At 38.9% G+C, this 144,179-nt stretch overlaps 1 protein-coding gene across 1 annotated transcript; it reads left to right on the forward strand.

The window, feature by feature from the left end:
- The first annotated feature begins 25,964 nt into the window (after positions 1-25,964).
- Positions 25,965-118,006, forward strand: LOC149187090 (protein mago nashi homolog 2). Its single transcript, XM_089411284.1, has 3 exons — positions 25,965-26,584; positions 26,683-26,859; positions 117,682-118,006. Exons 1-3 carry the CDS (start codon positions 26,372-26,374, stop codon positions 117,739-117,741), a joined length of 450 nt encoding a protein of 149 aa, XP_089267410.1. The 5' UTR covers positions 25,965-26,371; the 3' UTR covers positions 117,742-118,006.
- The last annotated feature ends 26,173 nt before the right edge of the window (positions 118,007-144,179 follow it).

Raw genomic sequence — 144,179 nt, forward strand, 5'->3', positions numbered from 1 at the left:
CCTAGATATTGAGTGCTTACATTTCTATATTTATATTGTTATGTAGGCTAGAACCTTTCATGGTCCCATTTCATTTTAATTGTACACTTTGTCACACACACACACACACTAAGGAGACCTAGTCTTGGGATCATCAAATATTGTCTCATACATTGTATTCATTAAAGGAGGTTTCCCCCATGAAGTGGACTATTTCTTATCGTTTATAAGGCACAAGGTTCATAACATATACCTTCTCAAATACCCTTGTTTTGGTTAAAGAATGATATGGACAGGTAAAATGTATTGAATTCCAATCTCTAACTATTACATCTCCATGCCCAATAATAAAATATTAATCACTCAAGTATATTGTTGAACATCCTAACTTGATGTTTTGGTTAAAAATCCATATACTTTTCTTTCCAAGTAATTTGCAAAGAAACATAAATCATGCTTCCTTATAATTGCGGGTTGTATTCTTAATAAGCCCATCAACATAAAATGGTTCCTTTCATTTGGAGGGAATTAAACCATACCCTTGTGGGCATAGAACTAGAAAAATGCCCAACAATATTGGATAGAAATAGTTAAGCTAATCCCTTGGGCTATTAAAGATTCATATCTGTTAACAAAATTAATTTCCATGTCCAAAACAATCTTGTGAATGACTACTTTTATTTTTAAGGAGAACTTGAATATCTAAATGGTGGGTGATCTCGACATATTGATAATGATTAAATTAACCCATAGTGTTGAAATGACAAGATACACACACATGTTTACCCATTTCGAGGATGGTACACAAGATAAGTTAGATTTTATAAAATCTCCAAGCTTTGTCAACATAAGACTCCAGGACTCTATAACACAATATACTCATTAAAAACTTAACATGTCAATTGTGAGAATTAAACCTAGATGAAGAATGAATAATCTTCCTCTCGATCACTTACACTAGATCCCCCCACCCCCTTTTTTTCGTAACTAAAAGAATCAACAACTAGGCTTGGTGCATATTCATGTGATACCAAGTTGATTCTGATGACTACCACTATAACTACTAAGTGCACACGACTACCTCTACCATGGACACAAGTAAATCGAGGTTTGGACCTGTGACCTTTATTCAAGGAGCACCTTAATAGTACACACTATGCCAACTATGAAGGAGGTCTTAACCCTTGTTAATTTATAATATATTGGTATATCTAGCTTGTGGGTTGTCAGATATATTCTTTGTGTTATAATAGCAACTAGTAGGTTTGATCCTCATTGAAATTTAATCCAGCAAGTTATTAATTCACCATGAGTAAAATAAATAATACACCCTATTACGAATTAGAAAAAATGATTTACATATGTTATAGACATGAGATCGCTGAAGGACCTAGGGTCATAGTAATGCTTGTAATAGCAGATTTGGGACCATTTTCCCACCAAGGGGAAATCAAATGAGCATTGCATGAAATCATATGTCTAAAAATACTTGGTCCATACACAATACAAGTGAAAATAACATTAAAAAATATTAAAATAGTTACAAAATGTTTGTGATTATTTGCATGAGTGTTTCTCATAGAACTACAAACAGAAAGAGTAGGAAAGATAGGAATTGTCTAGTCATACCACATGCTTGCCTTTCGAGTTTGAGGAGACCTCTCGTTTTTTGTTGATAGTCGTCTAAGCAACTGCATCTTCCGACTTCTCCTCCACAGTGAGGCAACCATATGAGCTTGATTCCTGCTAAGCCTTTTCCTTCGATGCTTCCTGGCCTGCCTAGATTTGGAGTTGCATATCATTTGCCATGAGAGAAGGGGATGAGGTGTTGAAGAGAATGAATGGGAGCTAGAGCCATGTTGAGAGTTGGAGGAAGAAGGTGAAAGTGGGACAAGAGGGAAGGAAATGCCAAAGCATCTGAATAACTGGCACAAAGATTAACAAATGTTGCTCACTTGGGCATTGACCTCCACTATTGAATTTCCATGATCTTGGGTCTAGGATAGAATCTTAAAATATTTGACGCTACCAAACCAAGAATATCAAAAAAAATACTTTGCACAATGGAATATAAATAACAGTAAATCACACATGCACAAAATATAGACAACTTCTGACAATTTTGTACAATAACCCAACTTTGTTATATTAAACAACATATAATACAATAGCCTAGGGCTCTCATACCAGGGATAATGGCCCTCATACATCCACTAGTACAAGATACAAACTAGGGCTTGGTGTCAATCCATCGAAAACCAATTTGCCCTTAACAAGATACTTTAACTATCTGGCTGATGAAGTCGACTCTCTCATCCCCTCGGTCGTACCCTGTACCTACCTAGTCCTTCGGCTCCTGATCTGCAGCTCCTGCCTCTATCAATGCTCCAAGTCCATCTAGACACTGAATCTCGGCTATCCATTCTGCTCACTAGTTGATCGTTCATCCATCAACACATCGAGACTCCTATCGAGTTGTTCACAACTCCACTTGTGAACAACTCTCAACTTGCCCACTACTGCTCCTTGGCTACTCTGGGACTTCAACCCACTATGGTCTTCCTGTGTTGCACTAATGAAGACCAACATAGGGCACAGAGGGCTTCCACCTATCACTGCAAGATGTCCATCTCCCACAATGAACATGGGCTAGGAGGAATAATCGTCATCTGTTGTAGAAGTCCTTCTCCACACACAAGTGTGAGGCTCCACAAAACTGCTCATGGTTGATCAAACCCTTGAGCTCATCAACTGCCTTTCTTGTAACCACCTTTGTCCATCAAGGTGTTTCTCACCGAGCTTCAACTTTGACATTATCATGTTGTCCTCTAACAGACCATAAGTGCCCAATCACATCCACAATTGGTCTTCTTTCACGCTTCCCTTCAACAATCCACGAGAGACCAAGTCCACGATGTAGCATCTGCACCTAGTTAGGGCATCCCCACACTGAGGAGACCCTTACACACGATTGCCCACAAACTTCACCAATCCACCTTTTTCTTTTGCAATAAATGAGCTATTACACAAATATAGGCATCAATCATGTCCTCACCTAGGACATCTATCCAACCGTCATACAAGAGTCCATCTACAAGTGTCCTTGATGTTGTCCTCTTGTCTTTCAATCTGATGTGCTTGTTGTCACCTTGGCTGCTTGGTATGCTTCCCAACAGTCCACATGGGCTCCTCCAAACAAATCCTAAGGTCTCCTCAAGCTGTCTGTCAACTGATCCATGCTCTGGTCAACATATTTGTCCCAACATCCCTCCAAAAACATTGATGCACATGTGTTTGTATCTTGCTATTCGTGATTCCTGGTTAGGGCACTTGGTGCAGCCCTAAATCCTCCCACAGTCATTAGCCCTTTAAGGGTTGCGACACACCTCAAGAAGCATCCTACTCACCCACATTGTCACTAAGGATAGATGTCATGCCTCAAGGCACCACCTACGCAGACCAGCTGTGTGTTATGGTCTGTGGCTTAGCACAACAACCCTCCTGAAGCAACGATCTCTAGAAAAGTGCCCAAACACTCCTCAAACAACAACGTCTTTGCTCATAAGGAGCTCGGCCTAACAGCCATCGTCCTCGGCCTTTAGAACAACAAAATTGGTCCTATTTTCTAGCCCAAAGACAGTCCGCTACCACTGCAGCTCACTCGGCCTCCATCACAAAATTCAGACCCTCCTCCACGTTGTCTAGGGCCTCTCCTTTACTACGGCTAGGGATAATTTCGTAGCTCCTTTTCCTAGAGATGATGTTGCACAAAATGATACCTATAACACATTGAATCACCCTTTATTTATAACTAATAAAGGGGTTCCAACGAATTAGTGAAGAGGCACATCTATTGGCTAAATTTTTCTTCAAGCCTACATGACTTGAAAACCAATAATTATTTGCCAACTTCAAAAATTCATTTCTCAACTTCTACAACTTGGAATGTGACGATTCTCGAAGCGTTGGATTCTCCTTTTCGCCCTTTATCATCTCATGTCATCACATGTAGAAATGTGCTTCAAGAATTGCCCCAAACACGATTTGGTGCAAAACCCCATAATTGGGTTCCAAGCCCACAAGTGACCCTTGTGGTGCTTTGCCCTCCAAACCCTGAACCCTAGGGCTTGGAGTACCTCCCAAGCTACACAAATCAACATCCACCACCTTCTATTTTTACCCCCCTCTAGCTTGCTCCTGTTTCCATAGATGCTGAGCCAACAGGTTTCTAACAGCCCAATGCCTGTCACATATGTGCCTTCTCTCATTGGCTTCCAGCGAGGCTATTGTGCAACAAATATATGCAGGGGTGTCGAGGTCAAAGAGATTGACATTTTCATAAATCCATATATTTTGAGGGGGACGCTCTCAGCCATGATCGCGACCACCACGCCTAACTCTTCCATGCTCACGAACCATTAATGTAGGCTAGAGGATGAAGAGAGGGAATCCAAGGTAACAAAGAAAAATGACGGGAGGGATGAGAGAATGACGAAGCCACTCTATGAAGGTGTAGGGAATGGAATGAGGCAGGGGAGGGTCGTAAATTCAGAGAATTCGCTAGCACCGAGGGAGAGGCAGACAAATTTAACGAAGCACGAGAGTGAGGTACAAGGAAATCACTAGGCATATACAAAATGAGGAATTCAGACATATTGAGAATGTTACCTTGGATGTTGAGTTGAGGGCATTAAAGGTGCACGGGTGATATGATTTAGAATATTAGATTTATGTGCTAAGATCCTCAGATTAGAAACAAAATGCTTTCATTGTGCTTAAGGATTCATTAATTTTTTGCAAGTGAAATGATGAGTTTTTATGTTAATTTTATGAGCAATTTAACATAAATAAGAGACTGAACAACAGCATAAACATGTACAAAACATCATCAAAAACACATTACAACAAGAACATGATAAAGGAGTTCACCCCTCCTAGGCTACGTCTCCTTGGTCCAACTTCCAATGGCTTGGGCCTCTCTATTATGCTCAAAAGTGTAAAAAGATGTGTTTACAATGCTCCAATGCTTATGAAACATGCTCAAATCAGTCCAAAATACTCAAAAATGATTCCCCAACCTCTTTCTATTCCTCATTTGGTCGAAAATTTCCTTAGTTATGACTTCTGCCAGTCTTTCCACAATTTTCTCCTCCAAATCTGGCTAACTGCCAGTTAAATTAATTATCTGGAGTCAATTCTAGCAGTTCCACCGAAATTGGCAGTCCCACCAACTTCCCCACTTTTCTCGCGATTAAGGCTGAGTGGTCACATGCAAGGTGGTTAGGTCCGGCAGTTAAGGCGACGGTTCCGACAGCTCCATCACAAATCGTAATCGGTGAAAATCGGCGGGTCTTATGGTTTATGAACGCGTCGTGGGCGATGTGCGATTGCAATAATGAACTCGACAGAACTATCAACTGCAGTATAATCTGTATTGCATCCGGGATATATTGCAATCGATGGAGCCAGGGTAATTCATATAACAGAACTTGCATTGTGCGATATGTGATTGTGATATCGCAATCGCAACCTGATCCTGTCGGGGCCAATTTTGTAACCTTTCCCTGTTGCGATGTGTGATTGCGATTATTGCATCGCACCCTAGCTTTGCTCTGGGGCTAATTCTTTAATCGTCGACCTGCCTGCGATATGTTAGTTAAGAAACAATGCGTAGGTGGAGTGGTTAGTCCTTTGGTATGTTGTGTGGGAGGTCGCGGGGTCGAGCCCGGCCTCCAACCTGTCTTGCCAATAAAATTTTGATCGACCATTAGGAGGACACATGGCGGCGTCCAGCTTCGCCACGTGTCACCTCCTTAGTGGTCCAAACCCAAAACACGCGGATCAATGAAATTATGACACTTGTCACCTTTTGATTTGCCACCTGTAAGGAACATTCCTTTTGCTGACTTGGTTGTACAGATGCCCAGTCAGCATCCCTGTCAGGTCCTGCACCAAATTTACTTGTTTGGGAAAACGAACATATCGCGTTTCTGGGAGCATATGGTGTCTGTTTCGCGCGAAACAAGTTGCGGAAAATTCAGGATGATGAGCACTACGCGGTCATTCATTCTGACAACTTTGATTTTTGAGCATAATTTTGAGCACTTGATCACTCCTCCCCACTGGAAGCCTTTTGGACCCCAAAAGATCACTTTTAGTTGTCCAACAGGTGAGGGTACAGTTCCCTCACCTTTCCAATCTCGATCCATTTATCACTGACTTGGAACTTGTGATCTACACGATGCTTGCCATGCCTTGCTTTGTACTTGCCTTTGCCCTTTTCAAGCTGATCTTGCACTGTTTGATGTACCATTTGGAGTCGTTCAATGAACTCTTTGGCTTTGTCCATGTTACTATCAGTAGCAACATCCTTCTTACCAAGATGATACAACACATTATGATGCAAATGGTAAACAAATTCCTCTACTTGATTCCTTTGACTCAAGCTTGAATATACATCTTGAAAGTATGTATTTTTCTGAACATAACTTTCATGTAAAACAACATGATGCTTGAGGAAAGTAGTTATACAAATTATAGGCCTAGAAAGTACATCAACAAACTTGTCGCTTATACCTTTCTTATACCTTTTGACCGAGTGGAATAGTAGAAGAAAACTCATCCAATGGAAGTGCCTTTGTTGCTGCAACTTAAACACTTCACCGTTGAAAATTTATGAATGAAAAGAAATGGGCTTACTACATTGCATAATGACTGCGCCCATGACATAGTCACATACATCAACCTAAAACTCAAATGAATTTTTCAAGTTTAGAAGAACAAGTATAAACGTTGAACTAATCTTTTGTCTTAAAGCATCAAATGCCTTTTGTTGTTTGCCTCCCCACTGGAAGACCTTTTACACAACTACCAAAGAATGCAAATGAGCTACAATAGAAGAAAAATTAACAAAATCTTTCCTCCAACATTGAGTTGCTCCAAAAAAACCTCTTATCCAAATGACTATCTTGAGCATTGACCAATCCATAATGGCATCAATCTTGGAGAAATCTAACTTCAGCTCATCTTCTCCAATATCATGGCCCAAGTACATAAAATAAGTTTTATCCAACATATACCTTGACATCTTCAATAACAAATGTTCTTGACATAAGACATCAAATATTTCTTTCTCATACATGACATGTTCCTAATGAAATTTTCTGAAAATGAAAATGTCATCCAAGTAGACTATCATGTCTAGAAATGGTTGCAATACATCTTGCTTTATATGCATGAAAGTAGTAGGAGCATGGAAAATACCAAAAAGCATTACAAGCCATTCAAACAAACCTTGCTTGGTTTTGAATGTTGTCTTCCATATGTTTCCTTCAACAACTCTACTTTGATGAAAACCACTTCTTGAATCCCATTCAATGAAATTCTTACCATTCTTCTTGGGCGCTGTTGAAGCCCCGAAAATCGGGTCGACAATAAGGGGGATACCCACCCGGTCCGGACCTTGGTTGGCAGCTCCTTATCCGTTTGGTATAGCGGGTCCGACTGGGGATAATGGGACCAGTTTCCCAATCTAAGGGTGTGTGTGTGCAGAGTTGGATGATGCTGATCTACAAGTTCTAATCTAAGCTACTTTAGTCTAATTCTATGATATTGTAATCTAATGAAAACAGCACATCTAATCTATGCTAACCCGGGATGTATTTCTTCTATTATGCGATCTAAAGAGATTTCAAACAATAACCGGTAATAAAGATCATTCAGCTATCATAAGAATAGAAATCAATTAAGATGAACCACTTTGCATAAAAAGTTAGGCAAAATAGTTGTGAACAGCATATCGCATAATAAGTTATTCATATATCAAACATAAATAAATGACTCCACCGTACAAAAGTGCCAAATGGTAACTCACACATTCATGCAATAACATATAAACAACTAAAAACTGTATATCACTTTAAGAATATAAGCAGAAATGGCCAAGAGATAAAAGTACCATTTATGACTGGTCCTACTCATAAGCTTCAAGTAACAATGATTTATCTCTCCTTGTTCTAATATCTACTAAGAGTACAGAAGTGCAACATCAGTAGCAGATATCAAATGCAAACATTAATAAACCTTGATCCATTCATTCATCAAAACCTCCTCTGAGGGTGCAGAAGTGCATGTTCTGAGGACAAGTTTTTGACAAATTTCCGAACCCTTCTCCAAATGCATGAGAAGGGTTTAAATACTGCTAACTAAATAACTTAATTACATAAATTTCGGATACAGTTTAAAATGACCGTCCTTTATTTAAGCAAACTTATTTCTAAAAATTGAATCTAATTTCTAACTATTTTTGCATTTGCTCCTTAGTGCTGTGAGCATGCAACATTTTCCTGGGAAGAGTCGGCTGGTCGTCTTCTGCTTTTGTTTGAGCTACGAAAATAGAAATGGCAAGCGCTGGCACCTCTTTTTAGTAAACTAGAAGATATTTTTGAGAATCATCTTCTGGTTGGGCGAATTTACTACGTGTATGCTTGGTAATAACCCAGATTCTTCTTAAACTACCTTTGCTTTTGCTATCTCGGCTTCCGGACTCGTGGATGACTAAGCAAGTTAGGGACTTTGCTTTCTGAACAATTTTCTTAGCGATGCGCGATTAGCGCTAGGCACTAATCGCGCATCAAAAACTACCTCCGTTCTTTGATCCGGGCCTTTCTGGTGCATTTTCCGCCTTTAGCGCTTTTTCCTTTACCGGGCATGAGCTTCAGAATTTTGTAAACATGCTGCTTTTGTGAGTTTTTTTGACCTTGAGTGTCGAATCGCTTATTGATATCAGCATCTGTTCAGTAACACTCTGAAATATGTGTTTCTGTTGCATGCGGCATCCATGTATGAGGGCATCTCTTCTCTGTTCTCCGAGCATTGACGCTTTCCCTTTTTCCTTAGATGTTTCCTGCACATTGCTTCATGTTGTTCCCTGTTTTTTTATTCCTGCAGTTCACGCAAAGGAAAAGAGTAATGATAGTAAATTTTGACACGAAAGCTTTAAGCTCTATGAATGTATAAAATCATGACACCCACAGTGAACTGACTCTTCGAAAAACACAAAATTGTCCTTCATGAATACTTTGGCGTACATTCATTAATCTTCTTTAAGGCGCGTGCCCAATTTTTGGTTTAGGGACAACTTTTCTTGAATGTTGAGCCGAGGAAAATTTGCGATGGGTGATTTCTGCGACTCGCGGATCGCAGCATCGCAAGATCGCATTTATCGCAGATCGCAGTTATCGCAGATCGCAAGATCGCAGATCGCTTTTATCGCAGCATCGCGTCATTGCAGATCGCTGCAATTTGTCAAGTTATTCGTGTGCTGTTTATGCGACGTTGCGATATGCGATATCGCATATCGGCCATCGGAGATTTTCTTAAGATTATTCATTTATGGGCGCTTCTTAATGTATGCGACGCGGTGAATTTCGCGTCGTTTCTTCGCAGTTGTTTTAATGTGCTCATAAAGGAATGCTTGACTCTTCTCCATGCGATGCATTTTTTAGGAGTAAAAAAAAAAAAAAAAAAAAAAATTATAAAATCTTTTTGGATTTTTTACTAAGGGCCCCCACTTCTTTAGCGTTATTGCTAATACTAAAGAAGGAGGGGGGTTGTTGGTGGTCACAACAATGGCGATTCACTTAGAAGAACCAGTTATCTCTGATTTTCTATTGAATTCTTTAAACTTCCAAAACAGAAAAATTTTCATAAATCTAAACTTTGTTATGGACAGATAGAGTACATTATGCCTTATTCTATCAATGATATTTTGTTTCAACTTCTTTCTTTTCTAATTGTTTGCTTCCTCAAGCTTGTCTTTGTATCTACATCAGCCATTACTAGGTCATGTAAAGATAAAATAAAGTCTTCTCTGTGTGCTAGCCTTAAAATATGCTCGTTTGCCGTAGGTAGAGCCTCTGCTGCCAGCAGGCGTCCATAGCCTCGACAGGGTTACCTATTACCCAGCAATGATCCTTTATCCTGTTTAAGGTTATCTACAACCCTCAAAGAAAAATCCATTTTGACACTTTTTCCTTTTTTATTCTTAAAGAACAATGTCTTGGTTTGGTAGCCAAATTATGACACAGTCATTCACTTGATTTACACTTTTGCTGAACAAGCTGGCTCGTGATGAGACCCCTTGTCTTTTGATTTCAATAATCTTGAGTCATTGCCCTGTTTTGATGGACAGTGTTTGGCAAAGTCAGCAAAGTTATAATATATGTGATCATGATAAGCCGGCTCGTGATGAGACCTCTTATTCTTTGAGATATAGTGTTTCTTGGATTGTCCCTCTGAATGCTGCGATTTTCTTTAACACGGAGGATATCATTGTTTTCCTTAAGAAAGCTCTGGACGACAACAATAGAGTTTGAAAACAGCAGTTTTACAGAGAATCTTTATTTTGCTATTGATACCTTTCACTGTGTTGATATAAAACAATTTCTTCGCTAAAGGTTGCTTTCATCAAATTTTTTGAAGTCGAAACTAATATCATATCTAGGCTAAAGTTTTTAACTGTATCTGTCAATAATAAAGATCAGATTTTCAAAAATTTTCTATTTATACAAGCGAAAAGCTCAAAATCTGAAAGAGAATTGGTGTCTTTTCGCGAATACCGATAGTAACCATTAACAACCAGTTTTATTATGAAAAAGGGAAAAAAGAAAAGACAAAACTATTCTACAAAATAGAAGAATAATCTTCTATGGAAAATATATTTTAAGGATTTGACCATTAACAGGCAAAGAATCCCTTCTACCTGCTAGATCCTGTAAGACAAACGTTGATGGACCTATGACTTCAACAATCTGAAAAGGACCAAGCCACATCTTTTGAAATTTTGTATGTTTGCCCTTTTCTTCATGAGCTTTATCCCATTTTAAAACTAAATCTCCCATCTGAATTTTTATTTTTTTTTGAATCAAAAGAGGATTTTATTAGCGCTTGATGATGAGCATGGGTTCTTTTAGCTTGTTCTCGCTGTTCTTCTAATTTGATTATTTCCATTTGTCTTAGTTGTATGGAGGAAGTAGGTACTTCATCAATGTGTTATATTAAAGACAAAGAGGGAATGACTAAGTGAGTTGGAAGAACTGTTTCTTTCCCATAAACTAAATTAAAGGGGGAGGTGCCGATCGAAGCTTTTTTTGTTATTCTATCTGCCCATAAAGCGTTTATCAAAGCTTTATGCCAATTCTTTTGGTTCTGGTCAACTGTTCTTTTAATAATCCTGATTAGGTTTTTATTTGTTGACTCAACTAACCCATTACCTTGTGGATAGTAATTGGCCGAATATTTTAGTTTGAATCCCCTTTTAAGTGCGAACTCAGTCATTGCATTTCCAGAAAAGTATGATGCATTATCAAACATTAAAGTTGTTGGCAATCCAAACCTAGTGATTATAAATTGATCTATGAATTCGATAATATTTTCAGAATTAGCTGTCTTGAGAGGAACTGCCTCTACCCATTTAGTAAAATAATCTGTTGCCGTGAGGATGTATCTATGCTGCTTAGAAGAGTGAGGAACGATCTCACCTATTATGTCCAAGCCCCACTGGCTGAATGGTTGCTCGATGTTTACCGGTTGTAGTGGCAGGGACGGCTTCTTTTGTCTTCCAGCAGTAGTTTGGCAGACTTGACATTTCCTCACGTAACTGTGTGAATCTTTGAACAACGTAGGCCAGTAATATCCTGCACGTAAAATTTTATGTGCAGTAGCATCTCCAGCATAGTGTCCACCTGCTGGTCCATCGTGGAGTTCCTGCAAAACTTTTTCGGCTTCAGTTTTTTCAAGACATCTAAGAAGAATAGAATCATAATTCTTTCTAAAAAGAATATCATTTATGAGCTGATATTGTTTAGCTTTCAATCTCAGAGCTCTTTTCTTAGTGTGATCCAGGTGTGATGGAGCATACCCGTTCTTAAGATAATAAATGATATCAGCATACAATGATTCTGCATCGTTTAGGCTTACCTCATACATTTGTACCTCTTCGGATGAAATTTCAGGGATTTGCGATGCTCCAGCCAACATCTACATCTTGCAGAAGCCTTGACCTCTTACAATGTTTGCTGGTTTGATCTCAAGATCGTATTCCTGTAAAGCCGTGATCCAATTCGCTCTTTTCTCGCCCATATCCTTCTGTACTAGAAGATTTCTTACCGCTGGAAACGGTACTATGATCTTAATATGGGTTTTGAGTAAGAAAGGTCTGAAATATTTAATCGCTTTGAAAACAGCATAGGCCTGTTTCTCTACGTCTGAATAATTGAGTTTAGCACCTTAAAATTTGAGCTAAAAAACGTAATTGGAGCTTCTGTTTTTTCTTGATTTGCTTGGGTTAGAATCGCAGCATATGATTTTTCTGAGGCAAATGTGTATAAAACAAAAAATTCGGGGTTGCTAAAGATGGAGCATTAATAATAGCTTGTTTGATCAGGTTGAATGCTTCATGTTCATCTTGACCCCATTTGAAAGTTGAATTCTTTTTAATCATGGTTTGCAAAGGAGACACAATTCGTGAAAAATCTGGTACAAATCTCTTTACAAAATTGATTTGACCAAGGAAAGATTGCATGGCTTTTTTATTATGAGGTAGGGATATTTCAGAAATTTCTTTGATTCTGTCAGGATCAATGTGAATGCCGGATTTTGACACTATGAATCCTAGAAGTTTTCCTTCACTTAATGCGAAAAAAGATTTCTTTGGGTTAAGTGAAATCCCATACCTTAAACATCGTTGAAAAATTTGTTTTAAATCTCTGAGATGGTCGCTTCGCTTCTTGGAATACACTGTTATATCATCCAAATAAATCACTACAGATTTGTTGACTAAACCCTTAAATGCGATGTCCATGGCTCTTTGAAATGTAGCATCGGCATTAATCAAACCAAATGGCATCTTCCGATATGCGTATGTGCCCCATTTAGTTCTGAATGTGGTTTTCAACTGATCATTGGGATGCACCAGCACTTGATTATATCCTGAAAATCCATCCAAGAAAGACATTAGTTATGAGCGTGCTACTACCTGTAATATCTGTTCCATAGGTGGAAGAGGAAAATTGTCTTTTTGACAGGCTTTGTTAAGATTCCGAAAATCGATACAGATTCTAATATCTCCGTTTTTCTTTCTAACGGGTACCATATTGGAGACCCATTTGGAATGTCTGACGGGGAAAATTATTCTGGCTTTTAATAACTTATTTAGCTCAATTTTTATCTGATTTTCTAAATTGGGGTGGATCTTTCTCAGTTTCTGTTGGACAGGTTTTTCGTTGTCAATCATAGGAATAGTGTGTTGAATGATAGAAGTGTCGTATGTCTTCAGCTCATCGTAATTCCAGGCAAAAACATTTTTATATTGTCTCAAAAGACGAATATACGCTAGTTTTTCTTTAGGGGCCAGGCCTATGCCTAGATTAATGTTTTGTGGTTTATCATCGGTTCCTAGGTTTACTAATTCGTAGTTTAGAGTTGAACTGTAGAGCTTTGAATTGGTAGACCTTTTAAACTGATTTTTCAAATCGTACAAATCTTCTAACTTAACCATCGATTTAGGTATAGCATTATCAGTGCTATTTTGTTGTGTTTGTCGATCGTGATGGTCTTCGTCAATTATCTGATTGGAGTAGGATCCTTCAGAAGTGAGGAAATTTACAATATCAGGATCGTCATTGAATACTCTCCAATTTGTAATGTTGTCAGGGATGGATGGTCTAAAGATTAATTCTATTGAGAATCTATCTGGACTAAAATCTTCGGAGGGAATAAGCCTAGAGGCTACGTTAGCCAAAAGGTCTGCGCTCGCGTTTTGGAGTCTTGGGATTGAAGAGATATTAAATGCTATGAAATGCTCAGTCAGATCTTGTACTAAAGATTGATAGTGTTTTAAATGACCTGATAGGCAATGTATAGTGTTACGTACCTGTTTGACGATAATCTCAGAGTCTCCAAAGACCTGAAGATACTTGACGTTTAACCCGATTGCTTTGTATAGGCCTTGCACCAAGGCCTCATATTCTGTTGTGTTGTTTGTGCAATTGAATTCGAGTCTGCATGTAAGCATGGTCTTGTTTCCTTCTGGACTAATCAGAACGCATCCTGCTCCTGCTCCTTCGTTAGATTTAGAGCCATTGAAATATAATTTCCAAAACAAAGATGTATTTACAGGTTCATCTACAAAATTAACACACTTTGAACTATCAGTTTGGGAAAAAATTTCGACTTGGGACAAAACTGAATTTTCTAAGTAAGGTGATGGGTGAGCATTGAGATTACCAAGAAAAGAATCTACCGAGTAATTGCCTATGATACTGCTGTTATATGATACTGCTTCATTTTCTCCCTCTAATTCCGTTACTATGTACTTCTGGTGTAACTCTCGTTCAACCTTTATCTGGTTTGGTTTACCGTTATAGGGTAACCACATGTGCGACCAGTCGGTTGCAAAGTATCCGTGGAGTTTCTCAGACCAATCCCTACTAAGAATTAATCCATAGAATTCTAGGATATCGGCCACTAGAATGTCAATAACCTGACATACCTTCGGGTTCGATGACAATCTTATGGTTACTTGATTAATTTCACCAATCACTTCGACTTGAGATCGATCAAGCTGAACTATACGCACTGCGGATTTTTGTGGTTGAACATTTAGCTTAGCACATATTGATCTGGGTAAAATATTCGAAGAAGCACCGGAATCTACCAAACAATTGTGCACATTTTTGTTGAAAATCTCGTAAGTGAGAAGAAACGGGGGAGTGTGAGATCTTGATCTTCCTCCAATTAAGGCGATATCATTTGGATCAATCTTATTGATCGCGTTAGTTGGAGGTTTTCCCATGTTATGGGAAGCTTGAGAGATTACAGCGGCAGGCAAAGGTACAATAGGCACAGCATGTAATTCTTTCATCATTATCTTCTGTTGATGCTTCAATTTGCTCAATTCATAAAGGGTAATATTAGCGCTAGTCTTTTTCATGTCATCAACAATATTGTACTCCATTTCATCCGACACTATCAGTGTTTTTGATGGAGTTGTTTGATCTGCTCAGACTGGGCTAGACTGAGTCGCTTTAGTTGTTGTTTTCTTTGTTGCGACTTTATCTTTTGTTGTAGGGCTTGCGCCCTTATGCTTAGGGGTAGTTTGGGGAGGATCAAGCTGATTTTTGCTTCATGTGCTAACCAGAAATACTTCTTGATCCTCTTCTTGTGGGAGGATGAAATCCCACATTCCTTGTAATTCCACAACTTCTTCGTCATCGGTTTGCCCTTCAGTGGCACTTTCTTCTTCTTCCTCTTCCTCAGTTTCAGCATTGGAGATGGCATTGGGTGGTTTTGCATCCGTTGAAGGACCTCTTTTAAAAGTTTTGTAGGGCTTTTTTAAAGAAGTTTCTGCTACTTGTTTTTTTATGTCAATCATCTCATTAGACATGGTCTTTAATACTTTCTGCAATCCTTCCAAATCGAAAGGGTCTTTTGTTTGTTTCTTCTTGGAGTCTTCCTTGAAGGTGACTTTTTTAGACTTTCGTTCCTCTATCGCGGATCTCTTTTCCAGGGCTATTACGCGTTTCTCTACTGCTATCGCCTTTGCCATGTTTTCAACTAAAGTTGTTTTATTTGCTCTATCCACGAAGATTGCTATGTTTGATGGTAAAACAGTAATATACCACTCACATCGTACTTCTTCGCTGGGTTGGGAAGCAGTAGGAATTTTGTTGAGAATTTTATTGAACCGTAAATCGAAATCTTTGATAGGTTCTTTAGCTTGGGCCTTAAGATTAGATAGGTCATTGATTAATGTTGCTGTTGATTTGTCATCACCAAACTTGATAAGGAATTGATTGTGGAAGATATCCCAACTTGTGATAGACCTGGAAGGTAATGAAAAATACCATGACCCGGCTGTTCCTTGTAGTGTATAGGGAAAAAGCCGAACAACAACATCTTCGTTAGTAACTCCGTTGAGATTGATAGAAATCATGAAATTGTTTATGTGTTCTTCTGCTAGCATGCCTGCTTTTGGATTGAATTTAGGCAGCCATTTCTCAGGATGGGCCGGTATTGGGCTCAAGGGTGCAGGCATCAAGACTGCCCCAGGGTTGTTCCATGGAGATTGGGCCATCGTTGAGCTGCTAGTAGAGAAAAGTGCAGGAGATGATCTCCGTGGTTGGGAAGATGAGGATACTATGATCGTGGATGATTGAAGGGGGATTGTGGTAGACGGATGGATGATGGTTTGGAATGGAGGTGTGGGTGGTTGACTTCGCAGTGAGGTAGTTGAAATGGGCGATGTAGATGAAAGAGTCTCACTGTCAGACTCTTGTGGTGATTTCCTCGCTCTTTTCCTGGTGAGAAGAGGCAACTCAGTCAGCTGGATGCTAAATTTTTCACTTTTCAATCTGGTTAGGGGATGAGCAGGATTGTACTGCGAAGTCACACTGCTTTGAGATTTATCAGACCTCTGAGGAGAAATGGAAAATCCCTGAAGTTTGTGAATCAGAGATTCGACTCCAGGAGGTTTAATGGTAAATTGGTTTGAAATATCAGGGTGTGTAGTAGCGATTGATACTCAAGCGACTTCCAACTCTGGATTTAAATATACTGGAGAAGTCGGGGGAGATGATAAGGGCGATTTACTCTCAGAATGGTATTTAGATTTTGATTTAAGTGCCATTCATAGTTCGGGCCCTCCTAGCGCCAAATATGTTGAAGCCCCGAAAATCGGGTCGACAACAAGGGGGATACCCACCCGGTCCGGACCTTGGTTGGCAGCTCCTTATCCGTTTGGTATAGCGGGTCCGACTGGGGATAATGGGACCAGTTTCCCAATCTAAGGGTGTGTGTGTGCAGAGTTGGATGATGTTGATCTACAAGTTCTAATCTAAGCTACTTTAGTCTAATTCTATGATATTGTAATCTAATGAAAACAATACATCTAATCTATGCTAACCCGGGATGTATTTCTTCTATTATGCGATCTAAAGAGATTTCAAACAATAACCGGTAATAAAGATCATTCAGCTATCATAAGAATAGAAATCAATTAAGATGAACCACTTTGCATAAAAAGTTAGGCAAAACAGTTGTGAACAACATATCGCATAATAAGTTATTCATATATCAAACATAAATAAATGACTCCACCGTACAAAAGTGCCAAATGGTAACTCACACATTCATGCAATAACATATAAACAACTAAAAACTGCATATCACTTTAAGAATATAAGCAGAAATGGCCAAGAGATAAAAGTACCATTTATGACTGGTCCCACTCATAAGCTTCAAGTAACAATGATTTATCTCTCCTTGTTCTAATATCTACTAAGAGTACAAAAGTGCAACATCAGTAGCATATATCAAATGCAAACATTAATAAACCTTGATCCATTCATTCATCAAAACCTCCTCTGAGGGTGCAAAAGTGCATGTTCTGAGGACAAGTTTTTGACAAATTTTCGGACCCTTCTCCAAATGCATGAGAAGGGTTTAAATACTGCTAACTAAATAACTTAATTACATAAATTTCGGATATGGTTTAAAATGACCGCCCTTTATCTAAGCAAACTTATTTCTAAAAATTGAATCTAATTTCTAACTATTTCTGCATTTGCTCCTTAGTGCTGTGAGCATGCAACATTTGCCTGGGAAGAGTCGGCTGGTCGTCTTCTGCTTTTGTTTGAGCTACGAAAATAGAAATGGCAAGCGCTGGCACCTCTTTTTAGTAAACTAGAAGATATTTTTGAGAATCATCTTCTGGTTGGGCGAATTTACTGCGTGTATGCTTGGTAACAACCCAGATTCTTCTTAAACTGCCTCTGCTTTTGCTATCTCGGCTTCCGGACTCGTGGATGACTAAGCAAGTTAGGGACTTTGCTTTCTGAACAATTTTCTTAGCGATGCGCGATTAGCACTAGGCGCTAATCGCGCATCAAAAACTGCCTCTATTCTTTGATCCGGGCCTTTCTGGTGCGTTTTCCGCCTTTAGCGCTTTTTCCTTTACCGGGCATGAGCTTCAGAATTTTGTAAACATGCTGCTTTTGTGAGTTTTTTTGACCTTGAGTGTCGAATCGCTTATTGATATCAGCATCTGTTCAGTAACACTCTGAAATCTGCGTTTCTGTTGCATGCGGCATCCGTGTATGAGGGCATCTCTTCTCTGTTCTCCGAGCATTGACGCTTTCCCTTTTTCCTTAGATGTTTCCTGCACATTGCTTCATGTTGTTCCCTGTTTTTTATTCCTGCAGTTCACGCAAAGGAAAAGAGTAATGATAGTAAATTTTGACACGAAAGCTTTAAGCTCTATGAATGTATAAAATCATGACACCCACAGTGAACTGACTCTTCGAAAAACACAAAACTGTCCTTCATGAATACTTTGGCGTACATTCATTAATCTTCTTTAAGGCGCGCGCCCAATTTTTGGTTTAGGGACAGCTTTTCTTGAATGCTGAGCCGAGGAAAATTTGCGATGGGTGATTTCTGCGACTCGTGGATCGCAGCATCGCAAGATCGCATTGATCACAGATCGCATTTATCGCAGATCACAGTTATCGCAGATCACTTTTATTGTAGCATCCCGGCATCGCAGATTGCTGCAATTTGTCAAGTTATTCGTGTGTTGTTTATGCGACGTTGCGATATGCGATATCGCATATCGGCCATCAGAGATTTTCTTAAGATTATTCATTTATGGGCACTTCTTAATGTATGCGACGCGGTGAATTTCGCGTCGTTTCTTCGCAGTTGTTTTAATGTGCTCATAAAGGAATGCTTGACTCTTCTCCGTGCGATGCATTTTTTAGGAGTATAATACAAAAAAAAAAATTATAAAATCTTTTTGGATTTTTTACTAAGGGCCCCCACTTCTTTAGCGTTATTGCTAATACTAAAGAAGGAGGGGGGTTGTTGGTGGTCACAACAGGCGCCAAAACAAGAGGTGCACCACGTGGTAAAGGAGAAGGTCGGATGATCATTTTGTTCAACAATCCTTGGATTTGTTTTGTTATTTCTGCACTTTCCCTTCTTAACATCCTGTGCATGTCAATGTTAGGAAGAAGACACTTTTGCTGCAATGGTATTTCATGTTGGATTCTCCTCTTGGAAGGAAATCCTTTTGCTTTCTAAAACACCTCATCATCATGGTTAGCAACATCAACCAAATCAGTTTTTGAATTTGAATTACAACCATCAAACGCTTCATAATCAACATCAACATTGGGTTTGATCATAAGAAGCACTAAATTCTTGCTTGAATTCACTAGTCTTTTCATTTGCCCTGCATTAACTAATGAAAGATTTAGTTTCTTGCGATGAGCTCTCACAATATACTCCACACCATTCTTGAACAAGTGGTACTTGTTTTGAAGATGGAAGATTGCTTTTCTATCATAGAGGTAAGGACTACCCAAAACAATTCTTGATATATCAAGCGGTACAACATCTAATTCAACTTCGTCAATGAAGTTTGTTGTGATTGCAAACTGAATAATACATTTTCTTGTAACCTGTAAGTTTGTGTCCTTGCATATCCAACCCAATGGATATGGCTTGGGATGTAAAATGGTTTCAAGATTAAGTTGTTTAACTAAGTCATCAAATATCAAGTTGGCTTGAGATCCACTATCAAAAAGTGTGTCGATTTTTGTATGTTTTGAGATTACCCTCACATGAAATAATTCAATCCTTGTTTCTTCATTTGGAGTGCTAGTGTGACAATTTGATATACTAGTGCTAGCAATGGATTCTTTTCCTTTTATACCCATGGCTATAATTTTAGTTTCATCACCCAAATCAGATCCCAAATCCTCTTGAATGATGACAATTATCTTTTCTTTTCCTTTGTTGTTGAATTTCTTTGGTTTCATTTCGAGATGAAGCTTCCAACAATGAGCTTCATCGCGACCCTGTCTGGAACAATGTTTACATATTGTTTTCTCTCCTTCCCTTTTAATGGATGCATTTTTCTTTCCCTTTAAACCCTTTTCTTTCTCTTTACCCTTAAATGAATGGTTTTTTACTACCTTCTTCTAGAGTGTTTTTCCCTCTTACCTCAAGATGAGTGGCTTGCACACACACATCATCTAGATTATTGGGATTAAACATTAAGATAGTATGCCTAAGGTAACTATGTAAACCCCTTATGTACTTCAACAATGTGTCCTGTGATTACAAATCTACACCTAACATCAAAGACCCTTTTTCTGAATTCTTGGGTGTAATCTTGCACATTTTGATTTTTAAGTTATCTAAAGTTTTGCCAATTCATGATGGCTTTTTGCATATAAGCTAGAGAATATAATTGTCTTTTGATTGCAAGAATGAAATCATTCCAAGAAATTGAGATCTTACCGTGTTTTTTAATCTCCTCTTGGGTCTTTGATTCCCACCATACTGGTGCTACACCCTCCATTCTCAAGGAAGCTAACTGAATCTTTATGTCATCCTCTTGAAGGTTTTGAATCCTGTAATATACCTCCAACTGACGAATCCAATTATCAAGCTTCTCTGCATTCACTTCACTATTATACATGGGCAACTCAAATTTAACATCAAGTTTAAAAAAAGGTGATTTACCAGTTCCTTTTGAAGTATGATGATGAGTATGAGTAAGGGTTGTGTTAGTGGAAGAGTGTGAAGATGCTTATGAAGAAGAAGATGAAGAAGATGGTGGAGAGGGTGGAGGTTTGTCTCCATTTCCGTTACCTCCTCCTGAAGAACCTTCTCCTTTGGGAGGTTTGGAACTTTCCCCTTGCAACATGGTATTCCTCTCTCCATAAAGGACCTTCACCATCTCTGTCATATCAAAGAAAGCCTTTTTGAAGCTAGTCTCATCTTTTTTCATGTTTGTAGGTTCTCCTTCATGAGACATGATCTCTGGAGTATCAACTACAACTCAAGGTTGAATTGGTGTTGGAGATTGTGGCAACCTTTCTCTCCTTCCCCTTGACCCAACTTTAGGGCTTCCAACCAACTTCCCTTCTCCTCTTTTGAGTTTTAACCTTGTAAGCATGACATAAACTTGCAAACAATTAAATCCTTCTTTCACAAAGCAAACCTAGTGCTCTGATACCAAAATGATCTGATTTAGAATATTAGATTGTTGTGCTAAGATCCTCCTCAGATTAGAAACAAAATGCTTTCATTGTGCTTAAGGATTCATGAATTTTTTGCAAGTGAAATGATGTGTTTTTATGTTAATTTTATGAGCAATTTAACATAAACAAGAGATTGAACAACAACATAAACATGTACAGAGCATCATCAAAAATACATTACAACAGGAACATGATAAAGGAGTTCACCCCTCTTGGGCTACATCTCCTTGGTCCAGCTTCCAATGGCTTGGGCCTCTCTATTATGCTCAAAAGTGTAAAAAGATGTGTTTACAATGCTCAAATGCTTATGAAACATGCTCCAATCAGCCCATAATACTCAAAAATGGTTCCCCAGCCTCTTTCTGCTCCTCATTTGGTCGAAATTTGCCTTAGTTATGACTTCTACCAATCTTTCTACAATTTTCTCCTCCAAATCTGGCTAACTTCCAGTTATATTCATTATCTGGAGTTAATTTTGGTAGTTCTGCCGAAATTGGCGGTCTCGCCAACTTCCTTGCCTATCTCGCAGTTAAGGCCGAGTGGTCACATGCAAGGTGGTTAGGTCCGGCGGTTAAGACGATGATTCCGACAACTCCATCGCAAATCGTAATCGGTGAAAATCAACAGGTCTTATGGTTTGTGAACACATCGTGGGCGATGTGCGATTGCGATAAGCAGCAGACCCGACGGAACTATCAATTGCAGTATAATCTATATTGCATTCGAGATATATCGCAATCGGCGGAGCCAGGGTAATTCATATAACGGAACTTTCATTGTGTGATATGTGATTGCGATATTGCAATCAAAACTTGATCCTGTCGGGGCCGATTCTGTAACCTTTCCCTGTTGCGATGTGCGATTGTGATTATTACATCACACCCTGGCTTTGCTCTGGGGCCGATTCTTTAATCATCGACCCGCCTACGATATGTTAGTTAAGAAACAATGCATAGGCAGAGTGGTTAGTCCTTTGGTCTGTTGTGTGGGAGGTCGCGGGGTCGAGCCCGGCCTTTGACCTATCTTGCCAATAAAATTTTGATCGACCATTAGGAGGACACATGGCGGCCTCCGGCTTAGCCATGTGTCACCTCCTTATTGGTCCAAACCCAAAACACGCGGACCAATGAAATTCTGACACTTTTCACCTTCCGATTCGCCACATGCAGACTATTCTGAGGATATTCCAAGGAATTTTCTTTTTGCTGACTGGGCTATACGGATGCCTAGTCAACATCCCTGTCAGCTCCTGCACCAAATTTGCCTATTTGGGAAAACAAATAGATCATGTTTCTGGGAGCATATGGTGTCTATTTTGCACGAAATGAGTTGCACCAGATTCAAGATGAAGAGCACTACACAGTCGTTTATGTTCCACACCATTATGACAACTTTAATTTTTGAGCATAATTTTGAGCACCTGATCAATGTGCACCACTTGTAATGAACTTTCATGACAATGATTAGTGCTGACAAGGCATCACCTTTGTTATGCCACCTAGATGTGGGGTATATTAAACCCAATTAGTCCTTGGATATTATATAAACCCAATTAATCCTTGAATATTATATAAATTAATAAGAACAAGATCCTTAAATCACTCAATCACCACGACTATACTAAATCCAATTAATCCCTAGATATTATATAAATTAATAAGAACAAAATCCTTAAATCACTCGAACACCACATTTTTGTATGTAAAGCTATAAAAAGTAATATTAATTTAATTTGAATTCCTTGCCAAACAACCAATATAGGAACTAGCACAACCGCATTAGGAAATGTGGTTGATATACATTGAAGACATCATTTTCCATCTATTACAAAAATACAAACACAACACACACACACAACTCTTATATGAATTATCACCACAATTACAATAATTAAACTAATAATGATATTGGTGTTTAACATCCAAATTATTGATTTATAATCATAAAATTTGCATACAAATTTCAATATACCACTCTGATACATCTTTGTGCATCAATGAATATCTTCAACTATTTAAATAATCAACATCTCTATGTCTTCTCCTTTTGTTTTGATTTTGGAGTAGTGCATCTTGTGCAACTAATATACGAGTCATTAAATTGACAACCCCACATCAGAGATGTAAGTGAGCACAAACAAACAAATTCATCATTTGGAATTTGCTGAAACAAATTTGTTTTATATGGAGACCAACACCCTCCAACCTCACCGACTTGCATTTTATTCCGAGATTGCAGACTTATCTATTAACATTTCTAACATGGTGGTATCAAAGGTAAAAAAATATACTAACACTATTATCTCAAACAAGCTCTTTGCATTCATTAAGGCACACCCTCCACACGATCTCCAAGCCAATCATGCAAATGAAGTTTATTTCAATGTAGTTTTCTAAATCGTTTAGGCCCTTATCTTGTTGGAGAAAACAACGAGCAAGCTGAATAATCTTCTGAATTTCCAACATAGATCTGAGTTACACTCTTTTCCCATAATGAATTAGAGAATGCTCCTTTCAACTAAATAACTTCATAATAAAACTCCATCTGCTTTCAAATCGAACCGAACCAAAATCATAGAATTAATATGAGTTGTGAATACCTTGACTAGGGTTTTAATACCTTCCTGGCGATATCACCAATGAGGAATATTTTAATCGGGTATTGTATTAATGATGTTAGATAGATCAACACAAATCAGATGCTACTAATAATAAAACTTATGGTCTGCGATTTATAGATGATATGATTAGCTTATTCCCTTTCTACCACCAGGATTAATATATGTGCTGGTCATAGAATTCCTTGTAAAGTGTGACAAACTATGGCAACCAATTATATAAAAGCTTGTTAAGCTTGTTAAGCTCGCATTCATCTTTTCTTCAAAAAAATTTCTTAGTCAAAGGCGAGAGAGCAGAATCCAAACATTACATGAGAGGAAAATAATCTCATTCATTAACTATAAAGTGAATAGACATTACTTGGGCCATGTCTTCTTTCAAATCAAATACCCTCTATACTATCTGTTGGATCATGTATTATTCTTAGATTGTCAAATCTTGAAGTTATTCCCAGATTATCAAATCTTGGCTCATACATTTGGAGGAGTTTCCAGAAAGTTGAATTACCTTTTCTACAACGCATTAGATGGACTTTTGGAGGGGGTAATCATATCATGATTGGAAGAGACAACATCATGGGTTTGAACTTTGATTTTGGACTTCTGACACGCGTCTTGGAAGCTCCACACGAATGAGGTTTGTCCTTTTTGGGACAAGTGATAAATGGGTGGCGTGGGGTACATTTGACATGGAAGGAGGCAGCACAACTTGGCATGATAGGACACATCGCCCAGATTTGGAATGCTTTTGTAAACATTTTAAGGAATGATGGTTTATGCAGATGTTTAGGCGAATACTTCCTCACTTGGGAGGGCAGCCTAAAAAACCACTTGGTGGTGGTGGTAGAATGTTATGGACACTACTCTATGCAGGGTTTCGAATATGCCCCACGATCCCGGTACATATCAATATGGAAGTCATTTGCGCCTCTAAAAGTCATTTTATTTTGCTGGTTGGTATGTGGGACCACATTCTCACTTGGAATAACTTGTGCAAAAGTGGTTTTACTGGACCGGTTGTTGCGTCTTGTGTCGTGCAAGCGAAGAATTGGTATCACACATGTTCCTTCATTGTAGCTTTGCTTTACATGTTTGGTCTATCATACTTTCTTCATGCAGGATCCTTCATGACTTTTTTATCTATTGGAGATTGTCTGAGATGGGGTGTTGCAGGGGCTAGTACCATTTCCTACATTCCCCTGTTCATACTTTGGGAAATATGGAAGGCACGCAACCACTGTATTTTTCGTGGGCAGCTTGTCCGTGTACATCAAGTATGTGCAAAAATTATATCATGGATAAATCACATGGAACCAAAATGCCCCCGTGTCCGGGACATGTCCAAACGTCTCACATCCCCTTGCATTATTTTACCAGTGGGATACTTTGATGGTGCGTCACAGCGGGGCAAATGTGGTTGTCGAGGGTGGCTCTGTTTGGATGAGCAAACTTGTTATAAATTGCATTGGAGTACTGGAAACATAACAAACATCAGGGCATAGATGATTGGCCTTTGGGTCTTGCTGTGGTTTGCTAGAGAAAAAGGGATACAAAACATACATATTTTTGGAGATTCATAGACCATCATCGACGACTTCAAGGGGGTTACATGTTTTGACCCGCCAGATCTACGAGGATGGAGGGACCGCATCAATGCTTTACTTTGTCTTTTTGGAAGCTATACTATGACACACATCTTCAGGGAGTCTAATAAAATTGTAGATGGTCTCTCAAATCGTCATTCCATCGCTGATGGCGCTTTTTTTGTTTTTTTATATGTATAAGAATGCCACTTCTTCTATGCTGTTTCTGAAATTTTGTGGACATATTAGGTGGCAGGTTATATATTTTCTTGAAAATGACTATTTTTTCTGAATCTTGATGAACCATATGTTTAAATTTATATCACAATGTATGTAGAAGTTACTCCTAGTTTAGTTGATTTATCAAAGTAGATACATAAGAATATATGTAACTGGTCTATTTTTTAAATAATAAACACTAATTAATTTTTTTTTCCCTTGAAAAAGTTTTAAAATTTGAAATTCCTCAAACCCAATTCCAATATATAGACCACACCACTTCTTCGATATAATAAAAAAAATATAATTCTTTATATGGAAAATATTAAATATCTCCAAAATACACTTGAAATCAACGCCGCTTTATTAAAAGGAGACAATAAAGCGACGGTATTCAGGAAGCAATCAAAATTTCATCTCAGCGATATAAGAGATTGTGAAGGTATTTAAAAACCCTCGGAGGATAATTTAATTTTTTCACGGGACTTTATGCCTTTCTTCGACATCTCCGCTCTTTAGTTAACGGGTCTCTCATTTCCTGAACGTCTAGGCAGACCTATCCAGAATAAAGTAGAGCGGAATATCATCTTTTGCTTTGATGGACCGGGATGTAGAACTCCTGAACAGTAGTACCCTCGCTGCGAATTTGATGTGCTAGGATTCCTTTATTAGCTGTTGTTCCTTAGTGCTTGAAATTGGCTTTCCTAGGAGTATTTTCTTGTTCCAACACTCCCAGTTAGAAGGATCATTCTACAATGAAAATTTCATCTCAGCGATATAAGAGATTGTGAAGGTATTTAAAAAACCTCGGAGCAGCGAGACCAATCCCTCGCAAAATCCCGACCAGCGATCGAATTACGGCAATGGCAGACGATTTGGGAGAGTTTTACGTTAGGTACTACGTGGGTCACAAGGGCAAATTCGGCCACGAGTTTCTCGAGTTCGAATTCCGTCCCGACGGCAAGCTCCGCTATGCAAACAATTCGAACTACAAGAACGACACCATGATTCGCAAAGAGGTGTTCCTTACACAGGCTGTTCTCAGGGAATGCCGACGAATCATTGCCGAAAGCGAGGCATGTTTTTTCGAAAAGCTTAATTCCAAGTTTTCAATTTCGTTAGAGCGAAAACCCTAGCACATTAAAACCCTGATTAAATTTGGGCCTCATTGCAGATAATGAAGGAAGACGATAACAACTGGCCTGAGCCTGATAGGGTTGGACGTCAGGAGCTTGAAATAGTTATGGGGAACGAGCATATTTCCTTTACTACTTCCAAAATAGGATCTCTTGTTGATGTGCAGAGTAGCAAGGATCCCGAAGGCCTTCGGATTTTCTATTATCTTGTTCAGGTATGTAGAGTTCTTTTTTTCATAGTCGAAATGCTATATTCTCTACCTTCTTAGATGCCTTAGCTTATGCCCGAAATGCTACATTCTCTACCTTCTTAGATGCCTTAGCTTATTCTCGTGACATCGCCTAACATGACAAACGCATGTCCCATCTATTGATTTGTGTAGTTTGGGAGGTACTCTACAACCCTAGGTGATGGGTTTTTGAGAGGTTTGACTACAAAAGGGTTTTGTGAGCGAAGTACCCAAGCGAGGGGTTTTGCACACAAGTTGTGGTTGCGAAATCAAGTGAAGAAAATAATTATTTAAGTCATTGTTGTAAGTGGAACACCTTTAAAGGAGCAAGGATAACCTAAGGCAATTATGAAGGGTCTTGATCAAATGGAGGAGGAAATTAATTCTTGGTTAGTTGGGGGTTTAACCAAAAAGTCAAGTCGGCCTAGGCTTGAAGAGACCCCTTGAGGGCTAATGTTCACCCTCATAGAAAGTTGTAATGAGAGACCTCAAGCCATTTGAGAACCAACTACCCTAGTGCTTTTCGTCCTAGTGGAGAGACAAGTCTGAAGAAGCCGCAACCCTAAGGAGCTAAGCTAAGTGTGGAGAAAGATGAGGTGAGGTTTGTTTTCCTTGGTTTTGGTTTGGCTGTGCAGGAGCAGGTGCTAGCAGAGTGACAAGGCATATTTTTTTGCATTTGTTTGTGGTGAATTCTTTGCCTTTGTTGGCCGAAAAGTTCTGTGCTTTTGGAGATAGGGCCGAGTCCTTGTGACACCTTGTTTGGATGGGGCCGTAAGGCTTGTTTTGGAGGGCCGAATAGCCAAGCATGAAGTTGGAGTGAGACCGAGCATCTTTATGAGGTACCACAAAAGTTTTAAGTGGGTCGTAAGGAGGATTTGCCAAGGTTTTGAGGGTTAGGGCACTCCTGTAGCTATTTAGGAGCCCTTAATTGAGGGCCGAAACCTCAAAGAAAAGTGCACTGAGCCGTGGAGTCTAGGGCAGAAGAAGGCGTCCTATAAGAATATGTTGGTTGTCCTCCTAAGGTGACGAAAGCTAGGTGATGGAGGGTTATTCAAGGTTGAACAATAGTGGTTTATGTGCCCTTGTTTAGGGCTCCTTCCATGGTGCGTTGACCTTAAGGGTTTGTCCGAAACTCAGTGTTGAGATCGCTCAAGAATGGAGGCCGAGACCCTAAGTGAAGAGATGTATGATCACACAACTTTGTAGGTAGTTTGATCTTCAAGTGGGCAACATTCAACCTCAGAGAATGAGCAGATGAGTAGTAAGAAAGGGCTTGCACAATGAAGGAAGTCAAGGTCTCTTCAAGTGGGCAACATTCAACCTCAGAGAATGAGCAGATGAGTAGTAAGAAAGGGCTTGCACAATGAAGGAAGTCAAGGTCTGTTCATAGGTGATGAACAACAGTATTTGCAAGCCTTAGATTTGTCTTCTTTGAAGGAATAAAGAGGATTGTGTGTGGGAAACTTTGAAGCCCTAGATTAGTCAAAGGGTTGACTGTTTTGGGTAGACTTGGAGGCCCCAAGGAGAGTGACAACAGGGTTGATTTGTCACAATACGAGGGCAGGGCTGTTGTGTCCTAGGAGCAAGATTATGGAGCAAGTAGCAACCAAGATGTTAACAAGTGGGTAATTAGGAAGACCTCATGTACAGTGAGCATTGGGGGCGCCAATGGCTTGTTAGGAGGCATACTTATGGAAGCCCTAGTTCAGCTGATGAAAGGAGCCGTATAGTTGATAAGAGGGCAGTTCCAGAAGACCCAATGAGCAAACATCTTAATGGAGCAAGAGGGCTGCTAGTGGGCAGATCAATGGGCCAATGTTCAGTGACACAAAATGAGTTGTGATTATTGATTGTGGCAGATTGGACAACTGAAGATGCAGTAGTAGTGATCAACAGATGGGGAGGCAAAGTACTTGCAAGATGTGTTCAAGGTACATGGACTAAAAGGGCTGAGCGTGTGCACCATCAACAAGTAGGTCAAGTGTATCTTGTTCAGGGTAGATTGGTGGTCATAGTTGTTGACACCAAGCCCTAGTTGTGTTCTTGTATCAGGGTTGTATGTAAGGGCCATGATCCTTGGTACGGGAGCCCTAAGATTGTTGTATTAAATTTTGTAATATAAGATGTAGTGGGTTAAAAGTTAAAAATTGTTGTGTGCATTAGTGGATTCACTGATGTATGTTATTCTGCTGTGTAAAGTAGAAGTGTTGTGGCATTTGAGTGTGTTTGTGATCGCGATTTTAGACTCAAACCAAATTCTTGAGTGTCGTGGAAAAATTAACACCATCTACAACCTGAACCATCTCTAGGTAAGCTCTTCCATTTTATCTAAGACCAAGAGAAGCACCATGTCTACATTGAGGATTCCTAGGTCATCGCAAGGATTGATTACTTCCACTGTAGGAAGTTAAGAGAGGCCATTGAAATTGAGAAGCAAGCGGATGGATAATCTCAACAGGGACGATGGTTGGAAATTGAGTAAGGGTTGGATTCCTGCCTTCTCTTCATGATGGTCCTTTTTTCCCCATTTTTCCACGTTTTGTGCAACGTATGTAGCGTACTCGATAACCTTTGTCCGCTATTGAGAATACGAGGCACTTTGGAAAACACAATTCCCCCTTGCTCTACCACTTCGATACCAAAATTTTCCTCTTTAAACTTGTTTTTGATATCAAATTTGTCTAGGAAGTTGACTCAACCTATTGGTCCTTGAATATAACTTGCTCATCTCTTGTTCGTTGACCTTATACATGTATCTCTTGTTCGTCGACCATATACATGGATCTATTGTCCATCGATTGTCATTGAACATATAGATGGACTTATTGCTCGTTAACTTCTTGTCGACCATATTATAGATGAATTTTACTGTACATCGATTGTATATACAAAATTATTGTATAATAATCATGTACTTTGCATATGATACATATGTGCAAGTCTAACTATGTGTAATGCAATGCATAATATCTTAGTCATACAGAATTTAAGTGCAACATGTCATTGATCTAACAATAATAATTATTAACACCTTAACTTATAGTGTGCCTTCCCCCATTAGCTTACACAATCCAAGATAGTATTCGTCCTTCTTTGCCTTTGTAGTCCTTCAAGATGTACCACTACCCTTCCAGGGCTCCAGCATGGGCTAACTAGGAAGTCCAACTTCCATCAGGTGTCTATGGGCACCCTCCAGGCCTCACACTAGGCAATCTTACCCAACTAATTTCCCTCTCTAGGGCTCTAGCCTTACCCAAGGCAACCCAAGTAGAACTAGTAATAAAATTCCACCTAGGATTCACAATGGTTTATTGGGTTATAGGATGAATGGCTATCCAAGCTCACACCCCCATAGTCTCCAGCATGAACCTAAGAAAGAACTAGGAATGAATGATGACAGAATGATGGGAAACAAGACTTATGTATGCATGTTGTCTTTTTTCCAAGTGTCACCTAAAGAACTCACCCCCACCACTTGTGAAATCATTTGACTATTTGTCCACTTCTCTTTAGAATTAGGATATAACATTAAATTATGATTTAGGTTTATATTATGCCCTTTAACTTCGGGTTTTATTCCATAAAGTGGCTTTAGGAATTTTCAATTATATTTTTGACTTAGGAACCATTGTTATGCTTTAACCCCCTCACCTTTACCTCTTGTGGAGTTCTAGCCCCCCATTTCTCATGTCTTACTTGGTCTATAGTAGTGGTGTATCTTATTTAAATGATTGTGATTATGTATCACATTGCTAGGCTTGTTGGCCTTTCAGAACATATGCTCTTCGACATTAATCACACAACCACTTTGACCTCAAAACATATAAACATAGGCACATGGACCCCAAAATGAATACATACACATGGATAGGCCGACCAAACTCATATCCGCTCACCAACCTAATAAAATATGTACAATACATATAAGAGGTCATCCTAGGGGTGTTACATTTCCCTCCCTTTTTATTTATGCATCGTCCTTAGTGCATCATATACATATGTAAAATCAAAATTGCTCAAAAAGCTAAGGGTGCTCCTCTCTCATGACATCCTTACACCCACATGTAATGTCTTTAGAATTGAAATGCATCCACTGCACCTTTACTAGTTTGATGGCTCGATCTTGAAACACTTTGACCTTTTTGTCTAATACACACACCGGTTGGACTTGAAAGTTGCCCTTTGGCTCCACCTAAGTCACATCCTGATCAATTACATGGTTAGCATCGACCACATATTTCTTAAGTAATCATACATGAAGCACATTATGGATATGCATGGATGTAGGAAATGCAAGCCTATATGCATCTATCTAGCCTAATCCTTTCTAGGATTTCAAAACACCTACAATATTTGGTTGCTAGCTTTGAGGAGCTTCCCAACTTTACGAAACTCTTCTTATCTTTGACCTTTAGGAAGACATGGTCTCCCACTCTAAATTCCCTGTTTATCTTGCCTTTGTTTGCATAGCTTTTCATTTTGGGTAGCTTTCAAATTATGTTTGATCTTCATCTCTTACCCTTCCATTTCCCTGAGCAAGTTTGGCCCAACAATGGCCGTATCCGTTTGGTTCTCCCAACTCACAATCATATTGCATTTCCTTCCATAGAAGGCCTCAAATGGGCTTATCTTCAAGGATCCCTGATATCCATTGTTGTACGCAGATTTGTACAGATGAAATATGTTAATTTTCTTGAAACTCTGCGCACTACTTGGATGAATTACTAAAAACAAGGCAACTAAAAACTTAAACCAAATTTACTTTCACCAAGATACAAAGTTTCTTAACTTTCAACATGTAATGGAAAGTAATCGAGATAAAAACACATGCACACAAAATTGACACGCTTGTTTTACCTAGGAAACCCAAAAGGGAAAACTTGCCTTCTTTGTTTTGGTATTTTATTGATTGTTCTTCGAGCAAATGGATTTATTACAATTCATGTTGCTACTGCAACCAACAATCTGTCTCTGAGAAAGATTTAGCCTTCCCCTCACTAATCTCAACTCTATAATTATTCTTTGCCCTGCGCTTGATCTCGACCCTGCACAATTGATCTCTGCTGAAGATAGTCTCGACCTACTCTATGAATCCTGATCCCTTGCTCCACAATCCTTATGCACTCAGGGCTCCTAAATCCTTGCGCACTTAGGCTCCTAGATCTATGCGCATTGTTGATCCTCAACTAATGCGATTCCACAATAAAGAATTGTCTATGATCTTGTGCCTTCGTCCTTCTCTTTATAAATAGATTTTGATGCATGCACTGAGTCTTAGTCGAATGTCAGTGCACATTAGTGTCACGAGTTTCCTTTGCTAGTTAACTGGAGCAAGTCCTAGTTACACTTGAACTAGCTCTTAGTTAACTAGCTTGAGTTCCTCCTTGATTTACTCGAGTTGTGATTGCGAGTTAACTGAGAACTCATCTTGTTCTCTCTCCAATCAACATAGAATTCTTAACTCGTTTTAACTCAATTGGTCACTGCCACCTCATCCTGTAGTCTAACTGAAGAACACTCCAACTAACTGAAGCTCCAACACTACGCATGCAAACTTGGTGACCATTCAAGTAAACTAGAAATCAACTCATCGTAACTGAAGTCTATCTCATGAACTCATAGTCATGCTAGAGAAAGACTAATTCGTGGTCTTCACTGGCTAAGTTACAAGCCATAAGATCTTCCATTGCTACATTTTCAACACTCCCTCTTAGCAAGGAAGGGATTCTGTACAACTCCCAACTTATCTCTGGAAAACATGAACTTGCCTTTGACTAAGGCCTTTGTCAGGATATCTGCAACCTACTCATTTGTTGGAATGTACAGTAGCTTTACCATCCCTTTGCACACATTCCTTGAGATGATGGCACTTGATCTCGATGTGCTTGGAGTGATCATGAAACACTGGATTCTCAGAGAGTTTAATGCAACTCTGATTATCACAGTGGGCTCCATCCCTTGCTTGAAGAGGCCTACAAGCAACTTCCTCATCCAGATAGCTTCACACGCTACCAAACTGGCAGCCATGTACTTGGCCTCTGTTGAACTAAGTGCAACTGATCTCTGCTTCCTGCTGAACTAGGAAACAATTGCTGACCCAATGTTGAAGATGCAACTTGAAGTACTCTTTCGATCTGTGGAGCTCCCTACCCAATCTGCATCTGTGAAGCCCTCAGCCTCACTCCATCAACCGGTCTCTACCATAATCCATAATTTGTCGCGCCTTTGAGATGTCTCAAAACATGCTTCGCAACAACCTAGTGAACTCTGGTAGGATCCATCATGAATTGACTCAACTGGTTCACTGCAAAACATATATTAGATTATGTGTTGACTAAGTACATCAATGACTCGATGAGCTGCCTGTACAATGTAGCATTTACTCTCTCTACTCTGCTAGCGTCCACCTTCCTCCAATTTGTGGCCACATGGGTCTGCAATCCTGCATATGAAACCTCCTGAGGATCTCTATGGTGTACTTCCCTTGCCCCAAGAAGATTTCCCCATCACCTGCCATACCTCCAGCCCAAGGAAATAGTGCATAAGCCCTATGTCCTTCATCTCAAACTCTCTTGCAAGATCTTCCTTTCAATCTTGAATCAAGCTGTCTATTCCAATCAAGATAAGATCATCAACATGGAGCACTAGAATGAGTAGAAGCCCTCCAACTGTGATGTAGTACAGGTTGGCATCCGCATCACTCTTAGGGAAGCCCAATCCTTGAAGGTAGCTATCAATACGAGCACACCATGCTCTTGGTGCCTGTTTGAGCCCATAAAGAGCTCTCTTCAGCAAGCAAACATAGGTGTCTTTGTTGAAGGTCTCAAACCCCTTTGACTGCTCCATAGAAATCTCTTCCTCAACCACCCCATTGAGGAATGTTGTCTTCACATCCATTTGGTGGATCTTCCACCCCATTTGAGCTGCAAGTTCCAAAATCATCCTAATGGATGAATAATGAGCCACTAGGGCAAATGTCTCATCGTAGTTGATGCCTTCAACTTGCAAGAAGCCCTTGGCCACAATCCTGGCCTTGTACTTCTCCACACTCCTATTTACTCCATGCTTCACCTTGTAAACCCAACGTGAGCCTACCACTGTTTTTCCCTTCGGGTGTGGCACAATCTCGTAGACATTGTTCTTCATGATGGAGGAATATTCCTCCACCATGGCATCTTGCCAAACTTGTCGAGAGACTCCCTCCTCATAACAAGAAGGCTTTGTGTCCAATAACTTAGTCATCAATGCCATATATCTGGTGTACCTCTGTGTCTGCTTCCTCTACCTGAACATAGAGCTAGGAGTCTCAACTTGCTCTTGGGCCTCTTGAATCAACCTCTCAACCCACTTAGCTCGCTTACTCCATGTGTTGGGAGTCACTAACTGAGTGGCTGCCTCCACTTGTCCTGGTCTCTCCTCCTCATCTTGCAATGACTCTTTGTCATCTTGCTGTACGACCTGCTTGTTTCCTGTATGAGACTGAATCTGTGATATTTGCTGAGGCTCCTGCTTGGGAGCGAGTAGCTCCTCCTCAGGTACTCCAATATGCTCTTGCTCCAAGGATTCCCTCAGAGCTTTGTCCTCCTCAAACCTCACATCTCGCCTGATAACTATCTTCTTGAGTGATGGTATATACACCCTGTACACCTGAGATGTCTCATTGTAACCCACGAAAATTCCCTTTTCAACTGTGGGCTCTAGCTTCTTCTTGCTCTCTTTGGACACATGACAGTAAACTTTGGTGCCAAAGATGCGAAAGTGAGAAATATCAAGCTTCTTGCCTATGAAAGCCTCCTTTAGTGTAACTTGTCCAAGCACTCTGTGTGGACTCCTGTTTTGCAAAAATATTGCAATGTTGCATGCCTCTGCCCACAAGAACATGGGCAGCCCCTGGTCATGCAAAATGGCCTTGGCCGCTCCAACTATGTTGCGGTTCTTCCTCTCATCACCCCATTCTAGTGAGGGTTATCGGGTGCTATAAGTTCTCTCCTAATGCCTTCCTTGGCACACACGTCCCTAAAGGCATTGGAGACATATTCCCCGCCATTGTCACTCCTCAATGCTTTAATCTTCTTCCCGGTCTAGTTTTCTACCAAAGCCTTAAACTCCATGAACTTGGAGAAGACCTCCTCCTTCTTCTTCATAAATAAAATCCATGTTTTCCGAGAATAGTCATCTATGAAAGTGACATAGTACCTGTGTCTCATGAGGGATGGAGAAGAGAAGGGCCCACATACATCTGAATGTACTAGCTCCAAAATCCCTTTGGCTTTGTTGTCTTGGCCTTGAAAAGATGACTTGGCATACTTGCCAAGTGTGCACCCTTGCACACATCATGCTGGTCAAATGCGCACTGTGGTAGTCCTGTGGCTATCTACTGAAGGATCTTCAGCGCCCCATGATGTAAATGGCGCGTCTGTGCCAAAGCTCCCCCATGTCTCTGCTCTGCACGCTTTCTGCCTTATTGCTCAAGTCTGTGCATGTCTCAACCTGCAACTTGTAAATATTCTTCATCCTCACACCAATCTGCTTCATGGATCCAGAAGCTAAGTGCTTGAGGTAAGCCTTACCTTTGCTAAAAATGACATCATAACCCTTGTCCTCTAAGGTAGCAACAAAAACAAGGTTCTTCTTAAGGCTTGGAACATAGAGGACATCCCTGAGATGGAGAGAGCTACTAGACTCCCTCTCAAAATTGACAGTACCTACTCCCCTAGTCAAGTACTTGCCATCATCTCCTAGCTCAATGTGAAACTGCATGTCCTTCTCCTTCAGCTGGCTGAAATATTCCTTGTTCCTGATCATGTGGAAGGATGCTCCAGAATCAATATACCATATGCTGCTGCCTACTGAGCTTGCCATGCAAGCTATCAATGAGAAGTCTTTCTCGAATTGAGAAGAAAACACATCTACCTCAACTGATGCGGCCACATGGTCCTTATTGGACCCCTTCTTCTGGTTAGGACACTTAGTGGCATAGTGCCCGAACTGGTGGCAATGGAAGCATTTGATCTTTCTTAGATCTTTCTTCTTCTTCTCACCCTTTCGATTGGACTTGACCTTTGCTTGGCCCTTCTTGCCCTTTTCTTTGCTACTTTTGCCTGCCAATGCAAAGTTCTCCTCGTCCTCTGTCTTTGCTGAACCTCCAACTCTCGTCCCCCTTCAAATTTCTTCTTTGACGTAGTCTCCCCACAACCTTTCCCAGTTGGGAAGATTTTCTCTTGCATTGACTGCATCCTGGAAATTCTCCCAAGACTTATGAAGTCCCAGTGGCGCAAGACTAACAAGGTCTTTGTCTGCTATTGTCTTGCCCACTCCAGCTAGCTCACCTTGAACTTGAATGAACTTGGAAAGGTATGTAATGATGGGCTCTCCTTTGCTCATCTAGATATTTCTTAGCTTGTCCTTTAGGGCAAGCTTCTTGGCATCACTGGATCCCTGATACAAATCCAAGATGAATTTCCACATCTTGTTGCTATCATCTTCCCATGGAGATGAGGGATAATGTGGTCTTTTACCCCCTCAAGAATGATCCTCCTGGCCTTGGTGTCATTCTTTTTATGCTGGATCAACTGTTGGGCATATGCGGGCACAGTTTATGGGCACTTCACAAAATCTATCACCCCATTATCTTCCAACACTACTGAGATCTGCTCCCTCCATGAGCAGATGTTAGAGGCTCCTGCTAAATAGTGATTTGCCCTTAGTCCCGGGAACGACATACAACTGTCCCAAAATACTGCTCTTTTAACTGTAGCACAAGCCTACTGATTGATCTGTGCTTTTCACTTATTGAACAATCTTGGTGCTTGGTTTTTTATGTAGAGCGTGGTTCTGATACCATGTTAATTTTCTTGAAACTCTGCACACTACTTAGTTGAATTATTGAAAACATGGCAACTGAAAATTGAAACCAAATTTACTTTCAACAAGATATAGAGTTTCTTAACTCTCAACATGCAACAAAAAATAATCGAGATAAAAACACGTGCACACAAAATTGACACGCTTGTTTTACCCAGGAAACCCAAAAGGGAAACCCTACTTTCTTTATTATGGTATTTTATTGATTGTTCTTTGAGCAAATGATCTATTGTAATTCACGCTGCTACCACAACCAATAATCTGTCTCTGAAAAAGCGCTAGGCTTTTGCTTGCTAATCTCAGCTCTACAATTGTTCTCTGCCTTGCTCTTGATCTCGGCCCTGCACAATTGATCTTGGTTGAAGATAGTGTCTACCTGCGCTATGAATCCTGATACCTTTCTCCACAATCCTTGCACACTTTTGGCTCCTGTTCTTTGCCTAGCTCTTGATCTCGGCCTTGCACAATTGATCTCGGTTGAAGATAGTGTTTGCTTGCTCTATGAATCCTGATACCTTTCTCCACAATCCTTGCGCACTTCTGGCTCCAAAATCCTTGTGCCCTTAGGGCTCCTAAATCCTTGTGCACTTAGTCTCCTAAATCCTTGCACACTATTGATCCTCAATTGATGCACATTCCACAATAAAGAATTGTCTATGATCTTGTGCCTTTGTCCTTCTCCTTATAGATAGAATTTGATGCATGCAAGGAGGCCTAGTCGAATGTCAGTACACACAAGCGTCACGAGTTTCCTTTGCTAGTTAACTGGAGCAAGTCCTAGTTACACGTGGACTAGCTCTCAGTTAACTAGCTCAAGTTCCTCCTTGATTTACTCTAGTTGTGATTGCAAGTTAATTGAGAACTCAACTTGTTCTCTCTCTAATCAACACTGAAGTCGTAACTCATTCTAATTCAATTTGTCATTGCCACCTCATCCTGTAGTCTAATTGAAGAAGACTCCAACTATCTCAGGCTCCAACACTACACATGCAAACTTGATGACCATTCTAGTAAATTGGAAATCAACTCATAATTGAAGTCTTATCTCGTGAACTCGCATTCATGCTAGAGAAAGACTAATTCGTGGTATTCACTGGCTAAGGCACAAGCCAAAAGACCTTCCATCGCCACATTTTCAACAAAATATTCTTCCCACTTTGATGGTTTATCTATCACATACATCTTAAACATATTCTCATTCGCATGATTGACCCTCTTAGTTTGTTCATAAGATTTTGTGTGATATGCGGTGTTGAAGTTTAAATTGGTCCCAAATCTTGGGAATAAACCCTTCTAGAAGTTGCAAGTGGACTTGGGATCCTTGTCTGAAATGATTTCCTTAGTCACTCAATGTAGCCTGGCAATTTCTCTCATGTATATCTATGCGATGTTGGTTGCCTTATGTGTTGATGTCACAAGAATTAAATGAGTAGCCTTAGTGAGCTTATCCACCACCACCATGATGGAATCATGCTACTACATAGTCTTGGGTAGTTCGGTAATAAAATCAGTTGACAAAATTTCCCACTTCCATTCAAAAATGAGTATTGGTTGGAACAATCTAGTGGATGTCTATGATCAACCTTAACTTTGACACTCCAAACATTTGCAATATAATCAACCACTTCTCTTTTCATATTTGGCGAAAAGTATTGATTTGTGAAGTTATTATAGTCTTCTGGTACCCTAAATGTCCAATATAGGGATTGTTGTGCATCTCATTCAATACCATTTTTTTAGCTCTTGGGAATTTGGTATATAAATTTAGCTCGATGCACACAATGAATTCCTCATTTGGGTTAGCTATCTTTAGAATTTGTCCACTTGTCAAAAGCATTTTCAAATGTTGGAAGGCCTATTTACACTTGTTCATTCAAATTTTGCACCTTTCTTTTGCAAATTAGTGATTGGTTGTGCTATATTTGAGAACTTGCCAATGAACCTTTTGTTGTAGTTTGCTAATACCATAAAGAACCTGACCTCTATCATATTTCTAGGTGTTGGCCACTCACTGATAGGTATGATTTTTCTTTGGGCCCACAACTGCTCCCTTCTCTGAGATGATGCGATCCAAATAATGAATTCTTTTTTGGTAGAAGGAACACTTACTCATCTTGGCATAGAGGTATTGCTTTATGAGTACCTATAACGCCATTCTCAAATGTTGTTCATGTTCCTCTTCTAATTCTGATTACACAAGGATGCCATCTAAATATACTAGGACAAAATTGTCCAAGAATTATTTGAAAACTTCATTCATCAGGCACAGGAAAACAACTAGTGCATTAGATAAACAAAAGGGCATCACAACAAATTCATGGTGACAATATCTGGTTTTGATGTTTGTCTTGCTAACGTTTTCCTCTTTAATTTTGGTGTGATGGTATCCAGACATTAGATCAATCTTGAAGAATACATCTCAGTTGATCAAACAAGTCATCTACCCTTATTCTTTATTTCCATCTTGTTCAACTGCCTAAAGTCTATACATAGTCTTAAGGTACCATCCTTGTTCTTAACAAATAGCAATGGGCACTCCAAGGTGACACGCTTAGGCGTATGTAACCCTTTTTCAAAAGTTCCTTAAGCTACATTTTTGTAACTCCTTAAGTTTTGGTGTGCTCATCTTGTATGGTGTCTTGGAAATTGGGGTAGCTCCAAGCATCAAATCGATTGAAAAATTGATATCCCTTTAGGGTGGCAACCCAAGATATCACCAAAAACATCTTCATGCTCTTTCAAAACTAGATAATCCTCAATGTTGGGTCCCTTATCCTAGGTTGCCTCCTCCATATGGGTTGCATAAATCAAGCATCCCTTTTTGGAACTTTTCTTCATTTGCCTTGTTGATATTTCCCCGATAGAAAATAGCCTTGGAATCCCTTGCACTTGTCTTTGTTGTCATTCTTTGTCAAGGAAAGTGAAGGCCTTGTTATAACATTCTAGGACAACATGGTTGAAGCATAAACACTGTTACTGAAGCATGAAAACTGATAGCTTGGAGGCTTGAATGTAAAAATACACAAGAGGTATTTTGTAATAATAATTTATTATATATAAAAATGTATAAGTGATGAATGTTACAATGAGGACCCGTATATATATATATATATATATATATACCTAAGCAGGTGTCCTTTTGTGATTAGAGACATGCCTTTTGACCCGTATATATATATATATATATACCTAAGCAGGTGTCCTTTTGTGATTAGAGACATGCTTTTTCACTTAACTTAATGACTATTTAACATAATCGATATTTGAATATTTAATATTTACATTTATTTTATTTATTTACTTGTTATGAATTATATTCATAACATAGCCCCTTCCTTCAGAAGCTTTGTCCTCAAAGCTTTAATGCTGTCGATTTTCTTCACTTAGTGTCAGTCATCTTGATGTATATAATCTGGCAATCATCTTGTCCTGTAGCTCACCAGTAATATTGTCTTGAAACCAAGTTTTTTTTTGCTGTCTTAAAGCTAGGGTTTCTCTATCTCCACTTTTTTATTTTTATTTTTATTTTATATAACATATTTTATTTTATTTTATTTTTATATTTGTAATAATAATAATAACTTTTTTTTAATATAGTTTTTTTAATAAAAATAATAATAATATATATATATATATATATTTTTAAATCATATAATAATTAAATTAATTTAAATAATTAGATTAATTTAGATAAATCAATTAACTTATTTATATAATTAATTTAGTATTATTACGTAATTATATAGTTCGGATTATGTAATTAAGTTGTAGTTCAGTTTAATAATTTAAACAAAGGGTACGACTTTCCCACGACGGTTAACCCAGGTCGAAATGCACGATCGGGAAGGCGTGGCATGGACAGAGGACGTGGCCGGGATAGGTTCAGGATAGTGATGGCATGGAAGACAGACGCAACAGGTATTGGGTTACAGTGCAGGGAATCGATCAACGTTATGACCCGTGTATCAAAGCCACTGAACATATAAAGATCACTGATATATATATATATGTGTACAGAGCTGCGTGTGAATCGTCGACAGACGTTACCCGTTGACCCTTCGACTGGGTCCATGTCGCTTGACGGGGGAAAATGGTCTTTTATTAACCACGTGGAGATCCTCGTTTGCTGTCCATGTAGGGCACGCAACAAGAAGTTCGACGGCGGAAACCGATGCGTTGGTTTAAAGAGTCGACAAAGAGTTATGGTTTTTAAGTGACAATGCATAGTGGTGGTAGCATTCTTTACAACCAGTGCAACTTTGGCGAATCTTTCCCCACCAATATGATTGACAGGATGCCATTCATAATCTCTAGCCTCTCGGATTTCGTCAAACCAGTCTATATCTATACTTTTCCATGTACTCCCCACCTTCCATTGATTATCAATGATCCATCGGACGAATCCAGAGATCACTTGCTGTTGCTCATTTTCCTTTTGGGAGAGTTCGTTTCCATATGCCTCTGCTGTTGCAGCAATTGGTGAGGTTTGTGATTTAGGTGGCGTGGTTCGCTGGGCTTTTATATATTGATCAATCATAATAAATATTTTTTTTGCAAGATCCTTCATAACATTCTCTGCAACATTCTCAGAGGACAAAAAAGCAAGTTAGACTCTTTCAAAATGGATATGCACAACTCACTTTCAGGATCCTTTTCCTCTGCAACTTCTGTAGCATCCATACAAAAAGATGCACATGCAGTGTTTGTATTAGATACAGTAGAGTTGCCTATAACATTGTTATGTTCATGTCTCACAAAATCTTGATTTATGCCTGAATTTTCTGCCTATGCCAGTACCCTATTTCTAGATTTCAGAACTCCTTTTTCTTCAACAAAACGTAACAAAGAATCATCAATCTTAACATTAGCTGAGTGCCTTGAGGTCTCAAAAGATTCGTCAACATCTTTTCCATATTCTAGAATGTGCATGTCTTCTTTTTCACCACTTTGCTGTTGTGGATCCTTAGCTGAATCTGTCTGATTAACTATAACTACACTCCCTTGGTTTGCTGTTATATTGGTATTTGACTTATCTTCCTTAAACTTCATGAATTCATTAAGAGAAACAATTACAGGAAGTGTTATTTTATCATCCACTGATTCCATTTTGAAAACTTGAGTTGTACCCAACTTTGTTTCTATCACTTCTACATCACTTTCTTCTTTCCCTATTTTTATTTTTTTGTGGGGATATTCTTCTAGGATGTCATGACATGGCGCTTTTGAGCAACAACCTATTTGAGTATCACTTGATTTCTTTTCCAATTTAGGTTTCAACATGAAATCCTTACTTTGCTTCAAAGCATTAGACGACTGTTCTCCAGTACAATCTTCATCTGTTGCAAATTCCAAATTAATATCAGCAGTTTCCACAGTGGGGAGTTCTGAATCCAAACATTTTTCAGTGACTCCTGTTTCAAGTTGACTTCCGGTATCTACATAAACTTCTTCTTTTGCTTCACTGTCATTATCATCTCCCTTACTATTGATTTCCTTTCGACATGCTTTAACTTCTGCACATGATTTTTCTAATCGCTGAATTACTTCTTGAATTTTATTAAACTGCTCAATGCAATCAGGACGTGAATGTAATGGCACATTGTGCAGCGAACAACGTTCAAAGACCTACATGATTATATTGTGTGCCATGGCTCCGATACCATTGAAGCATAAAATCTGTTATTGAAGCATGAAAACTGATAGCTTGGAGGCTTGAATGTAAAAATACACAAGAGGTATTTTGTAATAATAATTTATTATATATAAAAATGTATAAGTGATGAATGTTACAATGAGGACCCGTATATATATACCTAAGTAGGTGTCCTTTCATGATTAGGCATGTCTTTTAGACATGCCTTTTCACTTAACTTAATGACTATTTAACATAATCGATATTTGAATGTTTAATATTTACATTTATTTTATTTATTTACTTGTTATGAATTATATTCATAACAATGGTGCTTGTCCAACCAAATTCATATTGATGAGGCTATCATAGGACCCCAAAGGAATGATATTTAGATCTATTGTGGTACTTACATCGACTCATTAATCCTTTGCTTTGCCCCTGTAACTAGTTGAACCAACCAAGTCTTGCCATGCTTGATTATTTTCAAATTGAATGTTTCATCAGTATGACTATGGCTAAGTCACCTGACACGGGGATTCGGGACACGTACGTGGTGTCGGATTCGGACACGCTGACCCCCCGAAACAGGAGACATTAGGACACGTTATATATTATTTTATTAAAAATATATATATATATATATATTAAAAATTAGATATTATCATATTTCTTACACAAATTTTAATTAATGATACAAATTTATTGATTTCAAACATAGATCTTCATCTATAGCTATTAGCATGCATGGTGCATACAAAATTCAAATAAATGTCAGGGGTACTGGTCACATAAATGATAAATCTATTAAAAATTTAAATCATGATTCATAATTCATAACTGAAAGACAACTTACAACTACAAGATAGTAAGATAAACACACTGACAATTGTAGTTTTCTCATTAAGTCATCAAATCAAAATGTGTTACATAGGTAGTGTTGGTGCAATGCCAATGGCAAATAGAAATAGAAAATATAAAACAACTACAGGTATACAAGCCTCAAGGCATCAATCAGCATCACTGTCCCCATCATCATGGTCCCCACTGCTCTCCTCTGCATCCTCCTCCTCCCCTGTATCCATAGTCGCCTCTGCATCTGCTGGTATGGAGGTTGACCCCTCTAAGTCATCAAATCTAACAGGCTCTAGCACTGGATCATTGAGATCCATGTTGGCCAATGCCAACTCAACAGTGGTGTCCAGACCCATATCATCAGGAACAGTGTTACTTGGGAGCGGGAGCGACATATTCAGAAGCTCTTGGTTTGGTGCTCTTGATTAAATACGAGTTCCATACCCTAATACATGACAAAATTCAATGGAAACATTGCAATCCCCCAATCCTAAAATGCTGAAAAACTGATAAGTCTGCTACATTTTGAATGAAATCTAAAATTCTACTTTCTCCATATGAAATCCAATGAGGTCGGAACCACTCTCAAACACCCTGAGTCATTTCATGGTAATGTTAAAAATTTAAGTAAAAGGATGAAAATGAAAATTAAGGAGAATGTCACTTTTAATGAAAATTAAGGAGAATGTCATTTTTACTTTAAGAATTTAACATTACCATGAATAGCATATCAATACTAGGGCCTAGACTTGATCATGAAGCTGCCAAAATGCTCTACTCCTTGCTGCAACAGCACAAATCACTTGCCAAATGAAAATATTAATGAGCAAACACGCCCTTTTCTTTCCCGCACTGAGCTTAGTGAGTCCTGGAAACAGGACACGTGTCCCAAAATCGCGACACGCTTTTGAAAATCGTGACACGACCTCGGATTCGACGTGTCGGAAACGGACACGACGTGTCATATGATTTGGACACGAATCCGAATCGAATCGTGTCAGATTCGTTGGATTCGGGATTCGTAGGGGGTTTAGGACGAATCCGGTGACTTAGGACTATGGCTAGCTCCATGGACCATAATCAATTAAAGTTAATATGGGATGGTTGTAAATATTACTGTCAACTTTTTTCAAATGTGCTTGATGAGCAACTTGCCTCTTGTCCAAGGTTGCATATATTCCGAGCATGCTCTTGCTGATGTCCTCTATTGTGTCATCTCCTTGAACATTGTCACAATTATGATTTTGTTATCCTTGTGAGGGCATTCTTTAAACATGTGGCCTCCCTCACAATAAGTAGATATCTTGGTCTCTTTTCCAAAGAATCAAACTTCCTTGGTTCATTATGTGTTCTATGAGATTGTTGATTTACTTGAGATCCATTATAAAAAGAGGAGGGCTTGTAACCCTTTTTCCTCTGCTCTAGTTTAGCTGCATTCTTCTCATCCCAAGCTTTTTGGAATACTGGCTTACTTTTTCTTTGTTCATAGAGATATTTAGCTTTCCTTATTGTTTCCTCCATAGTCTTGGGCTCATTAGACTTGATTTTATCATTGCAGTATGGAGGGAAATCACTCAAGAACCTCTGGATCTTGATTTTCTCATCTTTAATAAAGCCAACATACTTCAATAACTCAAGGAATTTCCTCTCATAGTCCTCCATTGTCATATGGCCAAGCTTATATTCAAAGAACACATGCATTTTTTATTTATTGTAATAGTGCTTCGATAGATACTTCTTTTGAAAATATTTCTTGATTTCTTTCCAAACTATCTTCTAATTATCCAAGTTACACATGCATTTTTATTTATGGTAATAGTGCTTCGATAAATACTTCTTTTGAAAATGTTTCTTGATTTGTTTGCAAACTATCTTCGAATTATCTAAGTTCTCGAGGTGCTTGAGATGGTTCCACTACATGGATGCCTTGCCCTGCAAATGATAGATGGCTATTCTAGCCTCCAAATTGGACGAGGAATTGCGCAATTGCAAATATTTTCTCATCCCCAATAGCAAGGCCTCTACCTACTTGTTCTTCTTATTGTCTCCACTAAATGTGGGAGGTTTGATGTTTTTTTGAGCTCCCCTTGCAAGTCACTTGTCTCGACTCTCCGACTTCCTCCTTTGATGCCTTGCCGGTGACAAGCATTAGCTAATATCAGACTCATACTCATAGTATGTGTATGCTTTTCTCACTAAATATGTTGGGGAGTGACACTAATGCCTATCTTCACTCTTGGATTGCCTTGGATCGTCTTTCGGAGGCAGGGTTATTAATCCCTTAATGTGATCCATGACCTCACTCTCAATAAGATTTAGGTCAGTCATTTTCTTACATGCAAGGAAAATTTACAACCCCAATCAATTTGTTGCTTTCCTTACAAAAAGACATTTTGATATTATCAGATATAGTCATAGACTTACTTGTCAGATTGCTGCTTGCTTCTTCCTTTATCTCGATATTGATAGAGGACCTTCTTCTTGAGTGATTGATGAGAGAGAGCTTGATTCACGATCCTTTGATGATGTGATGATATTTGAAGTGCTTCTAGTGTTTCTACAATGTAGATCTTGATCTTGTTGATGACCTTTGACTTGCTTTGATGCCCACATTGAAGATTGGTTCTTATGTGTCAGCTTGCTTTGATTGCCCCTTCTTGTCTTTAGCACCTAAGCTTTGCTACCATGTTGAGAAATCTAGGGCATTCAAAGTTATAATTTCTCTGCTTGATAATTGTTTGTGATGCACTTTTACGTATTATCTTATAGTCTTTTCTTCGTTAGCTTATTAATGTGTTCTTTCATCAATACAATTACCAAAATGCATAATAAAAGACAAGTGACACAATATGTAGGCTTCTCCAGCCAGGGCCAAAATCTCTCGCTTCTTGAGAGGAAAACCCGATCAAAATTCTTCTTCTAGATCTTCAATTGATAATTACCAAAACCTTGACACAGACCCTTGACTCTAGTATCCTCTCAAGAACCTTGTCACCAACCTTGATGCTCTGCCTCTTCCTTCCTTTGCCTTTCTTCTTGATCTAGAACTGCTCCTCCTTGGCTTGTTCTAGAGAAACTCGGTCTCTATCTCTTTCATTGCTTCTTCACAACCTTCCTAGAGAATCTCGGTCTCTAGGTCTTATCTAGAGAATCTCGGTCTCTACTTCAATTACTTAGAAGAGCCTTTCCTTTGCTGCCCAGAAGATCCCTTTTTCGCTGCCCTAGAAGATCCTTCTTCGCTGCCCTAGAATAGTGACTTTTGTAACCCTAGAGAAAACCCTTTCACTGCCTCTTCTTTGCACTTCTTCTGTACCTTACTTCGCACTTCTCTTAGGCCAAAATAAGATCGAACTTCTTGCTTAGAATGGAGGCCGAGTTCCTCTATTTATACATCTTTTCATTGGGTCTTTAGGTCGACTTGACAGCTGGAGGTAGGCCGACTTGTTCTAGCAGTTTCTTCAACATTTGTAGGCTGACTTGAAGAGGTTGGGTGACAAGTTCTTGGAGGATACTTTTACATAGACAAGATGACCTTTTACAAAGTGTAACATGACTTCATTACATGACAATGACTGTTACATGACTGTTACATTTTATGACTAGATGACAAATAAATCCTAAAGACTCTGAATGGGAGTCTTGACTTGAAAACAAAATCAATTGTTCATGAAACCCATGAAGCAAGTCAATATAATAATTTCTTTTTTCTTATTTACATCTTATTACATAAAATCATAATTACATGTCATTATGAAGACCGACCCTGGTTGCACTTTTCAACATTCTTTAGCTTTCTTGGATTCATAATTTTGATTTATTTGTTGTAGCAAATGATTTAAGCTTTGCAAAATTTGTGTTTTAATGAGATTTTGCTCTTCTTGAGCTTTGATCAATCTCTCATTGCCCTTTGTAGTCGAGTACCTCCATCTTCAAACTTTTCATTGTTTCAACCAATCCTTTGCTCTCTACTCTTTCTTGTCCATGACCATTTGAGTATGTCTTAACATTGCCAGTACTCAATCCTTTGACTTCTCCCTTTTCATGACTATAGGACCCTTGAGCATTTGCCATGTCTCTAGTCCTCATTTGGATTATTCTCTTCCCTAACCTGATCTACTTGATGTACCTTTACCTCTTCTCTGTAATGTGCATACAATTAGTTTTGTTAGTTATGCATTAGAATTAGGTGAAATAAAACATTGTAGTCATTTAAATTCATGGGCACTTTTCTCCTTATAGGTCATTGGAGGCATTTTTTTTTCTCGGAACTTTTTGTTGCTCAAATCATATTTTTGGGTGGACCATTGTATACTATATTCATAAGCTTTCTATTGACTATTCATTCGCCTAGATCTGTGCTTTGGGTTGAAACTTGAAAGTTATGATCTTTTGAATTTTTGTTAGTCTATCTATTTTTTGTCGTAATTCGACTAGGCATTTTCTAGCTAATTCCCTAAGGATGAGGATGCTTGATTCCATGGATGGATTCTACCATGTAAGAGCTTTCCACAGGCTATTGTTGTGCCCAATCTGAGTCCTAAGCAATGAGTTGTGTCTCTTGGAAATAGATTGGGGCTCGATTTACCCTTTACACTATTTGAGGTGTAATTTCCTCCCATTATGCACTTGCGATACCTCATTGGAAAGCTTTCAGTAAGCTCTTTCATTTGAGATAATTGGAATCGTATATGCTACCACACATAGGATCCCTGTAATTTTTAGCGTCTAAAAGCGTGCTATATGGAAGTTGAGGACCTAGGAATTATAAGAAAATCCATAGCAAAAGCCATTGTTTTGTTTGTTCTCGTGGCATTTGATGCACTAACGCAACTATTGAACCTTCAAACACATTTTCGATCAAGCCAATTCACCCAAATCTATACCTGAGGAGAGTTTTAGTCGACTAGTTGTATGGTCTAGGCAGTTGAACAAACTGGCCAATTGACTAGTGTAGTACATCAGTTGACTGCAAAGACTTGTCAACTAAATAGTCAATTTGGTCAACCATTGGGTTGGATTGACCAATGTATATACTGGTTTAGTGCAAGGATGAGTCTTCTAAATGTTCAAGTTAATCGACCATTGAGTTGAATTGACCAACACAATATGTTGATTGACTGTAAAGATGGTTTGACTAAGTTGTTAATTCAAATGACCATTTGGTTGAATTGATCAAGAAAATATGCCAGTGATCTACGTAGTGGAGTTGGTTGATTGTTTGGTTGAATTGACTCATAGAATATGCTAGTTGATGATAGATAAGATAATTATATTAATGTCCAACAAATGACCACAAAAGTAAGTCAATGGGATTGTTTAAGTACAATTATGTCAATACATGCAAGAGTACCAAATAATCTCCTATATAAAGATCAAGAGAAGTAAAAACATAATGTCCATATGCTAGAACATGGGAAACCTTTGACTTCAAGTGTGGGCCTCCCTGGAAAGGAGCTAGGGACAAGGTCATGGTCAACTAGAGCTATCTTGCCCTACACTTGAGGTCAAATGAAAAAAAGTGAAGAATAGTGCCTTGAGGGAGAGCTAGGGGAAGATTTGGATACTATATTGTGTTGTTGCTTGGAAGAAGTAACTTGTTGTTGATGTCTAGGGGACATTGATTGCCTGTTGGTAAGATATTTGGTTTGGTGATGTCTTTGAGGTCTCTGGAGAAGTGGAATGGTCCATCAGGTTCGTACAGATCTGGAGTTCGAGTCAATGTTGCTACTAGTCTGTCTCTTGGTGCCCCTAGTTGATGGGAGCATCGTAAAGAAGGACGTAATTCGCTAAATAGGATTTGGCTTCGAAAGAGGTTGGAGAATGTGGGCATAAAGTTGGAAGGCCTCCTGTATGTAAGGGTTAGACATCTTTGGTCGAAGTATTAGAAGAAACTAGATAGGGTTTGGATCCCCTTGAATAGGCAATGAAATCTCCCATGGATCTCATATTAAATGGGGCAACAAAAGATGAAATGCTCCTCGGTCTTTGTCTCTCGGAGATTGCATAGTTGGTAGAATTTGTTTGATTGGTCAATTAGGTGGTTAGTCTCACTCCGCAATCTATGAGAGCCAACTCTGAACTATACCAGTGGGATTTGAAGAGTGTGCATTTGACGGTGAAATGTGTATTGGGTCCAAACAATGAGTGCATCTCTTATCACCATAAATTTTCTTAGGTAGAGATGATTCGACTTGGTAGTTGATTTAGTCGGTCATTGGTCGAATCATCGACTATAATGTGCAAATTGACTAAATAGTCGATTTAATTGACCATATTTTTCTTGAATTTTCCATCTATGTGGTTGTTGAGATACTTATGAATTCAATTTTTCAGTCTCAATTAACTCTATACTTAACCAATCGAAATAGTTAATCATCCTTTTCAACAATTTTGGGTGCGATTTTAACCTATATTGTTTAGGAATTTTGGGATTCTCTTTTCTTCCTCCAACTCTCTAAGATCCACTTCGCAATTCTAAAACTCGATCAATTATAAACCTCTATATGTTGCAAATCAATTATAAATTGAGGATTTTAACTCTTGAAGATCAATGCTTCCCATCTTTTGAGGCTTTCCCCAATTTCATCTCCAGGAATTCTAACAAACAATTTGTAGGCATATTTTGAAAATTCGCCTTCCATAATTTTCTAGTTCTTTGGCCAAATGTAATTCAAAGTTGCAATGGACGCTTTGATACCAATTACAAGTGTAGCCAACACCCTCTATCCACTATTGAGATTATGGGGCACTTTGGAAAACACAATTTTCCCTCTTTGCTCTACACTTCTATAAGTGTTTTCCTTTTTGTTGATAATATACACGGATCTCCTATCTGTTGATCGTATAAATGGATTTGCTGCTTGACGACCACGCATCGGTCGTAATAAATGAATTTTACTATTTGTTGACTATATATACATAACTACTGTATAATTATCATGCACCCTGGATATGATACAAATATGCAAGTCTAACTACGTGTAATGTGATGCATAATAAGCTACCCATACAAAACTTAAGTGCAACATGTCGCTAATCTAACAACAATAATTTACATATGAAACTGTACACATTGAACAACACATGAAGCACAATATAAAGAACACTTATCTTTCGTAATTGTCCTCCAACTAGTTGTAGACCTTGAATGTTCCACCTTGCCATATACCTCACTCCTCTAAATCTCTAAGCAGTGGGTCACCCTTGATTTGGGGCTATGATTCCACCACAGGGCAAGGGCTCACCTAGAGCTAGCTATGGTTATATAGTCATTACCAATAAGTACTAGATCATGGAATCGACTCCAATAGCACCCTAACTTGCAATCTATCTTCCCCCATCAGCCTTCCCAACCTAAGGTAGTGCACCCCCTTCATCTTGTAGTCCTTCAGGCTATGTCACTACACTTCTAGTGTTCCCCTTCCAGGGTTGCAACTTTACAAAAGGAAATCCAAGGAGATTTGGTAATATAATCCCACATAGGATTCACAATTGTTTACTAGGTTACTTGGTTGAGTGGTTGTCCAAGCTCACACCCCCTTTAGACTCTAAGATTAACTAAGGAAGGAACTAGAATGAATGATGAAAGAATGATGGGAAACACGAATTGTGTACGCATGTTGTCCTTTTGCCAAGTGTCACCCAAAGAAATCACCCCCATCACTTGGGAACTCATTCAACTCTCTATCGGCTTACTTTTTGGACATATGATATAACATTAGATTATGACTTTAGGAATATTTTAATATGTTTTTGGCTTAGGAACCATTTTCATAGTTTAACCCCCTAACCTTTCCCTCTTGTGGAGTCCTACCCCTTGGTCTTTCATTTCTAACTTGGTTTGTAGTTGTTGTGTATTTTGTTAACATGATTGTGATTATGTATTTCATTGATAGGCTCGTTGGCCTTTCAACATAGGCACTTTGGCCTTAAAGCATATAAACATAGGAATGTCGGCTCCAAAACAAATATACAGATGGGCATGTAGGCCCACACATTGTGGATCACCATCCTAATAAAATATGTAGAATACATACAAGGGGTAACCCTGGGGTGTTACAACTTAAGGTTTTTTTATATAGACTTTTGCCACTATCTCCTTACAATATGATAATTAACTTGTGGCTTCTATGTACGTAAATCTCTCCAATGGATAACAAAAGCATATTGGATATTTCTAGATCCATGCTTTTCTTTCTTCAAGGAATAATGATTAAAAATCAATGCACGAGTGTCCTTTAGGAGTGAGCTCTTACAGGAATTAATAAAAATATCCATCATAAAGGTTTGAATGCCTTTTTTCCTCATCTTGTGCAAGGAGTGCCCATGAAAATGTGCACATTTGACCAAGTAAGGAGAGTTTGGTAGGCCATGTTTGCCTCTCCTCCTTGGAACAGTCTCCAGGATAATTGACTCACATTTAAATAGTATTGAATGGATTTTTGAAGGGAGTGCTCCCTACGAAAAGCTGTTATTCTCCCTTAGGATGATGAATTAATGTCATGTGTCTTGCTTAAGGCTAGGTGCTCTTCCATAAATGTGTTGACATCCCTTGAAGAGAGGATCTCCTTGATAGATGTGCAAAACCATGTGTTGATTTTTCCAGTGCAAGTTATACAAGCACTTATTTCTAAAACTTGATAATTACTTCCAATGATGTAGATGCACTTTCAATGTATCATTAAGGAATTACACATTCAAAAATTCAACCTTAGAACAATAGAGCAATAGAGAACACAATGCACAAAGAGACAACAAGATTTTACCCTAGGAAAACCCACTTGGGGGAAAAACCCAACCAACCTTTTCCTTAGAGAATCAATGCAACAAGAGATACATCAAAGTCAAACTAACCAACAAGATGACAACCACAAGATGCTACAAGATGCCAAGTCAACTTCACCAAATCACTTCAAGGAACCCCTTCACAAACTCGTTCTAGGTCTACACTAAGGCCAAATTTTGGCCTCTCCTTTATCTCAGAATTTCAGACCTATGACCAGAGTTCACCACAAAAATTTCAGACCTTCAATCACATGTACGAGGGCAGTAGAAGATCACACGTGCGAGGAGACTTTCTTGAACTCAACTTCTTCTTCTTCAACTTGACCACCTTCTTCTTCATCCTCCTTTGCTATACTAGATCAGAAATACACTTGCTTGATGCGAGATAATAATTTGCCTTTGAGAGGAGATCAAATGGTCTCTATATATACACACTGGAAGGGGTTGAATAGGTGTCCCTTGGGCAGGGTCGACTTCATCATTTTGAGGTCGACTTGGGCATCTTGTGGCATCTAGAATGCAAATTTAAATTTTCATTTTCCCGCCCTTGATAAGGTCATGAAGAACATGCCTTATACAATTTCTTTTGAATCTAAAATCAATAAATATTTTCGTTTTCTTGCAAGCATGAAGAACCTGCTTCAAATAATTTTTCTTTTACAAATATAATTTATATTTTCATCATTACAAGAACAAATTGAAACATTATGAAGACCGACCATAGCTGCAAAATTCAACACCATGGGAAAAGATCATTAGAACAATCCCTAGATATGGTGCACCATAGTAATGTGTTCAACAATGGGATGCCTCCAAGTGGAACGCTGTTGCTCATTAAGTGTGTAAGCACATGTTTGAAGATGGGCTAAGTACAACCTCCTCTCGTAGGGTGCTCCTTAAGAAAAGAGTCAAATCTCCTCAAGATGCCAAAAAAATGCTAATGTGTAACAAGATAACCTTGGGTTAATCCACTTAGAGATGCCAACAAGATGCTCAAAATAGTAAAAGTAGTTGGGTTGCTTTTTCCAATGTAATAACCAACTCCTCAAACAATGGATCTCATGAACACAAGGGAAATAATAGTCTCGTTGGTTGTTATAACAATCTCCAAGAGTGGGGTTATCCCAAAAATGAAAAAATGTGCCTCAATGGTGAAACATTCCACTAAACCAATATGATCAAACCTCAAAACCATTTGTCAACACCATGGATCAAGAAAGAGGGTGCTTTAGAAGATTATGCCATTATATGAGGGTTTGATTGTATTTAACCATCAAAGAGAGCAGGGTGCTCTAGGAAAGTGTGCATACCTGAATGTTGTTTAAGAAAGCATCTAATCATTTTGAACAAACCATCAAGAATCCCAATGCAAGCATTCTAAAGTGGAGTGTGTTGAATTCGATAGCTGCGAAAGGTCTTCGAGTTTGGTGTCTTAGCTAGGAAGATCTTGTTTTGCCTCTTTAAGAGCTTGCATGTGACATGAGAGGTATTCATGAGGGTTGCATGCAACATGCGACGTATTCTCGAGGGTTGCATTTGACATGCAAGGCACGCATGAGGGTTGGATGCGACATGCATGAAGGTTGCATGAGACATGAGACATACATGAGGGTTGCATGAGACATTCATGACATGCAAGCTATTTATAACTTCTTTCTTATGTTTAGGAAAAGAAGGCTTAAGAAAAGTAAGTTAATTTAGGTGCTTATCTTTAGTAATTCGACAATTTATTCTCAATCGTCGATCTCAACCTTAATGAAGTTATAAATTGAGCCCAAGGGAAGAGACTAAGACACACTATCATTCTTGAGCGCTTGAGTGAGTGATATGTTGATGAGAAGGCTTGACTTGACCAAGGAGATTCAAGAGGACGTTGAGGAGATTTCAAGGGGTTTTATCAAGCCGAATTTCTTAATAAGAGGCCGAGTTACAGGTCTTCTTATCACCTATAATTTCTTGTGTATTTCTTTGTGGGTCTAACCGAAAGTTTTTGAGTTAATAAAAATATAGAAGGGCTTTGTGGGTGAATTTTTTTTGCTGTACTTGTCATTGATTTCTCACTTATTTCTGTTGCAAATTTACTTGTTAATTATCATGGTATTTAGTTTTCAACAATTATGAAATTTTTTTGGTAAAATATTTTTCTGAGTGTTGTTAAATCATGGAGCAAAATTAAATCAGGGTTGATAAGAGTTTAAATTAACATGGTATTAAAGCTTTAAAACTTTGTTAGGAGAGAGATCACATATTTGACGGTAAAAGATTTTTTGGACAACAAATTTGAAATTATTTATTGTTTTTGTGGCCAAATCGATTTGTTTAGTATGGCATCATCGGGGTTGAGGTATGAAGATAGGTTGAAGGGGGCCAATAATTTCAGTCCATGGAAGGAACTGATCTCCATTTGTTCTAAAGGTGAATGGCTTGTGGAAATTTGCAAGCATGAAAATCCAGGTTCCTACAGACCTTGTCCAAGCAACCAAGCATAAGCTGAAGGATGTGAAGGCAAGGGGAATTATTTTGGATTGTGTGAAGGATCACATGATCCCTCACATAATAGGGAAGGACACAACACACAAGATGTGGACGACCTTGATCAGTTTATATCAAAGTACTAACAAGAACAAGAAGATGGTGTTGCAAGAGAAGCTAAACAATATTCACATGAACAAATTTGAGACTATGACCTCATATCTCATCAGGATTTAGCAGGCTCATGATGAGCTATTAGTTGTGGGAGAACCTGTGAATGATTCTAAGCTTGTAAAAGTAGCTTTGAAGGGTTGTGCTAAGCAATAGACCACCTTTGTGGAGGGGATCCTTGTTAGACGTAAGCTCCTAGATTAGAGCTAGTTGTGTGATGACTTCACCCAAAAAGAAATTTGGGAAGTCTATCACTGTGGATAACGCAAGGGTGGAGATGTGGAGGACCTTGCTCTTGCTGGGAAAGTAAAGAACGACAAGGGCAAAGCCAAGCAAAACCAAGGTGGAGGAGGAACTTCACAGAGTAATAAGGAGAAGGACATGAACAAAGTGAGGTGCTTTACATGTCACAAGTTTGCTCACTATGCTGGATAGTGTCCAAACAAGAAAAAGGGCAAAGGGAAAACTTCTACAATAATAGTAACGCAGATGGATGATCTTTTGATATGGAGTTTGCCTTGGTTTCTTTCTTTTTTGGCACCATATTTCGTGGTGTGCAGTTTTTGGAGAGTGGAGCTTATCATCATATGACAGGATATCAAGGCCTATTTACTAGCATTGCCAAGAAGCACCAAGATCTCCATGTAGAGCTTGGAGATGATCTGAGATATCTAGCAAAGGGCTGTGGTAATATATAGTTCCAGTTGGACTCAGGGAGTCCTATAGAGAGGTTAAGGAGGTTAAGGAGTCCTTTCGACCATGGTGTGGATAGGGGACTTGAGGTAAACTTCATGGGAGATGAAGTTTCTGTGAGGTCGAAAGGAGTGTGTCCCAACGTGAGGTGTGTGATAAGGATCAAGGAGAGAAACCTATATCTGTTGAGAGGACAACTTGTGATGGCCTTGGTGCATGGTAATGACAACTAGAGGGAGCTTTGGCACAAGAGGATGGAACATCTACACTACAGGGATTTACTAGTACTGTGAGAGATGGTCATTGGTTTTTTGGAGATCAGGGTGGAGCAAGAGAGTGTGTCTAAAGGATGTGCTCTTGGCAAGCATGCCAAGGTAGCCTTTCCTCAGTGAGACTATGGCCAAGGGAGTGTTGGATTTGGTGCATTCAGATGTATGTGGTCCTATGTCAGTGGAGTTGATCACAAGGTTTAACTACTTTGTGACCTTCATAGATGACTATTCCAAGAGGACTTGGATCTACTTCCTGAAGACCAAGGATGAGGTCTTCAATTGGTTCCAAGAGTTCAAAGCTCTTGTGGAGAACTAGATTGGGAAGAAGATCAAGGTGTTGAGATCAAATAACGGGGGTGAGTATACCTCTAATGAGTTCAAGGGTTTTTGCAGGGAGGTAGGAATCAAGAGAGAACTCACAGTCCCTTATAACCCTCAACATAACGGGGTTGCGAAAAGGAAGAATAGGACCATAGTTGGAGCAACAAAGGCTATGATCCATGATAAAAACTTGCCTATGTTCTTGTGGATGGAGGCCTGCAATACAACTGTTTCCTTGTAGAACAATAGTCCTCACAAGGTAGTGGAGGACAAGACTCTTGAGGAGGCCTTTACAAGAGTGAGATTTGAGGTGACCCACCTTTGTATTTGCTAGTACAATTTTTGTCCATATTCCTCCATAGAAGAGGACTGAACTTGACCCTTCTTTTGAGAGAGGGATCTTTGTGGGCTACAGTGAGGTCTCAAAGGCCTACAAGGTCTACATTTCAGCATAGAGGAGATTCATCGCCAATTGGGATGTCAAATTCGAGGAGGGTAGGACCTTTAGGAGGTCTCATGACACAGTGCCAATGGTGGTAGAGAAGAGGGAGCAAGAGGCTTTGAAGGTTGAGGAGGATCCAACAACACCAGTAACAGGGGTACAACCTTCAATTCAGGAGGAGTGAGATGTTCCTTCTAGTTGTACTAGGAGGAGGGCGAGATGGGTTGAGCAGACATTGAGTGATGTAGAGGAGCATGTGGGGGGATCCTAACATGATGTTTAGACACAGTAGACAACTATATGGCCTTGATGAGCAACATCAGTGATTTCGAGCCTTCTTTTGAGGAGGCAACAAATCAATAGGTCTAGAGGGATTCTATGGTGGAGGACTACAGTTCCATCACCAGGAATGATGTGTGGGACATAATGCTGAGGCTGGATGGGAAGTCTTGTGGTCGCTTCTTGATGGATCTATAAGATCAAGCATGCAACCGATGGTAATGTCGAGAAGTACAGGGTGAGGTTCGTGGCAAGAGGGTTCTCCTAGAAGGAGGGAGTGGACTACAAGGAGACCTTTGCACCTGTCGCTAGATATCAATCGATTAGGGCAGTCATATCTATTGCCTGATAGATGGGGTGGAGGATACATCAGATGGATGTGAACACTGCCTTCCTCAATGGGGTGATTGACAAGGAGGTGTATGTTGCGTAGCCTTAGGGATTTGAAGTGCGTGGGAGGGAGTTCCTTGTGTGCAGATTGAAGAAAGCCCTTTATAGGCTGAAGTAGGCTTCGGGTACATGGTAATCTATGATCAATGGGTACCTTGTTGGTTTGGGCTTTACCAAGAGTGGGGCGGACTCCAACTTGTACTATGTACTTGTTGAAGATGAGTCACTTATCTTGGTGTTGTATGTGGATGATCTATTCTTGATAGGATCAGAGAGGCTCATTGGGATGTGCAAGGAGGACCTTGCTTCTAAGTTTGAGATGAAGGACATTGGGCTTATGCACTACTTTTTGGGATTGGAGGTGTCGCAGTAGTCAGGAGAGATTTTCCTTGAGCAAGGCAAGTATGCAGTTGAGATTCTGAGGAGATTCAGGATGGAGGATTGCAGGCCTATGTCTACACCTATGATTACCAACTTGAGGAAGATTGATGCTTTCGAGAGGGTTGGTGGATCCCACTTTATACCGATAGCTTATTGGGTCCTTGATGTATTTGGGCAACTCTAGGCCAGATATTTGCTTTGCAGTGAACACAATCAGCCACTTTATGATGGAGCCGAGGTAGGCTCATTGGTGGCAACGAAGCATGTGTTGAGGTACGTTCGTGGTACATTTGACTTTGGACTGAGGTATGTCAAAGTTGGTGGAGTACAACTGTAGGGGTACACAGATTCTGATTGGGCAGGGAGTGCAGTGGATAGGGAATCCACTTTTGGATGTTGTTTCAGCTTGGGGTCAACGATGAACTTGTGGTTCAGCAGGAAGCAACACTCAGTGGCACTTAGCCAAATTTCTTTGTAAGAAGCCGAGTTACAGGTCTTCTTATCAGCGATGATTTCCTATGTATTTCTCTGTGGGTCTAACCCATATTTTTTGAGTTAATAAAATATTTAGAAGAGTTTGTGAATTTTTCTGCTGTACCTATCATTGATTTCTCACTTATTTCCGCTGCAAATTTACATGTTAATTATCAGTGTATTTAGTTTTCAATAGTTATGAAATTTATTTGGTAAAATATTTTTTCGGATATTGTTAAATTAGTAAAATTGAATTAGGGCTGATAAGAGTTTAAATTAACAGAGCGCTCCTCAAGTGATGAAATGATCAACCAAGGTGAATATTAGATTCTTATGGGGAAGGCATTCTCCCAAAGCATATCTTAATCATCCAACTATGCCTATGCACATCCCAGGGCACTCAAAACATATGTGCTCTTAAACTAGGGCACTTACCCTCAAGAGGTGAGGCACAACTAATATCATGCTAAACCTAAGGAATCCTTTTAAGTTGATGGGAATTCCTCTCCAAAGCGCACAAAAACCAATATGAATGCTCCAGAAAATTTTTAGGTCCCTGTAGCTGACCCTGCTCTCAGTTTGTTTTGCTTAGAAGTTTAATGCCCAACCCCATAGTTCATTGCATATTTAGCTTGAATGCAAATTGCAAGAGAAACACTACAGGATTACCTCTACTTTTACTTTCACTTTTTAACTGATAATAAAAATTTAGACAAGCATTCACACAATTTTCACACTTATTTTTGGTCAAACATAGAGCCTAGAAAAACCCACAAGGTGAAAACCAGTTTGAAGTAGATTTTATTTGCTTCTAATTCTCTGAGAAATTTACACAACATTAAATCACATCAAAGTACTTATCTCTTCCCATGAAACATGTGCCACTGTTCTTGAAGTTTGTGCACAGTACAACAATCATTGCTTCTTGAACTGTGTGCCGCAGACTGAACCTTCTAGCATTAAATTTTGTGCCTCTGCCCAGAAAGTCGAGCCACTGAACTGTTACTTTATCCCTTGAAATCAACACCCTCTGTCCAGAATTTCTTCTCAAAATTCAGGCCACAAACCTTTATTGACAGACTGCAAATCTGCCTTGAAAAGAATACACCTTCTGACAAAGTTTTCTCCTCAATTTATGTGCAAGTTTTTTTTTGCCATAAATATGCTGACACTTCCTTGAAAACCACGCTGAATCACCTTAAAACTTGGGCCTCTTCACTTCTCCTTTCTCAGTCTCTTCACTTCTCCTTCTCTTCTCTTCCTCTTCTCCAACCTTGCACTTGAAGATTGAATGAGCTCACTTGCCTTTTTCCTCCTTTTTTGTCTCATTATGTTGAGGGAACCCTATCCCTAGCATCAAGGGCTGAGATTAGGTCTCAGCTCTCCTTGATCAAGGGTGGAGATCTAATCTCCCATTGACCCCAATTTTATGCCTCTCCCTTCATTAATGAGCCTCCTTAGTCATTTTAATTTTATTTTTGTACCTTGTACCTTTTTCTCATAAAATGTTGACACCTAATCATTGGGATTGGGTGAATATATGTAAAATAGTGTAAATAGTAAATAAGGAGAACAGGAATATGAAGAGACATTGGGAGGTGAAGCCCAAGAGTCTCTCCCTCCATGTATATATCCATGAGCAATTTTAATGCAAAAACACAATTCGCATTGTGGAGTTACCTCCTGGCCTGACATGGTATCAGAGGCAGCTCCATTTTAGCTTTTCTACCCGTGTAACTCCCTTTTTCCATTCCTATAGTCTTCCCCATTTCTGCAGTGTGCCGTATTCCTATGCTCTCATATTCCTGCAGGATGTGTTGAATGGTATACTCCCCTCCTGGTTTGACATGGTATCAGAGCACCGACCCCTTCACACTCAGCCTTCGAGGCTGCAAAATACCACTATCGGGTGCCCAACAAGGGAAGTGGTGAACACGTTTCCATACTTCTGTGTTCGAAGGTCAAAGAAATCCTGGGGACTTCCTGGTTGCGCAACGATAGGTCATACACATATTTAATATTCTCCGCTCCTCGACACTTCTCTGGCATCCCTTGACACCCTCACAGTTGACATCCCTCCATCCCTTGGTCCCCTTGCGGTGATTCCGATTCACATTTCATATAATATTGCTCCATATTTTTATAATATCACTCCATATATCCTTCCGTCCACAACTGTGCTCCCATAGAGCCACGAAGGGTGGTTTATCATCGGTCATCACTCACAGTCGGTCCACACCTCCCGCTCATAGTTGCCACAGTTGCATAATACCACCGCTCACGACCTCGACCCACTCCCTTGACCTTGGTCCCTCGGCCTCTCCCCTTGCGGTCCAACTACACACCGCACTTCTACCACCGTGCTCCTCCTCCCATCGTATCCTCCTCTGCATAGTTTATAAAAAGTCCTCCTCTCGCTGTTCGAACAATCCCGACTCCGTATTACAGTCGTGGTGGTGGTATTCGATACCACCGGTTCAACGACATTACCGTGTTCAACTCCCACTGTTCGACTCAACATACCGCATATATTACCCTCCCCCATATACCACCTTCCCCTTATAACACCTCCCCAATACTCCCTACCCCAATTATACCTCTGTCATATATATAGAGTGCAATTTTTTACACTAGAAGTGCATTTTTGCCACCATAACTGCATTTTTGCCACCAGAAGTACAATTTTTTTTTTGCAGTATACATTTTTAAATGCATTCATTGATATCTATTGTTGGAGTAGTTCTCTTTGGGAAAGAGAACTATCCAGAATGGTCGCGAAAGATAAAACACACTCTCATTTTCAATGAGTTGTGGAAAGGAGTTTGTGTAGAAGGAGATGATGAACTTGCAAAGCCCACCTCAGATAAGGAGATTACCATTTGGGAAAACAAGAACAGCAAGGCCTATGCCTTGATTGCAACATCTGTAAATGAAGAGGTGAGTCGCCATATTTCACCATTTTCAAATGCTTTTGAAGCCTTACAGAAGTTGAAGGAACTCTATGACTCACACTCTGAACTTGAAGTTGTCCAATTGATGATTAAATTGTTCAGTCTTGAATTGAAAAATGATGATCCTCTTGCTTTAGCATCAGAAGTAAGATCTATTATGCATGATATCAAAACCACTGGTGTTCAAATAGACATTCCTCTTATAGCTTATGTCAAGGCACTATATCCCACTTATTCAAATTATCTTGAGTCATTGCAAGCAAGTGGAAACCTCAAGGAGATTACCTTTGACTCCCTTGAGAAGAAGTTTGTTGAGAGAGAGAAGGCTTTTGGGAAGAAGACAACTCCTCAATCTTCTGAAGAAGCTGTGTGTCTTGCACATAGAGAGAAGAATCATGCTCAAGATTCTTCTAGAGGAAGAGGTGGCCGAAGAGGAAGAGGAAGAAGAAATTTTAGAGGCGGGGGGGCAGACATTTCCAAGGAGAAAAGTCTGATCTTCATTGCATACATTGCAATAGAGATGGACACGATGCATCCACATGTAAATTGCCTTGGGACATAATTGAGCAGGAAAGAAATGAAGCCAAAGGTAAAACCCATGACAAAGAGAAAGGTAAAGCACCTGAATCCGCTCACTATGTTGTGGCACATTGTAATATTGGAGTAACTGAAGACTTGTTTAATGCTTCACTTGCTTCTTGGAAAAATGATTGGTTGCTTGATTCAAGGGCAACTTGCCACATGACTTTTAGAAGAGATTTTTTTGAATAATTTACTGACAATGTTGATGGAGCAGTATACTTTGCAGACAAATCAAAACTCAAGCCATCAGGGCTTGGCACAATCAGGCTCAAATTGCCTGGTCTTCCAGAATTTCTTCTACATGATGTTTTATACCTCCCGGAGTTGAGGAGAAACTTGCTGTCCTTGGTCCACATCCACCAACAAGGACACTCCATTCATATGTTTGATGGCAAGGTTGAGGTCAGAAAAGCATCAGATCGCTCACTTGTCATGATGGGGATAGAAGAAGAAAGACTTTTGAAGCTGCAAGGTACCTCTGCTCGTGCACAAAACTTCTCATATAATTCTCATTATGATGAAGGTACATTTCCATCAAGTTTTTTATGGCATGCTAGATTTGGACACTTGAACTATGACAACCTTTGTATGTTGAAGAAAAGTGGTGTTACTGGTTTGCCTACAATTCCTAGGAAACTTAAGCAATGTGATGCTTGTATTCTAGGAAAGCATAGCAAACAATGTTTTCATGATTCACATTCCAGAGCACATAGAAAACTTGAACTCATTCATTCAGACTTATGTGGCCCAATGTCTGTTCCTTTTGCAAATGGAATAAATATATGATGACATTTATTGATGACTACACCAGAATGTGTTGGGTTTATTTATTGAAAAAACAAATTTGATGCTTTTCAAACATTCAAGAACTTTCATGCATGGATTGAAAATGATGCACAGTCTCATATTGGCTCTATTCGCACTGATAATGGAAAATAATACACTTCAATTGAATTTGAAAACTATCTTCCCCAACATGGGATTAAACATCAAACAACTGTGCCTTATAATTCCCAACAGAACGGAGTAGCTGAAAGAATGAACAGGACAATCTTAAATATGGTACGTTTCATGATGTTTTTCAAGAATGTAAAATTGATGTTTTGGGATGATGCAATTCTATGTGTTGTGTATGTAAAGAATAGATGTCCATCTAATGCTATTAGAAACAAGACTCCTTATGAAATGTGGTATGGCCACATTCCTTCGGTAAAGCATCTTAGGGTCTTTGGTTCCACCTGTTATGCCTTGATACCAAAGGAACAAAGAAGCAAACTTGGTGCAAGGAGTCATAAGTGTATTTTCTTGGGATATTCAAAATTTCAAATACCTCAAAAGCATACCGTCTCTATGATGAAGTTAATAAGAAGTTTGTTATATCTAGAGATGTGATCTTTCTTGAATCTTCCAAAGCTAACAATGTTGTTGAGCGACAACTTGATCGCTTGGATAGATTCGACATGCAAAATCGTTTCAAGAATTTAATAATCAGATTCCACATCTTGAAGGGGGGATTCCTATACTGGATCAATCTGTGGAATCTTCTTCTGAAGCACTCTCTCCCCCACATGAAACTCCAGCCACTGATGATACTTTGAGTGATGTGATTGACAGAATTGGGAGACTAAATCTTGACTCAGCCCCAACTCCGTCAACTGAGCAGCTTGGGCCATCTCAGAAAGGTCCCCCAAAATCGCTGACAAACACACTTGACAGTGTTCGTCCCTATGTTGCATGGGTTCGTGAACTCGGGGGTGGGGTTCTCGAACCCGTCCCGGGTTCTTGTCCCAAGTACCAGATTCGAGTATGGGTGCTTCTGAGAAGAACCCATAAGAACCGGGTTCTTATATGAAGAACCAGGTTCTCCATTAAAAAAAATGGGTTCTTTTGTCTTGACGGGTATAGAGAACCCTGATGATGGGTACTTGGAACCCCAAAATCAGGGTCTTTGGGGTTCTTTTTAGTTTTTATTTTAAATTTTTTAATTAATTTAATGGGCTTCCCCTAATATTCCAGGTAGCTAGTTCTTCATCTCGCGAGAGGAATTGGAGTACTTATGCCTTTATCCATTCACTAAAGAGAAATAGGTTGGGATCAAAGAAGGCAAAGAACTTAGTGTACATTCATAGCACACTTTGTCTCATATCTCGAAAAGACCCTGGGTACAAGGAGGGTCCTTTCAAGAGATGGGACCAATACATAGATGATGCTATGTGTGTGGACAAGGAGATACAACCAAATGGCCTTATTGAGCTACCTCCTGTTTCTGTGGATGAGCAGGAGCCTCAAGATGAGAGTGATTCCTACCTGGAGAACATGCTAACTAAAGATTTGATTGATGTTGATAACATGGCTTGAGGAAGCCATTGTTCACTATTAACTATTTTTATATTAGTATTTAAAATTTCTTAGTTCTTGTTTGGAGATGTCTTAAGGCAAATTTTTAATGTAGTATGACAATGGACATATATCATGATTCTTATTAATATGTAAACTCCAATTTCCACTTGGTATCAAACTAGAAATTTTGAAATTTCATTTTGAATGTTGAATGTTCAGTGATGTGCATGTTTAAATATATAAAGTTTAAATGAACAGGACAATCTTAAATATGGTACGTTTCATGATGTTTTTCAAGAATGTAAAATTGATGTTTTGGGATGATGCAATTCTATGTGTTGTGTATGTAAAGAATAGATGTCCATCTAATGCTATTAGAAACAAGACTCCTTATGAAATGTGGTATGGCCACATTCCTTCGGTAAAGCATCTTAGGGTCTTTGGTTCCACCTGTTATGCCTTGATACCAAAGGAACAAAGAAACAAACTTGGTGCAAGGAGTCATAAGTGTATCTTCTTGGGATATTCAAAATTTCAAATACCTCCAAAGCATACCGTCTCTATGATGAAGTTAATAAGAAGTTTGTTGTATCTAGAGATGTGATCTTTCTTGAATCTTCCAAAGCTAACAATGTTGTTGAGCGACAACTTGATCGCTTGGATAGATTCAGACATGCAAAATCGTTTCAAGAATTTGATAATCAGATTCCACATCTTGAAGGGGGGATTCCTATACTGGATCAATCTGTGGAATCTTCTTCTGAAGCACTCTCTCCCCCACATGAAGCTCCAGCCACTGATGATACTTTGAGTGATGTGATTGACAGAATTGGGAGACTAAATCTTGACTCAGCCCCAACTCCGTCAACTGAGCAGCTTGGGCCATCTCAGAAAGGTCCTCCAAAATGGCTGACAAAGACACTTGAAAGTGTTCGTCCCTATGTTGCATGGGTTCGTGAACTCGGGGGTGGGGTTCTCGAACCCGTCCCGGGTTCTTGTCCCAAGTACCAGATTCGAGTATGGGTGCTTCTGAGAAGAACCCATAAGAACCGGGTTCTTCTATGAAGAACCAGGTTCTCCATTAAAAAAAATGGGTTCTTTTGTCTTGACGGGTATAGAGAACCCTGATGATGGGTACTTGGAACCCCAAAATCAGGTTCTTTGGGGTTCTTTTTAGTTTTTATTTTAAAATTTTTAATTAATTTAATGGGCTTCCCCTAATATTCCAGGTAGCTAGTTCTTCATCTTGCGAGAGGAATTGGAGTACTTATGCCTTTATCCATTCAGTAAAGAGAAATAGGTTGGGCTCAAAGAAGGCAAAGAACTTAGTGTACATTCATAGCACACTTTGTCTCATATCTCGAAAAGACCCTGGGTACAAGGAGGGTCCTTTCAAGAGATGGGACCAATACATAGATGATGCTATGTGTGTGGACAAGGAGATACAACCAAATGGCCTTATTGAGCTACCTCCTGTTTCTGTGGATGAGCAGGAGCCTCAAGATGAGAGTGATTCCTACCTGGAGAACATGCTAACTAAAGATTTGATTGATGTTGATAACATGGCTTGAGGAAGCCATTGTTCACTATTAACTATTTTTATATTAGTATTTAAAATTTCTTAGTTCTTGTTTGGAGATGTCTTAAGGCAAATTTTTAATGTAGTATGACAATGGACATATATCATGATTCTTATTAATATGTAAACTCCAATTTCCACTTGGTATCAAACTAGAAATTTTGAAATTTCATTTTGAATGTTGAATGTTCAGTGATGTGCATGTTTAAATATATAAAGTTTAAATCATAAATATTTTAGTTTTCTGGTTTAAAGTTGAAAAATATACAAATTCATATATATTGTAATTTATAAAATATAATATTTATATATTATATATATAAATTATAATATATCCCAATGAACCCACGCACCTTGTTTCAAAAAATGACGTACCCGTCCCCGTACCCACGTTTCCTGGCAACATAGGTTCGTCCTGATGAGGTTGGAAAGACAGGAACACAAAGTACAACTAGGGAAAATGGAGGTGATGAGATGATTCTGATTCACCTATTGATATGGATGTTTCTTATGATTGTGAACTGAATTTGTCTACAGATTTTGAACCAACTTTCTTCAAAGAAGCCGCTTCTCATGATGAATGGAAAGAAGAGATGCAAAAGGAATATGATGCCTTGATAAAGAATGGCACTTGGAAGCTAGTTGATCCTCCATTGGGAACCAAAACAATTGGCTGCAAGTATAAAGCTGATGGCTCACTTGACAAGCACAAAGCCAAGCTTGTGGCAAAGGGTTTTCCACAGAATTAAGGGGTTGATTATGAGGAGACTTTTGCCCCCACAACAAAATGGGCTACCATCCGGACACTCTTTGCCTTGGCAACTCAGAATGATTCGAAAGTCCATCAAATGAATGTAAAAACTGCTTTCTTGAATGGAGATCTGAAAGAGAATGTTTTTATGTCCCAGCTAGAAGGATTTTTTGTGAAGGGCCAAGAACACAAGGTATGCAAGCTAGTGAAATCCTTGTATGGCCTCAAGCAAGCACCGGGAGCTTGGTATGAAAAGTTAACTGAGCATCTTCTAAAACTCAACTTCAAACATTATGATCTTGATGACGCAACTTTGTTTGTCAAGAAAGCTGGCAAAACAGTTGTATATTTTGTGGTGTATGTAGATGATCTTTTGATGATAGGGAACAATGAGAGCTACATTGCATCGATAAAGAAGGAATTAAGGAAAGGTTTTGAAATGATTGACTTGGTCTATATTCACTACTATCTTGGTATTGAAGTAACTCAACATCCGAAGTTTATATTCCTCTCTCAGAAGAAGTACATTGGAGATTTGTTTGTACAATTTTGGCATGGATGAGGGCAATCTTTTAACTACTCCAATTGAACAGAACTTGAAGCTCACATCCATTGAAGGAAAAGATTTCGAGGATGCAACAAAGTATAGACAACTTGTAGGAAGCCTCAACTCCCTGACTACTTCCAGACCAGTTATTTCATTTGTTCTTGGAATCCTCTCCAGGTTTATGCAAAAGCCTTGTGAGGGACACTGGTCTGTTGCAAAAAGAGTTCTAAAGTACTTGAAGGGAACTCAAGACTTTGGACTCAAGTATACACAAGTGGGAGACTTCAGCTTGATTGGATACTCTGATTCAGACTTCAATGGAGACAAAGGAACTAGGGTATCTACTTCAGGTTATGCTACGAGTCTTGGATCAGGAGCTTGTCTCTTGGAGGTCACGCAAACAATCAGTTCTAGTAGGTTCCACAACAAAGGCAGAATATGTGGCAACAACTGAAGCAACAAAGGGAATCGTGTGGTTTAGGAAAATTCTGGAAGATTTGCAGGTGAAACAAGTGCATTCAACTCCACTCACGATTGACAACACTTCAACAATAAAGTTGACCAAGAACCCAAAGTTCCATGATCGAACGAAGCACATCAATACAAAATACGATCTAATTCGACATCATGTTGAGGCCAAGACAATCCATCTACGCCATTGTTCCACAAATGAGCAAATTGCAAACATCTTCACCAAAGCACTAGGAAGAGAAAAGTTCGAAAGATTCAAAACGATGCTTGGACTCACCAACATCCTTTCAGATTAAGGGGGGGACTGCTGACACCTAATCATTGGGATTGGGTGAATATAGTAAACTAGTGTAAATAGAAAATAAGGAGAATAGGAATATGAAGAGACATTGGGAGGTGAAGCCCAAGAGTCTCTCCCTCCATGTATATATCCATGAGCAATCTTAATGCAAAAACACAATTGGCATTGTGGAGTTACCTCCTGGCTTGACATAAAGTCACTTTAAAAACATAAAGTGACTTTAATAATATAAAGTACTATGTACTTTTTATACCACATAAAGTGACTAAAAAGTCACGTGAATTTAATAGCTCATAAAGTCACACTAAAAAGTTGCCCACATTTGTTTTCGTAGGCTAAAGGCAAAAATCACTAGAAAACACCTCCTTGGTACCCTTTGTCTCAACATTCCCTCCTACCGAGGAAGGTGTTTCTCACCACTCCCATCTTGTCCCTGAAATTGACATGCTTGCCCCTTGGCAAGGACTTGGTTTGAATGTCTGCAACTTGCTCCTCAATGGATATGTACTCAAGCCTCACTGCTTCTCTCTGAACACAATCACAGGTGAAGTGGTACTTGATCTCTAAGTGCTTTCGCTGGTCATGAAATATTGGATTCTCCATGAGTTTAATACAACTCTGATCATCACAGGATATTGTAGTTGGTCTTAGCCTCTGACCAAATAAGCCACACATCATCTTGCAAAGCTAAATAGCCTCGCAACTAGCCTAACTAGCTGCAATGTACTCAACCTTTGCGGAACTTAGTGCCATTGTTATTTGCTTCCCGCTGAACCACGACACCACTGTCGAACCTAACATGAAATAACATCTAGATGTATTCTTCCTTTCACTAGCACTGCCTACTCAGTTTGAGTCTGTACAACTTATCAACTTGACTCCATGCCCCTGAATATAGTCCAGTCCATAGTCCATTGTGCCCAGTAGGTACCGTAACATATGTTTCGCAACCACTCAGTGCACCCCCTTGGGCTCCATCATAAACTGACTCAATGTGTTGATTGCAAAACAGATATTCGGTCTAGTGTTGACCAGATACATCAATGAATCAATCAACTGACGGTATAAAGTGGGGTCCACCAACTTGGAATCAAAAGCATGCAACTTCTTCTAGTTGGCAATCCTGAGAGTAGCCATAGGCCTGCAATCCTCCATACGAAACCTCCTTAGTATGTCTCTAGCATACCTTCCTTGTTCCACGAAGATATGCCCATCCTCTTTCCAAACCGCCAACCCTAAAAAATAGTGCATCAGTCCCAGATTAGTGATGTCAAACTTTGAAGCAAGATCTCTCTTGCAGTGCTCTGAGTCTCTCCTCTCTTGTAATAAATAAATCATCCACATATAGGACCAGAATGAGTGGATCCTCGCCAATCATAATGAAATATATGTTCAGATCTGCATCACTCTTTTGGAAACCCATTTGCTGCAAATAAGCATCAATCCTCTCATACCATGCTCTTAGCACCTGCTTTAGTCCATAGAGGCATTTCTTAAGCCTAGACACATGAGATTCTCTCCCATGCACCTCAAAGCCCTGTGATTGCTCAATGTAGACCTCCTCCTATATGACCCTATTGAGAAAGGTGGTCTTCACATCCATCTGGTGGATCCTCCAACCCATCTCAACTGCTAAGGAGATCATTGCTCTAATAGAGGTGTATCGAGCCACTGGTGCAAAGGTCTCTCCTAATAGTCAACTCCCTCTACCTGTGAGAACCCTCATCCCACAAATCTTGCTTTGAACTTCTCCACGTTGCCATTCGCAGCATGTTTGATATTGTAGAGCCACCTGGAAGTCACCATTGACCTCCCCTCAGGTCTCGACACTATCTCCCACACATCATTCTTCATGATAGATGCATACTCCTCCATCATGGCATCCTTTCAGATCTACTGACTCACAAGCTCCTCGTAGCTAGCTAGCTTAGTCTCTACAACATTCACCACATAGCCACCCAACCTCTCTGGTGGTCTGTTCTCCCTCACTGACCACTTGGGTTTCCCCATTGAGTTCACGACTTCCTGCAAGGTATCACAAAACCATCTTGGCTTCCTCTTCCCTGAAGTAGCCTCTTGAGCTGATGTGGGAAAATCCTCCTGATCTGAATTGGATCCTAAAACTCTCTAAGTTTTCATGACTGTTTCAATTATGCTAAAAGATTCAAGTCCTAGAAAAGATCGAAGCTATCAGAAGGAATCCTCATAACAATTGCAGTTGTAGTCAGAGCGGAGCAACGAGGACCCTCGGTCGAGTGCGCAGACCGTTGGCCCATGGTAAAGCGCAATGGCACGAAACTGGCAAAACCAAAGGTTAGATCAAGGAACGGAGGTGGATTCTGATACACGCTAATCGCGTATCGCAGGGCGTCCCCCTCAGTGAAGGAAAGCCCCGGAACGCTCGGACCCGAAGACACTATGAAACTAAGAAAAGTAACTGTTTCAGTTCCGTTACCTGTAGCACAGATTACCCAAAACCGGCAGGATATCGGAAGGCTTCGAGGCGGTAAGAAGTTTTGACCGAGTCCCGCCCGATGCCACACATCGAGCGACACACGTTTGGCGGAAGAGAGAGAAAACCGCCCGCATCGGACGGGTAAACGTCGTGCGATTTGTCTGCCCGATATGAAGGACGACTGTAGGATCTGGGGGGTACAGATTGACTGCGGAGATACGTCCTGATGACCGACCGGATTTGACAAGTCAAAAAGCAAGATGACAGGGATTTGACGTCCGAGGTAGATGATGAGTTGGCAAACGATTCGTGTTTGCGGGCGATTTTGAAGCAAACAGATTTAATGGCCATTCGAGTATGATTCAGGGAATCTGACACCCAGTTCGTTAGCAACCAGGTGGCCACCTCCCTGCGAGGCGTTACCCAATGATGATGACGCAGAGCAGAGGAATTCAAACGGACAGAGGAAAGGAAACCAGAAGGCCGGGAAGCGGAAATGAGCAGTCAAAGAGCAAACTGGCTTTAAAGCCATGAACTGACAGAAGCAGAAAAAACAGAGAGGGGGCAACACACAGAGACGCAGAAAGCCAATAGCAGAGAACAGAGAGTAGAAGCTGAGCTGACCTGAAGGCAGCATCGAGCTAGACAGAGCCAGAGAGAGTCAGAGAGTCTGTGTACTCCATTGAAGGCTTGAGAGGTTCAAGCAAGCTCCTTGGCATAGGCCTGTCATACTACTGTGACCCTCAGAGGTCGAGTTCAGTAAGGAGAGTCTGTGCACTCCATTCCTACTGACTTCATTCTGTTAGTGAGACTCGAATCGAGCTCACTGTTGTAAAAACTCTGCTTGAAAACATAATAGAGAGGCCACCACTGAAAGGCTGGACCAGGAGACGTAGCCCAGGAGCATTGGGTGAACTCCTTATTAAACTTGTTTTTGTTTACATGTTTGACTGTTATGTTTTCTTTGATTGCCTCAGTGTCTATGTATTCTAGCAATCTTATCGATCCGTTGCATAAGTAACATAGGCACCTCCATGCACATGAGTTTGTAATACCTTTCATTCTTTATCCTGGATAAATTCCAGATCAAGTGGTATCAGAGCGTAGAGTTATTAAGGTTAGACAAGCTTGTGCTGGATTTTGTTGTTGAATGCTAACTAGATCAAAGCTTAAATTAGGAGAAGGAGAATTGGCTGAAACTAACCCGGAAATTGGAAGAGTCTATTCTAAGAGGAAAATGTCAGAAAAAAATCCCTTGGAATCAGACCCCCAGTTCATGGATAGTTTTATGACCCTGAAATCCATGGTGGAGGAAATGTATAGGGACTATAAGAAACATAGAGATGAAGATGCATCAAGCTCCAAACAAGACAAAGGAGTAGAAGAATCTCTCCTCCATGACCACTCCAAAGGCAAAGGGAAAGAAGAAAAATTCCTCATGCCTCCTAATAGCCCTGAACATAAAAAGAAGACATCTTTGATTAAATTAGATGTTAAATTTGATTTACCAATATATGATGGAGAGTTGAATGCAGAGAAGCTGGATAATTGGATAAGACAGATTGATGTTTATTGCAGAGTACAGAGCATTGACTCAGACAAGAGTAAGATTCAGCTGGCCAGCTTACGCCTCGGAGGCACTGCCTTGGTACGGTGGGAAGGCAGGACACAAGCTGACATGAAGAAACATGGTAAGATTTTTTCTGTCTGGAGTGAATTTGTTTTTGCAATTAAAAAGCAATTCTATCCATTAGCCTACATGCAGCAAGCCATGATGAGCTGGCAAACTCTTCGACAACTAAAGGGGCAAAGTGTACAAGGTTACACTCAAGAATTTATGAAAAGAGCTTTGATTCTAGGAAACTCTTTAGACTCACCTGAGACTCTGTTGAAGTACATAGGTGGTCTACAGAGCTACATGAGGCACACTATCCTCATGTTTAATCCCACTAGCATAGATGAGGTATCCATTCAGGCCACGCACCTAGAAGCTAGAGGTAAGAATGGGAACCCAGAAGTTGGGGGATCATCCCAACCCACGGCAAGCAAAAATAAGGAGAAAAGAAAACATAAATGGAAAGAGAGGAAGACAAACACTGTACAGAAGAGCAAGTCCTCATGCACTCACTGTAAGAAGGATGGGCATGATGATGAACACTGCTGGATTCTGCATCCGGAGCTGAAACTTAAGAAGTTCGAGGGCAAGAAGAAGAAGACTGCTGCAGCTATTCAAAAAGATTTGGGGTTAGACTCAGGAGATGAAGCAACAATCGCAGCCACAGGTATAAAAGGTAAAAATTCTGAAGCATCTACTAGTAATTCTGCACAATTTACTAATAATGAAGAAAATGCGAGAAAAAGATGTGAGCTTTTTCATATTCGAGTTATTTCCAATCATTAAAAGATTGATATTTTTTTTGATAGTGGCTCACAAGTAAATTTAAGTTTTGAAGCAGTTGTAAAGAAGTTGGGATTACTAACCACACCTCATAAGAAACCATATCCATTAGGTTGGCTATGTGATAAAGCAAAGCTACAAGTGACTAGACAATGCAAACTTAAGTTTTCTTTTGGGTCAGCAATTGTAGATGAGGTTGAGTTAGATATAGTTCCTCTGGATATATGTGGAATTGTTTTAGGAAGTTCTTACTTGTATGATAGAAAAGCTATTTTCTATAGAGCTGAGAACAAGTATCTACTCGTTAAAGATGGAATCGAAAGCTCAAGAATAATTATACTCTCATAAACTCGGGCAGATGAAACGAATTGTAAATTCATGCAAACAATTTTTACTGATGTTTGTAAAGGAAAAGAAACCTGATAAAACCAATGTGTTTGAGGGCTGTGATGCTAAACAGTGAGCTAATTTAGAAAAAGTTGTTTCAGAATATGATGTATTGTTTCAAGAACCTAAAGGTCTGCCATCCAAAAAGGAAATAGTGCATGATATTAATTTGCAGCAAGATGCTCCATTGCCTAACATCAGAATGTATAGGTTGTCCGCTTTAGAGAATGCAGAAATCAAGAGGTAGGTACAGGAGTTGCTCGAGAAGGGGTTCATCAGACCTAGCACATCACCATGTGGGTCTCCAATCGTTTTGGTGAAAAAGAAAGATGGCTCGTGGAGAATGTGCATTGATTACTGAGCATTGAATAAGATAACGATCAAAAATCGTTATCCCCTTTCTCGCATAGATGATCTATTAGATCAGTGAAAGGAAGCTGTTTATTTTTTCAAGTTAGACTTGCATAGTGGCTACCATCAGGTTAGAGTTGCAGAACAAGATGCATGGAAGACTGCTTTCAAAACAAAGCAGGGATTGTATGAGTGGCTGGTTATGCCTTTTGGCTTAACTAATGCTCCTGCTACTTTCGTGAGAGTAATGAATGATGTACTCAGACCTTTTCTTGATGATTTTGTTATTGTATATCTGGATGACATTCTTATATTTAGAAACGTGGGAAGAACATTTAAAGCATGTTAAGCAGACACTAGATGTTTTGAAAAGAGAAAAACTTTATGTTAAACTCTGAAAATGTGAATTTGGCAAAACATCTTTGAATTATTTGGGACATAGAGTAGGGGGTGGTGAATTGAAGATAGATCCCTCTAAGGTTGCAGTCATTGTAAACTGGCCTAAAACCCAAATCTGCTACAGAGGTTAGAAGCTTAGGAGCAGCACAATATTGGAGAAAGTTTATTTCTAACTTTTCCTTAATTGCAGCTCCCCTACATGCTTTAACAGGATTGAACAAGGTGCTTCAGTGGGGAGGCAAACAGTAGAAAGCCTCCGACACCTTGAAAGAAAAGATTAGTACAACACCAGTACTAGCACTGCCCAATCTTCAAAGGCCATTTGAGATTGAAACAGATGCCAGTGACTATGCCATGGGAGTAGTGTTGATGCAGCACGGTAAACCCATATGTTATCATTCTGAGACATTTAATTCTGCAGTAGTTAACTATCCTACATATGATAAAGAATTGTATGCATTAGTACAGAGTGTGAAAAAGTGGAAACATTACTTAATGGGCAAAGAGACAGTTATACATACTGATCATCAACCACTTCAATATCTACACTCCCAAATTAAGTTGCAACAATCAAGAAACTATAGATGGATGGGTTTTCTACAACAGTTTCATTTAGTCATCAGATATAAAAAGGCATACACAATAAAGTTGCAGATATGTTATCTAGACCAATTATAAATGCATCTACTATACTTAAGCATAATTCAGTATTGCATGAGAGCTACATTGAACAATATGCTCAAGATATAGATTTTAAAGATGTATATGCAACTTTAAGTCAAGGAAAACGAGTAGAATAATTGGATTATCATATTAAGGACCAACTCTTGTATCATTGTGGGAAGCTATGTATTCCACAAACTGAAAGAGTAAAGATAATTCGAGAAGCACACACTTCTTTAATATCAGGTCACTTTGGTGTAAGTAAAACGGTTGCACAGCTGCAAAGATTTTGTTATTGGCCGAAAATGAATGAGACAGTTTCTAGATATGTAAGAGGGTGTACCATGTGTGCTAAAAGCAAGCCCAACAATAGAAAACTAGGCTTGTACACTCCACTACCAGTTCCTTCTCATCCTTGGGAAAGTGTTTCCATGGACTTTGTTGGAGGACTGCCTAAATCTAGGAAAGGTCATGACTATTTATATGTTGTTGTGGATAGGTTCAACAAAATGTGTATTTTAATACCTTGTAACAAACAGATAACAGTTGAACAAACTGCAAAGTTGTTCTTTCAGCATGTATGGGTTCATTTTGGATTACCCACTTCCATAATATCTAATCGAGATACCTGATTTGTTGGGAAATTTTGGTCAAGCTTGTGGGAATTGATGGACACCAGGCTGAAGAAAAGCACAACTTTTCATCTGCAAACAGATGGCCAAACAGAAGTGGTCAACAGGACAGTGATCCAGTTGCTCAGAGGCTATTGCAGCAAGCATCCCAAACTTTGGGATGAACATTTATGCTATGTGCAGCATGCTTACAACCGAGCTAAACATTCTTCTACACAGAGATCTCCTTTCGAGACCTGTTTTGGTTTCACACCAAGGTCTCCCTTGGATTTTGTCTTTGGTAAAGACATAGCAGTTGATGGACACAATGATGTGGACAAAGCAACCAAGTTCATTGAACAAATCCAAGAGATTCACCAGGCAGTACAGGAACAGCTAGAAAAGAGCCAAGCCAAGTACAAGGCAAGGCATGACAAGCATCGGATGGAGCATAGTTTCCAAGTTGGTGACCAAGTCTGGCTGTATATCAGCAAAGACAGGATGCAAGGTGAAGGTAAGAAGCTGAAGCCAATAAGGTATGGACCTTTCAAGATACTTGAGAAAATTGGTGAGAATGCTTTTCGCCTTGATCTACCAGCTTACATGCACATCTACTCAGTTGTTAATGTAGATAACTTGAGACTATTTGAACCTTCATTAATTGAAGATCCCGAAGAGCAAAGTCAATTGCCTTCTATTGATGATCTGTTACCTGAATATCTTAATGAGTTGCAGGAAGATGCAGTTCTGGACAGGAAGGTAAGAACTACACGTAGAGGTGACGTTGAGTACCTCAGGATCGGACTCAAAGGTTCAAAGCCAAGTAGTGCGAAATGGATAGAAATTGAGCAAGCGAGGAAGCAATACCCTCACTTGATTGATGCTTGAAATAAAACCAACTTTTGGTGGTCCAAAAGCTTTTTCAGTGGGAAGGTCGTGATCCGAATTGGATCCTAAAACTCTCTAAGTTTTCATGACTGTTTCAATTATGCTAAAAGATTCAAGTCCTAGAAAAGATCGAAGCTATTAGAAGGAATTCTCATAACAATTGCAGTTGTGGCTAGAGTGGAGCAACGAGGACCCTCGGTCGAGCGCGCAGACCGTTGGCCCATGGTAAAGCGCAATGGCACGAAACTGGCAAAACCGGAGGCCAGATCAAGGAACGGAGGTGGATTCTGATACGTGATTAGCATATTGCAGGGCGTCCCCCTCAGTGAAGGAAAGCCCCGGAACGCTCAGACCCGAAGACGCTATGAAACTCAGAAAAGTAACTGTTTCGGTTCCGTAGCACAGATTCCCCAAAACCGACAGGATATTGGAAGGCTTCGAGGCGGTAAGCAGTTTTGACTGAGTCCCGCCCGATGCCACACATCGAGCAACACGCGTTCGGCGGAAGAGAGAGAAAACCGCTCGCATCGGACGGGTAAATGTCGTGCGACTTGTCCGCCCGATATGAAGGATGACTGTAGGATCTGGGGGGTCCAACTTGACGGCGAAGATACATCCCGATGACCGACTGGATTTGACAGGTCAAAAAGCAAGATAATAGGGATTTGACGTCCGACGTGGATGATGAGCTGGCAAACCATTCGTGTTCGCGGGCGATCTTGAAGCAAATAGATTTAACGACCATTCGAGTATGATTCAAGGAATCTGACACCTAGTTCGTTAGCAACCAGGTGGCCACCTCCCTGCGAAGCGTTACCCAGTGATGATGACGCAAAGCAAAGGAATTCGAATGGACAAAGGAAAGGAAACCAGAAGGCCGGGAAGCGGAAACGAGCAATCAAAGAGCAGACTGGCTTTAAAGCCATGAACTGACAGAAGCAGAAAAAACAGAGAGGGGGCAACACACAGAGATGCAGAAAGCCAATAGCAGAGAACAGAGAGTAGAAGCCGAGCTGACCTGAAGGCAACATCGAGCCAGACAGAGCCAGAGAGAGATAGAGAGTTTGTGTACTCTATTGAAGGCTTGAGAGGTTCAAGCAAGCTCCTCGGCATAGGCCTGTCATACTACTGTGACCCTCAGAGGTCGAGTTCAGTAAGGAGAGTTTGTGCACTCCATTCCTATTGACTTCATTCTGTTAGTGAGACTCGAATCGAGCTCATTGTTGTAAAAACTCTGCTTGAAAACATAATAGAGAGGCCACCACTGAAAGGCTGGACCAGGAGACGTAGCCTAGGAGCATTGGGTGAACTCCTTATTAAACTTGTTTTTGTTTACATGTTTGACTGTTATGTTTTCTCTGATTGCCTCAATGTCTATGTATTCTAGCAATCTTATCGATCTGTTGCATAAGTAACATAGGCACCTCCATGCACATGCGTCTGTAATACATTTCATTCTTTATCCTGGATAAATTCCAGATCACCTCCCCTTGAGCCTCTCCTCTTGATGAGGATGCCCCTCCTTTGGCCTGCGTTGAATCTATACTCTAGGTACCTGTGTAACGTGATCCTGAACTCTGTGATCCTGTCACCCTCGAAGTCGGTGATCCTCCTGACCCCGATGAATTGCATGTAGATCTTGAAACTTGTGGTGTGCTCCCATGTTGAGGAGCCCACTGCTCTTCTTGATCAACCTCCCAAGACCTCCCCAAGGCCCCCTCCTCCTCAAATCTCACATCCTGCCTCAATACAACTTTCCTCTACGCAAGAATGTATATACGGTAGGCCTTGCTGGTTTAATTGTAACTCACAAAGATGCCCTTCTGTGCGGTGGGTTCCGGCTTCGTCCTCCTCTCCTCAGGGATGTGCGATTCGCGAATAAGTAAGGCACCCAAGAATCCTGATGTCCCCAATCTCAGGCTTCTTCCCAGAAAAAGCGTCCTCAGGAGTCTTACTCCTTAACACTGTGTGGACTGTTGTTCTGCAGATCCATTGCAGTGTTACAAGCCTCAACCCATTGAAAGAAAGGTAGCCTTTGATGATGCAACATGGCTCTAGCTGCCCCCATTATGGCCCTGTTCTTCCTCTGCCACCCCTTTCTGTTGGGGGTTATATGGCACTATGAACTCTCTCCTGACGCTCACTCTCACACAAAACTTCTTCATGTCATTGGAGGTATACTTGCACCCATTGTTTGATCTCAAGAATTTGATCTTCTTCCCTGTTTGGTTCTCCACAAGAGCCTTAAACTCTTGGAACCTCTTGAAGACCTGATCCTTGGTGTTCATAAGGAAAATCCAGGTCTTCATGGAGTAGTCATCAATGAAAGTCACATAATACTTGTATCCACTCAGTGATATGAAAGACATAGGACCGCACACATTAGAGTGAATCAACTCAAGGATACTTGCTACCCTGCTGTCACTGCTTAGGAAAGGAGTCTTGGTGCACTTTCCCAAAGCACACCCCTTGCACACATCATGATGCTTAGCACTGAATTGTGTTAAACCTGTAACCATCTCCTTCATCATCTTGAATGCTCCATGGTGCAAGTGGGCCATCCTGCTGTACCATAACTCGCACAACACACTACTATTTGTTTGTGCCACTAAGGCTTTGGTAGTCTGAAACATAAAAATGTAGAGTCACCCATGACAGACTCCAATCACTCTAGCGCAAGTGTTTTTGATCCCTTGGGATACATGAGCACTTGTCCATCCTGGAACACCACTACATACCCTCTGTCCTCAATATTAGACACTGAAATCAAGTTTTTCTTCAGCCCTAGAACATATAAGACCTTCGTCACTTTCAAAGGAGGCAACGACTATCTCTGAAATGACACAGTTCCCGCTCTTGTTGCTCTAGACCTTGGACTTATCTCTGAGCACCACCTCCAAACTTACATCATCCTCTGTAAGACTCGTAAAGTGCTCTCTAACTCCGGTCATATGGCAGGAAGCTCCACTGTTAACAAACCAAACACTAGAGGATGTAACACTAGTGGCTAAGCTCACCACTAAAGCAAACTTTGTATCAAACTTGGTGGAAAACTCATCCACCTCAGCTGAAGCTGCAACGCCCTTCTTCTTCCCCTTCTTATGGGGACATTGAAAGACATAATGACTCATCTTTTGACAAGCAAAGCATCTCACTTTGCTCATGTCCCTCTCTTGGGCTTTCTACTTCCTCTTTTGCTGCTTGGCCCCACTAGAAGACCCCTTCTTGGTCTTCTTCTTGCCCTTAGCTGTGAGGGCAACATTTGCCTCCTCACCTACCCCACCACGTTGGCTGCCACTTTTGGTACTCCTCCTGGACGAAATCATCCCACATCTTGCTCCAACTAGATAAATGCTCTCTGGCAACAACGCCATCTATGAATCCATCCCACTGCTTGGGAAAACCACCGAATGTCGTCGTGACCAACTGGTACTTAGGGATAACCTCTCCCACTGTAGCCAACTCATCTCTTACTTGTGTGATATTGGTAAGTTATGAGGTCATTGTGTCAGTCTTGGTCATCTTGGTGTTTCTAAACTTCTCACACAACATCATCTTCCTGTTCTCATTGGTGCTCTGGTAAAGCGCGACTAGGGACTCCCACATCTCATAGGCAAACTTCTTCCTCACACGAGGTATAAGGTGGTCTTTTCACTGCATCTAGAAGGAGCTTCTTAGCCTTGACATTCTGCTTGTTGAATTTTGCCAACTGATCTGGATCATTGGGTGGAACTACTGCACTCTTTACAATATCCCATATAACTCAAATAGGTGGTCTTTTCACTGCATCTAGAAGGAGCTTCTTAGCCTTGACATTCCACTTGTTGAATTTTGCCAACTGAACTGGATCATTGGGTGGAACTACTGCACTCTTTACAATATCCCATAACTCAAACTCCTCAACAACAAGGCTATCCTTTCCCTCCAGGGACCAAAGTTTTCAGCCCCATTCAACCTATCATCCATCCTCAAACCAGTAGCCATCTGACCCCCACAACCAACACAAGTTCTCAATCAATGAAAACTGGCAAGCTCCTCCCTCTCAACCACAGATCTCTAGTATATAGGCGGGTTTTATGCTTGCTGGTTTCTCTGTTTATCAGCTGAGGTTTTCACTGGCTGCTCTGATACCATGTAGAAAATTTTTAGGTTACTGTAGCCCACCCCGGTTTCAGTTTGTTTTGCATAGAAGTTTAATGCCCAACCCCATAGTTCATTGCATATATAACTTGAATGCAAATTGCAAAAGAAAAACTACAGGACTACCTCTACTTCTATTTTCACGTTTCAACTTTCAGCTGATAATGAAAATTTAGATAAGCATTCACACAATTTTGGGACACTTATTTTTGGTCAAACACAAACCGTGGAAAAACCCACGAGGGGAAACCAGTTTGAAGGAATTTTATTTTATTTGCTTCTAAATCTCAAAGAAATTTACACAGCATTAAATCACATCAATGATCAAAGTACTTATCTCTTCCCTTCAAACATGTGCCACTGTTCTTGAAGTTTGTGCACAGTCCAGCAATCACTGCTCCTTGAACTGCGTGCCACAGACTGAACCTTCCAGCATTAAATTTCATGCCTCTTCTCAGTTTTCTCTGCTCAGAAAGTTGAAACACTGAACTGTTACTTTAGCCTTCGAAATCAGCACCCTCTGCCCAGAATTTTTTCTCAAAATTCGGGCCACAGACCTTAACTGACAGACTGCAAATCTGCCTCGAAGAAAAACACGCCTTTGGACAGAGTTTTCTCCTCAATTTACGTGCCATATTTCTCTGCCATAAATACGTTGACACTTCCTTGAAAACCATGCTGAATCTCCTTAAAACTCAGGCCTGAACTTGCCTTGATTTCTGCGCAAAAGTTGCCTCAGTTTCAGTGCTGAACTCCTTGGTTTGCGTGCTAATCTATTGCCTGGAAACTTGGGTCTGTTTGGTGGTCTTCTTGCTGTAGTTTTCTCCTTAGCAAATGGCTGTCTCAGCCTCTTCACTTCTCCTTCTCCCCTTCTCCAACTTTGCACTTGAAGAACGAATGGGCTTACTTGCCTTTTTGCTTCTTTTTAGCAGTGAAACATGAATCTCCGGTCACTCGCGATTAATCACGAGTCAAACTCTGCTCTTCCCTCAAACGATCCGATTCAACTATGGGCGAGTCAAACTCGCGTTGACCGTGTTTGACTCGTGGTCAATGCAGGTTTCACTTGCGACTCACCAATTAATTGCGATTTAGGCGACCGAGGTGATTTTCAATCCTCAACTCGAGGGGCATGGTTTTTACTTTTAGGGTTCCCACATTTTTCGTTGCATAGTTTAGTTACATTAAAAATTAAAAGTTAGTCTGTAATTGACTTTTCTCACTTGCTCAGGCCTACAACTCATACATCAAGAAGGTAATAGAGGCATGGTTTCAGTTTCAATTTACTCCATGTAATAGAGTCGTAGTGTAACAGAGGCGTAGTGTGCAGTGTGCTCCATTGTAGCTTCAACATGTGCTTGTCAGAGATTTCAGTAGCAAACCATTATCGTATCACTTTAGCAGCAATCAAGAGATTTCAATTACTGCTTTTTTACTGATTAGTATGCAGTATTTTATAAACTTTTAGAAGCAGATGCTTCTGGTTCAATGTAGTCACAGGTTAAGAGTCAAGACCCAGTACTTTGGATCATGTTTGGACTCATAAAATATATGAGATAGTTATTCATTCATGATATTTTGGACATCTATTGATATTATGCATTGTTTGGACATGGCTTTATTGAATATCAATGAAAAATGTTTTTTTTTTTTTTTTTTTTTTTTTTTTTTTATTTTTAATTCAATATATGTGTATATCTTAAATTATTGAATTCACCGATTTTTTCCCAATTTTTCCCTGATCCGATTAAAACTCTTCGCTCTTTTGGCTGGCCGATTTATTGCCGATTCCGAGTCTGGTAACATTGCTTTTTAGTCTCATTATGTTGAGAGAACCCTATCCCTAGCATCAAGGGCTGATATTAGATCTCAGCTCTCCTTGATCAAGGGTGGAGATCTAATCTCCCATTAACCCTGTTTTTATGTCTACCCCTTCATTAAAGAGCCTCCCTAGTAACTTTAATGTTGTTTTTGTACCTTGTACCTTTTTTCTCATAAAGTCACTTTAAAAACATAAAGTGATTTTAATAATATAAAGTACTATATGCTTTTTGTACCACATAAAGTGAATAAAAATTTACATGACTTTAATAACTCAAAGTCATACTAAAAAGTGGTCCACATGTGTTTCCCTAGGCCAAAGGCAAAAAGCACCAGGACACACTTCCTTGGTACCCTTTTTCTCAACAAATGCTGCATGCCAATTAAACCATTGTGCCACGTCATTGAGCAATCAAATCACATGATGAACCATAATACCTAGGGAAAATACTTTTGCTGATGGGTTTCCCTCTCAATTCATGTGCTGGGGGTCAACAAATGAGTAAACATGGATGCAAGATCCTCATCAAGGCTTGAACTTCAAGTTTCCAACATATGGAATGATGATGCACCCAAGTTGATAACACATAAATAATGGCTTCAAATTCATTATACTCCAAATCTAGCCTGCTTGTGCAGGGTCTTAAACAATACAAGGGGCAACAGTTTCCCAGTCCAGGTTAACAACCTAGAAATTTGATCAGGCTGTAAATGCTTTGCACTCCACCAATACAATTATCAGTCAACCCCTTGGTATTTTCAGTCTGATCTGTGATAAGCACATAATAACTATTTGGAGATAGAGAGCACTTACCCATTTCCTTGCAAAATGTAGTGGAAAAGAAGTTTCACTTAAACTTCTAAAATCCACCATTGCATCTAACACCTGCTTAATCAATACAGTGAGTAGGGTTCTTGGTTTAATTATTAATATCATACGTGTCTGTTCCCCATCTCGCTACTTTGCTTTTTCACTTTTCTTCTGAAAGAAAATTCAATTCATACAATTAAGTCAACAATTGAACTATTTTCTACACTGCTGCTTTATGTAGCATAACTTGTTTCATTGTTTTAGCCATAGAGTACAATACCTTACAAACTCTTCCTTTTTTGGCTTCAAGGTTGCAGTTCTAGTAAAGTCAGGTTCCTGTTGTTGTATTCTTGACTATTGTGTTGGGGATCTACTTGCTTCTATCTTCATACCCTCCTGTTGTGTGGAACCTCCTCTCATTCTGAATTGAAAAGGATTTCAATTGCTTTGAAAAGTTGGTCTTTCTCAGATGATAATTTGAGTCTCTTTATTAAATCTCTTTATGCTCTTGGAGATAGCTGTCGGGCTTCCAATTTAAGGTTGTTTGGTTTGACTAAACACAAACTTCTGTTGCTAGGTTGTACAGTTGCAATGCCCAATATGCCTTCTTTACTCTGTGAATTGGCATTGCTTGCAATTGCAACCTCCATCTTGGTCATTTCTGGTTGAAATCAAACTTGAATGATGATGGTTCACTTGTTAAGATGCTGCTGATTACTAACCTTTGTGTTATAAATTTGAACTGTCTCCTCATCTTCCCCTCCTTGAATTTGTGAGCTGCTCTATCAGCTGGTTCCTTGTGCAGGTCTAGTTTTCAAAGCATAAATAGTAAATGCACCAATGAAATCTACGACATTTTGAAGTATTTTGGGTTTGTTAAGCAATTATTCCATCTATGATTCCATTTTTGAAGACAGAAGCAAAAAGTATTGTTGCTGTTCACCCTTTCATTAGAAAGTTCATTCTTTTAACCCTTGCTGAAATAGATTGCTATACCCACTGCTTAGCTCCTTTATCATCTGCATTTGGATTTCTTTCAATTGTTGTCAGAACATGACAGTATCTTTTCTGTCCAATTCATTTCTTTGTACAGTGTTATTGTCATACGTTGTATACAAAGTTGTTTTAAAAGTAGTGTTACATAGGTCAATCTAATTCTGCAGTGGCAGACTGGATACAAACTGATAGGCCGGAGCTTTTGCTATTGCAAGATCAAGACCCTCCCTACCCTTAACATCAAACACATAAAAATACCTGTTGCCTTAACTCTGTTACTTGATGAACTTGGAATATTTTTGGAGTTCTATGAAGGAAAATGCTCAGCACTAATATCTTTAGCATTAGATGGTATTAGTTCATCTTTAGAGTCATCATTAGGCAACAGGGATTTCTTCGTGGATTCTAATGTTTTCAACATTTTCTTGAAAAAATGTTGAAAACAGAATGTTCTCATTCTAGAGTCCTCAGAATTGATACTTTCAAGTATCAGCTTGTACAAAAATATGAATTCATATGACTGCTAAAAAACCACAAAGGACCATATATATATAGTTTCAGGAAATAGATATTCTGCTAAAAACAGATGTACCTGTTTGTGTCAAGTGACCATTGTTTGATTCTTTTGGCAAACCAAATCCAGCTTCAACGAATTCTGCTTGTTTTGGTAGTGTGCATCTACTAGCATGTTATGGTCATGAAAAACATTTGTGAAAGAGATAAACTTGAATGCAGCCTTCTTTATTTGCCTCGCCAAATCATCCAATTAACAATGAATATGTATCTCATCATTCATCCATTTTATGACCAAAGAAGAATCCCTGAATATTTGCAGCCTCATGATATCCATTGTAGCTTTAATAATATGTGAAGAGCCTTCAATTCTGCAAAATTGTTTGTTCCAGTGCCCAGGCAAGCCTTGTACTTGATGAAGTGATCCTTGGAGATACTACTCGGAATTCCATCTTCACCGTTCATATCATGTGGGTCTTGGCTTTTGGACTGTCAAAGAAACCTCTGGGGAAAGATTTCTCAATGTATAAGTCACCTGTCTATGGTGTTTGACTTTCAGAAACATTTTGCATCCTAGATAAAATCTACAGAGCTGATTGTCTAAGTAACAGGACACCTCCAAACAGTACTTGTGTCTTATCTCCTACGTGTCGGACAACAATATGTGAGGACACGTGTCCTATTCACAGGATACCTACTAAACATGTCTCCGATACATGCCCTCACCATTTCCCCCATAAAAGAGGCCTACACGCCATAAAAACATGCTTTCCCTTTCAATTGAGCTCATTTCATCCAACAGTTTGGAGGTGTCAGATTTTTAAGTGTAGCCGAGGAATATTGTGTAGTGTTAGAAGGGATTCCAAGTGCTGTGCAAGTGGATTTGTCCATCAATCTTCAAGTTTTTTCTATAGCAGTCCATTGTCTTCCTTCACAGCAATCATGGTTCAATCATCAAGGGCAGCTTGAAAAATTAAAGGAAAGGGAGGAATGCCCCCACTGATGTTGTGTCCCCTCTATTTTCTTCAGGGTCTGCTAGTGCTCCATGTGCTGGAAGTGGGGCTGCAATAGTAGCTTCAAATGTTGCAAAAACCATTGTTTTAGCATGGCAACAGGCTAAAGAGAAGAAGTTGTATGCAAAATTATAGATATTTTTAGTTTCTAAATTCTAAAAAAAATTTGAATCTTTGTCTATATTTCATTTTTGTATGTGTAATTTACTAATTTGTTATATCTTTTAATATATATAACAAATTTGTGTGTATGCGTGTAATGTGTCCTCCATGACCTGTTTCTGGGGTCGCCATGTCTTGTGTCAAACACTAATATTTTCCTGTTCTCTGTGTCTTGTCTCATCATATCATGTGAATTAGCTGATTGTATATCTGAAAAGTAGGTTATTTTTTTTTTCTTTCAAAAATTCAAGCATATTTTGACAGTGATATACACTATAAGGTTAAACATGGAATTGCTCTATATTCTCTTAGATCATTCTCTGGAGACCAGGCTTGAAGACATTCTTCCTTTGTGAATCGCCTCCAGATATTTATTGCAATCAATTTCTTGATATCTTTCCACAAATGTGGACCATATGAGCAGTGAATGAATACACGAGGAATAGATTTTGTTTCCTTTGTACATGACATACAATTGCCAAGGCCTTGTCTCCCTCTTTTCTCTGAACCATCCCAAGTTAGGACCTTGTTTTCTATGGGTCCTTTATTTTCCAGATTTATAGACCATGACCACACATCATCTAGACCAGTTGGATCAATCAATGCTTCTTATCCTATTTTTGATGTATACATCAGAGAGTCTTCTTCACCTCGAATTCTAACATGACTTTTTTTTAATCTCATTCAGAGACATTTGCCAATTTCAGACCAAGCCACATCTATGTCCAGATATGGGGCCAATTTCCATTCTTGTTGCTCTACATTTGTTGTCAATGGGTCTACAATCGGATGAAGTGTATAAAGCCGCCCTTTTCGTGAAGATGGTTTTACAGATTTTGATTTAAGAAATTTTGATCTCCACACCCCATAATAGGATCCAGATCCTATCCTTACATTTTACTTGTTGCTAACTTGCCGTGTGAGAGAATATCCATTCACAGCACCATAGCTTTCCAATTACTTCAAACATTCTTTGTAGATTTCCATGGGGACCTTGTACAATCCAATTTTGATGCATGAGCAATGTATTTCTGGACAATTATAGTATTGCATAGGCTTTCTTTTGAAATGAGGTTCCAGATGCTCTTTGCAACCCGAGACCTCCCTAAAACATGAATTTGTTTTAAATGCCATTCCCCATTGGTTTTTGGCATGGTGATAGCCTTCCTTCTGGCCTAGGGTATACAACTACCTTTCCTTTTCCACCCAATATGAAATTGCACACATATTTCTGATCTTATCTATGTTTTCCACTCAATAAGAAATTGTACAAATATTTATGATCTTATCAAAAACATAGATAAGATGAAATCATGAAATTGAAACATGATACGGATATTAACTTGCTATAAATGGATTGCCAATGACAAATACAAATTAGGGTAGATTTGTAGAGGATTCATAAGGGTGACAAGCCATGGGGTATGTCTCATCCTATTGCATCTCATATCCATATCATCAGGGAATACATAAGCAACTTATCCACGTGTGAAAAATATCCATAAGAGCTAGGGCGTAGAGTAATGGGCTTTAATCTATGTTGATATCCGCTCATCAAAGTATGAAACCATATGAAAAAGAATGGGCATATGTCAGTGCACTACCAAACTAGCCCCAAAGAGTGAGGGTGTTCCAAACTTCCATCAGGGTATTCTCATATCCATTTTTCTAGCAAAAATCAAGAGTAAGTGCAATGCTTTCTTTATGATAGGCAAATATACCAGATGAAACACTGTCAAGACAGCCGTGACTAGATCATCTCATCAACTATCAACCAAGGCATCAAAGTTATCAAGTGAACTCACAACCCCTAGGCCATCCAAAGCTCAATCAACCTGTAAACACGCCTTTGTGATAAAAATCACAAGAGTAGTGAAATTTTTTGTTAGTGTAGGCCTTATGCAAAATGAGGGGTAACATGATGGATATCTCAATCAAATTTTAAGCAAGGATGGTGCTATGAATACCTCAACCAAATTATTTACGCCATCTCTTATATAGCCCTATGCCTCATTTGTTACGTTTATAATTTTAAAGCAAAAGGGAAGATCTAGATTTGGATCCTTATTTTCAATGTTTTACTGTAAGGTTGGTGATGCTTCTCTTTTGATGTTATTGTGTTATGATGCATACCCATCAAATCCGCAAGCTTCATATATGAACATGCAAAGGACTGGAATTCAACGATTTTGATATTAGCTAAAGGCCTTGCCTAGGTCCAATGTTAATTGATTTTGAGCCTCCCTCATCTTTCCTTAACCAAAGTCGGATAAGAAAAAATTCCCTCAATTCATTTTCCTAACAAAAGCCCAATAAACAGAGTTTCCCTTATTTCTCAGGAAATGTTGGCTTTCTAATACCCAACTGCTAATTTAATAAAAATTCTGCGATGAAGAAATTGAAAACTGAACTCCAAACACTTTTACTAAATATGCTGAGTATTTTAACAAATAATAGCAATGGAAAATAAATTTACGAAGACACAAGCACACACTAAGCAATACACCAAAATTTACCCATTGAACCCCAACTAGGGAAAAATTGCTAACTTGTGTGTTCTATTATTATTTTGCTCAACAAAAATCTAAAAAATTTGATTACAAATATTGGGAAAAATTCCCCTTCAATTTGTTGTCCCTCAACACATTGTTCTGCTGTCTTTCCAACCAACTTGACCTTTGCATACGTAGATGTATGGACTCGTACAAACTATTTGACTCTCCTGCACAGGCTGACTCTGCCTTGGAAAGTGAGCACGTTCGCCGAAGAAAATCTGAGGCAATTCAACCTCTCTTCTTTGCCCTAATGTGCTGATCTAGAAAAATCTCCTTTGCTGAGCTGAACACACAAATCTCTGGTGCATAATTTGATTAGCCAAGTTTGCACACTTCCCTTTTTATAAAATCAAACTAACCCATCAACGCAAGTCGAACTGGCCCATCAATTCCATGAATAACTGAGATCAATTTACTTTTTGACTATAGGAAAATTAGAATTTTCCTAAGTCAAAATTAAGAGAAAGTATAACTGTGCCTTAGCTTCACTTGTGGGTCCCTCTGCCAAATTTAGCGCACTTCTAAATTTAGCAAAACCCTTCCATCTCTAACTTCAATTAACACTCCCTCTTAGAGAGGAAGGTGTTTTGTACTACACCTAGTTTATCTCTGAAGTAGACGAATCTGCCTCTTGCCAATGCCTTGGTCAAGATATCTGTTGTCTTCTCCTTTGTAGGTACGTATTGAAGTCTGAATTTACCTCTCTGAACACAATCTCTGATATGGTGGTACTTGATCTCGATGTGCTTGGAGCGGTCATGAAATACTAGATTTTCAAAGAGCTTGATGCAGCTTTGATTATCACAGTTTATGACTGCACGCTCCAAACTTTCACTGAGTAACCCGACAAGTAGCTTCCTCAACCAAATAGCCTCGCAAGCTGCCAAGCTGGTAGCCATATACTCGGCCTCAGTTGAGCTTAGTGCCATTGATCTCAACTGCTGACCCAACATTGAAAGCATAACTTGAAGTGCTCTTCCTATCTGGCGAACCCCTTCCCAATTTGCATCTATGAATCCTTGAAGACTCACTCCATCAATCTACCTTCACAATAACCCATAATTTGCTGCGTCCTTGAGATACTTCAACATGTGCTTGGCAACAACCCAATGCACTTTGGTTGGCTCAACCATAAACTGGCTCTACTAGTTGATTGTGAAGCAAATGCCTGGCCGTGTGTTCACTAGATGCTTTAACAACCCCATGAGCTTCCTATAGATAGTGGGATCCACTTGCTCACCTCAGGTAGCATCCACCTTCCTCCAGTTTGTGACTAGAGGCATGGTCATGGGCCTGCAATCCTGCATGTGGAATCTCTTGAGAATCTCTTGCACATACCTGCCCTTTCCCAAGAATATCTCCCCATCACCTTGCAAAACCTCCAATCCAAGGAAATAGTTCATAAGCCCTATATCATTCATCTCAAATTCTTTTGCAAGATCTCTCTTGCAGTCACGGATGAGCTCCTCGTCCCCTGTCAATATCAAATCGTTAACATATAACATAAGAATGAGAGGCTGGCCCTCAACCACAATATAGTACAAGTTAGGGTTAGCTTCATCCTTGAGGAAGCCCAAATCGAGAAGGTAGCTATCTATCAGGGAATACCATGCCCTCGATGACTTCTTGAGCCCATAAAGGGTTCTGTTTAGCCTACACACATGCGTGTCTCTGCTGAGAGTCTCAAATCCATCAGGTTGCTCAATATATATCTCTTCCTTAACAACTCCGTTAAGGAAGGTTGCCTTCACGTCCATTTGGTGGATCTTCCACCCCATTTGTGCCGCAATCACCAGAATAGTCCTGATGGATGAATATCGAGCCACTGGTGCGAGCGTCTCATCATAGTTTATCCCTTCGACATGAGAGAACCCTTTGGCCACAAATCTATCCTTACACTTATCCACAATCCCATCAACTGCATGCTTAATCTTTTATGCCCAATGTGAACCAACCATTGACTTGCCAAATGGTCTTGGCACAATCTCCCAAACATCATTCTTCATGATAGAGGAATATTCCTCCACCATGGCATCTTTCCATACCTGCTGAGAAGCTGTTTCCTTATAACAAGAAGGCTTTGAGTCTATCACCTCAGTCATAAGTGCTATGTACCCAATATATCTCTGTGGCTGTTTATTTTGTTTGAATGTGGAGTTGGGGGCTCCAACTCTCTCCTGAGCCACCCTAATCCATTGATTTACCCACTTGGCTTGTCCTCTCCCTGCACTGGGAGTCACTGGCTGAGTGGGCCTCTCTAACTCTACTCTCTCTACCCGTTCTTGCGCTTTCACCTCAACTGCGTGTTGGTTGGCCAACCCAACAACTGGCTGTGATGAAGCTTGAGAAACCGACTGAGCCTCCTGCTTGGGAATCTGCTGCTCCTCTTATGGTGCACCATGCTCATGCTCCAAGGACTTCTTGAGAGCCCTTTCTTCCTTGAACTTCATGTTTGATCACTGTCTTCCCAATTTCTGGAATATACACCTTGTATGCCTTATATGTCTTGCTGTGTCCCACGAAAATGCCCTTCTCTACTGTGGGATCCAACTTATTCAGGTTATCAAAAGACACATGGCAGTAAACAAGACTGTCAAAGATCCAAAAGTGAGACATGTCAGGGTTCTTTCCTGTGAAAGCCTCCTCTGATGTGACTCTGCCTAGCACCCTGTGTGGACTCTTGTTCTTCAAAATGACTGCAGTGTTGCATGCCCTGCCCAAAGAAACATAGGTAGCCCCTGGTTATGGAACATCGTCCTGGTCGCTCCAACAATGCTCCGGCTCTTGCGCTTAGCCAACCCATTCTATTGAGGGTTATTAGGTGTGTTGAGCTCTCTTTTGATACCCTCCTTGGCACATAAGTCTCTGAAGATGTTGGAGATGTACTCCCCACCATTGTTTGACCTCAGCGCCTGATCCTCTTACTAGTCTGGTTCTCCACCAAGGCTTTGAAGTTCACAAACTTTGAGAAAGCCTAATCTTTCTTCTTCATGAAGAAGATCCAAGTCTTTCTTGAGTGGTCATCAATGAAGGTGACATAATATCTGTATCTCATTAGGGATGGAGAGGAAAATGGTTTGCAAACATCCGAATGTACCAGTGCTAAGATGCTCTTGGCCCTTCTGTCTCTGTTGGAAACGGATGTCTTGGCATACTTGCCAAGTGTGCAACACTTGCAGATGTCATGTTGATCTACATTGTACTGTGGTAACCTTGTAGCAATCTCCCTCAAAATCTTCAACGCTCCATGGTGTAAGTGACTCATACACATATGCCAAAGCTCCCCAAGGTCACATCTATGCGCACTGATCGCTTTGTTGCTCAAGGCCACTTCTATCTCAAACTGTAACCTGTAGAGGTTCTTCACCCTAACTCCAATCTGCTTCATGGCTCCAAAATTTAAGGGCTTGAGGAAAGCCTTTCCTTTGCTGAAGATAACCTCATAACCTTTGTTTTCCAAGGTTGAGACTGAAATAAGGTTTTTCTTCAACCTTGGGACATAGATGACATCTCTAAGGTATAGAGAATTCCCAGACTCCCTCTCAAACTTGACAGTACCCATGCCCTATGCTAGGTACATGCCATCATCTCCCATCTCTATATGTGTTAAAATTTGAAAGTTCTATGCAAATATTAAAAAATTATTTGCAGAAACTTGAAAGTTCTGTGCAAAAATTGAATGTACTCTGTCGAAAACTGAATTTACTTTGTAGAAATTTGAATGGAACTGAATGTACTTTGTAGAAAGCTGAATGTACTTTGCAAAACGTTGAATTTACTTTGCAGAAAACTGAATTTTCTATGCTGTTGTAATTATTTAGAATGCAATTGTAGATAGAACATAAATTTAGGGATCATATGAAGACAACTAAGCACCAATATAAGACATAGAGAGTTAGATTCAATGATTAGGGCAAAACCCACAAGGGGAAAACTCAAATGGTTCTTCTTCTATTATATTTCTTCTATTGTTCAGCAGATTATACAGAGAGAGGGGGAGAGAATGAGAATGAATAAAGTCACCAATGCCTAATCAACTTGCAACTAAAGTGCTCTTGCTCTTTGCTTGAAGATCTCCCTCTCTTGATCAGATCTTGTCCTTCACACTTTCTCTAGCTCTTCCCTTGCTCTCACACTTTTTTTGCACACACTCAACACTAGCTCTCCTTCACAATGAACACGCTACTGTGAACTCTCACTTGCTCTTGCTTAGATGAGAAGGGAGGGGAGTTACAAAATGAATTCATGCCTTGAGCCAATAATAGGAGAATCGAATTCCATAAGGGAGGAGTTACTTGAGGAGAAGTGTAACTCATCCCAAGAATAGAGAGAGAGGTACACTTGTCTTGAGGAGTTACAATTCGAATTAGGGAGAGAGAGAGTTACACTTAGACATGAGAGAATATTTGGTGAGAGTTACAAATTGAATTGAATGAGGGAGTTACAAGTGCATTTAATAAGGAGTTACATTTTTGTCATACATTGAATTAGTGAGGGAGAGTTACATTCTTTTAAGTGTGGAGTTACTATTTTATTCCAAGAGAGAGGTTCGATTTTCCAAGTAAGAGATTCTCAATTTAATTTACATATTCCATGAGAGAATTCTTTTTTTATTAATCCATTAAAGGTAAATGACTTTAAACTATTTTATAAATAATAGTATCATAATAATAATAATACTAGTAAGGATAAATATATTAATTCTTGACTTGTATAATCATGATTGATTTGATTTTAAAGTGGATTTCATATGTCAAGATTATCCTTGATCATTTAGACATGAATTTCTATTTTTGGAAAGTTATTTCCAAATAGAGATGTGACTTACTATTTTTGGAAAGTCATATTAGAATTGTTAGAAATGAAATTTTATTATAGGTGGTTCAAACAAAATTGAAAGATATGATTTCTTCTAGGAGAAATTCATCTTTGAGCTGTCAAATTTTAACACTCCCTCTCAGCTAAGGAAGAATTTCTTTCTGCATCAAAGATCTCTGCTTCCTCTGATCTCTTTCATTCATCTCAGTTCAACTCTACTCTGTAACATCTGTAACAATGAAGTCGCAATCTAAAGAAGAATCATCCACTTGACACACATTTGGAAAGGAAATGATCATCACAAGTCATATGGACAAGGATTACACTTCAACCAATTTTATCTCAAAAAATTAGGTGATAGAACACATGCATAACATAGACAAGACTCAAACAAGTCACGCAAAGAAGAATCAAACACAACCAAGTTTCAAGTGGTGGAACACTTGCATCCTAGACAAGTCACACAAATGAGTCTCACTACACCTATTGGCTAGATATGTGGCTCTTCCCACGTCCCACACTGTGGGTCAGATGCATACTGAGGTCTACTCTTGTGGCACACATTACACAAGAGGTCCCTCATCCTCAGGAGCTTTCCGACATCATTCCCTAATCCTGTGAGCTCTGATAGGGGGGAAAGGCAGTTCAGTGTTCTTGATCCGTTGTGACCGCTTCCTTGAAGGGTCACGTCCACAAGTCCAAGCTGCTCTTTAAAAACCAAGAACTTTCCTTTCGGTAAAGGCTTGGTAAGAATGTCAACAATTTGAACACCAGTGGAGATGTGATGGAGATTCACTGCTCCTCTCTGCACCATATCTAGGATATAGTGATACTTCATCTCAATATGCTTGGACTTATCATGAAACACAAGATTTTCCGCAAGACAAATCCCACTCTTATTGTCACAATATATAACTATTGTGTCTGGAACTTGCTTAAATAGTTCCCCAAAAAGCTTTCTCAGCCAAACTGCCTCATAGCTAGCAACAATGTATTCAGCTTCAACTGTACTCAGTGCGACAGACTTTTGCTTTTGCTCATCCAAGAGATCATGGCAGATCCCAAGCTAAATTAGCACCCAAAAGTGCTCTTTCTATCAGCAGAGTTACCAACCCAATCAACATCAGTATATCCATGAAGTCTTATTTTTAGCAGTATATTTCAATCCTAGATTGAGAGTTCCATTCAAGTATCTGAGGACATGTTTTGCAACAATCCAGTGGGCATGAAATGGATCAATCATATGCTGACTTAAAGTGTTTACAACAAAGCATATGTTAGGCTTACTGTTTACCAAAAACATTAAAGCACCAATGAGCTGTCTATACTTTGTGTGAAAGCACCAATGAGTTGTCTATGCTTTGTGGGATTTGCTAGACTAGGTCCTGCAACTTTGCCACATAATTTGTTAAAGTTCATTTCCATAGGAGTATGCATGGACTTACATTTTACCATAGCAAATCTTTCAAGAAGCTTAACATGTTTTCCTTGAGAAAGATAAATTTCACCAGGTCTTTGCCAGACCTCTAGACCCATAAAGTAATGCATCAAACCAAGGTCTTTCATTTCAAATTCAGGAGCTAACTCCGTCTTACACTGAAGGATAAGAGGTTCTCCGCCTGTTAAGAATAAATCATCAACATACAATACTAAAATCAAAGGTATACCTTGGATTGCTTTGAAGTAGAGTTTTGGGTTTGCACTGCTTCTTATGAAACCAAGCTTTATCAGGTAGCTATCAATGCGAGCATACCAAGCTCTTGGAGCTTGCGTCAACCCATATAAAGCTTTCTTTAGTTTTCATACATGAGTTTCCCTGTCATGCTCTTCAAAGCCTTGTGGCTGTTCCACAAATACTTCTTCATCGAGGAAGCCATGCAATAAAGTAGTTTTAACATCCATTTGGTGAAGAGTCCATCCCGGGCTTGCAGCTAAGGCAACAATAGATCGAATAGTAGTATATCGAGTTACAGGTGCAAAAATCTCATCATAATCTATTCCCTCTTTTTGAGAGAAACCTCTAGCCACAAATTTAGCCTTATATTTTTCAATACTACCATCTGCACCATGTTTAATTTTAAACAACCATTTGGAAGTGACAACAAATTTACCTTGAGGTCTATGAACCACTTCCCAAACATCATTCTGGATGATGGACTCGTATTCTTCAGTCATGGCATCTTTCTCGACTTGTACCTTTGCAGCTTCTTCAAAGGTGCATAGTTCTGCTTGAATGATGTTGCTCGTGGCAACAACATACCCTTGAAACCGACTTTGCTTTTTACTTTCTCTGAACGTTCCTCTTGGGGCAACGTGTTGTTCAACATCTTGCAACGTATCTCGCAACCATAGTGCTCTCTTTCTGGTAGGAGGATCATGTGGTGGAGAATCTAGAGGATCCATGGGACCCATTGGATGATCAACAAGTTGATTATCAAGTTCTAGTTTAGAGTTAGATGCAGCCCCTTTTTCATTATCAACTTGTCTTTCAGCAATGTTAGGAGGAGGAGAGTCTCTTGCTTTTCGAAGAGTTGCATCTTCATCAAATGTTACGTCTCTGCTAAACTTTATAGTTCTTTGACTAGGTACATAAATTCTATAAGCTTTTGAATTATCACAATAACCAACAAACATACCTTTCTTACCTGAAGCTTCTAGCTTGTTCATTTTCTCTTTTGGCACATGGAAGTATACAGGACAACCAAAGATTCTAAAATGACTCACCTAAGGCCTTTTACCAGTGAACACTTCTTCAGGAGTCTTATTTTTTAAGGCCTGATGAGGAGTTATATTTTGCACATAAACAACGGTATTTGCAGCTTCTCCCCACAGAAGCTTTGGTAGCTTTTGATCATGCAACATGGCTCTGACTGCTTCCATAATGATTCTATTCTTCCTCTCAGCCACACCATTTTGTTGTGGATTGTATGGCACAATGGTTTCTTTCTTTATTCTAGCGTCTTTGCAAAGATTATTAAAATCATTGGAGGTGAACTCTCCCCCATTATCAGATCTGAAAGCTTTGATCAATTTTCCAGTTTGATTTTCAGTTAGAGCCTTGAAATCTGTGAACATGTCAAATGCTTCTCCTTTCTTTTTCAAAAAGAATATCCATGTCTTGGGAGAAAAATTGTCAACAAAAATCATGAAATACAAGTAGCCACCAAGAGAAGTAACAAACATAGGTCCACATAAATCAAAATGTATGAGCTGAAGTACGTGACTAGATTTTGTTCTTCTTGAAGGGAATGGTCCCTTTCTATGCTTTCCACTTGCACATCTTGGGAAAAATCCTTCATGATCCATTATGATCTCAGGCATTCTAGAGACCATCTTCCTTACATGAGGTAAGGCTTTATAGTGTAGGTGAACAAATCTTCTGTGCAATAGCTCACACTAAAGATCGGTATTATGAACTAGTGCATGAATGGGTTTACCATTGACTTTGTAAAGCCCTTCACATCTTGATCCAAGAGTGAAGGCTTCTCTCATACTTGAGTTCAAAGGCCAGGTTAGAACTTTTCCATTAATAAAAACAACTTTCATTCCTTTATCTTCTAGAGCAGATATGGATACAAGTTTTTTTTTTCAAACCAGGTACATACAAAACTTTTGCAGAAAAATAGATTTTCCATCATCTAACTGAAATGAAACTGAACCATAACCTTAACTTGGTGAGTAGAATTATCTCCAAGGATAACATTTAAATTAGTCTCCCTCTCAATTAGATTAGAGAGTGCTTAACTCGTAAAATGTTTGGAAGCATCACTATCAACTAACCAACTATCAATTGAATCAACAAAAAAAGAACTGGAAAGAGCAGAAACAAGAAAATATTCTGATTGAGTTTTTGTTGCATTATTTCTATATCTTGGATTTCTTGTTTTTTTAGGATGCCATTTTCTTTGATTTTCAGAAGTCTTTTCTATAATCAGATTTATTTTTAAATCTAGTTGCCCTTCTTTCTTTACAGTCACGAGCAAAGTGACCATGCTTTTGATAGTTAAAGCATCTAACTTTTGACATGTCTAGTTCCCTATATTTGATTTGAAAGCATATATATATATATATATATATATATTACCTTCCTTTCTCTTGTCATAGGCTGTAAAAGTAGTAGGTTCTCCTTCTTCATGATGTGAAATTCTCCCTCTAGAGATTGTTCTGACCTCCTTTTGGATACCCTTTCCCATGAGCTCATTAAATGTGGGAATAGTGTTGATGTTGCTGATGGTGGTGACAAAAGTCTTCCATACAGGAGAAATGCCTTCAAGCGCAATTAACACAATTTCTAAGTCGAGTACAACTTCACCAACTGTTGATATTTGATTCCTAATTTTAGTCATTTTTAGGACATATGCTTGAACTGTCTCTCCTCTATTCATTTTGATGTCCTTCAGCTGATTCTTCAAGGCAATAATTTGGTTCAAGTTACTAATTACAAACATGCCAATTAGTTTGTTATATATTTCTTTAGCTTTCTTCAAACAGAAACATAAGTAATCAGATGATCACTAAGAGAATCAAGGATAATTTTCCTAGCTTTGATTTCACCCTTTTTATGTTTGGATTTGACAACAACACTTGAATTCTCTGGTGGATCAACTACTGTGCTTTCAACATACTCCAAAACTTCGTGTTCTTCAAGAGTGATATCTAGCCTTGCTTTCCATGGACCAAAGTTTGAAACATCATTCAGCTTCTCCTCTACCTTGAAGTAGGACGAAGTCATCTTGATCAAAAAACTTTGGCAGCAAGTGGGTCTCTTCAGGTGATCTTTGGTCTCCTTGGACTTGTCTTCACCAAGGCTCTGATACCATGTTAAAATCTGAAAGTTCTATGCAAAAATTTAAAATTTCTTTGCAAAAACTTGAAAGTTCTATGCAGAAAACTGAATGTACTTTGCAGAAATTTGAATGGAACTGAATGTACTTTGCAGAAATTTGAATAGAACTGAATGTACTTTGCAGAAAGCTGAATGTACTTTGCAGAACACTGAATTACTTTGCAGAAAACTGAATTTTCTATGTTGTTTCAATTACTTAGAATGCAGATTTATTTTTCAAAACTTTTCAGATCAACAATTGTAGATAGAACATAAACCTAAGAATCATATGAAGACAACCAAACACAAATATAAGACATAGAGAGTTATGTCCAATGACTAGGGCAAAACCCACAAGAGGAAAACCCAAATGATTCTTCTTCTATTAGATTTCTTCAATTGTTCAACAGAGTACAGAGAGAGAGAGAGAGAGAGAGAGAGAGAGAGTGAAAATGAATAAATTCACCAATGCCTAATCAACTTGCTGCTGAAGTGCTTTTGCTCTTTGCTTGAAAATCTCATTCTCTTGATCAAATCTTGTCCTTCACACTTGCTCTAGCTCTTTCCTTGCTCTCACTCTTCACTTGCTCTCACACTTCTCTTGCACACACTCAACACTAGTTCTCCTTCACAATGAACATGCTACTTTCAACTCTCACTTGCTCTTGTTTAAATAGATGAAAAGGGAGGAGAGGAGTTACAAAATGAATTCATGCCTTGAGCCAATAATAGGAGAATTGAATTCCACGAAGGAGGAATTGCTTTAGGAGAAATGTAATTCATCCCAAGAATAGAGAGAGAGACGTACACTTGCCTTGAGGAGTTACAATTCGAATTAGGGAGAAAGAGAGTTACAATTAGACATGAGAGAATATTTGTTGAGAGTTATAAATTGAATTGAATGAAGGAGTTATATGTGCATTTAATGAGGAGTTACAATTTTGAAATACATTGAATTAGTGAGGGAGAGTTACATTCTCTTAAGTGTAGAGTTACTATTTTATTCCAAGAGAGGTTCGATTTTCCAAGTAAGAGATTCTCAATTTAATTTACAAATTCCATGAGAGTTCGTTTTTTAGTAATCCATTAAAGGTAAATGACCTTAGACTATTTTATAAATAATAGTATCATAATAATAAAAATACTAGTAAAGATAAATATATTAATTCTTGACTTGTATAATCATGATTGATTTGATTTTAAGGTGGATTCCATATGTCAAGGTCATCTTTGATCATTTAGACACGACTTTCTATTTTTGGAAAGTCACTTCCAAATTGAGATGTGACTTACTATTTTTGGAAAGTCATTAGAATTGTTAGAAATGAAATTTTATTATAGGTGGTTCAAACAAAATTGAACGATATGATTTCTTTTAGGAGAAATTCATCCCTGAGCTGTCAAATTTTAACAATATGAAACTACATATATTTCTCTGTCAATTGGCTAAAATATCCCTTGTTCCTGGTCATATGACAGGATGCTCCACTGTTAATGTACCATACGCTGTTGGCCACTGAGCTTGCCATGTAAGCTATGAGCAAAAACTCTTCAAATTGAGAAGTGAACTCTTCCAACTCTGTTGATGCTGCCACGTGATCCTTCTTGGATCCCTTCCTCCTATTTGGACCCTTCGTGAAATAGTGCCCAAATTGATGACAAGAGAAACACTTAAGTTTACAGAGATCTTTCTTCTTGTCACTGTTGATTTGGGGTAGCATTAGATGTGCTCTAAGCCTCAAATTTTGCAGGGCAGCTTGGGCACAAGTATTCCAAAGAACCCAGAAAGCGTTTTGGGAAATTCCACCAGAAGTGATTTTATTAAAATAATTAATGTTTTTAATTTGGACCCTAAGTCTAAACTTAGGAAAATTAAAATATTAATGGGTATTAATTTAATCAGGGGTGAAACTTCTAGAAAAAGCCACAGATCAAGCCAAAACGATCTGAGCCTTATGTTTTAATCTAGGCCGTTGGTTGTCCAACATGAAGATATAAGAAGGGGCTTGAGGGTCATTTGGAAAACACACAGAGAGATCAAGGAAATTGATTTTCTGAAGTGAGAAGTTCTCAGGAGGAAAAAATCGATTGATGAGATCTTTTGTAGCAGAGGGGTAGTGAGAATCCAGAAGAAGGAATTTCTGGAGAGTAAGAGGTAGAGAGAGGACAAAAAGACGTCCAGAGGAAGGCTGACGCTAGCCGAAGTAGTGTTGACGTAGAGGCAGCGTAGTGCTTGAGGGGAAGTCGAGTTTCCTGCTGAGGGAAGTCAAATTTCAGTTGCCGAAAGTTGGGGTCTGAGTCCGGGAGGTAGAAGGCCGATTTCTCAGCCAAAAGAGGATCCAGAGGAGAGGTAGCGTAATACCCAGGAGGGGTGATGCAGAAACTACCCAGAGGCCACGCAGAGCCTCTAGAGCAGCAGGATCAGTCACTGATTCTCTAGTGACAGGGTGAGATCATTTCACCAGTCTTTTGTTCAATATTCTCTCTGTATTGGATTGCTAGTTGAACATCCTAGAATTGTACTCAGGTTTTCTCCTGCATAATAATAAAACTCTCAGAGCTGTTGCATCAGTTTTCCTGCATTGGGTTTTTCTGGGGACTTTTTGTCCAAAAATAACTGTCCTATGTGTTTCTATTTTCCTTGCTCAGTTTCTATGTTTCAGAATCATATTTAATTGGTGTAAGTTGCTTATTTCGTGAAGAAATATGAAATAAGCTTGTAATGTTATTTACAATTTAGGAGAAGTAGATTCAATTGGTTGCAGTAGGATTCTGTTAGTTCTAGGAATTTTCACTTGGTACTAGAGTAGTGCAGGTGAGACAAGAAGAGCAGTGCCAGAGAACCCAACGCTGAGTAGAGAAGAAGGTCGAATAGCTGCAGGAGGCAGTAGTTCGAATCCCGAGAGGGATTGCGTAGTCTAGGCCAGGAAGGTTGAATTTTCGAGGAAAGTCTCTCTCTGAATGAATTGACAAAGAGGAAAGACTTCTAGATCGAAATCTTGCCAAGCCAGAGGGAGCAGCGTAGAGCCTTAGCGTGAGGAAAGAGCTGGCGGGATGCAGTTTCTGCAAGTTGAGTGTTGGGCAGAAAAGCCGCTAGAAGGAAGAAGCAGATCACATAGTGAGGGAATACTTCCTCAGCGATTTCTTGCAGAGGAAATCAATATTTCTCATTTGCTGAGCAACAAAGGAGCAACAACTTACCAATTCCATCAGGGAGTGCGTTAGCTAGCTTAGGAGATATGCAATAGGGAGAAAGAGGGAGCTGTTTGACAGTTTTTGGAGGATATGGCAACCAGTGGCTTGAGGGATCAGGACAAGATGGACGGAGCTTCCAATTGCGTCATCTAGAAGGCTAGAATGACTTTCCTTCTAGATGAACATGCCCTCAAGACGTATGTTGATAATGTGGTAGCTGTCTCGATGGATGTAGATCCGCTGAAGAAGTACAGAGCTAAGATGGCTAAGGCGAAGAGGATGATCCTGGATGGAGTCAAGGATCACGTGGTGTGCCACGTTGAAAGCAAAGGAACCGCTAAGGAGATGTGGGATGCCTTGGCCACATTGTATCAGGGATCTTCTGAGTAGCGGAAGATGTACTTAGAGCAGAAGCTGAGATTTGCTCAGATGCAGAAGGGAGAACGTGTGGATCTGTTCCTCACGAAACTGAAGGAGACCCATGATGAGCTGTCAGCTGCGGGAATACACCTCAGGATTCAGAGTTAGTGACACTGACTCTAAATTCCGTCTCGAATGAGTGGCAAATCTTTGTCCAGAGTATCCTGGGCAAAGCAGCATTGCCAAATTGGGACAAGATGTGGGTAGCTCTAAAACAAGAAGAGCTGAGGAGAGACCTGCTCAAGGTCAAAGTTGATGGGAGTAACAACAACAGTTGGTCAAAGCCCAAAGTAGAGGAGGAGGATAACGCAACCCTTGCATCGAAGGGACAACAGGGGCAACAAAGACGAAAGAAGGATGTCTCCAAGGTGAAGTGCTTCAGATGTGGCGAGATGGGCCACTATGCATCCTAGTGTCCTTTGAAGAAAAAGGACAAGGATGAGAAGCACGATCCTAAGGTTGCAGCCGCAAAAATTGAACAGGAAGAGGAGTTCGCCATGACATTCGAGATACCTCCAGGAGGGAGTTGGGCTGATATAGAACTGTAGTTTGATAGAGTTACAGATGGGCATGATCCTTGAGGAGCCCACCTCTTGGATCATCACCTTGCTATGGGAGCCCATGATTAGTAGTAGCGGGATGGTGGAGTTTCAGTTGATGCCATGGAGTGTTGATTCGACAGATGCAATGGTTAGTAGCGCCAGAATGTGAGCAACGCAGAGTAGAGAGGCAGCAGTGCAAGGAGGCACAGTGCAGAGCTTCAGCAACGCAGTGGCTTCAGAAGAGAGCGTGGGACTAGCAGCAGTCAGGATTTCAGCATCAAGGTGTATCCACTGGATACTTGTCCAGTTTTGGGTGTTTTTAGTTGCTTCTCTCAGCAACTGAGTTGCAGTACGGATGCAGTGTTAGTAGTGGCAGTGCTAGCAGCATAGTAGATGCAACATTTGAGAGGGAGCTGTAGTACGGATGCAATGTTGGCAGTGGCAGTGTCAATAGTAGCAGCGCAGTAGTTGGTGGACAACATGTCCAAGCAATATGCAGTAGAGTGTATTGCTAGAGCACATTCCTTGCTAAGAGGGAGTGTTGATTTGGGGTGCATTGGATATGCTCTAAGCCACAAATTTTGAAGGGAGGCTTGGGCAGAGGCATTCAAAGAACCCAAAAAGCGTTTTGGGAAACTCCACCCAGAAGTGATTTTATTAAAATAATTAATATTTTTAATAAGGACCCTAAGTCTAAACTTAGGAAAATTAAAATATTAATGGGTATTAATCTAATCAGGGGTGAAACTTCTAGAAAAAGCCACAGATCAAGCCAAAACAATTTGAGCCTTTGATTATGTTTTAATCTAGGCTGTTGGTTGTCCAATAGGAAGATATAAGAAGGGGCTTGAGGGTCATTTGGAAAACACACAGAGAGATCAAGGAAATCGATTTTCTGAAGTGAGAAGTTCTCAGGAGGAAAAATCGATTGAGGAGATCTTTTGCAGTAGAGGGGCAGTGAGAATCCAGAAGAAGGAATTTCCAGAGAGTACGAGGCAGAAAGAGGACATAAATACCTCCAGAGGAAGGTTGACACTGGCCCACGCAGAGGAAACACAGTGCTTGAGGGGAAGTCGAGTTTCTTGCTGAGGGGAGTCGAATTTCAGTCGGAAGTCGGGGTGCAAGTCCGGGAGGCAGAAGGTCGATTTCATAGCCAGCAGAGGATCTAGAGGAGAGGTAGCGTAATACCCAGGAGGGGTGACGCAGAAATTGCCCAGAGTGACGCAGTTATGCATAGAGGCCATGCAGAGGGTGACGCAGAGCCTCTAGAGCAGCAAGATTAGTCACTGATTCTCCAGTGACAGGGTGAGATCATTTCACCAGTCTTTTGTTTAGTATTCTCTCTGTATTGTATTGCTAGTTGAGCATCCTAGAATTGTACTCAAATTTTCTTATGCATAATAATAAAACCCTCAAAGTTGCTGCACCGGTTTCTCGCATTGGGTTTTTCCATGGACTTTTTGTCCAAAAATAACTGTCTTATGTGTTTCTATTTTCCTTGCTAAGTTTCTATGTTTCAGAATCATATTTAATTGGTGTAGGTTGCTTCAGTAATTGACTTCAATGTTTGATGAAGAAATTTGAAATAAGCTTGTAATGTTATTTACAATCTAGGAGAAATAGATTCAGCTTCTTGCAATAAGATTCCTGAGATTGTTAGATCTAGGAATTTTCACACTTGCTTCTTGAACTAGTCTTGGCCTCTCTTGTATTTTTCTCGCCCTTGGCCTTTCCCCCTTTGCCAACTAGGGAAAAGTTTTCCTATTGCTTAGTCTTCGCATGAGATCCAAATTTAACTTGCTTCTGGATCTCCTCTTGCACGCAATCACTTCATAGCAACTCCCAATCTAGAAGCTTTTCTTTGCCACTTACTGCATCAGTGAAGTTTTCCCATGACTTGGGAAAGCCCAATAGTGCAAAATTGACAAGGTCTCTATCCGAAATTGTCTCCCCAAATCCGTCTAAATTGTCCTTCACTTGGGTGAATCTGGTCAGGTAAGAAATCACAGAGTTAGACTTAGTCATCTTGGTACTTTTGAGTTTATATCTGAGTACCAGTTTCTTGGCCTCACTCGTACCTTGGTACAACCCTAAGATAGTTGTCCAAATGGCTCTAGCTGTCTTTTTTTTTGAAATGTGAGGTATGATATGATCCTTGACTCCTTCAAGGATTATTCTTTTGGCCTTTGCGTCCTTCTTATTATGGCGGGCCAGTTGCTCAAGATTTGTTGGTGCAGCTGGTGGACTCTCCACAAATTCCCAAACTCCCTGCTCCAATACTATACTAATCCTCTCCTTTCAAGAACAAAAAATTGAGGCCCCATTGTAGAAAATCCACGAAATTCTGCAATTGTTAATATGAACAATCTGAAACTAATTTCTTTTCATATAGACACAAAATTTCTCTATTTATTTTGCAATGGAATAGGAACAAAAATAAATAGAGTCACACAATAATCAAGGCACAATTTTTCTTGGGAACCTAACTGGGAAAACCCTCTGCTAGTTGTAGAAATTTTATTGACAAGGTTTGAGCAAATATAATTTATTACAAGGCAAATTGTTTCATTAGAGAACTGACTGTTCTCACTGCTAATACTTAGCTGAAACCTACTTGCAAGAAACCCCTGTTTGATCTCCTATATCGTTGCGCTGGCCTGGAAATTTCCTCCTATTTCCTAACGCAGAGCAGCAAGAATTTCCTCTGCCAAAACTCTGCGTATAGATCTCTCCTTCACACTCTTCCTAGCTCTGCTAGCTCACACACCAAAACTGGTGCAATCTCTCACAAACCCGTGAGCTCTATTGTCTTGTCTCACAACCTTGTGCTCACAAAACAATGAATACAATTGTGCCTTTTGATGTCCTTATAAGCACTTCAAATTAGCTAATTCTGGCAAGTTGACGCAGGGTTTACCCCCGCTTACACCCACAATATGCATGTACCATGCATAAACACATTTGTCCCAGGAATTTCACTCTCTAAGGTTCAACAATCTTCAACCATCAGTGGTTAAGGACCCTTTTCTTAACAAACTTCATATGCGGAATTATTCAATATAATAGCCCACACTTTCAATCTCCTCTATCGGGACTTATTCACCCTTATAAACTTTCATTAACCCTTAAGCCCGCACATTAAACCTTCACTTCTATAAACTTTGGTTATACTGGACTTAACACATGAAAACCCTTTATCGGCGCTATATTCCAATTATAACCCTTTTATAACAGAAATGCACTTAAAACATACCTTTCCGCCTTAATATGGCCTTTGCACAAATATCAATGCTTTACCTTTATCGCAATCGGGGTATCGCTCTTCCGCGGGTCACATTACACACTCCTTCCACTTTCCCGATATGCGATCACACTGTCGGAACACATTATTGGCGCTTTTACATTAAAAACCCGGACCATTCATTCTATCGGAAAATATGGGAAACACGGGAATACAAAGGAAAATCCGCTCCAAACCATAAAGCTGGACTTCAGACATTATAAACCTGCATTCATAATTGTCGCTAGGTCTGCACTCATCCATCGCCTTTCCATTGCGCTCTCCATTCAAACTTAGATCAACGATCAAACAACTTGCATTATAACCTCTACTGTTGATCTACCCTTAATAGATCCGACGGCTCGCCCCGATTTCGGGTAGATAATAAGCATGGGGTTTAACCCCCCGATAAAGCGATTTCCCCTCTCCACTACTCTGCTACGTGTCACATTATGAATGGAATCAGAGCCAATTAGTAAAAACCGCTTACGACCCTTCCTTCTGCCCGAAATCCACTTTCCTGCCTTCGAATACTATTCTTCGCCGATTATCCTTCGCACTGCTTCAGCATTCGATGATCGTCGATCTATGAGATCGATGGTTCTTGTTCGTTGTCTCCTGCGCCGTTGATCTATTAGATCCAACGGTACTTATGCTTCGACGACTTGCTTCTTCCTTTGTCCTTTCCTTTATGGTTTTCGCTTTTTCTTCAGTGTTTCCTCTGTGGTTCAGGTTTCTTCAAATGGTGTTATTCTTCCGCTTCCACTGCTCAACTTCTCTGAGCTTAACTCCTCAGCGAATTCTCACTTTGCTACTTCTCTCCAGAGCTTCACTTTGTTTCTTCAATTGGATTCTAAGACCCATTATGATTCCTCTGAATCATTCTCTCCTCTGCGTATCTACAGAACTCTGCCTGCAACCTTCTGTTACAGAACCTACGAATTCACAACTTACGTGTAATTCATTCATTAAATACTCATTCCACACACTACCACAGTTAGGAATAAACCTCTGTATATATAAGTATAAACAAATGATTACATTCGAGACTCTCTGTCTCTCACAGGCCTGATCTTCAGTATCAGTGGCCTCCTCCCTTTACTCTGCCTGTAGGCTTACATTTATACCAGAAAGGTCCTGTTGAACTAATTCTGGTTCAATTCCTAAATCTACTGAACTGACTCCTAGATGTCCTCTATGTCCACTTTTAACTTATCCCTAAGAACTCTCTCTAGTTCCTCGAATCATGAAACTACCTTAAGAGTTATAATTGACTTCTAACTCTCTTGTCATTATTAACCACTCATGTTCTCCTTTATTTGAGAGCATTTACAAACATCCTCACATTATCTAATTAATTCCTATTCTAATAACTCAAAAGCCTAAATATTACATTAATTCAACACTTAGGAACCTAACTTCCTAAAACACATGACCCCCCTATGTCTACTAAATTACAATGATTTTCCTTGGGTTGAATGCTCCTGCATCAGACTCCCAAAGTAGAAAATATTCATGATCTCCTGATCATGTGTCTTCATAAGTTGATTGAAAAACCTCCAGGGTCCCAAACTTTAGTTTGTAGCTGCTCAAATGTTCTTTTGTTGCTTCTGTACTTCTGTTGTCTTCTGCTCCATCTTCTTCTCCTTGTCAATTAGGTTCAAGTTCCGATTGATCATCCTTCTTGCTGTCATCAACTTTCTCTCTATGGCTTGTTTCATCATCAGCTGCCACAATTCTTCAATTTCTTTTTCCAACACATCTTTGGACTGGTCCATACTCTGCCTCTTGCTTCTTCTTCTTTCTCTTTGCTTCAAGTTGTTGCTGCTGTCCACTAACTCTTCAAACAACTGTTGGTTACTTTTACTTTGTAGTTGTTGGTTTACTTTTTCTTCTACTTTTGCTCTTGTTCCAACTTTTGCTTTGTCTCCTATGCTAACTGCCTCCCTTTCATCCTTACCCTCTTTCATGATTATTTCTGTTTGTACTGAATCATGACTTTCCAACATTCTCTCCAGCAATTTAGCATCTCTGTTCCATGGATTAAATTCTTCCACAGAATCTTCTTCTTTCATTTTTATTTGGCTGTTCATCTGTGCCAAATCTCCTCCAGCGTTTGCAACAAAACCTACCCTCACAAAACACTTGTTAAAATAAAAAACATAAGGCTTCTGTGCCTTATCTTCCTTTGGCAACAATTTAGTTTGCTACTCTGTTTCTTTCTCCTCTATCAGCACATCAGTATGCCGGTTTGAATTCTCAGAAGAACTCATGAGACTGTTAACTAGTCTCTCTTCCACATCATCTGCTCTAATGATGTCTTCCTACTCTTGTCCACTGTAGTGAAGTCCTTTTTTTGTAGTGTCAATTTGCTGAACTTTCATTACCATCTCCTTTTTCTTATGATTGTCATTGATGACAATTTTTTTGTCTTCTTTTTTTCAGCAATCTATCTTGAACATTTATCATCTGTTTTTCAAACTCCCTTCTTTGAAAGTCTAATTTTCTATATAACTCAATAATTTCAATTGGAGTAGAATTTGGAAATTTCACACAATTTTCCATACCTTCCTTTGTTATTGATAAATCATCAGATGTCCTTTTTCCCAAGGTTAAATCCTTTGCATAGGTTTCTTCCTTCTTAACATCTTTCAGTAGATTTCCTTCTCTTTTTTTGACTGTTTCAATAGCTTCCATGGCTATTTCCATTGTGCCTATCATCATAGTGAATTGATGATCCTTTACTATGTTTTCAGCTAACATAGTCTCTTCTTCAAGTTTGCCTTTAATGTCTTGTTGTTTACCTTCTCCAAGAGCTACCCTTGTCTCACCATCTGCATTAATCTTCTCCTGCATTTGTTTTTCATCAAAACCATTAATCAAACTCATTTGATTACCTTTCTGAGAAAATATTCTTTCATTCTTCATTAGAATAAGATCCTGATTCCTCATCTCTATGACAGCTTCTATAGACTCATCCATAGGCTTTTTCTTTTGTATGCAGTCAAATTCTTCTTCTTTTGAGAAGTTTTCTTTGTCACCTTTTACTTCTAGACCTTCATTTACTCTGAAGATATCTTCAAAAGGTTGCTTTTCTCTTGCAATACCTGCCTTCATACACAAACTATCAGTTTTAAAAACATAAGACCTTGTGGTCTCACTTGATGTTTCAACCACCATATCTCCTTGTTGTTCCAAGTTCTCTTTATGACTCAGAAATTTTTCGATGGTCTCCTCTTCAATCTCCTCAAGCCCTTCACTTGGTTGCTTGATATCTTTCCCCAACTGTATATGAGACCTATCTATCTCATCTTCTTCTAGAACAGAATTTAGATTCTGCTTGTCTTCTTCCTCCTTTATGACAATATCAGCAAATTGTCCTTCTTTACATGTTTCACCTGCAAACATACACAAATTGTCAGATTTAAAACCATGTGACCCTTTGGCCTCACTTGAAGTTTCAGTCTTCAAGTCTTCATCTTCACTTAGAACTTCACTCTGTTCTCCTTCACAAGTGGACACTTTCATTTTCATTTCCAACTCAGCTTCTTTGAGTTTTTCCATCAGCCATCTTACTTGCCTCTACTGTAGCCTTCTCTGCAACTTATGCCACTTCACTGGCTTCTTCCTCAAGACCCAACCTAGTCTTTGGCTTTCCTCAAGTATTCTCCTTAATGCATCGAGTTGTTCTTTTAACTCTGCAATCTCTTTGTCAATTTCCTCTTGACTCATCCTCTTGCCATTTGCCTTGGCATCCCCTTTCTTCATCTTTTTTCTGCTGTGGTCTTCTTCAGAACCTCTGCTATGACTATTAGTAGTCATCTTCTTTTTCTCTATCTTCATGAGCTCCTCACTCACTCACTATGAGCTGCATTAAAGCCTCTGCAACAACAAATCCTCCTTGTTGCAACTTACCTCACCAAGCTTTCCTCTGTACTTGGTCTTTTGGCAAGCCCTTGGTTCTCTATCTCTGGAACCTCCTTTGAGCACTTCTCTCTGCTCCTTCTAGGCTTCAACTCATCTGCACTTCTCAAGAACACAACTGTCCTCTTGTATTTCAATCACAATGAAATACTTGGTTCTGACCACCTCTTCTTTCACTTAGAAAGTCTTACCAGCTTCCTTCATCCCTTAGCAATTCTACCCACATCCTCTGTGGAATTGCCTTTGTGATCTGCAACAATCCCTCTGCAGTAACAAGTCTCCTTCTTGCTACATATGCCTCACTAAGCTTCTCTCCTTTGAGCTCAGTCTTTTAGCATCTCTTTGGTTCTTTCCTTTGGAACCAATTGAGCACTCCTTGCTCTAGATTGTTGCAACTTTCTCACCTTCTTATGCTGTCACCTGCATATCAATGTATAAACACACATTCTCAAATCAAAACAGAACATATCACCTCACCTTCAAGATCTCAGCATGATCTTGTTTCACCATTCCACCTGTACCTTGAATGGATTGTCCTCTGTTTCTTGCATCTGCAAGTTTTGCTACACATCGCCTCTGTGTGCCTACTTTCTGTCAAATCAGAATCTGATCCTCCCTTGCCTGCATAAACATCTTTGACACATAACTTTGTTCGCATTCTTTCACATAGAATTTATTTGTTCTGTTTTAATACCAATTGTTTCAATTACAACGCTGCTTTGATACCACTAATGACGCAGGGTTTACCTTTGCTTACGCCCACAATATGTATGTACCATGCATAAACACATTTGTCCCAGGAATTTCACTCTCTAAGGTTCAACAGTCTTCAACCATCAATGGTTAAGGACCCTTTTCTTAATAAACTTCATATGCGGAATTATTCAATATAATAGCCCAGACTTTCAATCTCCTCTATCGGGACTTATTCACCCTTATAAACCTTCATTAACCCTTAAGCCCGCACATTAAACCTTCACTTTATAAACTTTGGTTATACTGGACTTAACACATGAAAACCCTTTATCGGCGCTATATTTCTATTATAACCCTTTTATAACAGAAATGCACTTAAAACATACCTTTCCGCCTTAATATGGCCTTTGCACAAATATCAATGCTTTACCTTTATCGCAATCGGGGTATCGCTCTTCCGCGGGTCACATTACACACTCCTTCCACTTTCCCGATATGCGATCACACTGTCGGAACACATTATTGGCGCTTTTACATTAAAAACCCGGACCATTCATTCTATCGGAAAATATGGGAAACACGGGAATACAAAGGAAAACCCGCTCCAAACCATAAAGCCGGACTTCAAACATTATAAACCCGCATTCATAATTGTCGTCGGGTCCGCACTCATCCATCGCCTTTCCATTGCGCTCTCCATTCAAACTCCGATTAGCGATCAAACAACTTGCGTTATAACCTCCATCGTTGATCTACCCTTAATAGATCCGACGGCTCACCCCGATTTCGGGTAGATAATAAGCATGGGGTTTAACCGCCCGATAAAGTGGTTTCCCCTCTCCACTACTCTGCTACGTGTCACGTTATGAATGGAATTGGAGCCAATTAGTAAAAACCGCTTACGACCATTCCTTCTGCCCGAAATCCACTTTCCTGCCTTCGAATACTATTCTTCGCCGATTATCCTCCGCACTCCTTCAGCATTCGATGACCGTCGATCTATGAGATCAATGGTTCTCGTTCCTTGTCTCCTGCGCCGTTGATCTATAAGATCCAACGATACTTATGCTTCGACGACTCGCTTCTTCCTTCGTCCTTTCCTTTATGGTTTTCGCTGTTTCTTCAACGTTTCCTCTGTGGTTCAGGTTTTTTCAAAGGGTTTCATTCTTTCGCTTCCACTGCTCAACTTCTGTGAGCTTAACTCCTCTGCGAATTCTCACTTCGCTACTTCTCTCCAGAGCTTCACTCTGTTTCTTTAATTGGATTCTAAGACCTGTGATGATTCCTTTGAATCATTCTCTCCTCTGCGTATCTATAGAACTCTACCTGCAACCTTCTGTTACAGAACCTACGAATTCACAACTTACATGTAATTCATTCATTAAATACTCATTCCACACACTAACACAGTTAGGAATAAACCTCTGTATATATAAGTATAAACAAATGATTACATTCGAGACTCTCTGTCTCTCACAGGCCTAATCTTCAGTATCAGTGGCCTTCTCCATTTACTGTGCCCGTAAGCTTACATTTATACTAGAAAGGTCCTGTTGAACTAATTCTGGTTCAATTCCTAAATCTACTGAACTGACTCCTAGATGTCCTCTATGTCCACTTTTAACTTATCCCTAAGAACTCTCTTTAGTTCCTCGAATCATGAAACTACCTTAAGAGTTATAATTGACTTCTAACTCTCTTGTCATTATTAACCACTCATGTTCTCCTTTATTCGAGAGCATTTACAAACATCCTCACATTATCTAATTAATTCCTATTCTAATCACTCAAAAGCCTAAATATTACATTAATTCAACACTTAGGAACCTAACTTCCTAAAACACATGACCCCCCTATGTCTACTAAGTTACAATGATTTTCCTGGGGTTGAATCCTATGTCTACTAAATTACAATGATTTTCCTTGGGTTGAATGCTCCTGCATCACAAGTTCTATTTTTGGAACTCAAACTAGTGATTGATGAGTTAACTAACTCAAGCAACTCGTCCTGCCTCAAATTAGAAGTTGAGAATCACTCGTTTGTATTTTCCCAAAAATAATTTGTACTAGAAAACAAGAAACTGAGCCTTCTATTTGCACACATAAGTCAAACTGTTTCATGAATTGTTCTAACTTATATGAACACGCCCTAATTCTTAGGAATTTGTCCTAATTGTTTAGGAATTAGCTCTTAACTTATATCAATTGCTTCCTAACTTATAGGAACTTGTGCATGCTAAGGAAAAAGTTGTTCTGGTCCCTTTGATTAAGGCATAAATCAAGGAACTTTTCTCGCTAGTATTTTCAAAACTCCCTCTTATCGAGGAAGGTGTTTCTAGAAGAACCTTGTCCACCTAGATCTGTCTCCAACACTACCACGTTCTCCGCTGCTGCAATTGCTCCCTCTGAACTAGAAGACTTCCCTGATTTCATCTGTAAAACCTGATTTGAAAGTGTCGTGTACCCTATGTACCTCTGTGGCTACTTCCTCTGGCTGAAGGTGATACTGGAAGATCCAATGTCTCATGATCTCCTTTAAACAAATCCCTTGCTCACTGGGATGGAACTCTCCCTATATTGGGAGTCTCTAACTGAGTGGCTGCCTCCACTCGCCTTGGGCTATGGTTTTCATCATGTTGCTGGTAAGCCCATCTGCCAACTAGCTTAGACTCAAATTGAAATACTTGATGAGGCTCCATCTTGAGAGCTCTATCCTGCTCTCGCTCAACCACCACTTCTCTTCTATGAGCTCTCCTTGCCTTATTTGCTCAAGGCTGCATTTGTCTCTAATTGCAACTTGTAGAGATTCTTCACCCTCGCACCTATTTGCTTCTTACATCCAAAAGCTAAGTGATAGAGCTACACTTTACCTCTGCCAAAGATGATATCATATCCCTTGTCCTCAAGGGTAGCTGCCGAAACAAGATTTTGCCTCAATCCTGGAACATAGAGAACATCTCTGAGATGAAAAGGATTACCTAACTCCCTCTGAAAACTGACAGTACCAACTCCTCTAGCTACATACTGACCATCATCTCCTAGCTCAATCTGAAACTGCATTTCCTTCTCCTTCGGGTGGCTGAAATTCGTCTTGTTCCTGGTCATGTGGAAGGATGCTCCTTGAACATATCTGGCAAGTCCTTTGCCCCCTCTTCTGCTGATCACTACAACTTCCTGTACTTCAAAATGCTTGCATCTCAGCCATCAAATTTGCCACTATCAATCTCTCTTGGCTGCTCCAAGAAGACTGAACATAAGCTACTCAAACTGCCCCCTAGCTGCTCCCTTGCTCCTTCAAGTTCACCAGCTCTTAGGGGCTTCCAAGCTGGCCACTAAGAATGTCCTCTGCTGCTTCAAAGGATCGCGTTCTGAGGGTCTTTGTCAAACTGCGCTCTTATCATGAGATGCCTCCCTGCATTCACTGAACTAGGGCTTCATCAAACTGCCTCCTAACAACCCATTAGCTCCTCAATGAATGCTGTACTTGAGGTCTTCTTTTACTGCCCACTTACAGCCACTTTGCTGACTTAAAGATGACTGTCATAGAGCTCCATAGTCAGCCCCTCTTAACTGTCACAAATCTGATCTTTGTTGACAGTACTTGGGGCATCCACCCAACCCTCTCTCAGTCTCCAATTTTGACTGATCTATGACTTTCTAGGCAACCCACTTGACTCTGATTTGTCACGTCAAGTATTGTACTCAAGGCACACATAAGACAACCCACTCAACAATACTTTAACACATCAAATCACAGTCCTTAGGGTTTATATCAACAACCCACTGACTGTCCTTTTGCCACTTCAAATTGATAGTCCTTAGGGCACATTTACATGCTGTCCACAACCCTATTGGACAGACTTCACACTTCATTAACCTCCAGCACTCTCTTCCACGTGGCAACCCTCCGCTTGTCCTCCTGTTCTAGCCTTCCTCTGTGCCCAATTACTTCACTGTTCTGCTTAGCTTCATGCTAGATCTGTGGTCATACTTAGGTCTACATATTCCATAATTTGATCTAAAGGGCTTCTCCTTCATTGCGATGCAACCCGAGGTAAGTTTGGCCTCTAATCCGCAATCGCAGAGCCTTCTTATCAACAGATCAGAGCCATGATCTTCCTCCCACAGCAACAAAATCTCGACCCTTCAGATAGGCAACAGACCAAGGCTGCTATCCCTTCCTCAACGCACAAGAACCCTAGTGAATTTATCAGACTTTGGGACGTAATACTGAGGTTGCGCATAACTGAACAGGGCCCTAACTAGGGCACATAAGATCATTGAGCCGTGACCTCCTTGAGCTATATCAGTCTTCCTTCAAGGATGAAACCGACAAAGATACTTGAGCCTTCGACCTGACCAAACTCGGCCTTCTCACAGACTTGAGAAGGCCCTCAAATGCTCCACAATTTTCCTCCTTGATGACAATGGCTGCATGAGATATCATGCTCCTCTTGAGGGCAGACACTCTTAAGAACAGACATAAACACAGTCACACAATAATCAAGACAATTTTTCTAGGGAACCCAACTAGGAAACCCTCTGTTAGCTGTAGAAATTTTATTAACAAGGTTTGAGCAAATAGAATTTATTACAAGGCAAATTGTTTCACCAGAGAAATCACTGTTCTCATTGCTAATACTTAGCTGAAACCTGCTTGCAAGAAACCCGTCTCAGCTCCTAAATCCTTGCGTTGGTCAAAAAATTTCCTCCTATTTCCTAGCGCACAACAGCAAGAATTTTCTCTGCCAAAACTTTGCGTATAGGTCTCTCCTTCACGCTCTTCCTAGCTCTGCTAGCTCACACACCAAAACTGGTGCAATCTCTCACAAACCTGTGAGCTCTATTGTCTTGTCTCACAACCTTGTGTTCACAAAAAAATGAATACAATTGTGCCTTTCGATCTCCTTATAAGCTCTTCAAATTAGCTAATTCTGGCAAGTTCTATTTTTAAAACTCAAACTAGTGATTGATGAGTTAACTAACTCATGCAACTCGTCTTGCCTCAAATTAGAAGTTGAGACTCACTTGTTTGTCTTTTCCCAAAAATAACTTGCACTAGAAGACAACAAACTGAGCCTTCTATTTCCACGCATAAGTCAAACTGCTTCATGAACTGTCTTAACTTATAGGAAGTCACCCTAATTTTTAGGAATTCGCTCCTAACTTATAGGAACTTGTGCATGCTAAGGAAAAACTCGTTATGGTCCTTTTGATTAAGGCATAAATCAAGGAACCTTTCTCGCTACCATTTTCAACTCCCATCAAGGCAGTCCTCAAATCTTAGCCCCAAATATGTCAGTTTGCAAGTTTGAACTGCTCAAAAACCCTTGTGCAAAGCCTGCTTGCAAAACTCCTGCGCAGCTTATGCTTGGTCATGTAGCCAAAAACTCTAGCGTAACCCTGAAGTGAACTGCACCCCATTTCTTGCGTCTTTCACTTGTTTTTGAGGAAAATAACATGCTTTCTGGATTTCAATCAGAGACCTGCTCTGATACCATGTTAGCTTTCTAATACCTAGCTGTTAATTTAATAAAAAATCTGCAATGAAGAAACTGAAAACGGAACTCCAAACACTTTTATTAAATATGCTGAGTATTTTAACAAATAATAGCAGCGGAAAATAAATTCACGAAGACACAAGCACACACTAAACAATACACCAGAATTTACCCAGGAAACACAATTGGGGAAAACCTGTCAACTTGTGTATTCTATTATTATTTTGTTCAAGAAAAATATCAGAAAATTGATTACAAGCACTGGGAAAAATTCCCCTCCAATTTGCTGTCCCTGAATGCACTGTTCTGCGTCTTTCCAACCAACTTGGCCTCTGTGTACGCCGCTGTACAGACTCGTACAAACTATTCGGCCTCCTACATAGGTTGGCTTGGCCTTGGAAAGTGTGCATGCTCGCTGAAGAAAATTTGAGGCAATTCGACCTTTCTTCTGTGCCCTAATGTGTTGATCTGGAAAAATCTCCTTTGCTGAGCTGAACGCACAAAACTCTAGTGCATAATCTGATTAGCCAAGTCTACACCCTTCCCTTGTTATAAAATCAAACTGATCCATCAAGTCAAGTCGTACTGGCCCGTCAACTCCATGAATAGCTGAGATTGATTTACTTTTTGACTATTTTCCTTAGTCAAAATTAAGAATGTATAACTGCGCCTTAGCTTCACTCGTGGATCCCTCTGCCAAATTTAGCTCACTTCTAAATTTAGCAGAACCCTGCCATCTCTATTTCATTTAACAGGAAGTAACAATTGCATTTTCTCTTTTCTTTTCCTGTCTCATTTGTCTTCTGTGTACAAGCTTGATGACTTAATGCTCCAGAGTATTTTGGCTAGGAATTTTCTTTTTAACTATAGAAGCCGTCAAACTTCACACATGAACTTGCAAAGGACTGCATCCCAGTGAATTTGATCTTGGCTAAAAGTCAAGCATAGGTGTAATGTTAATTGATTTGGAAAATATTCCCTTATTCACTTCTTAGGAACTAACAAGTCACATTTTCCCTTTATTTTTACTGTCTCTGTTGCCTACTGTCTGCAATCTTGAAACTTGATGTTCGAGGCTATCTTGGCTAATAAGAATTTTAGTTTTTAAAATCTGTCCTTGATGATTGGTGCGTACCTATCAATGGGCTTGTCAAACTATCCAGAAAAGTCATTATGCATTTTATCAATTATAATATTATTACTCTAGAATTACGAAGGCAACTATGAAAATCTATAACATTAACTCTTCCTGCTTATAGCTATTTTGGATTGATAATTTTCTGGCTGAAGTGTCTTGAATCTTCTTCAATTTCCAAATTTGATCTGCCGAAAAGGTTGAATAGAATTTCTAGGTTTAAAAATATTACTTGCTATGCTTCACATCTAAGCACGTAATACGTTTCTGATGTCTTATATGAGGATTTTAAAAGTATAAATCAGTTCAGAAGATTCTGAAAATTCTGCTGGTTTACTGCCATTATCTGAATGTGATTATTGAGAGAAAATCATGGATGGTAGAAACTAGCACCTAAGAGGTCATAATCTCAAATATGAAGATGGTGTTAGGTATGCACTGGTTTACTTCTCTTTTGTCTTATGATCCCTCCGATTTTGTTTACAAATGATGATGTATCATGTGATTTTTACTATGTAATGCTTCCCTTCTCCGGAACTTTTCTCCTATGTCTTTTCTATGAACAATGTAAATTTTTGAATCTGGATGACAGTTTTCTGAGCTGTCGTTTCTCTCGGCAAATTTGTCTTGCCGCTTTTTGGGATTATGCTTCCCACTCCTATTAGCTCTTCAAATGATCCAGACCTTCTGGTCATATACAGAATTACAGGCAAATGTACTAATCTGTCTTTTTATATATCTTATATAATACGATCTTGCTTTTTTCGCCCTGAAAAAAAAAATTAAAAATCTTTAGCTGTACTCGACATTGCAGTTTGTGAGATGCGAAATGTGATGGTGTAATGTAATAAAGACAATGGAAAAAATGACGTCTAATATTCAAGTAATGAAATAAACCATGAAATAAATCTATAACGTTTAAATCTTAGACTTTTGTGATCCATATCACATCATTAGGATTTAGTCATTAACTCTTTCTGCTTTTAGCTATTTTGGATTCATGATTTACTGGTAAAGTTAGCTATTTTGGATTCATAATTTACTGGTTGAAGTGTCACGTGATGGCTAGTGAGTAATGTAATAAAAGGAAAAAAATTAGAATTGAGCCGACGGAACATGCCCTCGTTAACCCTTTATCTTTTAAATGTTGAGAGGTTTGCATCTGATTTCTTGATCCCTTTTGGTGTTTAATATATCCTGCATTAAGACGGACCAATGCTAATGCTAGTGTGAATCTCTCTGGTGGAGTTTTTAAATTTTATAAAATTTAACCTTTTATCTGATTGCATTTTTCTTGGCATGCAATATCTTTGTTCTTTTGTTTGCTAGTTTATGTGAGATGACTGAATGACTAATCTGTGGCTTGAGTAGCCGCGACCCAGTGGCATCTAAGCCGTCAAAATCACCTGGGGATTGCACTGAGCTTGATCCACACTAGCCTTTAGCATCGCTAGAGTTTTTCCCACGGAGTTCTGAACAGGGGACTTTGAGTGCCTCAACAGAACAACCTGTCAGAACAACCTGTCACCGTCTTCTCTACCCCCCATAAGCTGCAATATCTTCATGTTAATTGTTTCAGTTTTACCATTTTGATACCATTATAGGTAGTGCAATCAATTTTTATGTAGTGTTCCTTAAAATCTCAATCCAGGCTTTGGACCATGTGATTATTTAGTCTTTCACAAATACACGTTTCTTACTAGAGTTTTGCATTATTAACCGCAATCATTTTACCATTGTGTTTACTTTTTTGCAGGACCTCAAGTGCTTTGTGTTCTCTCTCATTGGTCTTCACTTCAAAATTAAGCCTATCTAGACATAAATGGTGGTTGCATATACGTGCAAATGCATATTATATGATTGAAGATTTACATTAAAGAGCACAATGGATCTTTTTGTACGCTAGTAGCTCCGGAAGGATTGATTAACATGGATGCGAACTTTTTTTTTCCAAATATTTATTTGTACTAAAGAGCATAACATACCTTTCTAATCGAGGAGATCCCGATGGACTGATCACGATGTGTATGTGAAGCGTGTTTTAAAACATTAGATTCATCGTAGTCCAGTCATTTCTATAATTTCGAGTTTTAGCTCGTCGGTTGATTCGTTTGTGTTCACGTGAATTTTGTGTGGCTTCTTAACTGTTGTAATTATCCGGCATTCCAAGTTGCATTTTTTGGTGGCGCGTTATGCTGGTGATTTATACTGGTTTTTAACCTTTCTCTATGAGCAATTTTTATTATTTGTATGGTCTCTAATTCTTAAAGAACTGCTAATTTCAGTGTTTTTCTCGAAACAAAATAGGAAGGGAATAAGTCATAGATAACCTACTAGTTAAATTGTTTCACATTAAGCCTTTCTGCTTCATGAAAGCTAGCAATTTTGCAGAACCTGAGCCGAATTTTCCCAGGCATTGTCCTGTACCATTCATTTGTGTCTGTCTATTGCGCCCTTTTTTGCATGATGTGCACAAGAAGATGCTCCATTGTCATGAAAATGCCCAGATTTTCACACGTTACCGATTTTGTAGGCATTGCCTTGGAAAATGCAGAACCCCGCTTTCTATTTTTCTTATTCAATGCTACGACATAAAATTGTATTTCAAAATGAATACTGTTTAATGAAAGCCATTCATTTCCCTTCGAATTCTAAGAATAATCCCAACATGTGAGCTGTGTATGTTGTGAAGAAAATGACAATTAAGAGGAAGCAGCTGTATGTATCAAATTGTGAACGCTTGATAGTTTCTTAATATATCATTATAGTATCTTTTAAGAATTGTATTATCAGTACTATTGTTGCTTGTCAAGAAAAGTGGAGGTCAAGTGCTTTTACCACATGCTTAAGGAGAGTTTGTATCTAGAATATGTGCATCAATTCATGGCGTTTCACGGTCTGAGAGGGATAGGAAAGGATAAGAAAGAAAAACATTTTCCATTTCAATAGCGCAGGAAAGGATCGTAGATGGTAGAAAAGGTCTGATGGGTTTGGTTACCTTACGAAAATAACGATTTCCGAATGTAGTTGATATAATATTAAGGGTCAGATTAAATAATGCCATGAGTATGGAAGTTAATTCCAAATACTATTTAAGGGTATGGAAGTTGTTCCCGAATACTATTGAAATGTTATCCGGGTATAATATAAAGGGTCAAATTAAATAATGTCACGAGTATGGAAATTGTTTCCAAATATTACTAAAATGTTATCCGAATGTAGTTGATACTATTAAAATGTTATCCGAATGTAATATAAAGGGTCAAATTAAGTAATGTCATGAGTATGAAAGTTGTTTCCAAATATTACTAAAATGTTATAAGAATGTAGCTGGTATAATATAAAGAGGGCAATTAAATAATGTATATAAAGAGGGCCAATTAAATAATGCCTCGAGTATGGAAGTTGTTTTCAAATACTATTAAAATGTTTAATGAAATTGTTTCGAAATACATTATTAAAATGTTTCATGGGTACATTATTAAAATGTTCAATGGATACACTACTTTCAGTTATTTATGATATTTTAAAGGTTTTGTTCATAGTTTGTTGGATTGGCAGGAAAAACTTTTGCATCTTATTTCAGACCTATTTTACACACTTCACACACTGACTTTTGTGTTTGAAGTAATTGTATTTCTGGAAGATTTAGTTGTTTATTTTAGGATTGTAAGAACTACTGGGTCCAGTAAATTTCTGATTTATATGAAGTGTATATTTACCTAATATGTATTAAAAACATATTTTTATGTGCTTTACTATCAATGCTAAATATGTTTTAAATGTAATTAATGAAATTTTAATCTATTTTCAGTTTTTTTTTTCCCAAGGAAAAATCGTAATTTTCATCATGTAAAATATTGAAATTACATGCTGTAGATGTTGCATAAGGAGCATATGTCAAAACTCATACTGTGTGAAGTCTAAAATTTTCTGTTACATCACTGTAATTGATAAATTGAAACATAATGTTACATCACTGTAATTGATAAACTGAAACATAATATAAATACATAAACATGGATCTATGAACTGACACAAAAAGATAAAAAGACAAAAAAGGAGCTCCATCTATGATCTGCAAAAAGTCTAGTATTTGCTGCCCCTTAGGCATGATGATCTATGAAAGGCCTATGGAAATACTGATAGAAGTCATGTCCATTTTGTTCCTGAATCATCCAATAACCAATAGGTTGTTGTGCTACTTCCTTGGAAAGGTTATCGGAAAGTGGTTCATCTCCCTGTAGATATGACGACATGATATATAGTCAAACTGTGATTTTAAAGAAATAATTTCATCCAACAAATTCCTGAGTGTGTGCACGTGACATTCAGATTGTTGATTGAACTAATTAATGACAAGTTTAGAGTCACCAAAGATTTGAAGTTGTTGACATCCTTTCTCAAGGGCAAAGGTAAGAAGATGTTTGAGGTTGTTAAGTTCTGAAAAATTATTTGTGCCTCCCTAAACCCATCCTCATCTTATAGTAATGATCGTCACTAAGATATAAAACTGCTCCACCGCCACAACCAACATGTTGCGCTGATCCATCGAAATAAGCCCAGGGAACAATTTGTTAGAAAATGTAACTATGTTCGGTCTTCAATAATGTACTTGAGTCATTATGGAATGTACTTGTCAAAAGAATAAAAAATTATTTTTTATTATTGTAACAGTGACTTATTAAAGCATGGGTTTCATGCTTGGGTCATCATTATATTAGTCAAATTCCCCATTGTGGACTCCTAGGATTAATATTGAGTTTATAGAGTCATTGTACATTCAAAGAGACCCTTCTTGGGCTTTCGAATCATGTAAAAAGGTTTTGTATCAAGTCAAATATGAATTATGTACCCTCCACATCATGTCGGCCTAAGGAAGATCAAGTAGGTCTAAGGAGCCCTATTCGACCAACAAGAAGCCTATATATACAAGGAGGTTGAAGTCATTTTGAGCATTCACTCTCAAGCAAGTTCAATATCTCAAGAAGAGCTCGAGAAGTGCGAAGTCTATTGTCGGGAGGACGAAAGAAGTGCGAGCTTGGGGAAGTCTATAGAAAGGAATAAAATCGAACTTTTGGTGCCTCTCTCTCTGTTTCGTGGTATGGGTTGGAAGATCGAAGTCTCCCAAGATTTCTTTGTCGTCGACAGCTGCATGTTGTTGGAAGCTGCTGCCTAGTTGAAGTTGCTGGAAGGGGTCGAAGATCTGGGAGGCTGACATGGTGTGGAGGCAAAGTCTGGTCTTGGTTTAGGGTAAAGAGTCTCAAAAAATACTATTGAAAGGAAAAATTATCTTGACTGGGTTTTCCCTCGAGGGGATTTTTCCCTGGCATGTGCCTATATTTTGTGTCTTTTGTTTTGTGATCTTCATACACATATTATGGTAATTGCTTGATGAAGGGTAAGATAATAAAGAAGTAAAAGAAACCAACACACACAAGTAATTATCAAGAAAGGAGAATCAAACTCTAATATAATATCTTTGATTTTCCAACATGGTATCAGAGCTAAGGGCAAGAGAAGTTGAAGATCACTTTGTTGGCATAGATTCTCCCTCTATGGTGAACTTCATAGGATTGGGTTACAACACCGCAAGGATTCTTCGCTTCCCTTACAGGTTCTCTTATTGATGAGAATGCATGGATCATTGATAGTGGAGCATTGAGACACATGACAGGTGAAAGCAAGCAACTTCACACACTATCAAAGGAGCCATCTTCTCATGTAGTGGAATTGGGTGACAACAAAGGCTATACTGTTAGAGGCGTGGGATCAACATCATTGAAGTTGGATAATGGGTCAAAGCTGCATCTCAACAACATTCTCTATGTCAGGTTTGAAAAAGAATTTACTTTCTATTTATTGTTTAGAAGATAAAGGGGAAAGGATTGCTTTTGTTGATGGAAAAGTATTGGTTTGGGGAAAAGACTAGCATTGATAAAGCTAGGGTTATTGGAGTTCGTGAAGGAAGCCTTTACCGGGTTATCACACCATCTCCTCAAGCTTTGGTTCATATGGAAATAAGTCCCATTGAACTATGGCATCGAAGGTATGTTCATCTTCATTATAGGGTCATCCCTACTCTTAGTCAATTGGTTCATGGTATTCCTAATATGAAGTTGGATAATTAAGGTGTGTGCAAGGGATGCTCTCTGGGGAAGTATACTAGAAAGCCATTTCATAACAGTGAAACTAGGTCTAAAGAAATATTAGACCTCATCCATTCTGATGTGTGCAGGCCCATGTCTGACAAATCACTTGGAGGTCATCTCTACTATGTAACATTCATTGATGATCATTCGAGGATGACATGGCTCTGCCTACTCAAAACTAAAGATGAAGTATTTGATAAGTTCAAGGAGTTTAGAGCTGAAGTGGAAACCTAACCGAAAGAAAGATAAAGACTCTGAGGTCTGACAATGGTGGGGAATACACTTCTAAGTAGTTAATTGCATATTGTAAGGATGCTGGTATTATGAGGGAGTTCATTGTTCCCTACTATCCCGAACAAAATGGATTGGCTGAAAGGAAGAATAGGTCAATTGAAGAAGGCATTCGAACTATGCTCCTTGATCAAGATCTACTGAAGTTCTTATGGGGTGAAGCAATGATGATTGTTGTGTACATTCCAAATAGAAGTCCTCATAGGAGTCTTGATGATACTACATTCGAGGAAGTATTCACATGGAAGAAGCCGAGTGTGGATCATCTCCGTATCTTTGGAAGTCTAGAATATATCCATGTTCCGAAGGACAAGCGAAATAAGTTGGATAGGACAAGTATCAAGGGAATATTCATTGGTTATAGTCTTTCCTCAAAAGCATATAGAATTTACATAAAGGAAGACACATTGAAGTAAGCAGGGATGTCATATTTGATGAAAATCAAGCTTACAAGAAATCAAAGGATATTCCTATTGATTATGATGATGGAGAAGTTCCCATATTTGAAGAAGAAGAAGTTCATCATGAGAACTCTACTACAAATATTGAAGAAGAAGAAGTTCATCATGAGAACTCTACTACAAATATTGAAGAAGAAGGACCTAGTGAGCCTATTCAATCGGTTGTTATCCCAACCACACGGAAGAGGCCAAATTGGTTGAAAGCTACATTAGAAGACGCTGAAGGACATGAAGCTGTGAAAGGGTCCTCCAGGGAAAGTAAGAAACCGAACAGATATTATGGCTATGCTACATATATGACAAAGTTAATTGAAGCCGAACCATCGACATTCAAGGAAGCTGAGCATGAAGAGGTTTGGAAGAAAGCTATGTAGGAAGAATATCAATCCATCATGAAGAATGGGGTTTGGGAGATCGTTGCTAGACCTAGTGACAAATCGGTTGTTACATCGAAGTGGATCTATAAGATCAAACATGCTGTTGATGGAACTATAGACAAGTGCAAAACAAGGTTCGTCGCAACGAGTTTCTCTCAAAAGGAAGGCATTGACTATTAAGAAACGTCTGCACCCACAACAAGGTACACAGACTTAGATCGTTGGTTTCATTCGCTGCTACAATGTGTTGGAATATCCATCAAATGGATGTTAAGACTGCATTTCTAAATGGGACCATTGATGAGAAAGTGTACATCGAACAACCTGAAGGATGTGAAGTGAATTGCAGGGACTCTCATGTTTGCAGACTCAAGAAGGTCCTATATGGTTTGAAGCAAGCACCGAGGGCATGGTATGCAAGAATGGATGCATATCTACTTAGAATTGGGTTCGTGAAGAGTACTGTTGATCCGAATCTATATATCAAGGTCATGAATAATGAGCCCGTCATTATTCTACTATATGTAGATGATCTATTCATCACAGGTGTAGAACAAAGAATTCAAGAATGCAAGAAGATGTTGGCTGCTGAATTTGAGATGAAGGATCTAGGACTTATGCATTACGACCTAGGTCTAGAAGTATGGCAAAGATCTGGGGAGATATATTTGGGGCAAGGAAAGTACATCATCAAGTTATTGCAAAAATTTGGGATGATGGATTCCAAGCCGATGACTACTCCTATGATCACCAACCTCAAGAAATTGAGGAGCTCCAACTCTAGTCTCATGGATCTTACCTCATATTGATAGTTGGTGGGTTCTTTGAGGTATCTAGTAAATACTAGGCCATAAATATGTTTTGCAGTGAACATTCTTAGTCAGTTTCAGTTGGAGCCTCGTCATGATCATTGGATCACTGCCAAACACATATTGAGGTATCTTCGTGGCACTATACATCACTGCCGAAAGTATGATAGTAAGGAAGTCAAGCTAATTGGCTTCACAGACTCTGATTTGGGTGCCAGTGAGACCAATGGAAGGAGCATTACTGGAGGATGATTTAGTTTGGGAGCTACTATGATCTCATGGATGAGTAGGACGCAAGATCCCGTTGCATTGCGTAGTGCCGAGGCAGAATATGTCGCTGCATGTGAAGTAGGAAAAGAGGCTATTTGGTTAAGGAAGCTTTTGACAGATTTGTTCGAGAAGTCTCTGGGTCCTACTGTGATTAATTGTGAGAATCAAAGTTGTATCAAGATGTCTGGAGATTCCGTGTTTCATTTGAGGTCGAAACACATCAATGATAAGTTCCACTTTATTAGGAACTTGGTGCAGGATGGAATTTGTGAAGTTAGAGTATGCTCTGATAGATGAACAGGTAGCAGACAAACTGACAAAGACTATTCCTAATAAGAAGTTTGAATATCTAAGGAACCTGCTGGGTTTGGTAGATATTGGTTATTGTATTGATGATAAGGAAATGGAAGAGATTTGTTGAGGCTTTGCGAGTGAAGCATTCCCTGGGGAGACATCAGGCCAACACTCTGTGTCGATGTTTGGATCTCAGAATTGAAAAAGGTGGTGTTGGTTATTGAGCTTTGTTTTGGATACACACTTGTATGTTTGGGTTGGTGGTTAGCAAGTAAGCCTGCTGGTACCTAGAGGGGCTGAAATCTTGAGTCCACCTTAGTCCCACTTGGATAGATTACCCTGGGTAGGAATCTAGTCCATGGCATTGCGGTGCCTAAAAGTTATTCATGTTTTCATATAGCTTGAGATCTTCCATTGCATATGTACATTATGAATAACTCCCTAGTTAAGAGGGAGTGTTAGCAAATGTAACTATGTTTGATCTTCAATAATGTATTTGAGCCATTATGTAATGTACTTATCAAAATAATAAAGAAAATAATTTTTATTTCAATAATGTATTTGAGCCATTATGTAATGTACTTATCAAAATAGTAAAGAAAATAATTTTTATTATTGTAACAATGACTTAGTAAAGCACGGGTTTCATGCTTGGGTCATCATTATATTAGTCAAAGTCCCCATTGTGGACTCCTAGGATTCATATTGAGTTTATAGAGTCATTGTACATTCGAAGAGACCCTTCTAGGGATTTCGAATCATGTAAAAATGTATTGTATCAAGTCAAATATGAATTATGTACCATCCACATCATGTCGGCCTAAGGAAGATCAAGTCGGCCTAAGGACCCCCATTCGATCCACAAGAAGCCTATATATACAAGAAGGTCGAAATCATTTGGAACATTCACTCTCAAGCAAGTTTGATATCTCAAGAAGATCTGGAGAAGTGCAAAGAGTTGCCAAGAGGATGAAATAAATGCGAGTTTTGGGAAGTCTATAAAAAGGAAGAAAATCAAACTTTTGGTGCCTCTCTCTCTTTGTTTCATGGTCTGGGTTGGGAGATCGAAATCTCCTAAGATTTCACTGTTTGCCGAAAGTTGCTGTGTAGTTGAAGTTGCTTGAAGGGGTCGAAGATCTAGGAGGCTGACATGGTGTGGAGGAAAAGTGTGGTCTTGGTCTAGGGTAAATAGTCTCAAAGAATACTATTGAAAGGAAGAATTATCTTGATTGGGTTTTCCCCTCGAGGGGGGTTTTGCCCTGGCATGTTCCTATATTTTGTGTCTCTTGTTTTGTGATCTTCATACACATATAATATGGTAATTACTTGATGAGAGATAAGATAATAAAGAAGTAAAATAAGCCAACACACTCACAAGTAATTATCAAGAAAGGAGAATCAAACTCTAATATAATATCTTTGATTTTCCAACATGGTATCAGAGCTAAGGTCAAGAGACATCGAAGATCAATTTGTTGGCATAAATTCTCCCTCTATGGTGAACTTCATAAGATTGGGTTACAACACCACTGGAATATGGACCAAGAAGTTCATCTACTATTTATTCAACAAAATCAAGAGTCAAGGATTCTTGTCTGCGCTTACATGTTCTCTTACTGATGACAATGCATGGATCATTGGTAGTGGAGCATCGAGACACATGACAGGTGAAAGCAAGAAACTTCACACACTATCAAAGGAGCCATCCTCTCATGCAGTGGAATTGGGTGACAACAAAAGATATACTGTTAGAGGCATGGGATCAACATCATTGAAGCTGGATAATAGGTCGAAGCTGCATCTCAACAACATTCTCTATGTTCCAGGTTTGAAAAATAATTTATTTTCTATTTCTTGTTTATAAGATAAAGCGGAAAGGATTGCTTTTGTTGATGGAAAAGTATTGGTTTAGGGAAAAGACTCTATCATTGATAAAGCTAGGGTTATTGGAGTTTGTGAAGGAAGCCTCTATCGGGTTATCACACCATCTCCTCAAGCTTTGTTTCATATGGAAATAAGTCCCATTGAAATATGGCATCGAAGGTATGGTCGTCTTCATTATAGGGTCATTCCTACTCCTAGTCAACTAGCTCATGGTATTCCTAATATGAAGTTGGATCATGAAGGCGTGTGCAAGGGATGTTCTCTTACGAAGCATACTAGAAAGCCATTTCATAATTGTGAAACTAGGTCTAAGAAATATTAGACCTTATCCATTTCGATGTGTGCGGGCCCATGTATGACAATCACTTGGAGGTCATATCTACTATGTAACATTCATTGATGATCATTCCATGAAGACATGAATCTACCTACTCAAAGCTAAGGATGAAGTATGTGATAAGTTCAAGGAGTTCAGGGCTGAAGTGGAAACCCTAACTGAAAGAAAGATAAAGATTCTGAGGTTTGACAATGGTGGGGAATACACTTCTAAAGAGTTAATTTCATATTGTAAGGATGATGGTATTATGAGGGAGCTCATTGTTCCCTACTATCCCGAACAAAATGGAGTGGCTGAAAGGAAGAATAGGTTAATTGAAGAAGGCATTCGAACCATGCTCCTTGATCAAGATCTACCGAAGTTCTTATGGGGTGAAGCAGCGATGACTGCCATGTACATTCAAAATAGAAGTCCTCATAGGAGTCTTGATAATACTACACCCTAGGAAGTATTCACAGGGAAGAAGCCGGGTGTGGATCATCTTCGTATCTTTGGAAGTCCAACATATATCCATGTTCCGAAGTACAAGCGAAAGAAGTTGGACTCGACAGGTATCAAGGGAATATTCGTTGGTTATAGTTTTTCCTCAAAGAATATAGAATTTACATAAAGGCAGACACATTGAAGTAAGCAGGGATGCCATATTCGATGAAAATCAAGCTTACAAGAAATCAAAGGATATTTCTATTGATTTTGGTGACGGAGAAGTTCTCGTATTTGAAGAAGAAGAAGTTCATCATGAGAACTCTACTACAAATATTGAAGAAGAAGGACCTAGTGAGCCTATTCAATAGGTGGTTATCCCAACCACAAGGAAGAGACCAAATTGGTTGAAAGCTACATTAGAAGATGCTGAAGGACACGAAGCTGCGAAAGGGTCCTCCAAGGAAAGTAAGAAACCAAAGAGATACTATGGCTATGCTTCATATATGACGAAGTTAATTGAAGTCGAATTATCGACATTCAAGGAAGCTGAGCATGATGAGGTTTGGAAGACAACTATGCAGGAAGAATATCAATCCATCATGAAGACTTGGGTTTGGGAGATCGTTCCTAGACCTAGTGACAAATCAGTTGTCACATCGAAGTGGGTCTATAAGATCAAACACGCTGTCAATGATCCCACTTCCCGACAGTCCATTCTTGCTCTATCGCTCCAAATCCACAACAAAACATCATCGTTCTGGTCATTTTTCTTCTATTGACTCTTTCAAGCGATGCTCCTTGGAGAAACACTTTTTACTAGCTAAGATCTTCTTCGAGTTGCACTCACGCTGCTGAGTAGGATTTTGAGGGTGATTCACAAAAAGCACAATAATTGTGGCTTTTATAAACTTATTCCTGACTTTTTGACATCATTCTTTATATCAACATATATCTGCCTCTTTACATCCCCACGCTTTGGTGGAGCCTTTACTATTTGTTTTGTTTTGTTTATTGTTCCTCCTTCACCATGTCAATCAGTGATCGCCTCATCTCGATATGCATCCATTGACACATCGACTCATGCGACTCCTTGTTTAGGACCTCTTCAAGTCGTCTCTACTCAATGAATATTGGTTTTATTCTTTTACAACGTTCTCTGACTTTACACATGAACTTCTGCATTTTCCACCACCAAATCACCCAAAATCGTCTCCAATGATTTCTTCCACAGATCACTCCAAAGAACATCGCATTACTTATCTCATGCGTGCTGCCATTACCTTTGCTTTGATACCAAATGTAAGAATCACCGAGTACCGAGAGAGATGGTAGTGTTTAAAGACACCATTGTTTGATTTCACTAGCCAACAAGATAAATAATCATTGAGATTTTCGGCCTATAAATAGGTTACATCATAGATAAATACCACAGGAAAAACCATGGGTGCTTATATACTTGGAGTCCAAAAACAACTGGGAACTTGACTGAGTCAAGTTTACTTGAATAACCCTAATATATATTTCTTATAGGTGGTGACTTATTTAATGATAATGATAGTGTTAGTTATTAAAAATAGTGTTTCATAATCCAAGTATTAAATTTATTTAAAATTTTCATGTTTCAACAACTTTTAGTTTCAAAGACTTTTACAAAAGTCAATATTGACACAAATGCATGCATACCTGAACAATTCACAATGAATCTTTTACATGATACTTTAAAAAGATGGCCAAAGCGTTTCTAATATCATTAAAAAGTGAGAGAATCAAAAGGAAGAGGTGTATTAGATATCTTAAATCAAACTAGCGTTTTGGATACAATCCTCAAATATTCTATGGTAACCATCATGAATATAAAATTGTACAATGTGGAATTTCCCACTAAAGCTCTCAAATCTGCTTGAATCACCTAGAGAAAATTAGATCTTCCTAAAAGGAGTCAAATCTAATCGTATTTGCTTAAATCAATTCAAGAAAACATGAAGTTATACTAGATGACACACATTTGCTAGAATCTAATTACTTACATAAAACATATGTTGATACAAAGCTAACTATACACTATAAAATGAAGACTCTCTACTAACTCTTAACAAAAATTACAAGTTACGTCAATGATATGAAAGAGAAAAAGCCAATTTCTCACCTATAAATCCTTCATCACTAACTACACATAAAACGAAAATAGAAATGTGTATCTCTCTTCAATTTCTCTAATAATATCACCGTCACTAACTACATATAAAATTAAAATAGAAATGTGTATCCCTCCAATTTCTCTAATATTATCACCATAAGATTTGAATAATGTAATAATAAAATTCCTCTTTTCCCATCTCTAAAAAGTAGTAACACATTGAGAGCAAGGTAGTTGAGTTCTACTCAGAAAAATGACTATAATAATGTTGTAAAACCTTTACACCTTACCCATGACAAAATCCTTACTAAAAACACTTACACCTTATCACAACATATTATAATAGTTACTTTTGCATAAAGACATTATATATATATGTTTTCTTTTTGGAGTATATATTTTTTATTAATTTTTATTTATTTATTTTTTATAAATTTAATAAATGTGTATCCCGCCAATTTCTCTAATATTATCACCATAATATTTGAATAATGTAATAATGAAATTCCTCTTTTCGCATCTCTAAAATGTAGTAACACATTGAGAACAAGGTAGTTGAGTTTTACTGAGAAAAATGACCATAATAATGTTGTAAAACCTTTACACCTTACCCATGACATAATCCTTACTCAAAACAATTACAGCTAATCACAAGATATTTTAATAGTTACTTTTGTATATATATATATATATCTGTTTTATTTTTTGAGTATATATTTTTTATTAAGTTGTTGCAGTTGTTATTGTTTTGTTTTGTTTTTGTTTCTTTGTTTTATTTTTGTTTTTGTTTTGTTTTGTTTTTTTGTTTGTTTGTTTTTTATTATTATTAGGGATCTAGTAGAATTTCAAATATAAGCATATAGTCTACATAATTTAAGTGTCTCATAGTTTCTAAGTTACTGATCAATTTATACATTCCAAAATACAATTTAAATAATGAAAAATTACCATCTCACTAAAAAAATATATATTACTAAATTGTAAAAAAAATAAATTAAAACATAAAATAAATTTTAAATTATATTTGTTTTAAGGTTAAACAACACTTTTTACAATTCACATATATCTAAAAAAAATTAATTAATATAAAGAAATAAATATAATGTTTATTTATAAATAAAATAAAAATTACATATATTAATTTAATGCATTTTAAAACATAAATGCTTTTATTACAACAATTTTAAATTAAATAGATATTCAAATTTTCCATATTAAACATTTAGAGATTCAAAAGTTTAAACAAAATTTTAAACTTAAAATGACTTAACAAATAACTGAAAGGCAAGCTAGAGTGATCTTTAGCCTTCCAACTATATGATGCATCTAGATAATGAGTCACACATTTAATTAATAAAAATCATATAAATTAACATTTATATTAATTTCATGCCTTTTCAAACTTAAATAATTTTAATTACAACAATTCAAAAAAAACTTAAATCACTTCAATAAATATTAAAATCTTCCATATTCACGCTAATGAGATTCAAAAGTTTAAGCAAAATCCTAAACATAAAATGACTATACAAATAACAAAAATCTAAGTAGAAACATCCATTAGCCTTCCTGCAATATAGTGCATCTAAATAATGAGTCATGCATTTAATTAATTAGCCTTTGTCACTTTAAAGTTAATATAAGGGGTAAATGATTTCATATAAATTTTGTCCACAATGTTTGACCATCATGTATTATTGTATTAATTGTAATCAGAACATTGTTGCACGGGGTAGCCTTTGTTATTAAAGTTGGAAATTCCCTTATTTTGTTTTCTTATTAGAGAATTCCCTCAAATTATATATAAAAAATAACTCATTCCCTCGAATTAAAAAGAGAATGCTATATTGATATTACTCTTAATTTTAATATTTTCAAATAATGAATATATGGGAGTACATTGCTATAATATTACGGTAAAAAGAAGTTGTTCCAACTTAAAAATATAACAAGTTTAACATACTCTTACAATCTTACATATAATAATCAGTCAAAATATGTAAAAAGGAATAAATGTTGCATATTAAAACTGACCATCATTTTTTACAAGGAAAAAACCATAATTTTCGTTCATTTTGAAAATGATTAAAAATTACATTTTGTGGATACACCTAGGGTGTATTCAGACAGTTTGAGCTTCTGATCTATAAGCTTATCCAACTTCTTTACATGATAAACATTTGAGGTTTCAGAAATTTAGTTGACTATTTGAATTAACAATGCAAAACAAAATATATAACTTTAAAAGGCAGATTCAACTGTATATAACAACCCCAATATATACAACTTCTTTACATGATAAACATTTGAGGTTTCAGAAATTTAGTTGACTATTTGAAGTAACAATGCAAAACAAAATATATAACTTTAAAAGACAGATTCAACTGTATATAGGTGGTTAGTGATGCTAAACAAAACGTAACCACAAAAAACAAAAAAACCGTATGGTTCAGTCTTGCCCATCCAGGGGTTCCTTGAAGGGCATGTGATAAAATTGATATGTGCTATCCTCTCGCTGCTCCGTAACCTGCCATAATTCTTTTCCAAGTTTAATCCATATTTTTATAAGCGATCTGAATGTTGATTGTGCCCTCTGTATATGTGAGTGAAAGAAGTACGAGTGTAACTGTTTTTGATGTTTAAAGTGTCTTCAACAATCAGTTTAAGGATAAGATTTCTGCATACTTGAGTTTTGTTAAGAAACATGACCATCGTAAGGAAGGAGACAAACACATTATGAACCTAAAAACATAATAAATTTATTCTACTTTTATAATCTTACATATAATAATCAATAAAAAATACCCAAAAAGGAATAAATGTTGCATATGAAACATCAACCATCATCTTAAGGAAAGGGAAGAATGTTTGAAGATAAGATGAAATAATATAAGAATGCACTAGATCATATTTTTGGGTTTTGTTTTCAAATTTGTATAAGAGAATAATTTGATTTCAAATAGTTCCTGTAAATTTCCCAATTCATGTTCCTTTTTTACTTCTCTTTGACGAGAGAGTGTTTAAAAAAAAATGAATATAATAGATGTTGGTACATAAGTCAAACTTCTTAGTTTAGTTGTTTCACTTGAAGTTATATTTAACAAGCTTTTTAGATACTACATTACCAACCATAGAATCATCAAATTCTCTAGCATTGCTTTGCAAATTTAGAGGAAACATGTTTTAAATAAAACATTTGAGATTAACCTTCACAGTTGGGATATGTATTTCTCACCTTTACATGTTTGTATTTCTTTCATTGTCTTGTGTAGTAGCTCTATCAAGCTCATCAACAAATAATTTTTTCCTTCTAGAACCATGTGTTCGGGTAGGAAACTGTGTAGAGATAGATGATGTATATGAGCACTTACGAGTGACCATCCTCTCCAAGAAATCACTTTCACACCCCAGTGTATGTCCAAATCTATCTTGCACTTTTTTTCAGAAAGATGGAGCAACTAGATGGTATAACCCTAAATTGGTTGATGTCAATGCTATTTTGAACTCATTTTCAATGTATTCCACACCTTTCTTTAAGAAGTGGAGATGTGACTCATCACCAGATAACTACATAAGTGACTCAAAAATATGATGAATATTTTGTGAGATATTTTCTCTTTCGTGACTTGGATTACTATAGTGGAAGAATCCATCGAAGCATTAACATTATCATTTACCTATAAAGCAAAAAACAAATAGTCATAATAAAAGTAAAATAGAGATAACAAACAAAAAATTCACCAAGTTATGAAATGATTACCATGACATCAACGTCCAAGTTATCCACAATTTCAAAGCCATCATTTTGAGGTATCTGTTATCAAAATATTGTGTTGTATTAGATTAAAATGACTACTATTTATTGTTATTGATCTACATATTTAATTAGAAATACTCAAATCACCTGGTTTTAGGTTGTTACATTTATTCTTGTTTCTAGATTTTCTTGTTCCAACCTTAGTTTTTTCCTCATCATGCTAACCTTGATGACATATTTTCAAAGATATGCATTTTTTTCCCAATTACAATCACACATAGCAAAGTTTTAACTTGAATGACATACCATATATGATTTATCATTATCATGTTGACTTTGCACCCATACTATTAAAGGATTTGAGTGGTGTATTACCACATTACAATATAGAATAGACTATGCCCTTAGCCATGAATGAGATTCTATTTTCTCCACCTTATAGTTTCTATAGGAAACCGTTTCCCTTTGTGCATTGATGCCACCAACAAAAAATGTGGACCACTGAACACAATTGGTGCACCAACCAATCCACTCGACGATGTGAAGCTATTCATATTTACTTTAAAAGAACTTATTTTAGATGTGAATGGTATGAATTAGTAGCCCCATTTGTCTCTTGTCTAACATGATTTAATTGACGACAACATTTTTCCCACACCTTTGATGGACACCAAATAACATATGTCAATAGTCAACACAAATATACCCAAAATATTAAAATTAAAGCTACATAAATCAAACCTATTATGTCCAACCATCATGCTCGAAAGTACTCAACAAAGGTGGCTTCTTATTGGAAGTCATTTATAAATTTGTTGGTGTTAAATTTTTTGATTGTTTTATGCTGTATCGGTTACTTTAGCCCAATTTACTTTTCATTAACAATGCATCCAATTATTAGCAATATAATCAATCATAAACATAACTGAAGGAAGAACAATATATGCAGTGACAAAGAAGACACCAACATAACCATAAGAGACAGTAGATTGGTCCAAGACCAGGGAAAAACCCCACAAGGGGGAAACCCTTTCAAATCTTCTTCTTTATTAGACCATCATAAAAAGTTTTCAGTAGAGAGTACAATGAGGCCAATACATATGTTTGCAATAGATACTAATAAATCATATCTATAGATCTACAAATCTACATATCTATATAACAGTAGAGAAAAAACCAGATCTACCAGATCACTGAATCCAATTGATTCCAATTGATAAACCCAAGATCAAAACCCTGGATTCTCTCATCAAAACTGTCTGCGTGCATCTAAAACTCTCTGGACACTCTCTCTTCCACTGTGTGAGGGCGTCTGTAGCTGCTTGGATGCTTTCAGGAAGAACCTATGCATGTGTCTGGGGTCAAACCCATCATATCTGCTCAAAAAAGATCGTACGATATCTTCCAGTTTCTATGCGTACATCTGAGATGACTTGGACACTCTCAAGACTAATCTGTGTGAACGCCCGAGGACCAACATCATCAGATATGCCTATGAACCCTTGGGCACTCCCTTAAGCCTCCATTCCTACGTTTAGGGCTCTATGGACTCTCTCATAAGCCTATGTACTAGCATCTAGGGACTAAAATTCCCAGTTCTGTGCCAGCGTCTAGGGATCAGAAAACCCTAAGTTAGAGCGAACCTCACGCCTATGATTTCGGACCCTTGTGTGAACTCCTTCGGACGAACCTGTGCAAACCAAGACAAAAGAGAAGAAAATAAGATGATTTGATCGTTATGATAAAATGAGCTTGAGTTCGCTTCTATTTATAGGATTTACTGAGGGTTTACTTGGGGTTAAGGTCAACCTAAGCAGTTACCCATGTGGTTAGGGCCGACCCACTCCATAATGCATGTATGAATAAAATAATTTAAAACTTAACTTCCGCTTGACCAAATTGGGTGATATTTAGGTCGATTTTGGTCCTCTCGAAAATAGGAATTTAATGAAAGAATCATCTCGGTCATCTGAGCTATCCATTGTGGAATTTGACCCTAGTTTCAAAAATTAACACTCCCTCTCAACTAGGAAGAATTCCACCTGCCAATATATGTCATTTGATCTTCACATCATCCTGTAATGCTTTGACTGTCTCTGCTCAACTCTATATGCTGAAAATTTCTCGGATCTAAAAGAAGAAGAATCAGGGAGAAATAGCTTCCACCCATATCGAGCAATAGGATAACTCATCACACAGGGGAGAAAATCCTTGACCCTGGAATCTCATCGGGGAGTTTACTCTCAACCCGAAATCTCAAAAGGGGAGTAACTCTCAACCCAATCCTATTGCTTACTAATCTTCCCAACAATGACTCTCAGTAGTCATGTGGTATAACACCTGCATCATAATCGCCTTGGGTTGTACACCCCTGAGTACACTCTCAACACGTTGTCCAAACGAGGAGTGGTATTCCCAAAAATCCTTGCTTGTGGGTATGATTCCAATTGGGGTATACTCTACAAAGACCAGATAGGGGAGAAATAATCTTTGATCCTATAAATATAAGGGAGAAACATCCTCAACCCTATGGGTAACAGATAGGGAAGTACCCTATTTTCTAGAGATCCCTCAACCCCAGGAGCCCTCTATCTCAATTCCTCACCCTGGGAACTCAAACAGGGTAGGAAGAGTTGGCTCAGTGTCCTCGATCAACGCTGCCCCTTCACTGGAGGGGCCACATCCATTAGTCCAAGCTGCTCTCTAAAGAAAAAAAACTTTCCCTTTGGTAATGCCTTGGTGAGAATATCTGCAATCTGTTCATCTGTCAATATATGATGGAGCTCGACAACTCCTCTCTGCACCATGTCTCGAATAAAGTGATATCGGATCTCAATTTGCTTGGACTTGTCATGGAACATGAGATTTTTCGCCAGACAGATTTCACTCTTGTTGTCGCAGTATATCACTGTATTATCTAGGACCTGCTCAAATAAATCTCCAAAGAGATTTGTCAACCAAACTGCTTCATAACTAGCCATGCTAGTGGCAATGTATTCTACTTCGGTGGTGCTCAGTGCTACAGACTTTTGTTTCCTTCTCATTCAGGATATCATGGAAGATCCAAGGCTAAATCATCATTCATATGTACTCTTTCTGTTGATAACATTTCTAGCGCAATCAACATCAGTGTATCCATGAAGTTGAACATTTCTGGCATAATATCTCAGGCCACGTGTGATCGACCCATGAAAACATCTCAATATGTGTTTGGCAGCTATCCAATGTGCGTGGAGAGGCTTGGTCATGAATTGAATCAGAGTGTTTACTGCATAGCATATGTATGGACGGGTGTTCACAAGGAACATCAGATTCGCAATCCATTGTATATACTTGTATGGACTTTCCAAGTTTGGTCTTGCAGCTTCTCCACTTAACTTATTGAAGTTCATTTCCATTTGTGTAACCATGAATTTGCATTCAGTCATTCCAAATCTTTCCAACAGCTTCACAACATATTTTCCCTGTGAAAGGAAAATATCACCAGGCCTTTGCCATACCTCAAGGCCTAAAAAGTAGTGCATAAGACCAATGTATTTCATATCAAATTCAGAGGCTAGCATTCTCTTACACTGGACCATCAGAGGCTCACTACCTGTCAAGAATAAATTTTCAACATATAAAACCAAAATCAATGGCATACCTTGGACTACCTTGAAGTAAGGGTTGGGATCGACATTGCGTCTTGTGAATCCCAACTTTACTAAGTAACTTTCAATGCATGCATACCAAGCTTGGGGAGCTTGCTTCAAACCATACAATGCCTTCTTCAACCTGCAAACATGTGTTCTTAGATATTCCACTTCAAATCCCTATGGTTGTTCAACATATACTTCTTATTGTAACATGCCATGAAGGAATGCAATGTTTACATCCATCTGATGAAGAGTTCATCCCTGACTCACAGTAAGGGAAACTATAGAACATATCGTCGTACATAGAGCTACGGGAGAAAATATGTCATCATAATCTTCTCCCTCTTTCTGAGAGAATACTTGATCTAAGAACCTTGCTTTGTATTTCTCAATGCTGCCATCAATTCCATGTTTGATCTTGAATATCCACTTTGAAGTCACAAAAGAATTCCCATTCGGTCTAGGTACAACATCCCATACATCATTTTTCATAATCGATTCATATTCTTCAGCCATATCATCCTTCCAAACTTGTTTCTTCGAATGAAGACAATTCAAATTGATCATAGTTCTCATAACTGCAACATATCCTTGATACCTACATGGTTTCTTCCTTTCTGTGAATGATCTATGAATGGGAAAATTTCTTTCAACATTCTGTAAAGTATCGCAGATCCAAAGTGGTCTCTTCCTAGTAGGAGGATCACTTGGAGGAGGATCTAATGGATCCATAGGCTGCATGGGATCATCATCAATATCAGATTCGGGTACAAATGAACCATCTAGAATATCCCAGTGATCATTCTCTTCCTTGGGAGGAGGAGGTGGAGGAAGATCTCTTGCTTTTCCAAGCGCTGCATCTTCATCAAATGTTACATCCCTGCTAATTTAGACCTTCGTCTGACCAGGAATATATATTCTATATGCTTTGGAATTTCCACAATAACCCTCAAATGTGCCTTTCCTTCCTATAGCTTCCAATTTGTTCCTTTTGTCCTTCGGCACATGAAAGTATATGGGGCATCCAAATACACGAATATGGCTAATATTGGGCTTGATACTTGTGAATATTTCTTCAAGGGTCTTGTTTTTTAACGCTTGATGAAGCACCATGTTTTGAACACACACAATAGTAGATGTAGCTTCAGTCCAAAGGAACTTTGGCACCTTTTGATCATGGATCATAGCACAAAAAATTCTAATGTAGACTTGTTCTTTCTTTCAGCTAGACCATTATGTTTAGGAGTATATGGAATAATTTTTTCTTTCTTGATCCCTTCTTTCTTGCAAAATGCTTTGAATTCTTTTGACGTGTATTCCCCTCCATTTTCGGATTTGAAGACTTTGATTCTCTTTCTTGATTGATTTTCGATCAAGGCTTTGAATTCCTTGAATATTTCAAAGGCTTCATCCTTGTGCTTAAGATAATGTATCCATGTATTTCTTGAGAAGTCATCAATAAAGGTGATGTAGTAGAGATGAACACCAACAAAATGTACATGCATTAGACCACATATGAATGAGATGGAGGATGTCATTTGTCTTGTTCTTACTAGAGGGAAATGACCCCCTAGTTTTATTTCAACTCGCACAACCTGGACAAAATCCATCATGATGAGCTTGAACATCGAGAATACCTGAGACCAATTTCTTCAACTTCGGAAGTGCATCATAGTGTAGATGAGCCAGTTTGCGATGCCATAACTCGCTCAGATGATTGGTATTTTGAACCAATGTTAGAAGAGGTCTTTGAGTGACTCCATAGAGTCCTTCAAATCTCGATCCTAATGTGAATGCGTCTCTCATAGGTGAATTAGCGGGCCAAGTCAAAACTTTTCCTTTGATGAAGGCAACCCTCATCCCTTTATCTTCCAATGCAGATATAGATACTAGGTTCTTCATTAATCTCAGTAATTACATAACATCATGCATCAGAACTGATTTCCCGGAATTCAGCTGAAATTTGACGTACCCAAATCCTTTCATAGGATGAGTGGAGTTGTCTCCAAGAATGATCTTCAGCTTAGTCTCCCTCTCTACCAGATTAGAGAGGACTTCCTTGTATCCAGAGAAATGACGAGTGGTACCACTATCAACCAACTATCCCACGAATCTGGTGGAGAAGAACTAGTAAGAGAAGAAATAAGAATGTATTCAGATTTATTTACAACATTACTTTCATACCTAGGAGTCCTTGACTTCTTTTGAGGAGGATGATCTTCTTCACGGTCGCTTGAGGAGTCTCTTATTCTTCTTTCATATCTTCTATCATGGTTATTTCTTTGATTGTCTTTTCTTCTTTTGTTATTGTAGTTGCCTTTAGTGTTGCAACGTGGTCTTTTGCTCCTCTTGGGACAATCATAAGCATCATGACCTGTCTTGTGGTAATTGAAGCATTCGATATGAGATAATGATTTGTCATTACTTCCTTTTGTATTTTGATAAGGAGGCTTCCTTGATGGACCTCCTTTTACCTTCTTCCTTTTTTCACGAGTGATATATGCAGCGAACTCTCCCTCTTCATGTTTTTGAATCCTTCCTCTTGCTATCATCCTCGATTCTTCTTGAGTGAGATTCCCAACAATTTCATCAAATGTAGGAAGGAAATTTCTATTGCTAATTGTAGTAATGAAGGTTTCCAAAATAGGAGGGAGACCTCTAAGAGTCACAACTACTATCTCCCTGTCAGGCGCATTTTCTTTGACTCTCTGTAATTAATCTCTAAGGCGAGAGATCCTCATAATATAGGATTGAACAACTTCTCCTTTGTTCATCTTAGTTTCCTTGAGTTGATCTTTCAAGGTGATGATCTCATTCAAGTTTTTGATTTCATACATGCCGATTATCTTGTCATACATATATTTAGACTTTATTAAATTCCCAACATATGCAAGTAAATGATATTGTAAACCATCAACTATAATTTGCTTTGCTTTGGACTCACCTTTCTTGTACCTGTTCTTGAGGGAAGAGGAAGCATTTTATGGAGGCTCGGGCATCCTTCCTTGGATGTATTCAAGCACATCATTGTTATCAGCTATGATCTCCAATCTGACTTCCCATGCATCAAAGTTTGATGCATCACCCAAATTTTCATGCTCCTTTCAGGTAGAGGACGACATATTGACCTTGACTAGGCAATTTTCTTTCTGAAAGTGAGGGCTTCAATGCTTGTCTTCTTTTGGGCTTGTCCTTCACCTTAGATTTTATTCCATGTTAAATTTTCCAATTGTTCTATGCTATATTAGTTACTTTAGCCCAATTTACTTTTTCATTAACAATGCATCCAATTAACGTAAATGAAGAAAGAACAATATATGAAGTGACAAAGAAGACAAAATCACAACCAGAATAGACAAAAAATTTCTCTATGACCAAGGAAAAACCCCACAAGGTGGAAACCCTTTCAAATATTATTCTTTAATAGATTGTCATAAAAAGTTTTCAACAGAGAGTACAATGAGCCCAATATAGATGTTTGCAGAGGATACTAATAAATCATATTTATAGATCTATATAAAAACATAGATAAGCCCAGATCTACCAGATCACTGAAGCCAACTGATAAACCCAAGATCAAAACCCTGGACGCTCTCAGCAAAACTGTCTACGTGCGTCCGAAACTCTTTAGACGCTCTCTCTGCCACTGTGTGAGGGCATATATAACTGCTTGGATGCTCTTAGGAAGACCCTATGCATGCATTCGAGGTCAAATCCACCAGATCTACTCAAAACCCTTGGACACTCTCTTCTAGTTGCTATGCGTGCATCTGGGACGGCCTGAACATTTTCAGGACTATTCTGTGCGAGCGTCCGAGGATCAACACCTTCAGATCTTCCTTTGAACCTTCGGATGCTCCCTTAAGCCTTTGTGACAAAATTTATGGCTCTCTAGATGCTCTCATAAGCCTGTGTGCTAGCGTCCAGGGATTAAAATTCCCAGTTCTGTGCTAGCATCCGGGGATCAGAAAACCCTAAGTTAGAGTGAACCTCACGCCTGTGATTTTAGACCCTTGTGCGAACTCCTTCTGACGAACCTGTGTGAACCAAGACAAAAGAGAATAAAAGAAGATGGATTGATCGTTGTGATAAAATGAGTTTGAGGTCACTTCTATTTATAAGCTTTCTTGAGGGTTTACTTTCGGTTAAGGCCGACCTAAGAAGTTACCGATGTGGTTAGGGCAAACCCACTCCATAATGCATGTATGAATAAAATAATTCAAAACTTAACTTCCGCTTGACCAAATTGGGTGATCTTTAGGTCAATTTTTTTCCTCTCGAAAAGAGGAATTTAATGCAAGCTTTATCTTAGTCATCTGAGATATACATTGTGGAATTTGACCCTAGTTGTAAAAATTAACAATTGATCTTCCCAAGCGCAAAATTTACATTTTTCTAATTGTTCATAATGTCACCTAGACGCTTAAAAATGGCACCTTGTAGTATCATATTTCACTTCCATTACAAGAGTTTTTAAACATGCCCTTCTAACATGCAAAATACATAAGTAGACTTCATATTGAAATATCACCCGATTGCACATAGATGTTATACAAAGTTATAAATATATGTGTATTTGTATAATGAGTCTACAATGATGTATGTAACATTGCATTTTTAGAAATAAATAAAAACACACTCACAACTCTCTATACCTGATTGCACCGATCTCAACAACTACATCATCTACTATGAATGCATTCAACTTCCATTCCAACATAGGCCCCATGTGAAATTTAAGAAGCAGCATTTCCATCCACTTGGAAATATCAAAATTTATAGATCTTGACATGAGAACCCATGCCATTGGAACACCATTATGTTGGGAATCAAATTAATGCCCATAACTTATAAAGTTGAAATTGCATTAAATAAATAAGAACTTAATTATATCCTGAGATTATCTTATAAATTACAAATGATAATAAGAAAATACATAACAATATAAACTTACCTTAAAGCGATTTGTCCCAAATGTAGAATTCACTTCTAATATATTATCATGACCATATTTTTTCATCCATTCCAGTTGTAGTGATTGTTGAATGCCTAAAATGAATGGAATGTGTCCCTCATCATCTATGGAATTGTCAAAATCTAAGTAGTAAAATACTTTATCGGGATTTGTTGCTTGACATATACACACACTTTGATCATCATTCTTATAAAACATGTACTGGGCATGTTTAAATCTCCTCTCCATATTGCTAATGTCATCACGAGTAAGAAAATCATTTCTATCAAACTCAATTCTATATGAGGTTACTTTGTCATGCACTAATTCCCGATGTTTGTGATGTATATATTTAGCCAACATTCCCAACACCAATCATCTTTCTTCCCATTCAAGTAGTTCATTACTAACATGGGGTGCATGGTATGCCCTTGTGCCTACAAAATCATCAACCTCTTGTGCATGTAAAGGTTTACTTGTAATATCTATATGGTTCATCTCAACATAAGTGATCTCGGCGCATTTTGGTGCATTCTTGGATATGTAAACACTAAAATGACATGTACAACCACGTCTTAGAAGCTGACAACTTGGATGAATCCCTATCCACTTTTAGGAACATCATAAGGAAATGCGTCAATCTCTCGATAATCCTATGGCTCATATTAATACCAAAACCTACAAGAAGCAACAATATCACAAAAATTTAATTTAAAACAAAATTAATATAAGAAAAAACAAGTAGTAGCAAAATGCTTACATCATATATTCCAAGGGGGTGTCATCTCTATACTTTTGATTTCCAGGATTTTCATTTTCTTCTTTTATTTTTTTGCTAAAACTTTTTCAAAAGCTTGTTGGATATAATAGATTTTTTCTCTCCCCAATAACAAGCACATTAGATCTATTTGATTTGATCCAAGCCACATTATTACCTCCATTTATACTCCAATTGTTGGGTAGTAGATCCCCCCATAGTGGGTTTTTTGGGCTTAAAGTTGAGTTTTGGTCAATGTAATGTAAAGACCTTGCAAAATGCGGGCGCGGAGCACGAGAGTCTAGGGTTGTCCGCCCTAAAATATTGTAATTTAATATAAAAAGTGTCGGCCTATCCATGGTTCATGGACCATGGGATTGTATAAATAGAGTGAGGCTCTAAGTGTAGAAGTCAATTTTTAGTCTTGATCTTAAGTCGAATATGGTTTTGGGATAAGGATTTCGCTCGGAGTCTATAAGTCCGAGTCTTGGGTTGTAGTAGGAGGAAGAGGCTCTGCAGCTGTGTGCGCAGAGGCCTGGTAGAGTCCGCAGCTGTGTGCGCGGACCCCTGTAGCTGAGTGCGCAGGGTGGAGTTGGGATTGTAACTGAACAGAGGTTTAATAAAAGATAAGTTGATTCTGAAATATTGTGCATCTGCTCGTAGATCTGTGTGTTTATGCTTCTGTTATATTTTTATGCATCTCTTTACAGTTTATGATTGTGCACACTTGTTATGAATGTTGAATGATTGATGAGAATATTGGGCCCACAAAATTAAGTCATATCTATAATAATAACACAGTAAGGCTAAAGGATCTAGACAACGCCTCTTCGTGCTCTTTACAGAGCTGCGCGAAGGTCAGACGGCTGCGCGGAGCGGCGCAAGTGCATAGGATCGGTTTGCGAACTTCCCAGACTTCATCAAGACATCCCTAGGGTGTGGAAACCTGGTTCTAGCACCCTCCCATACTACCTCGAGTGAGACCTCAGTCCGCGCTTCGCAGACTGTTGCCGAAAGGGCCAATAGTTTCGAGATTTGTTTGGCTAAATCACTTCTGAACTTGGGTCAGGCCCCAAAAAGCCAACAAATGGTTCAGTTTTCGGGACCATGATCTGCCTAAGGGATGTCTGATGTCAGAACACTGGAATCCTACAAAGAAGGAAATTGAAGAGTGGTTGGATCAAAAGCTTCACGAGTTCGTGACATAGGAAAACAGAACTCCGTAGATATCCGAGAAGAGGTGGCTGGATCGCTACGTATATATGGAAATCCACGAGATCTTCTTCACGTCCTTCTCTTCTGAACTGTATGAGTGGATCACGAGGCTAGCCGACAGCCAGGGAAGGTACAAGCTCAATCAACTGATAGTGTGGACTCTGGAGTTAGTGCGCAGACTAGAGGCATCAGAAGATAAGATCGCACGAGCTGTGGACCATTGGCTCGACCGGATAATAGGGGGATTTATCACTGAGTTCGCGATAGACACGACCATGAGCTACAACGAAGCAGAACGACGTTTTCTCAAGGGACCGCGAGGTAGGTACATTAAATCCTTGAATACCTGGATTAAGATGTTGTTATGTGAAAAACGGGTGATGCGAATACATTAATGTTTGGAACGACGCGGAGCGGAAATATCTACAAAGGTACCGAGGGATTAGGGAACAATCCTTTAATTTCACCTTTGCGAGAGAGCAAGGAAGAGCGCGCTTG

This window comes from Pinus tabuliformis, chromosome 3_1 (genome assembly GCF_031772625.1).
Source record: "Pinus tabuliformis cultivar Carrire ecotype Pingquan chromosome 3_1, CPIR1, whole genome shotgun sequence".
NCBI lineage: Eukaryota > Viridiplantae > Streptophyta > Pinopsida > Pinales > Pinaceae > Pinus > Pinus tabuliformis.

Bases quoted from the DNA above. Each gene is read 5' to 3' on its own strand.
- LOC149187090 (XM_089411284.1), top strand. From the start codon at position 26,372: ATGGCAGACGATTTGGGAGAGTTTTACGTTAGGTACTACGTGGGTCAC. The intron at 26,585-26,682 runs GCATGTTTTTTC...GCCTCATTGCAG, and splicing joins GAATCATTGCCGAAAGCGAG to ATAATGAAGGAAGACGATAA. The intron at 26,860-117,681 runs GTATGTAGAGTT...ACTTTTTTGCAG, and splicing joins TTTTCTATTATCTTGTTCAG to GACCTCAAGTGCTTTGTGTT.